This window comes from Triturus cristatus, chromosome 12, assembly GCF_964204655.1.
Source record: "Triturus cristatus chromosome 12, aTriCri1.1, whole genome shotgun sequence".
NCBI classification, from domain to species: Eukaryota; Metazoa; Chordata; class Amphibia; order Caudata; family Salamandridae; genus Triturus; species Triturus cristatus.
This window is the reverse complement of record NC_140595.1, coordinates 832,613,164-832,757,342: the sequence shown is the minus strand read 5'-3', so window position 1 is coordinate 832,757,342 and position 144,179 is coordinate 832,613,164. Positions and strand designations below refer to the sequence as shown.

Genomic DNA, 144,179 nt, shown 5'->3' with positions numbered 1-144,179 from the left:
TGTATGTAGTTTGCTTCCACTCACATAAAGGCCTCACCATTTCAAAGGCAGGGATTGCCAGGTGGATTGTTAAATGCATCCAGGCCTGCTATGCTAACACTAAAAGAACCCTACCTTCCTGCCCCAGACCACACCCCACCCACAAGCAAGGAACTAATATGGCTTTCCTGGGGAACATACCCATAGCAGACATATGTAGAGCTGAGATCTGATAGAGACGTCTAGCTGCAGATTCGTTACCTTAGAATTATTCCCAGGCGCCAGACTGGATATGGAAACTTTTCTACAGCAGTACCTCTGTGTGTCGATAGAGGGCATCGAGTGACTCCAGATCTGATGTCGGCAGAGTACATATAAGCCATCCCTCCAATGCGCTGATGTCAGTTTCTTCCTTTCTGCGCATCCACACAGAACCGTAGAGCGGTATCTCTGACTATTATTGCCCTGTCTCCACGTTGTCGATGAAACAGTGTGCTTTTTCTGAATATTTTTGGGACTACGATGTCCACTCCCACACCCTCATTCTATTTGCATAACGTGTCTGGGCGTGCACCCAGAGTACGAATGCTGCAGATCATGTCTTCAGCTTTGGCTGTCAGCGTTGCAGCAGCGCCAGATGACACTTTTAGCAGCTTGGTGGTCAAAGGTCCCTCATTGATCACAGTCCTTTTCTCCTTCCGAGGACCGCTCAAGGACGAGCTCCTGATCTTTTTCGTCTTAGCTGTCAGCTGGTAAGTCATGGCGTAGGTGGTCGGCGCTGCGGGCTTTCCTGACTTTACTGCGTACACACGGTATCTCTGACACACGTCCAATTCCTCAGATTTCATGGTCAGAGTGAGAATCTGTCCAGCGCCTTCCAGTATTTCCCAGCGCTGAGGTGACTCTGGCTCAGATTAGGGACTTCATGCCATTTTTGGCTCTCCGCCTCCCTCTGGTGCACGTCTCGGGCCCAAGGAGGTCGGTGAAGCTTTGACTGACTTCAAACTGGCAGGGAACTTCCTCTGTGCCAGTGAGGCCCTCTGAATCTGTGATTCAACCCTTATCAGCCCCTGTGCTCAGCCCTTTGGGGTTCCCAACTGTGACGCCAGTGTGGGATCCGACGGCATTGACATTGGTGTTGAAACAGTGGATCACCGCTACCTTGTCTCTCCTCCCCAATGCCAAGGTGTCACTTCTTTGACATCGGGAATTGAGTCAGTGGAACAGTTCTTTTTGGGCTATCTTCCTCAGCTTTCAGAGGAGCCCCCTGCTATTTTCGACTTGGGACACAGGTATTTTGGTGATGTCGGTAATGACATAACTGACATTCCTCAGCCTCCTCTCGAGTTTCATTGGGTGTCTGACCTTGGTGAGGCTAGTGGCCTTGATTCTTCCCCATCCTCTGGCTTGTTTTCTCCTCCTAGCCTCTCTTCTGAGGCTAGCTCGGTTTTTGATGGGTTTCTGCTGAGAGTTGCTGTGGTTCTGGGGTTGCAGCTTCTTTCTGTGGAGATGACCATTGATCCCAAACTTTGGGTGCTTCATCAGGGCCAATTGAGGACAGAACCTGAGCTCCCCTTCAGTGAAGCCCTTTTTGGTATTCTGTTGGGCACTTGGGCTAAACCAGTTTCAGGGGCCTCCGTGGACCGGTCTATAGCTCATAGCCACCGTCCTGCCCCTGAAGACCCGCTCTGCCTCTTCTGACAGGCTACTCCGTGCAGCTTTGTGGTTCAGGCACCTACAGCCTCTCGTGACATTGGCGCCATGCCTGACGTCTCTCCAGACAGGGAGTCTAAATGTCTAGATGCTCTTGGTCGATATATCTTTTTTGCCAACAGCTCTGCTTGCAGTCCCTTAATACCGTTTGTGTTTGGGCCGTTTTTCTCATGTGATGTGGGATTCAGTCTTGCGCCTTCTCCCCTCCGTCCCTGATGACATTCTTACTCAATTGTTCCAGGATGGCCGTCAGGTGGCTAAATTGATGATCTGTTGTGGCATGGATACCACACATTCTTTTGTTAGCGCTTCACCAGCGTGCCTGGCTACGCACCTCTGGCCCGCCTTGGTTGACACACCGTTCGATGGTCAATATCTGGCTCTCAAGCTGACTCCGCTTTATGCCATTTTCAGGATAGTTGGAGTGGAGCGAAATATTAATCCCTGTTTGCTATACCGTCCTCTTCTCTCCCGCCATACTAAGTCTGGCCGGGGATGGCCTCCTTGATTTCTTTTCCGTATGAGCGTTGTAGGGTGATGCCCGTTGGCTTCTTCCTTTCACTCATCGTGTCCGAGTGGCATCTGGTGTGGTGATTCTGCTCCGGCAGGTATCTTCCTTTCTTGCTTTCTTACCCTATCGATGACAGGAGGTGGTCCCCGGTTGTTTTTTCAGAAGCATCTTATTTCTTGGCCCTGTTGGGTTTCTACACGGGTGGCTCCACGGTGTTCTTTTGCTTTTTTTCCTCAAGTTCTCACTGGGTATATTCATGATACTGTGCAAATGCAATGTTGCCTTGCTCCCTATCCTGCAGGGTACTTCGTCTACATGCCTTACAGCGATTCCTCCATCTGTTTCTGTCATGATGGTACCCCTCATGGGGGACTCTACATGCCTTGCTTTGGTGCAATGGTGCAAGTCGGAAGATGATGCACGGGGGTCCTATTCCTCCAGTCCCCTTCCCCCTTGCTCATCAGCGTTTCTCCATACTGGCCAGGGAGCTCCTCCTTCCTCTTTATCTGGTGCCCTTCTTCCCTAGCGGATGTATGGGAAGGGGCCTGATTCTTGGCTTCAGGTGCATTCTCTGGCCCTGACCTGGATGGTGTTCCTTCTTTTCTCTATTCAGGAGCTAGCCCTTCTTGTGCTGGCTCTCGCTATGCAAGGGCAAAACAGGCTCCCGCCCCTTCTTTCTTAGGCACCTTGTGGAAGTGCTGTGTCCGTATCTTGGGAAGGGTGGCCTACTCTGCCGATCATTTCCCTCCTATGCCTCTGCATGGCCTGTTTTCTCTGCTTCTGCCCAGTGAAAAGCGACAGTTGTTTTTGCTTTGGTCTAAGTTGTGGCTTTGGGGACGTTTTCAGCATGCCCCTATTGCCAACCCCAATGTTGGTACTGGCCTGTCTGTTCTGCAGATATGCCTTCTACCCCTTTGTGGTTTATAGCCATTTTTCGTCTTTCGTCTCTTCTTGAACATGGATTTCTTGCCCTACCACTCAGGGTTGGTTTGTACAGATGTTGGTAGTCTCTGGAGTATTTTCCCCTCACGTTTTGCGAGCGCGGATACTGTTCCAATCCCTGTGGTGGTTCGCTCGCCCTCAACTAGAGAGCATACCAATTATGATTTCTGGTGACGTCTGGACCCTTACTCATGATGTCACATGGCTTGTTTTCAGGGAACAGGTCGTCCCGTGCACCCAGACCGTTTCTCATTCTAGCCCCCCCCCTGGTTAGGCTGTAGACACCACCTCTCCATCTGTTACTTTTTTGGTTAGGCGCCTTGACGCCCATTGGGCATAGTAGCGCGATATAAATCTGTTTTCATTCATTCATTCACTTCTGGTCTTTACACTGGTTTCTTGGTTTGGACCTTCGCTTGTGGCATTGGCCTCCCCTTGTTGGCCTTGTTCACCTTGACCCTTTGTAGTTTTCCATACTGGTGTTATTTTTTTCAATTCTGGCGAGATAGTTTCTCCCATTGTTTTTCTTTACACCGGTCTCTCTGCCGCCTAATAATCAGTCGGTGTTGTTGTTTTCTGCTTCTTGTTCTCTTATATGAGGCCACGTGGTTGGTTGCCAGCTGGCTGCTAATCCATCTTGGCCCATGACCGATGTAGCAACTGTTTATATGCGTCTTTCTTGGACATCTGTTGTTACAGTGTTTCTTCTGTATACGTATTTGTTTATATAAATATATCATGTTTTTTCATGCATATATATTTGCCATATCTTTATACCTCCCTTTGTTCGGTATCTCTATGGTGAGTTATCTTCTCCTGCGTCTCTTACGGAACAGTGTGTTTCTGCTTATCAGGTTACGCTCTTCCCCATACCCTGGGGAAGCCTCTGTGTGTTTGTAACATGGTACTCCCTCTCTGCCCCCCCCCCCCCGAGGATTCGACGTTGAGCAGTCCAGCGAGCTCCCTCCCCTCTCTGTGTTCCCACTGACCATGTGGTGTGTGGCCTTAATTGTTGTTTTTGCCCACAGAGCATGTTTGATAGTAATGGTTGGTGCTCTCTGCATTGCTTGCTTCTATGGCTAGGAGCTTTGACTCACTAGTTTTAGCTACTGTACTTGGTCTTCGCTCCCTTTTCCTGGCCCGGTTGAATTTAAGGGAACGATGCAGTATTCTGGACTGTTCTTTCTGACTCCTCTTTATTTTTCTGCCGTGGTATCTCACAAGTTGCGGATTCAGTTCCGTATGGGCTTCTCCTCAATGTTTCTGGTGAGATGTCTTCTCCCTCACCTCCCTTCCTGGCAGCCGGGTCGTCTTTTCCTTCTTTCAGACCGGTTAGCCTAGTCGGGGATCTTTCGTAGCATTAGGTCCGCAGAACCTCCTCCAGGGATGGTATTACTTGGGTATGTCATTCTAAGGTAAGGCTTCTACGGCTAGACGTCTCTATCAGATGAATAAGTTACTTACCTTCGGTAACGCCTTATCTGGTAGAGAAAAGATCTAGTCGTAGATTCCTTACCGACTCACCCATCCTCATCACTCTGTGAACTGACTCTTTCAACAACCAAAAAATGGGGGGTCGGAGAAGTAATAATATATACAACACTAAAACAAATACGACCATTTTTCAAAAAGAAGATTCTTTTTGGGCACACTGTTTCCATATCAGTTTCTATACCTAGCACGGAAAGTAGTCACAGAAGAAACTGACATTGGGGGGAGGGGGACCTTATATGTTCTCTGCCGATGTCACATCTGGAAGACGACGACGTTACGGAGTTGCACTACGCCCTCTACTGACACACAGAGGTACTGCTGTAGAAAAGTTTGGGGATCCAGTCTGGCGCCTGTGGATAATGCTATGGGAAGGAATCTGCGGCCAGATCTTGTCTCAACTAGTTGAACAATTTCCTTACCTTCAGTAACACTTTTTCTGGTGGATACAGTATCTGCCTGTGTATTCCTCACATTTTGAATGACCCCTTGTGCAGCATTCCACTGAAACTTTTCTCCATATCTCTCCCATGTCGACAAGGACATCACAATGGAACGGCTCCGCTCGCGACCCTGCGTGACATCATCAGAGCCATAAGAAGACCACGTCGGCGTGCTGACGTCAGTTCCACCCATTGTTTTCGTGCCTTCAAGGCGAACGGGTGAACCGACATTTCACAAGTATACACAGTATACAACATTTCCTCGAGTATACACAGTATACGATTTAAAGAAGAAAAGAAACTGGAAATTCCAAATATAGACAATTCCTAGTGACAAGCATCATATTATTTTGAGTAACAATAAAATACATGAATTTCATGCCAATTGTTTTTTTCGGTGTAAACAGGCAGGCAACGGGGAGGCGGGTGGGTCAGTGAGGAAGCCACAGGCAGATACTGTATCCACCAGGAAAAGCATTACTGAAGGAAAGTAACTTGTTCTTCTGATGGATACCTCTGCCTGTGGATTCCTCGTGGTTTGAATTGAATCCCTAAGCAGTACCTCACATGAAGGAGGGTGTCTGCCTACCTATACCAAAAAATCTTGCAGCACAGAACGTGCAAAGTTGCCATCCCTTCTCACCTCTGAGTCTAAGCAGTAATGCTACGCAAAAGTGTGGAGGGAGGCCCAAGTTGCCGCCTTGCAAGTATCTATAACAGGGACACCTCTAGCCAAAGCCGAAGAAGACTTAGCTCTGGTGGAATGAGCTTCTTGGCCAAGGCGTAGCAGATCTGGATACAGAGGATGATCCACCTGGATAGCCTTCTCTTGTGGACAGCCTTGCCCTTTGTCTTGCCCACATAGCCAAGGAAAAGTTGGGCGTCCAATCTGAAGTCCTTAGTTCTATCCAGGTAGAAGCTTACCACCCTCTTAGGGTCCAGGCGGTGAAGTCTCTCCTCCTCCTTAGAAGGGCGAGGGTGAGGATACAAATGGGTAAAGTGCCAGCTTGCCCTAGGTGGAAAGGAGTGACCACCTTAGGTAGGAAAGCAGCTCTGGTTCTAAGAACCATCTTTTGCGCTTGAATTGAGGTAAGAAGAGGTGAAGAGGTGTAGAGCTAAGGGCCTGCAGCTCACTAACCCTCCTGGCAATCAGAAAAACAATCTTAAACGCTAGGAATCTCAAGGAACAACTATGCAGTGGTTCAAGGGGGACCCCATTAAGAAAGTAAAAACTAAATTCAAATCCCACTGAGGCATGATAAATGGAGTGGGAGGAAACTTGTTAATGAGACCCTTAATGAATCTCATGACTATGGGAAACAAAGAGGTTTGTTTTGGTAGGCAAAGAAAGGCCGACTAGTAGCCTTTAACAGTAGCCACTCCACAACCCTGATTAACCAGGGAAAGAAAGAAACCAGACACCCTTAGCCAGGTATGCCTCCTAGTAACCACTGAGGAACCCATCACCCTAGCAACAGTGTCAAGCCCAGATTGAATTACCTGATGAGCTGCAGCTTGAGTGTCCAAAAGAACCTCCGCAAAACAACTCTTAACGAATCCATCAAAGCGTGATTGCAGTGACCCAGTAGGCATGTTGCATTTGTTGATTTTAAAGCCATATTCGCATAGCTGATTGTTCCATGCTGTTAGATTCCCTATCTCCAAGCGTGGATGAAAAAGAGTAAGAAGAATGCTTTGTAGAGCATGATGCCTGAACTGCCAAGCTCTCAGAGGATGGCTGTGCAGATAAGAAAGCTGGATCCCCAGGCGCTACTTTGTACCTTCTCGCCACCGATCTAGACACAGCAGGGGCAGTCATAGGCTTCTGCCATACCTCTAAGATGGGCTCCATCAAAGCCTCATTAAATGGGAGTAGACGCTCTGTCACAGAAGGAGAGTGAAGAACCTCTGTTAGGATGTTTGACTTGATATCCGCAATAGGCAACTGGAAGTCCAGTGGATCTGCCGCTTCCTTATGATTGAGTGGTGAGAAAAGACCTCCTGTGAAGAGAGGCCTTTGGGAGAAGAGAGTTCCCACTCCAGAGACTTATCTAGCCTCCTGCAGTCCCTCATACTCTTGCACGGGAACAATAAATTCCCCCTCTTCAACCTCCTCCTTTTGCTCCTGGAATTCTTCCTCCTCCAGAAGCCTCTGTGCCTCCCTTCTAGATCTCAATGTGGGTATCAATGTCGATAGTGCCAGATGCGGCGCCGGTGACTATGGGGCCAGCGTCGATGGAGGCTCCACAGAGATAGCTGAAGGTGCTGGGCGAGGCCGAGGCGGCACTGGACCGGAGCCAGAAGGCGCTGGAAAATACTCCATTCTTCCCTCTAGGGATTGCACTGGTGTCAAGTACCACGGCGTCGGGAGACGCCAACCTCTGGGGGTCATTGGTAAGGACGACATGAAAGGTGCCTGTGCAAGGGGGGAGTGTGGCCGAGCACCAAAGATGGCGGATGCTCCGAGTCCCATCCCACGGTTATCCTGTGAATTGTGGCAATAAACAACTGGGAACTCACCCTGCTGGGCCGGAAGACGTAGAGGAGTCCTCGCTGGATCTGGAGAGGCGTCCCTCTCCATTGAGTACCAAGGAGAACCTGCTTGAGGATAACAATTAGAGCCACTACAGCCATCCAATCACAAATGTGCTTCTGGAAGACCGTCACATTGGCGATCTCGGGTAGGGTTGCCCTTGTAAAAATTGTGGTCCTCTCTCACCTCCTCTATTATTTCACTACCTTGCCTATTATCTCCCCTTCCATTTTTCGCAAATGAGAAAGGACAATCATGGACTTTATATGGGGAACGTCAAGGTATCCATGAGAACACTATATCTGTCAGTGGAACAGGGGGGTGGGGGTGCCCAACTTCGAACATCAGTGGAGATAGGAGATGAGAGGGCCCCATATATCGGGAGGTATATTAGCCTCAGGTATCAAGTCCCAAAATTTGCCCTGGCGTCTGGCAGTGGGCAGCGTCTGGCAGTGGGCAGCGTCAGCAATCCAATGCTTGGTCTGCAGCGCCGGCTTAAGGCCCCAGTGAATTGCCACTCTGGGCTTGGCGAGCACCAGTAGCATCGCGGTTAATTTGCAGTTGGCATCAGAAATGTCCTTGACGTGACCCAAAAGGCACAGGAGAGGATCAGGAACTATGCACTCCAGAGTAATAGAGCTGATGGCAGGGCACACCTCCAGCCAAAAATCGGAAACTCTGGTGAACGACTAAACCAGGTGCACAAAACTCGCACCAGGAGCCGAGCAGCGTGCACATCTGTCACTGTCCATCAACCCAATTCTGGGCAGTGTGGTAGGAGTGCAGTAAAGTCGGTATAGATATTGGATGTGAATGAGTCGTAGTCAATAATTGGGGGAGAGGCGCTTGGTTTGGTTACAGCAATATTACCACTGTGCAAGGGTGAGACCACCAACCAGGTCCGAGCCCCATGCGTTGCGGGCGCGCTCAGTGTCTATGGGGCAGGGTGCCAATGTGGGAACACATAATCTTGTAACCAGTTTGCATGGGGAAGCGGAAGAGTGGATGTACTCGAGCGCAGCGGAGGGAAGGAGGGGTTGCTGGCAAGCTGCAGTGAAGGTGCAAATAGGTCCTTAGCGCGAATGTATCTGCTAAGTCGATCCCAGGCCCAGCACACACATTCCGGGTTCCTGTGTGGTAAAAACAGTGCTGTCTGCAGTGGCAAGGGGGAGGCAAGATCCGTATCAACCGCCACATGTTGCTTAAGGTGTTGGGTGGATCCAAAAATGAAGAAAGCTAGCTTGGGCGCACAGTGCGTAGAGCCAGAGATCAGGGGTTCCCATTCCGCCACTGGCTAAAGGCATTGTTAAAATGTTGTAGGCAATACGGGGCTGGCGTCAGGCCCAGATCAGTGTAATTATATTTGAATGTAGTCTTTTAAAAAATTGTGATGTAAGTGGAATGGTAATATTTAAAAATAAGTATAGAAATTTAGGGAGCACGACCATTTTAGCAATTGCGATACGACCGGCTAATGAGAAGGGAAGTTTTTGCCAAGAGTGTATTTTGTTTTTGAGCCAATCCATAGCTTTGCTGAAATTGGACTTCCACACCTCGTCAATATCTCTGCTCAGCCAGATGCCAAGGTATCTGGTGGGACCAGTCGCCCAAATGAACGGGTAGTCTGTTGGAAATGGCTTGGTCGCATCTGTGAGGAGGAAGAGGACGGATTTGCTCCAGTTAACCTGTACCCCGGAGTAGCAGCAGAAGCGGATCACTTCCCTTGTCATTGGAACTAGGTTCTACTGTGGCTTCCGAATGTATATCGTGACATGGTCTGCGTACAGCGAGGTCACTAGGGCTCGGGACGGGAAGCTGATGCCCCGTTGGGTGTGGTGCTGGTGTAGCAGCACCGCCAAAGGTTCCATAGCAATGGCGAATAACATAGGGGACAGGGGGCAGTCCTGCTTGGTGCCCCTCGTGATGGCTATGGGGTCGGTGACCTGCCCGTTAATCCTGATGTGCGCTGTTGGGAGTGTGTAGAGAAGTTGGATCTTTTGAACGAAGCTCGGACTAAAGCCTAGTCGAGGAAGAAGATAGAAAAGGAAGGGCCATTCCAACATGTCAAAAGCCTTAGTGGCGTCCACTGCAGGCAAGGCGGGGTTAATCTGGTGAGTAATAGAGAAAATAGTGCGCAGATTGTGCGAAGTGGTGCGGCCGGGGATAAACCTTGATTGATCGGGACGGGCTATTAGTGGCATCAGTGGAAGGAAACGATTAGTTAACAGTTTGGCATCAATTTTGTTGTCGGTATTGATCAGTGATAAGGGGCGGTAGGAATCGCAACTCTCGGGGGGATTTATCAGGTTTAAGAAGGAGAGTGATCATGGCCTCGCAAAGAGAAGGGATTCATTGTACATCTCAGCCAGATGGGGAACGAGGAGAGATGCATATTCTTCATAAAATACGTGGGTGAGCCTGTCTGAGCCAGGAGTTTTATCGCCTGGGAGTCCTGCAATAACTTTGGTAATTTCTTCAGGGGTGAATGGCTCATCCAGGTATTCACGGTGTCCGTTGCCGAGCCATAAAAGCTCAATCGAATCAAAATATTGATCCAGGATCTCCTGAGACGTAGCCTCACCAGCAGTGTATAGTTGGGCATAGAAAGCGGAGATCCTAGCGATGATGTCGCCAGGGAGGTAGTCCTTCCGGCAGTCTCGACGCTGAGTGCAGTGATGTATGAGGATGTGTGTGGCTGTCTTAATAGGTTTGCAAAGGTCTTACCAGGGCAATCACCCTCCCCATATCGGCGCGCACAAGACTCTCTGCCTAGGAATGCAACGCCTCTATCCGCCTCCGCGTGGAATTCGGTGAGTTTAGTCCTGATGCGAGGCAAGGGTGGCGGGGCTCGGATCCTTGGACTGTTGAAAATCGAGTGCTTTAATGTCTTTCTCCAAGCGCTTAATGGTTCCTCTAATGGACTTTAGCACCCCAGATTGTTTAGCAATGCTTCTACCCGGATCACGGCCTTGAAGGTTTCCCAGAGCATCGAGGGTGACTCTACGGTGCCGGAATTGCGCTCGAAATAGTCTATGATGGCACTCCGAATCTCCTAGCAAAAAGCAACGTCACAAAGCGAGTAGGGGGGCAGGCGCCATGTGAACATGCGGTGAAGGATGAGCGGGAATCGCAGACTCAGGCGCACTGGGGTGTGATCTGATAGTGTATGGGCCAGGTGATCCACAGAGGAGCCATAAGTCGATGCGGGGCAAGATCCGTGCGAGCCGATTACGCAAGAACCTTCGTGCATGTCTAGGTGTGCGTGGCGCCAGGCATCTAGTAGGGAGTTGTCCTCTAATATTGAGTGTAGTATGGCTGTGGGTGTAGGATGCGAACCCCCGAGCGGTCCAGTGCCAGCGAGGGCGCAATGTTGAAACCGCCGCTCCATATCAAAGAGTGGGCCCCAGAGAGGATATGATTTGTCAAACTTGGGTGAAAAACCTTGGGTCGTCTGTGTAGGGGGTCATAGAGCGCCGTAAGTATCAATGGCTGGTTATAAAGTGTGCCGGCAAGGATCGTGTAGCGACCCTCCGTATCAATGAAGGATTGCGTGCCATGCCAAGGGAGGCCTGCCATGCCAAGGGAGGCCATTCCTAAAGAGGATGGTGACACCACGCGCATAGTTGGAATAGTATGCAGTGTAATCCAGTGACGGGAATGCAGTCTGGATGAGGTGGCGGGGAGGAGGTGTGTCTCTTAGAGGAAACACACGTCCACCTTATGTCTGATTAGATATGCGCGTGAGGCGTGCCTTTCGATAGTCGTTCAAACCCCTTATGTTCCATGTCAGGAAGGTGGTGTCAGTCATGTAGTGGCCAGGAGAAGTTAGTGGTGTAGCGTCGGTGGTCAGGCAGAAGAGACCAGTGTTGTGAAAGGTGAAAAGTTGTGGAATGTATGCGGTCGGTGACATGCCAATAACAATACAAGAGTAACAGCCAAATAAAACCCATGCAACAGGGTGCCAGGTGTGGACCTCTGAGTTAAAAACCTGTGACCTCCCCCCAACAACTCCAACCACCCAAAGAGGTTGAGCATCTGAACCACCCCCACCCAGGGAGCACAAACTTGGAGAACTTAAAGTGGTTGTGGAAATTATCCTTTTGGGGTGCGAGAGCTCAGCCATTTACCCCCTTGCCATGAAGGCAGGGTGGCCGGATGTTGGAAGTCTCGGAGGGAAACGACAACATAAAAATACATACAGAAATATTCATACATCATTGCAGCAAACAAGATGAACGGGGTGTGCACAGAGTCCAATATTCCTGTAAAAACGAAGCTCGGCATGCAAAATTCAATCATTATTGGAAGTCTCAGAGGAAAGCGAGAGCAGAAAAGTACATACAATAATATGCATATGTCATTACAGCAAACAAGATGAACGGGGTGTGCACAAAGTGTCCAATATTACTGTAAAACGAAGCTGGGCATTCAATCACTGTCACTTATACGACTGTCTTCGGAGATAGTATGGCGGTTCCGCGGGGGGGGTGGGACTTCTGTAGCTGCTTAGCAAAGGTGAGGGCGGCCTTCGGATCAATGGAAAATGTTGGCTTCTCCCGAAAGTCAATGCAGAGTTTTGAAGGGTACAACATGGCATAAGTGATGTGGAGCTGCTGTAAAATACGCTTGGAGGGAACAAAGTCTCTACGAGCTGCCTGGACGGACAGGGTTAAGTCAGGATAGAATGTTGCCCTGATGGTTGATCTCCCCCAGCTCCCGGGCCCTGCGGAGAATGGAGTTGCTGTCACAGTAGTTCAGCAAGCGGGCAATGATGCAGGGGTCCCAGGAGGGGGTCGCGGACCAAGGGACCTGTGTGCCCGTTCAATCATAAAATGTTCGGGCAGGACTGGGAAAAAGAGGGCGAGAAGCAGGGACTCAAGGTAATCTTCCATTCTCCCGGTTGTGGTGGACTCCGGAAGGCCGACACAAATGTTATTCCTTCAGCAGAGCGCTTTTAAGTCCTCGTTCTTGGCACATATGACTTTGAGGATCTTGTCCATTTTCAAGAGTTTCTGCGCACCCTTGGTTCCAGTGTCCTCCGTGTCCGAGATCCTCGATTTGAGCTGGACAATGCGGGAATCGTGGGAGTCCACCTTCTGCTTAACCTGGTCGAGGCGCGACATTAGGTGGGCTATTTTTGTGTCCACTGATTTTAGGCTGGATTTAACCTCCAAAAGAATGGTTCGAAGGCTGTCTTCCTTTCACCGGGGAGGTTGGTCTAGGTGGATTGCTCGCCGGCATCGCGAGGCATCTCACCGCCCCAGCCCGCCCCCCGCCCTGTGAAAGTGATCTTGGGTTGTCTGGTGTCTGTTTTCCCCATGTTGAGCTTATGGGGCGATGGAGAAGATATACAGCCAGAGGTACTTGACAGTCATTGAGATGGCCCGAGGCTTCAAAGCAAATCAGGCCAACCGAGTTTCCAGGAGACCTAGTGCAGCAGCTCTCAAAGGGGCTAGTGCAAGGTGAAGATGGGCTGCAGGGGGGGTGGGGAGGAAGGGCTGGTGTCAATTGCCAGGGCATGAGGGACACCAGCGGGGGCCCACAGGACAGCAGGTACATGGTGGTAGTGTCCCAGGCCTGGCTATAGTGAGCAATTGTGCACCAATGCGCAGCAGGCTGCAGCCAGTGTCGCTTGTGAAGATGTGGTAATGTGGGATGATTTCAGGCTAACGGGGTGTCAGGCGATATGGTATGCACTGGCATGCAGCGTGAGGCAAGCCAGAGAAGGGAGACAGCCCCCAGGATGGGCCCCCTCAGCTTGAAGGTGGACTTCTGAGTGTGTCGGAGCGGGAGCCAGGAGTGCAGCAGGGGCAACCAGCCCAGAACACCGGTTGCTGCTAGAAAGGCCGTGAGAACCGCCAGCTCCAGCAGCATGCAGCTTTAGCCCAGAGCACGGACCAGAGGGGGCAAGCCACTGAGGCCGGAACACCGCGGCCGCCTCGATCCGCGCCAGTGGCAAGGCGGAGAGCGTGCAGCCGCAGAGATGGCGTCGGGGTCGTGCTGCAGCCTTACTTGTGGGTTCCTTGTGTCTGGGGCTTACCGTCGTTGTCGCGCATCTATTCAGGCGGCTGCCCGCAGGACGTCTCCCCACAGCCGCGCGAGCAGCAGGATCCGGGCCCAGCCCCGGAAAAGCCAAGGTCTTTGCTCTGCCCAGTGGCCGCGATGCCCACACTGCCAGCAGGCCGGAATTACCGGGGAAGAGGTGCCGCAGACACGAGCCCACTCCCGGGGAACACCGCTCCAGGTCATGTATGGGGACACAGCAGGGTGGTGCCCTCAGCAGCAACCGCGGGAGGGGGTCCGCCGAGCAGGCCAGGCCGGCTTGGTCGACTAGGCACTTGCGAGTGTGTGGGCAGCCGGCCAGGCCCTCGTCCAGCAATGCCCCAGCTGCAAGCCTTTTAGAATCCCGCGCAGCTGCAGTGGGGTAGGTGATATCAGGTGCAATAATTGGAGGTCGGTTGCCTCCCTCTGATGGCGGATGGTAACGGATTTCCCAGGGTCGGCTGGCAGAGCTTGCTCAGCGCGCAGCCATCTTGCCGCTGACAAGACTACGCCCCCTCGAACATGCCATACATCACATTCAAGAAATGTGAAGGATCTGTACATGGAGCTGGAAAGAGTGGTTATGGATCTGGTACTGCCTGTTCAGAAACTGCTCGAGGCTGGAAGACTGGTTCTGGCTGCAGCGCCAGGGAGACTGGAGCCGGAGTGGCCGAAGGCAAAGGCGTTGCTTCCAGGGGCGTCGTAGAGCATCTCGGAGCTGGAGTGTATGCCGGATTCACCTGAGGTGAAGGGGAAGGTGAGACTTCATCCTTTCTGTGACGCCGGGATGTTGAGGACCCCTACTTCAGGGACTTATCCTTAGAAGAACGACGTCTGGAACCATGACTCCACTTCTTCTTGTGCTTCCGTGATGAATTTGAGGTGTGCGGAGTCGGTGACTTGGACTTTGATCTCGTCCTTCTTCAGCCCCTCGTCTGCTTCATCGCCCTGGCCATGAACAACTTGGCCTTCCTCTCTTTGGATTAATTTGTCGCCACGACAAACATCCCTCGACACTGTGGTCCAACGACAGGCATCAAAGACAATCATCATGGGGGTCTGTGATGGACATATGACCGCCGCATTCCCTACAAGCCTTGAAAGGAAAATGCTACTTACCAGTATGCATCTGTTCTTGGCATGTAGAGCTTCAGAGTCACACACTGTGCATAGGTCGCCATCTGGTGGTGGGCCTGGATGATTACACTTTGTTGTTGCCCTGGAAGAAATCTTTGTAGTCACGAGATAGGTGACTCCTCCTATGGACTATAGTGCGCATGGGCATCGACTCCATCTTCAGATTGTTTTTCGCCAGCAGGGAAATGATGGAGCTGTGTGAGAACAGAAAAAGATGTCCATGTATGGTGTATCTAAGTAAGATAATACTGGAACAGATAAAGGTAGCCGGGGAGGTGGGTGGGCGTGTGACTCTGCAGCTCTACATGCCAAGAACAGATGCATACTGGTAAGTAGCATTTTCCGTTCGAGGCATATGAACTGCAGATCACACACTGTGCATAGATTGCATAGCAGTTCTCTCCCTTAGCGGCGACCACCAGTATCTGTTGCAGTTCTCTGAAATAGTGTTTTAAGTACAGCCTGGCCCACACTAGCTTGTTGTTTTGCCTGCACAGCTACACAATGTTTAGACCATGTCGATGCTTTGCAGATATCATCTAATGGAATGTTTCCTAAAAATGCCATGCATGCCCCTATTTTTCGGGTGGAATGAGCCGTAGGGGGAATGGATAAAGTACGTTTTGCTTTGTGGTAGCAAATTTGTATGCATTTTACAACCCACCTTGCAATACCTGTTTTTGAAATAGGATTGCTTTTGTGTGGTGGAGAGAAAGACACGAAAAGCTGTTTTGTTTTACGGAAGGACTTTGTCCTATCAATATAGTAAAGAAGAGCTCTTTTAAGGTCTAGCGTATGAAGAGCTCTTTCAGCCACTGTTGTAGGTTGGGAGAAGAATACTGGCAACTCAACAGATTGATTGAGGTGGAAAGGTGAAATGACTTTTGGTAGGAATTTTGGATTAGTTCTTAGAACCACTTTATTTTGATGTATTTGTAAAAATGGTTCCTGAATTGTTGGTGCCTGGAGCTCACTTACTCTTCTGAGTGATGTGATAGCCACTAAAAAAGCGACTTTCCATGTAAGAAATTGCAGCTCACATTTGTGTAGGGTTTCGAATGGAGGACCCATAAGTCTAGAGAGAACAATGTTTAAATTACTTTGATGGCAGGAACTCTGAAAAGCGACAGATGTTGTCTGTTTTGAAGGTAAGCTGCGATAGCAGCTAGATGTAACCTGATGGATGTATATGCTAAATGACATCTGTGAAGATGTAGTAAGTAGCATATAATATGCTGGATGGAAACATCTAGTGGATTGCTATTGTTATTGTTGCAGTAGATAACAAATCTCTTCCATTTGGCTGCATAACAGGCTCTAGTAGTGGGACGTCTAGCTTCTTTGATGACGTCTATGCAATCAGGCGGGAGGTTTAGGTAGCCAAATTCTAGGACCTCAGGAGCCAAATGGCTAAGTTCAGCTGCATGGGGTCCGGATGCATGATCTCTCCATGGTTCTGTGTTAAGAGGTGTGGAGAGAGGCGTAGTTTTCGATGTGGTACCACTGAGAGTTGTAGCAGGGTGGTGTACCACGGCTGTCTTGCCCAAGTTGGTGCGATTAAGATGAGCGTCAGTGAGTGCTGTTGCATCTTGCGTACCACTAATGGAATGAGTGGAAGAGGCGGAAAAGCGTTTGCAAATATGCCTGACCAACTCATCCATATCGCATTGCCTCTGAACAATAATAATAATCCACATTTGTAAAGCGCGAACACTCACCCGTAAGGGTCTCTAGGCGCTGGGGGCTGTCCGGAAGATTAGGCAAGCTATTGCCCAGAGTCACATAGTGCTGGGCTGATCTGCCGCCGGCGCCGGGGATCGAACCGTGATCCCCAGATTCCGGAGTCAGTCGCCCTGACTGTGGCGCCACACCTCATGGGTGTGGGTACCTGGCGGCGAAGCTTGGGCACTTGAGTCCAAGTGTGTGGCTAACAGGTCTATGTCTGGATGTCCCCACCTTTGAAAGAAAGGCTGAAGAACTTGTGGATGCAGTTCCCACTCGTGGATTTGTTGTCTTAGACGACTCAACAGATCAGCAATTTGATTGTGAACTCCTGGTAGATGTTCTGCTAAGAGACAAATGTTTTGAGGAATTGCCTATCTCCATATGCTCTGTGCAAGTTGTGAGAGCTGTAAGGAGTGCGTCCCCCCCTGTTTTTGTAGATAGTACATGGCTGTTGTGTTGTCCGTCCGGACTAAGACAGCCTTGCCTGAGACATGACTTTGGAAGGATTTTAAGGCTAGGAATATGGCTAGTAACTCCAGATGGTTGATGTGGAGTAGCTTTTGTTGAGGCGTCCACCTGCCTTGTACTGTATGGTCTGATAAGAGGCCATCATTCCTATGAGTTGCATGAATACTCGAGCTGGTAATGAGTATTGTGGTTGGAATCTTTGTATAAGAGCTTGCATGCTGTTTATCCTGACCGGATTGGGGGTTGCAAGTGCTTTGGAGGTGTCTATTGTGGCACCTAGGTACTGTTGACAACGGGACGGCTGGAGATGTGACTTTGTCTTGTTTGTTTATGGTGAACCCGAGCTTGTGTAAGAGCTGAATAGTTCGGTAAGTGTGCTGTATGCACTGGTGGTATGACTTGGCTTTTATTAGCCAGTCGTCCAGATAGGGGATGTTTTGCCTTCTTAAATGCGCCGCTACTACCGCAAGGCATTTTGTAAAACCTCAGGGGGGGGGGGGTGCTGTGGTGACTCCGAATGGGAGGACTTTGAACTGGTAATGCTGACCGTCCACCACGAACCGAAGATACTTCCTGTGAGCTTGGTGAATGGGAATGTGGAAGTAGGCGACCTTGAGATCGAAAGTGGTAAGGAAATCGCCTTGTGTTAACAAAGGAAGGACTTGTTGCAAAGTGATCATATAGAAATGGTCTGATTGAATGTAGAGGTTCAGTGGTCTGAGGTCTAGTATGGGCCTGAGAGAGAACCGCCCTTCTTTGGTATGAGGAAATAGAGTGAGTAAACCCCTGTATTTTGGTGATGCAATGGAACTGGTTCTAATGCATGCTTTTGTAGGAGAGCATTGACCTCCCGTTTCAGTAGTGTTAGATGTTCTTGTGACATGGGACGCTGTCTAGGTGGTATGTGTGGAGGAGTTGAAGTGAGCTCCCAATAACATGAATGATTTGTTTTACCCACCTGTCTGTTGTGATGGAATTCCAGACAGGTAGGACCTGTGATAGTCTTCCCCCGACCGGAGTGGAATGGTCTGGGGGAGGGGAGGGAAGTCAAGTCACTGTTTAGAAGTGGAGGCAGTACGAGTGTTGGTGCCTCTACCTCTACCTTTGGTATTGTTGCCTCTATAGCCTCCTCTGTAATATCCTCTGCCGGGTGAGGACTGGGTGGGAGTTTTGAAAGAAGAGGAGGTGTTGTCAGTGTGGAAATTCCTGGCCGCGCCTCTGTAAGAGGAGCGACGAAAGGAGCCTCTAGCAGTTTGAGTTTGCAAGGCTCCCATTGACTTTGCGGTATCAGTGTCTTTTTTCATCTTTTCTAAAGATGAATCGACATTGGGTCCAAATAAATGCTGTTCATCCAAAGGCTGATTTTAAATAGTGTTTTGCACCTCTGGTTTAAATCCGGAGATACGCAGCCATGCATGTCTGCGTAAGAGTACACCAGTATTTATTGCCCTAGAGGATGTGTCTGCAACATCTAGAGCACAGTGAATGGAGGTGTTTGTGATGATTTTACCATCTTGAATTATGTCGTTAGCCCTGGTTTTATACTTATCAGGGAGATGTTCTAATAGGGTCTCCAGCTCATCATAATGAGCCCCATCATACCTTGCCAGCAATGCCCGTGTATTGGCAATCCTCCAAACATTAGCCGCTTGGGATGCCATCCGCTTACCAGAGACATCTAATAACTTACTCTTTATCAGGGGGTGGAGCATTCTCTGAGGTTTGTGAGTTGGCTCTCTTTTGGGCGTTAGAAACCACTAAAGGGAGCTGGCCTTTAATATAAGCTGGGTCAGTAGGTGCAGTCTTATACTTTTTCTCAATCCTAGGATTGATAACTCTGGCTCTGACAGGGTCTTTAAAGACCTCTGGGGCATGTTTGATGACCCCCTTGAGCATTGGTAGTGTTATTGTGGACCTTTGCGAAGGTGTGATTGTGTCCATGAGGAAGTCATCATCTACGGGGTCAGTGTGCATTTCTACCCCAGTCCTGTGTAGTAGCTGTGAAAATCCTATGGTGTCATCTGGAGGGGATGGTCTAGAGGGATACATGTCCTCCTGAGGCACACCAAGTGCACCTGGTGCTTCATAGTCTTCCCAGGGGTCATATGATGGTGAATTAGGATCCCTAGGGTCTTCGAATGGTTCTTAATTGTCTCCGTCTCCAAAATCCTCATCCAAAGGTGGTGGAGTGTTTTGGGGTAATGGTGAGTTTATAGGAGAAATGTCCGGGTCAGGCAACAATGGAGGTGGTAAGATGTCCCTTATGGGAGAAGTCTGGGCATTTTTCTTCCGAGGAACAATTTTCTCTTTTTAGGCTGCAGTATTATTTGACCTGTTTTGGGGTTTTGTAGAAGAGCCTTTTGATATGGGTCCGGCTTAAAAAGCTCTTCATCCACGGTGTCCTTTTTGGGAAAAGACTGTGTGGGGGAATTTGTGTCTACACTGAGTGCAATTTTTAAAAGATGTCCTTTCCATCGGCCAAGGGCCTGATTGCGCAGATGGGCCTGATGGCCCGCGTGGACAACCGGAATCGATAGATGGAGGTTTTGAACGATGCGCGTCGAAGAGTGATCGCAATCGAAAACAATACCGACGATAGGGTTATGGATTGCGAAAGGTCGATCGGTAACGAACCCAACCGAGAGCACGACAAACACATCCGAGCCCGATGGTGGAATAAAACAATCTGAAGATGGAGTCGATGCCCATGCGCACTATAGTCCATAGGAGGAGTCACCTATCTCGTGACTACAAAGACTTCTTCCAGGACAACAACAAAGTGTAATCATCCGGGCCCACCACCAGATGGCGACTTATGCACAGTGTGTGATCTGCAGCTCATATTGAACACAGATTTCTTCTGAGCAGCCATTGCACTGCTACAATTTCAGGAGAACCTGTAACAATGAAACACTCAGAAATGGAGAGCCCTGGAAAAATTGTTACGCGTCGACAGTGTGGAAAAAAGTGAACTGACGTCAGTACGCCAAATGAGGTCTTCTTATGGCTCCAATGACGTCACGCAGGGTCGCGAGCAGAGCTGTTCCACTGTGATATCCTCTTCAACGTCAGACAGCTAGGTAGAAAGGTTTCTGTGGAATGCTGCACAAGGGGTCATTCAAAAGGTAAAGAATTCACAGGCAGATGTATCCATCAGAAAAGGCATTACCGAAAGAAAGTAACTTCTTCATTTGGTCCACTCCACACACTTTTACAAAACATTATTGTATGGACGTCCTATCAAGAGAACAGGTCAAAGTTGGTAAACTGACCTCAAGACTTTGTTTCAGACCACCGCACCATCCAATGACAAGCCACTGCTTAGGGAAGTATTGCTTTTCAATCTATGCAGAGCATGTGCATCTACAGCCACACATGCCACAAACGTTACTTACCCTGTAAGCATCAGTTTATTGCATGTAGTACTATAATGCACCCATCCTCCTCAACGGAAGCCAGTGGTTGTTGCAGATATCTTTCTCTAAGAAGGTTCTTTCTACTTGCATGGTCACTAGTCTTCCTGTACACACTACTACATACTTACTCTCACCCGTTGGGCAAAAAACAATCTAACAATGAAGCTGATGAACATGCACCTTTATATCCAGAGGACGAATCCCCAAGACCTTGTCAGTTGAAAACCTGCTTGAACAAACACTTGCAACATCTGAGCTCAACACTAGGTTGCAGGAGTATGCAGAGCGTGTGAATCTACAGCACTACATTCAACAACGGATGCTTACAGGGAAATTAACATACTGCTTATATGTAATGGCAAATCAAGTATGCACCTGAAAGAAAATTGTGCTACCTGGACTGACAATTTCTCATCTCACCCAACACTGGAACTGATTCCAATCGCCAGGCTACCACGGGTTTTCCCCTGTGTCCTCTGCAGCCACTCCAGCCATTCGCTGGTTTTCTGACCTATAGAAGTGTGTTCTCCAATGCTCTACCCCAGCGCACTTGCCACCTCACTGTCAGCCGCCACATTACCACCAGTGGAGCAGGCACAAGAGTCCTCCGAAAATGGCTCAGCTTTCCACATTCAGTGTATTTTAAAGTTGATGAATCAAATGTTACAGCTTATAACAGTTAGAGCAGTACATGAAAAGAAAGAAAAGAGTAAGAGAATGTAGCATGGAGGCGGCAGAATATTCACAGATTGGACACAAACTGCAAAATACAGAAACCCAGAAGCCGGCCTCTGTCATCAGGATCTGTAAAGGCAACTCCATCAAAATCAGAACCGCTCCAGCAATTGGAAAATCTCTGAAGACTCACTTTTTCCCCACCATCAGAACCACCTCAGCCCTCCAGCAACTGAGAAAAGCTCTGAAGACTCTCCTCTTCCCATCAACATAAAAACCATCCTAGCTCTCACCGCTTTGGAGTATACTACATTGGTACAGAACATAATTCATTCTTTTTAAACATTTGTCTGCTCCCTACGAACAAGTTACTTACCTTCGGTAACGATGTATCTGTAAGAAACATTAGTTAGTTAGATTCCTCACCTTAGAATATCCCCAGGCGTCAGACTGGATCCGGAAGATTTTTCGTCAGCAATACCCCTTGCGCGTCGCTATGCGTCGTCTGCGGCTCCGCGTCCGTCGTCGGCGTCGTGCGCCGGAATGATGTCGTCGGAGTACTTAGACGCTGCCCTCGCGCGCTGACGTCAGTTCTTGTACATAGCCTTCCGCGCCAGGAACGCAGAGCCATGCAAAGACCGACACTGGTGCCAAAAATAAAATCTAGGGGCCTGAAAAGGATAACCTTAACCCTAGATGTCGGTTCGCAGAACGGGGAGGATGGGTGGGTCGGTGAGGAATCTAACTAACTAATGTTTCTTACAGATACATCGTTACCGAAGGTAAGTAACTTGTTCATCTGAAAGAAACACGTTAGTTAGATTCCTCACCTTAGAATAGATACCCAAGCAATACCATCCCCGGTGGTGGGTCTGCGAACCAAGATCACACCAGAAAGTCCTGGAGGACAGAACGGCCAAAGAAGCTATCCCTCCGGACTTGGCTGTCAAGGCAATAATGCCTGGCAAACGTGTGTAGCGAAGCCCACGTCGCCGCCTGACAGATGTCCTGCAAAGGGACTCCCCGTCCCAAGGCAGTAGTAGCCGCTGTGGCCCGAGTAGAATGGGCCAGCAGCCCAACAGGAGGGTCCTTTTTTGCCAAAGAGTAACAAATTTTGATGCACAAAACGACCCACCGAGAGATGGTCCGTTTGTGCACAGCTTTCCCCTTCTTAGCACCCACGTATCCAACGAAAAGTTGGTCGTCCACCCGGAACTGCTATGTGCGGTCCAAATAAAAGGAGAGCGCACGTTTTGGGTCCAGACGGTGGAGCCTCTCTTCCTCTTTGGAAGGATGTGGAGGCGGAAAGAAGGTGGGCAAGGTGACAGACTGCCCAAGATGAAATGGAGTCACCACTTTCAGAAGAAAGGAGGGACGAGGCCGAAGGACAACCTTGTCCGGATGAACAGACAGAAAAGGAGGCTTTGAAGATAAAGCCTGGAGCTCACTCACCCGTCTAGCCGAGGTGATGGCTACCAGAAAAGCAGTCTTAAGAGTCAGAAGACGAAGAGGACAATTGTGAAGAGGCTCGAAGGGAGCGCACATCAGGAATGTCAAGACCAGATTCAAGTCCCACTGAGGCATTACAAAAGGGACAGGAGGGAACGTGTGAGTAATGCCTTTTAGAAAGCGTGTAACCACAGGGGACTTGAAAAGAGAAGGCTGATCAGGAAGCCGCAAGAAGGTAGAGATGGCAGCAAGATAACCTTTCAGGGTGCCCAGGGCAGAGCCCTGCCGGGCCAGAGAAAGAAGAAAGAGGAGAACCTCAGAAAGAGGGGCGGAAAGGGGATCCACAGCCTTTGCTGTGCACCATGCCACAAATTTGTTCCACCGGCAGGCGTATACCGTCTTTGTGGAGGGACGCTTGGCTGCCAGAATATCACAGACTTCAGGAGGCAAGTCGAATGGCATCAACTGCCGCCGCTCAATCTCCACGCATGGAGGTGGAGGCTGGACAGGTTCGGGTGGAGGACCGTCCCCTGCTGCTGCGACAGAAGATCCTCCCGAAGGGGCAGACGTATCGGGGGATCGGTCAACATACTGAGTAGCTTGGGATACCAGTATCTTCGTGCCCAATCCGGAGCCACCAAGATGACTTGGGCCCGGTCGTGCCTGATCTTCTTCAGCACTCTGGGCAGAAGTGGTATAGGCGGAAAGGCGTACAACAGACCGCAACTCCACTCGTGACGAAAAGCGTCACCGAGCGAGTGCCGCCTTGGAAATTCCAACGCGCAGAACTGCTGACATTGCGCGTTCTCTTCGGTGGCGAATAGATCTAACCAAGGCTCTCCCCACTGCTGAAAGAGACCTTGCGCCACTTCGGAGTTCAGACGCCATTCGTGATCCATCATGCACCGGCGGCTGAGTTCGTCCGCTCTGGCGTTCAGAGAGCCCGCCAGATGTTGAACCACTAGGGTGACGCCCTGGTGTTCCAGCCACGTCCAGAGGCGCAGAGCCTCCTGACAAAGGGTCCACGACCCCACCCCGCCCTGTTTGTTGCAATACCACATGGCGGTGGTGTTGTCCGTGAACACCTGCACGACACTGCCCCTGACAGAGGGAAGGAAGGCTTTCAGTGCAAGTCGGATCGCCCTCAACTCCAACAGGTTGATGTGGAGACGAGACTCCGCCGGAGACCAGAGGCCTCTGCTCTCCGCCTCTCCCGTATGGCCACCCCATCCCAGGAGGGACGCATCAGTCACGACGACATGCTCCGGTTGGGGAAGGGAGAGGCTCCTGCCCATGACCCAACCGCGGTCCGTGAGCCACCACTGCAACTGCTGTGCAGTGCCCTCCGAGATCAAGACATGGTCGGACAGGTTGCCGTGATGCTGGGCCCACTGAAACTTCAGGTCCCACTGCAGAGCCCGCATGCGCCGCCTGGCGTGATGCACTAGTAGGATGCAGGAGGCCATCAGCCCCAGAAGCCGCAACACTAGCCTGACCGAAACCCAGGATAGAGGCCAAAAGATGGGAATCAGGGCCTGTATATCCCGGACCCGCTGTTCCGGCGGATAGACCCGGAACTGCGCCGAATCGAGAACCGCTCCGATGAAGAGGAGCTTCTGAGAGGGACTCAGGTGTGACTTCGGCACGTTGATGGAAAACCCCAGCAAATGCAGGAGATCCGCCGTAGTCTGGAGGTGGGAGACGACTGCCTGGGGCGAGCCCGCCTTCAACAACCAGTCGTCGAGATAGGGGAAGACTGGAACCCCTGATCTGCGCAGATGAGCTGCGACCACCGCCATCACTTTCGTGAACACCCGAGGGGCACTGGTAAGGCCGAAGGGGAGCACGGTAAACTGAAAGTGCTCTTGGCCCACCGTGAACCGCAGGTAACGCCGGTGGGCCGGCAGGACGGGGATGTGGAAATAAGCGTCCTGCAAGTCCAACGCTACCATCCAGTCTCCGGGGTCTAGGGCAGCTAGAACCTGAGCCAAAGTCAACATCTTGAACCTTTCCTTCCGGAGGAAGGCATTGACGTTCCGAAGGTCCAAGATAGGGCGTAGGCCCCCTTTGCCCTTCTTGGGAACCAGAAAGTAGTGGGAATAACAACCACGACCTACTTCTGGGCTCGGAACGCGCTCGACGGCCCCCTTGGCCAAGAGGGCGGAAACCTCCTCGTGGAGAAGATGCAAATGATCCCCCGAGATACGGTGGTGCTGCGGTGGCATGGCTGGAGGGGTCGTCTCGAAGGGGAGGGAGTAGCCCCTTCGGACGATTTGCAGCACCCACCTGTCCGATGTGATGGACCGCCAGTGGAGCAGGTGATGGCGAACTCTGCCGCCCACTGGCGTGGAATGGGCCTGAAAGCTCGGACTAGGAAGGCTTTGAGGCGGATGCTGCCGGGGTGGAAGTGGGCTGACCTCGTCGTCCTCCAGATCCGCCTCGGCGGAAACCACGTCCGCGCGCAGGCTGGTTCTGCGGTTGGTGGCTAGGCGCACGTGAGGAGGCACCCCTTCCTTGGCCACGAAAGGGGCGAAAAGCGGAAGATTGCGACCGCGGAGCCGAGAGGCCCAAGGACTTGGCCGTAGCCCGGGAGTCCTTAAAGCGGTTCAGCGCACTGTCCGCCTTCTCGCCAAACAGGCGAGTGCCATCAAACGGCATGTCCATGAGAGTGCTCTGGACATCGCCGGAAAACGACGTGGACCGCAGCCAGGCATGACGTCGAAGCGCCACTGAGGTAGAAATGGCCCTACCCAGCGAGTCCGTGGTGTCAAGCCCACAACGTATAGCATGTCGTGCGGCATCCCTCCCATCGGCCAGAGCCTGGGTAAGTCGTGTCTGGACCTCCTCCGGACACAGGGGCAGCGCGTCCTCCACCGCATCCCACAGAGAGTGGGAATAACGGTCCAAGAGACAAGCGGTGTTCAAAGACTGCAGGCCCAAACTAAGGGAAGAGAACAGTTTCTTGCCAAACTGCTCCAGTCTCTTGGAATCCCGGTCCGGCGGGGCGGTCGGGAAAGAGGATTGGGAGGTGGAGGCCTGGATAACCAGGCTCTCAGGGGTAGGGTGTTGGGACAGAAAACTGGGGTCGCCCGGAGCGCCTGGCAACGTTCCTGTCCACAGGAGGAACTGTGGAGGGCTTGGACCAGGTGCCCTGTAGAACGTCAGTGAGGGCCTCATTGAATGGCAGCAGAGGCTCAGTGGAGCTTGCTGCAGACTGAAGCACCTCAGTGAGGACGTTCGTCCTCACAGCCACGGCAGGTAGCTCGAGCCCAAGGGCTGCGGCCGCCTTGCGCAGCACCACAGAGAAAGCAGCACCCTCCTCCGAAGCCACAGTCGGAGGAGAGATGAATCCAGTGTCTGGCGAGGTATCCAGACCACTGGCCTCCCCCAGTTCATCTGCCCAGTCCTGGGACAGTTGGGCCTGAGCGGCCATAGGATCCTCGGATCCCTCCCAGTAGTCCCCATCATCCGACTCCTGGTGTAGAGGAGAAAGTAACGGAGCCGGGCGGTAGACAAAATGTGTCTCTAGCGGCGTCGATCTCGGCGTCCATCGACGCCGGACCGGCGCCGGGCCCGGACCGGGACTAAACTGGGGCACGGCGTCGAGCGGAGTCGACGTCGGCGGTGGAACCGGAGTAGACGCCGGTGGAGGAGTGACAAGGTCAACCGGCGTCGACGGGGATTCGAGAACGGGTCCCTCGGGCGCTTGCGGCGTCGAGGCCGGAGCCGTCAACGGCGCCGGGGCCCGAGCCGCCGGCTGGCAAGGCAGCCCAGTCGGGTCCGCGGGGCCCGAAGGCGCACCAGCGGGCGCCGACGGCGGAGCCAGGTTCCTCATGGCCGAGAGGAAGGCACTGACTTCCGCCGGCGTCGCGTTAGTCCCAGGGACCGGAGGGTATGGGGACGGACGCGGCGCCTGCGGCTCCGCCGGAGCCGCGGGGGTGGAACCACCCTGACCCTCGACCGAGTCGCGCGACCGGCGAGGGGAGTCCGAAGAGCGATGTCGCCTCTTGGACTTCTTGGAATGCTTCGACTTACCCGAAGACTTGGATCCCGACGACCGATGGTGACGTCGGCTGCGGCTCCGCGACCGATCCTTGGACCTCCTCCTGGACCGGGATCGAGAGGCGCGCGGAGCCGAGTGGCGAATCTCGAGAAGCTTACGGGACCGCTCCCGTCTAGCCTTCGAAGTCAGGGCCTTACAGTCCGAGCACGACTCCTCGTCGTGGTCGAGGCCCAAACAGTACAGGCACCGGCGGTGATGGTCCGTAACCGACATCAATCGGCTACAGTCCGTACAGGCTTTAAACCCAGGCATCCTACCGGCACCGGTGTCGATAGACAGGATCAAAAAGGATCAAAAAGTTAGTCAAAAATTGACTAAAGGGGTAGCTCTCCCGGATCTGCGCTTACTGGCGCGGAAAAAAAAAAGAACTGACGTCAGCGCGCGAGGGCGGCGTCTAATTACTCCGACGACGTCATTACGGCGCACGACGCCGACGACGGACGCGGAGCCGCAGACGACGCCTAGCAACGCGCAAGGGGTATTGCTGACGAAAAATCTTCCGGATCCAGTCTGACGCCTGGGGATATTCTAAGGTGAGGAATCTAACTAACGTGTTTCTTTCAGATCTAGGTTTACTCTTTACAAATTCACATAGATACATCAAGGCACACTTTAACGGATGCACAGCGATCATACAAGGATTCTGCACTTTCAGATATTTATCTGCCAGTGAGTGGCCAGAAGGTGACTTGCTAGAGTTATGCCCGATAGAGAGTGAAAAGAGAATGGAGGGGAGGGAGGTGTGAGGGAGCAAGGGGATAAAAGAAATGGGAAGGTAAGAAAGAAGGGAGGAGGAGGTTTGCAACAATGATTAACCACAAACACAAAGAGGATAAAAGAAAAAGCAAGATGGATATAGACTGAATAAGAAGGTATCAGGAGAATGGAAGATGAGGAGAGATTTATAGAAAGGCGTATATAAGGAAGAGCCACGAGGCATGTGCTGCAGGTATTTGAACGTTCAGTGATGAGGGACTGCTAAATATGCAAGAGCAGCGTCTAACCTGGCCCTTTCCTGTTGCGTAAACTTAGGCAATAAATCAGTGGCCCTGCATTATGGAACCCTACGAAGGAAAGAAAACTGTTTCATTCTGGTGCTGCAGGACTTCAATAGGTTGCACATTCTGTAGCAGAGTCCCTCTGGAACCAATGAATCAATTAAGTGGCACAACTCCTGGAAGATTACATATGCTAATTAGAGGCACTAGACTGCCTTTCTTGGCTTGCTTGACCTGGAATAAGAATATAAAACCACCATCAACAATGTATCTGTTTATTCAACACGCCACCCCACAGCCAGGGTAGGAGCCTGGATGAAATGCTTAACACAGAAATGCATGTTTATTTAACAGATGACGAGATGATTATGCTGGAATGTTCATTTGAATCTGAAAACAGTAAATATGCAATACTTCATTTTCAGCTGTAGCGTACAAGACCACCTGCACTCCCCTCTGTGGCAGCTCTCCAAGTGCTGCTGCTGCGGTTCCCACCTGCTCCTAAAACCTAAAATGTGGCACCCATTAGGCAGTAGTTTACTAGCCTTGATTGAGCACTGACTCAGAAGAGGGAGATGGCCTGCACTGCCCACTCGAAAGACTGTCCGCATGAAGCCGGTGTAGAGGGTCTACTTGGGTTCAGTTGAACATGCCCAGTAGAGATCCATGGTTTCCGTCCAAACTGTATAGTGGATGTTTGTAGGAGCCATTCAACCTGTAAAATGGATCTCCCTGGGATCCTCTGAACCTATAGTGGATCTCTTTGAGGTCCGATGATTCTCCGTAGGATCTGTTGAACCTCTAGAGATGATCTCTGCGTGGTTTGATGATCCTGTAAAGTGGATTTTCATGGGGTGAGTTCAACCTGTAGAAGTGAACTCTGTAAGGTCTGTTGAACCTGAAGAGTGGATTGCCGTGGGATCAGTGCTACCAGTAGAAATGGTCTCCATGGAGACAGTTAGTCAGAAGGATGGATCATTCCTGTGGTTTGGGGGCACAGCAATTGGTTTCTGCAATGATTCCCAAAAGGAGCATGAATTCTCATGTATTGAGTGGTTGTGGAATAGCCGCACTGGGATACTGGTCTCTAAATCCACACGGCCTCCCGCCACCAATGGTAACTTCTACACCACCCTGCTAACCTCATAGTAAGTTTGCTACTCTGGCCGGCAATCAGGTGCAATGATCACAAAAAGTCTGAAATGAGTTGATAATTAACATAACTGATTTTGGAAACTATAATTCGCTTTGTGACCAAAGCTAAAAAACATTCCTTCGCAGCAAGGAAAATTATTGGGCAGACAAAAGATGGTGTTTTAACACGATGAAAAACCTTCGGCATTTTCTTCACCCTTTCCCCTCTGCTGTACAATCTGTCGTCATTGCTGGCTGTAGGGAGCTGGAAAGTTAATTTCATGTGCATACCTTATTTGATGAGCACAATCATTCGCAAACTGCATGCGCTGAATGTGACCCCATTGGTTCATCTAAAGACGCACCTAATGCCTGCCCCAATGAAGACCTGTATTCAGCTGGCCAGTGGTGTCAGAGCTCCTTTCCTCCAGCATGGCACTTGAAATGAGAGGTGTGAGCACCTGTCCCTTAAGTTTTTTTTCATTTTTTGGCGTCACAGATGCTAGTACCAGATCACAATATCTTCTCAAATATGTACACACAGGTTAGAGAAGAATGGCATGATATCAAAACTGTAGGGTGTCCCAGTGGATCGCTGCTTGACCACCCCTGTCCCCCCCCCCACCCCCCCCCCAACCCTCAACTCTGCACCTGAAAAGGTAACTTAAGAAACACTGGTGTATTAACAAAATATCAGATCTATGGAGAAGAGACACAGTCTGTCTGTGAAATATTTTATCAAGTCCCCTCAATACATTCCACATGTTATGGCACCTACAGTAAAAGACTGATGTTTACCTGCACCCCACCCTAAGTGTATGCCCTTATTACACCTGTCGGGTGACTAATGTCCCTATTTAAAGCCCCACCCCCTCATGTTAGTCACTGCCCTTGAAGTGTAAACTGACTCCTCGCTGAAGTTATCACATTCACTCTGCTATGGTCCAAAGCAGTGCAGCCTTCAGCAGCCAGGGTAGGGACTGGCAGAGGGATCTGAAGTCACAGGTATGTTCAGATTTTCAGTGGCTATGCCTTCAGCAAGGAATATCTCAGAATGTTTATACCAGTTAGCACCGCAGTGCCTTCAGCATCTAAGTAATATGACAATTCTTTGCAGTCCGTCCCTCTTACCTAGACCAAAGATGGCTTCTTCTGTCTCTCCAAAGCTGTTGTCTTTCGAGAACGGGAGGTAGGAGTGGGGTTACAGAGAGAGGGGAGCAACCGAATCACTCTGAGTGTGTTGCCTCGCTTTCAACCTTCCAAATATGATCTAACCTTCTCCTTAAAGCCCAGTCTCTTCTGGGAACCCAAAAGAAATGTTGGGGACACATAAGCAAATAAGCTAATCAAAACCCCCAATCAAGAGAACCTACCTTCTAGTGATGTCACGCATGTGTGCAGGAACCCCCCGCCCCTGCCGGAAGCCTGATCTGGCTTGTGACTCAAACACTTCCCCCGCTCCAACCTTTTACATGCTCATTTCAATCACCGAGACTCTGATTCAGTTAAGAGGTCATGTTACAACTGTTTCCTTTCCCAAGTGCTGAAGAGAATCCTGAAATCAGGCAAAATTAATCCAAATGTTTAATGCGTGGCTCGAAGCAGACTCGATGGAGTGGAATAAACAAAGCTGACCATTTAATGTGGCCCCTGATCCAGCTGCTTAAATGAGTGATGGACCTCGGTGCACTGTGGGATCTACAACTTCTCTTTTCCAATCATGTCTCGGGATTGTAAACTTACACTTCTAAAAAAAAAGAGCCTTTTGGAGAGGACATGCTTTTGTATACCTCCGTTTGAGGCAAGGACCATACAAACCTTCCAATAAATGTTGACTCTTATTACAGGGTCTTGCCTCTACCCTGGGCCGGTTCATGTAACAGCTGGTTCTTGGATTTGGATGTGGCGAGCTTGTGGCTGGAAGGATTCAACAACTGTGCCCAGGGCTGTCCTCCACAATACACGTGGACATGTAGCCCGATTGCAGCCGCCGCCACTGCCCAAGAGCTTCCTCGGAACAGGCGTTTTGGAGACCCTCATTCAGACACGCACCAGAGATCATGGAGTCAGAAATGAAATGGGAGTCGGAAAACAAATGGCTCAGGTACAGCAGGAAGTACACCTACATCCACGCAACAGGTCCACGATTATTGCCTCCATGTTTCATTGTTCATAGCAAACGTTTTTCCTCTTCCATCCAAACAACAGGTGATCCTAACTCGTAGCACCTAGAGTTAAAGAGTAAGACTTAGTTGGCATCTTCAGTGACCTAGAGGACTATCCCAGACACAGTGTTCATCGAAAAGGTCACACGAGCACAACTGGAAATGGTCTTCAGTTTATTTCTTTCAGGCAGTTCAAATTCAAGGATTACATGCTTGCTGTGCTGGTCATAGAACTGACCAGTCGTCCGTTTGATGTCACCCTTGAAGAAATACCATGGTCAACAGCCCTACAAATAAAAACAAAAAGAAACAGTCAGACAGAGTTGAGGTCAGCTTCACCTGTTTGGTAAGAATTCTCTAGTGAGTCACACACATCTGGATCTACAGAGTGCCTTCAATCGGGCACTTTAGGCTGGGCCGATCATGTGCACTTTTAGTTTGTTTGCTAATAAAGAATTCTACAGGCTCATCATCAATAACTGAACTGTCCACAGGCAACTCCTTGGCAACAGTTCAGCATGTTTTTTTATTGATAAAGGTCATGAGGTTGTGGTCAGCTGCCATCATCCTGCCTGACTCTGGACTAGACACACACCTTGTAGCAGCCAGTTGCATGCACCATTTTGAGAGCCTCACTGTGCCACTCTCTGCTTCCGCCTCCCCCAAAGGGCTCAACACCTGTGCCCTGCTTGTGTAGTGTTCACATCCCTGCCCAGCCCCCAATCTATTCATCCCCCCCATCTCTAACCCGGGCAGTCCTTTCCTAATCCACCCTATCTGATAGAGACATCTAGCCACAGATTCCTTACCTTTGAATTTCCCAGGCATCAGACTGGATCCGCAAGATTTTTATTCGAGCAATATTCTTGTGCGCCAATAGGTGGTATCAGTAGGCTTTGTGTGACCTCGGTGTCATTCTCTCTGCTGTTGTGACGTCTGCGTTGCCTATATAGAAACCACCTCGGCGCGCTGACATCAGATCTTTTCTTTCTGCGCCACTCAGCCCAGTTCTGTGAAGAGAGCTAGCCGCTGTCACCTTTTGACAAGCGTTTATCTACATTTTTTGGTGTGCAGATTCTCCATACATGTCCATGAAGACTTCTGAATTCAACCGTATGGCATATGCCACCGCGCCATGTCAGTGGCGGATCCACACTTGGCTTGCTTTGGTGCCTAGAGCTCGACCACGACTTCAAGTCGTGCTCTGACTGCCGGCCATGGTTCGGAAAGCTTTGAGAGAGTGGCCCCTAAAGCTGCTTGTTGCCTGGTGCTCAGCACCGCTTCGTTCGCCCTGGAGGACTAATTCTCGGTTTCAGTCGAAAGGAAGGTCCGGGCACCGCTCCGGGAGCCCTAAGTGTTTCTCCTCCCACTCGAAGTCTGCATGTCGGTCATGTAAGAAGCACAAAAAACACAAGAAGTTGAAGTGTGCTTCAACTTCTCCTTGTCCAACAGCCGTTGCTATGGAGTCTCATCGCTCTAGGCCTCCTTCGGCTGAATCTGTGCCTGGGTTGGGTCCATGCTTTGTGCCTTCCTGGGAGCCAGAATGACCCCCGCTCAGCTCAAAGAATTTTATGATGCCATATGCCTCATATTTGGGTGGCCTGACCCTACCTTCGCACCCCGGAGGTTCAGAGGGGGCTCTATCGGATTCCACGCTGGTGGCTCCATCCCCGGCATCATTCACCCCCCCATGGATCCAGTGATGGATCCGGACCAATGCAGGTCGTGCCACTGCGACCTTCCCCAGCGCCAGTGGTGCTGCTGAGACACCCGACATCAGCCCCATTCTTTTCCCCGATGACCAGGAGCCAGATCAACATCTACCAACGCTGGTTCAGGCGCCGACAGAACCCTTGGATCTTAGATCGGTTCCTCAGCTTTATTCTGAAGGGCTAGGAATGGAGGAAGATTGGGAGGGGTCGGTGGACACTTTATAAGACCAGCTTGAGCACAAAATGGACTGGTATGAGGAATTGGGTGAGGTCAGTGGACTGGTATCTCTCCAGATTCTGGCCTGCTTTCTCTTCCTACAGTGGTTATGGAGGAGGGTGGCTTCATATGCTATGGTGGTGAGAAGGGCAGCTGAGGTCCTGGACCTTCAGCTACCTTCTGTGGCAGTTGAGACTAACATCTTAACAGAGGCCCTGCAGGCAGGTGTCTCCTCCTCGGAACCCCTCCCGCCCTTCAACGAGGCCTTGACTGATATCTTACTGGGAACCTGGTCCAAGCCCAGCACAGGGGCTCCTGTGAATAGGACAAACGGCCACCACCATTGCCTTACACTGAGCGACCCAAATTGCCTCACCAACCACCGCACACCCAAGAGCTTGGTGGTCCAAGCCTTTATGTCACAGGACACGTTCCCTTCCGCAACCCCCAGACAGGGAATCCAAGAGGCTGGATAGTTGGGGTAAGAACATTTTTTCTTCAGCCAGCTTTGAATTGCAGTCAGTGAACACTGTATGCTTATTGGGTCGTTACTCGCACTCCCTTTTGGAAACGGTTGCGCTAGTGCTGCCACAGATCCTGGAAGGAGCCCAGGACATCCTCTTCCAAGCGGTATCAGACAGGAGAGATGCGGCAAAGTTTGCCATTCGTTGTGGTCTTGACTTGACCGACTTGCTGGGTAGAGCAATTTCATTAACGGCGGCTGTTTAACGCCATGTCTAGTTGAGAACATCTGGCTTTTCTGGAGATGTCCAGGCTTCCCTCATGGACATGCCCTTTGATGGCACCCGTCTCTTCCGAGATTAGGCAGACATGGCCCTTGAGCGCTTCAAGGAGTCGCAGGCAAATTCCAAGTCCTTGGGCCTCACAGTGGCCACACGTCCCCGTCTACCTTTCGTGGCCACGTAAGGGGCTTTCAGCCTCTCCAGCCATATCAGTCATAAGACCTCTATGCAGCCATGGGCGCGCTTGTTCCGACCCTGTGGGTCGGGCGGCCAGAGGTCGAGTCAGTCCACCCCTACAGCCTCAGTCTCCAAACCCTCCTAGTCTGGGCCTTGAAGATCATGGGTGACCAGTTGGTGGTAGGATCAGCCACCACCTGCGCCACTGTCAAAACATCACGTTGGACAGGTGGGTTCAAATAGTCTGAAGAGGCTACTCCCTCCCCTTCGAGACTCCTTTGAGACTAACTCTCCCTCCCTGCCTCCAACTTACGACTGGATGATGGAGGATCACCTGACTTTGCTTCAGAAGAAAGTCATGACTCTCTTGCCCAAGGGAGCCGTAGAGCGGCTTCCGGTGCCATGAGTAGGCTGTGGTTGTTATTCCTGCTACTTTCTGGTCCCCAAAAAGGACAAGGGTTTTTGCCCTATCCTAGATATACGACCCCTCAACTACTTTGTCAAAAAGTAAAAGTTCAAGATGCTCACTCTGGCTCAGGTCTTGTCTGCCCTGGACCCAGGGACTGGATGGTAGCATTGGACTTGCCGGACGCTTATTTTCACATTCCCCAACCGCCGGCTCGTCTGCGCTATCTGGGGTTCATGGTAGGCCACAAACACTTTCAGCTCACTGTGCTCAGCTATGGCCTTACCAGCGCCCCTCGGGTGTTCACCAAGGTGATGGCGGTGGTCGCAGCTCATCTGCGCAGATCAGGGGTGCCAATCTTCCCCCTATCTCGATGACTGGCTGTTGAAGGCATACTCGCCCCAGACTGTTGCCTCACACCTCTAGAGTACAGCGGACCTCCATCATTCGCTTGGGTTCACTATCAACATGCAGAAGTCATACCTGATTCCCTCTGAGACGCTCCCTTTCATCTGAGCTGTTCTGTACACAGTGCAGTTTTGGGCCTATCCTTGCGAAAGGCAAGTCCAGAATATTCAGACTATGATACCGATGTTTCAACCTCTATCCTGGATTTTGGTGATAATGACTCTGGGCATCATGGCCTCCTGCATCCTGCTTGTGAAACATGCCAGATGGCATATGTAGGCTTTGCAGCGGGACCTGAATTTTTAGTGGGGGCAGCATCAAGGGAACCTTTCTGACATAGTCCAGATCTCGTAGGGAACAGCACAGGCTAAAGTAGTTCTTGTGGCTCCGGACTGGGCACGGAGAGTCCGGTATCCCAAGCTTCTCCAATTGAGCATCGATCCTCCAATCAGGCTGCCCCTTCGGGAGGATCTTCTGTCGCAGCAGCAGAGGAAGGTTTGCATGCCTTTGAGCAGCGGCAGTAGATAGCATTCAATCTTCCGTCTGAAGTTTGCAATGTTATTTTGGTGGCCAGGCGTCCCTCCACCAAGATCATTTACTCTTGCAGGTGGAACAAATTTGTAAAATATTGTATAGAAAGATCTACTGATCCTTTTCTGCTTCCCTCTCTCAAGTTCTAATTTTTATTTTGACCCTTGCCCAGCAGGGGTCTGCTCTGGGCACTCTCAAAGGGTACCTTTCTGCCCTGTCTGCCTTTTTGAGGCTACCAGACACACTCTTTTTTTTTTTTTTTTAATCACCATTCGTAAGTAGATTTCTGAAGGAACTTGTACATATGTTCCCACCTGCCCCTTTCATCATGCCTCAGTGGGACCTTAATTTGGTTCTCACCTTCCTGATGTGTGCTCCATTCGAACCTTTGCACAACTGCCCCCCTCCGGCTGCTTACCATCAAAACAGCCTTTTAGTGGCAATAACTTCTGCCAGGAGGGTCAGCAAATTGCAGGCTCTGTCATCCAAGCCTCCTTACCTGACCATCTTCCCAGATAAGTTGGTGGTTCGCACTAAGCCCTCTTTCTTACCGAAAGTGGTAACACCAGTCCACGTGGGGCAATCTGTCACCTTGCCCACTTTCTATGCTCCTCCGCACCCCTCTAAAGAAGAGGAGCCAAAAGGAATGTGCTACTTAGTGGTGGCTGACAGACCGAGATTGGGTCAGCGGCAGAGCCCTCTCCCTTCCCTGACCAGATCACACAGTCGTGACAGATGTGTCACTCCTGGGACGGAACGGCCATGTAGGAGAGGTAGCAATCAGAGGACTCTGGTCACCACATCAACTTCCTGAAGATCCAAGTGATTCGCTTGGCATTGAAAGCCTTTCTTCCTTCAAACAATGGGAAAGTTGGTTCAAGTATTAACGGACAACACAACTCCCGTGTAATACTGCAACAAACAGGGTGGGTGTGGGGTCATGGACCAGTTTTGAAGAGGCCCTGCATCTCTGGACATGGCTGGAACAGCAGGACAAATCACTGGTGGTTCAACATCTGGCAGGTTCTCTGAATGCCAGGGTGGATGAACTCAGCAGTCTATGTCTAGCGGATCATGAATGGTATCTCCATCCGGAGTTGACGCATAGTCTCAACAGTGGGGAGAGCCTTGGTTAGATCTGTTCGCCTCTGCCGAGAAAGTGCAGTGTCAGCAGTTTTGCAAGCTGGAGTTTCCAAGGCGGTTCTCATTTGGAGATACTTTTTGTCTGGAGTGGAGGTCAGGCTTCACATATGCCTTTCCGCTGTTACCACTCCTGAACAGAGAGCTCAAGAGTGACCGGGCTAAAGTAGTTCTTGTGGCTCCGGACTGGGCACGGAGAGTCCGGTATCCCAAGCTTCTCCAATTGAGCATCGATCCTCCAATCAGGCTGCCCCTTCGGTAGGATCTTCTGTCGCAGCAGCAGAGGAAGGTTTGCATGCCTTTGAGCAGCGGCAGTAGATAGCATTCAATCTTCCGTCCGAAGTTTGCAATGTTATTTTGGTGGCCAGGCGTCCCTCCACCAAGATCATTTACTCTTACAGGTGGAACAAATTTGTAAAATATTGTATAGAAAGATCTACTGATCCTTTTCTGCTTCCCTCTCTCAAGTTCTATTTTTTATTTTGACCCTTGCCCAGCAGGGGTCTGCTCTGGGCACTCTCAAAGGGTACCTTTCTGCCCTGTCTGCCTTTTTGAGGCTACCAGACACACTCTTTTTTTTTTTAATCACCATTCGTAAATAGATTTCTGAAGGAACTTGTACATATGTTCCCACCTGCCCCTTTCATCATGCCTCAGTGGGACCTTAATTTGGTTCTCACCTTCCTGATGTGTGCTCCATTCGAACCTTTGCACAACTGCCCCTCTCCGGCTGCTTACCATCAAAACAGCCTTTTAGTGGCAATAACTTCTGCCAGGAGGGTCAGCAAATTGCAGGCTCTGTCATCCAAGCCTCCTTACCTGACCATCTTCCCAGATAAGTTGGTGGTTCGCACTAAGCCCTCTTTCTTACCGAAAGTGGTAACACCTGTCCACGTGGGGCAATCTGTCACCTTGCCCACTTTCTATGCTCCTCCGCACCCCTCTAAATTAGAGGAGCCAAAAGGAATGTGCTACTTTCAAGTATGCATCTGTTCTTGGCATGTAGAGCTGCAGATCTACACACTATGCATAGATCGCCATCTGGTGTTGGGCACGTATGTTTGCACTTTTTTGTCCTGGAAATTCTTTGGAAGTCACGAAGTAGGTGACTCCTCCTTAGGATCATAGTGCGCATGGGCATCGGCTCCATCCTCAGATTGTTTTTTGCCAGCAGGGAAATGATGGAGCTTTGTAAAAAACAGGAAGATGCCCTTGTATGCTGTATCTAAATAAGATAATACTGGAACAGATAAAGGAAGCCGGGGAGGCGGGTGGGGGTGTGTAGATCTGCAGCTCTACATGCCAAGAACAGATGCACACTGGTAAGTAGCATATTCCGTTCGAGGCATATGAGTTGCAGATTACACACTATGCATAGATTGTATAGCAGTCGCATTCCTTAGTGGCGGACAATAGGGTTTTGAGTACAGCTTGGCCCACACTAGCTTGTTGTTTTGATTGCAAATCTACACAATAGTGTTTTGTGAACGTGTGCGGTGTAGACCATGTAGTTGCTTTGCAGATGTCATCTAATGGAATGTTCCCTAAAAATGCCATAGAAGCCCCTATTTTTCTTGTAGAGTGGGCTCTAGGAGGACCAGTTAACGTACGTTTTGCTTTGTGGTAGCAAATTTGTATGCATTTAACAATCCATCTGGCTATCCCGGACTTTGATATGGGATGGCCTTTGTGTGGTGGTGAGAAAGAAACGAAAAGTTGCTTAGTTTTTCGAAAAGGTTGTGTTCTCTCAATGTAATAGAGCAATGCTCTTTTAACATCTAAAGTATGAAGAACTCTTTCTGCGACTGTGTGTGGTTGCGAGAAGAAAACGGGCAACTCCACAGATCGATCAAGGTGGAAGTGAGAAATGACTTTCGGGAGGAATTTAGGATTAGTTTGGAGAACAACCTTATTGTGATGGATTTGTAAGAATGGTTCCTGAATAGTTAGTGCTTGTAGCTTACTACCTCTTCTTAGAGAAGTTATGGCCACTAGGAAAGCAACCTTCCATGTTAAGAATTGTAGCTCACATTTATGTAGAGGTTCAAAGGGAGGTCCCATTAGTCTTGTGAGAACGATATTTAAATTCCACACAGGTGAGGGTGGAACTCTGGGAGGAATTATCCTTTTGAGTCCTTCCATAAAGGCTTTGATGGCAGGTACCTTGAATAGTGATAAATGTTGTCTATTTTGTAGATATGCTGCTATGGCAGCAAGGTGTAGCCTAGTAGACGTATAGGCTAAGTTGCACCTTTGTAGGTGTAGCAGGTAGCTTATGATGTGTTGGATAGACACATCTAGGGGATTGATTTTATTGTTATGACAATATATCACAAATCGTTTCCACTTGGCTGCATAGCAGGCTCTAGTGGTAGGGTGTCTAGCTTCCTTAATGACGTTCATACAGTCAGGAGAAAGGTTAAGGTAACCGAATTCTAAGATTTCAGGAGCCAGATCGCAAGGTTGAGCTGAGCTGGGTCCGGGTGTCTGATCTCTCCACGGTTCGTGGTTAAGAGGCATGGTGAGAGGTGTAATCTTTGGTGCGGAACTACTGACAGTTCCAGCAATGTGGTGTGCCACGATTGTCTGGTCCAAGTTGGAGCAACTAGAATGAGAGTCAGTGAGTGTTGCCGTAGTTTGCGCACCACCAGTGGTATGAGTGGGAGAGGCGGAAAGGCGTAAGCAAATCTGCCTGACCAGTTCATTCATATCGCATTGCCTTTGGACTATGGGTGTGGGTATCTGGCGGCGAAGCTTGGGCATTTGGCGTTTTCGTGGGTGGCGAAGAGGTCTATCTGTGGTTCCCCCATATTTGAAAGAATGGTTGAACTTGTGGATGGAGTTCCCACTCGTGGATCTGTTGCGTTTGACGACTTAACAGATCGGCTATGGTATTTTGGACTCCTGGGACATGTTGGGCTAGGAGAAAAATGTTCTGAGGTATAGCCCATCTCCATATGTTCTGTGCTAGCTGAGAGAGCTGCAGAGTGTGTGTCCTGCCTTGTTTCTGTATGTAGTACATGGCTGTCATGTTGTCTGTGCGGACTAGGACAGTCTTGCCTGATATTTGTTTTTGAAATGCTTTTAAGGCTAGGAATATGGCCAGTAATTCCAGGTGATTGATGTGGAATAACTTTTGTTGAGGCGTCCACCTGCCCTGCATGGTGTGATGTAATAGGTGAGCTCCCCAGCCGGAGAGCGATGCGTCCGATGTCATGACAATCTGAGGAACTGGCTCTAGGAACGGTCGCCCTTTGGAAAGGTTTTTGGTGTTCCACCACTGCAGAGAGCGATGAGTGCGACCTTCTACCAACACCAGATCTGTTAGCTGACCTTGAGCCTGGTTCCATTGGCGTGCTAGGCACTCTTGTATGGGACGCATCTGGAGTCTTGCGTGAGGCACTATGAATATGCAAGAGGCCATCATCCCTATGAGCTGCATGAACACTCGAGCTGGAAGAGAGTGATGCGGCTGAAATTTGGGTAGGAGAGCGAGAATGCTTGCTATCCTGGCTGGACTGGGATAGGCTAGCGCTTTTGAGGCGTCTATTGTGGCACCGAGGTACTGTTGTGTGTGAGAGGGTTGCAGATGAGACTTGGTGTGGTTTATTGTGAACCCCATGTTGTGGAGTAATTGGATAGTTGCGTGAGTGTGATGAACACACTGGTTGTACGAGCTTGCTTTTATGAGCCTGTCGTCGAGGTATGGGAAGACGTGAATGTGTTGTCTCCTTAGATAGGCTGCGACTACTGCTAGGCACTTTGTGAATATCCGTGGTGCTGTTGTGACTCCGAAAGGGAGTACTTTGAATTGATAGAGATGCCCGTCCACTACAAACCTGAGATATTTTCTGTGAGTTGCGTGAATGGGAATATAGAAATAGGCGTCCTTGAGATCTAAGGTAGCTAGGAAGTCGCCCTGTGAAAGTAGAGGGAGGACTTGCTGAAGTGTGACCATGTGGAAATGGTCTGATTGTATGTATAGGTTTAGTGGCCTTCGGTCTAGAATAGGTCTCAGAGAGCCGTCTTTCTTTGGTATGAGAAAATACAGGGAGTAAACTCCCGTGTTTTGTTGATGCAGGGGAACTAGTTCTATTGCACTTTTTTGTAGTAAGGAAATTACTTCTTGTTTCAGGAGTGACAAATGCTCTGAAGACATTGGACGCTGTTTGGGTAGAATGGTTGGGGGGGTAGAGGTTAGTTCGAGACAGTAACCTGATTGCACTACTTGTCGCACCCACCTGTCTGTGGTGATGTTGGTCCAGACAGGAAGGAACTGTTGTAGTCGAATGGTCCGGGGGAAGCGGAGGGAAGTCATTGGGCAGGGGTGGAGGCAGAGCGGGCGTTGTTAGTCTTGCCTCTGCTCTTGTTATTGTTGCCTCTGTATCCTCCTCTCTGATAACCTCTGGTGAAGGTGGATTGGGTGGGAGCCTTATAAGAGGTGGATTGGGTATCAGACGAGTATCCCCTGGAGTTGCTCTTGTGGGATGAGCGACGAGAAGAACGTCTGGGAGCTTGCGATTGCAAGGCTCCCATTGATTTGGCTGTGTCTGTGTCCTTTTTCATCTTCTCAAGGGATGCATCAACATTAGGGCCAAAAAGGTGTTGTTGGTCGAATGGTTGGTTGAGGATAGAGCTTTGCACCTCAGGGTTAAAACCGGAAATGCGTAGCCACGCGTGCCTGCGGAGAAGGACGCTTGTGTTTACTGCTCTGGATGCCATATCTGCCACATCGAGAGCCCACCGGATGGCGGTGTTGGTGATAATTTTACCCTCCTGTATGAAGTTGTTGGCCTTAAGTTTGTATTTGTCCGGGAGGTGTTGGAGTAGGGACTCCAACTCATCATAGTGAGCCCTATTGTATCTGGCTAATAGGGCCTGAGTGTTTGTGATGCGCCAAATGTTAGCTGCCTGTGACGCTGTTCTTTTGCCAGAGGCGTCAAGGAGTTTAGACTTTTTGTCGGGTGGAGCTGCATCACCTGATGTCTGCGAATTAGCCCTTTTTCTATCATTTGAGACCACCGTGGAGTCTAATGGAACGGGGCCCTTAATGTAAGCTGGGTCTGTAGGGGCAGCTTTGTATTTTTTCTCAGTTTTAGGATTGATGACTCTAGCCCTGACAGGGTCCTTAAATACTTCTGTAGCGTGTTTAATAACCCCTTTGAGCATGGGTAAAGTGGATGTGGACCTTTGGGTGGTGTCAAGTGTCCATTAAAAAATCCTCTTCGACCGGTTCTGTATGTAGGTCGACCCCCGTGGTACTGGGCAGCCCGGTGTATCAGCTGATTAAAACTCATGGTGTCTTCTGGTGGGGAAGGCCTAGAGGGGTAGATGTCGTCTTGCGGGACATTAGGGACATCAGGCGTATTATAGGCATATTATAGTCATCCCAGGGGTTAGGGGAACCTGGTGGACTGGGGTCCCCTAGTGGCAGGTCGTTGTCTCAACGTCCCCTGTGTCATCATATGTGTCGACATCGTCTACTGGTGTAGGGGATGGCGTAGGAGAACGAGGTGGTTGGGGAGGTGGAGAAGGGACCCTAAGAGGTGATGTTGCTATGTCCCTCTTTTTAGGTGGTGGAGCTGGTGCAGGCATGTCCAGTGGTCTTTTTTTGGAACTGTGTCAACTGACCAGTTTTAGGGTCTTTAGTTAGATTTTTTTGTTGAGGGTCTAGTCAAAAAAGCTCTTCTGAAGAAGGTCGGGTGTTCGGTGCAGAGTGTGTCGGAATCGAGGGCTTTTTCGGCGCCGGTTCCGGAGCGGTTTTGGGCTTCGGGCCATGTGGTTTACCAGTCTCTGTGTGCTTCTTCGGTGTCGATGGTTTTTTCGGCTCCGAAGAGTGTGAGTCCGAACTTTTGGGGTGTGGCTTCTTAGTCGGCTCCGAGTGTTTTTCGGTGCCGGGGAGTCACTGCTTGGTGTCTTCGGTGCCAAGGGCTTTGGGGTGGAAGTAGCGGTCGGCCCGGAGGATAGGTGCGGCCGGAAGGCTTGGTAGGCTTCTTTGCCGGGCCCAAGGGGGGACATGGGAAGCCTTGTGTTGGTGTGCACCTGAGCGCGAAGGTGTGACCGAAGCCTTTGTTGTTGCAGGGTCGGGGTCGACGTCTCTACTTACAACCCGTTGAGCTGGAGTCACTTCTTCGACGTCGAAGTCATCGGCTTTGGAGGCGCTGATGAGGCATTCTTCGACACGCTCGTCTGGCACATTGACACCCTCTTGGAAGATGTCGTCGGGGATCGAACTCGACGAGCTAGCCATGGTCATTTGAGCTAGTCGATCCCGGATGGTCTTCTTGGAGCGGAAAGAGGCACAAGCTAGGCAGTCTCTGGCCTCGTGCTCGGGAGAGAGGCAGAGGTTACGCACCTTATGCAGATCGGTGTGGGGAAACTTCGGCCCACATCGAGGACACTTTTTGAAAGGCGTCCTTTCCATGAGCCAGATGCCAAGGCTCAGGTCGGCCCGAAGGCCTTCTTCGACGACCGGAATGGAAGACTTGTAGATGCGCACCGATTAGGGTTCGCGATTGAGACAATACCGTCGAAAGGGTGAAGGATTGCGAGTCGAAACAGGAATCGGTAACTGTTCCGAACTGGAGCGCGAGAAACACATCCGAGCCCGATGGCGGAAAAAAACAATCTGAGGATGGAGCCGATGCCCATGCACACTATGATTCTAAGGAGGAGTCACCTACCTCGTGACTTCCAAAGACTTTTCAGGACAAAATCAAGTGCAAACATTCAGGCCCAACACCAGATGGCGATCTATGCATAGTGTGTAATCTGCAGCTCATATGCCTCGAACAAGTGTTGTTCTAACTTGACAGCACTAAGGAGTTCTGGGTGAACAACAAACTCTTTGTGAGGTACATTGGATCAAAGAAAGGTTGTGCGGTGCAGAAGAGAACTATCACACAATGGGTAATCCCCTGCATCAAAATTTGCCACGGTCTGGTCAAAAAGGAGCCTCCTGAAGGCTTAAGGGCTCATTCCACCACAGCGAAAGCTGCTACCATGGCGTTGCAATGTGGAGTTCCAGTCCTTGACATTTGCGAGGCAGCAACGTGGGGATCCCTGCATACATTTACCTAGCACTACTGCCTAGACAGTCAAGTCCGCAGGGATGGCCTTTTTGGCCACTCTGTCCTGGTCTAAACTTTTACGCAGTCCCTCCTCCGGGGATGGTATTGCTTGGGTATCTATTCAAAGGTAAGGAATCTGCGGCAAGATGTCTGTATCAGATGGACAAGTTACTTACCTTCAGTAACACCTTGTCTGGTAGAGACCTGATCTTGTCGCAGATTCCTTACCAACCAGCTCATCCTCCCCTCACTGTGTACAGTTTTCTAGGGTCAGGGCTGACCCCCTTGCAGAGCCGTAGTTGTTTAAAAACAAACTAATGCCAGTGTACTTCATGGCTCAGCGATTCTGGTGTGAAAAGTAACTGACATCAGCGCGCCAAGGTGGTGCCTATATAGGTGACGCGGATGTCACAGTGGGGGAGACAAAGTTTTGTTAAGTTGTACGATGCCACCTACTGGCGAGTAAGGGTACTGCTCGAAGAAAACATTTCAGGATCCAGTCTGATGCCTGAGAAATTCAAAGGTAAGGAATCTGCCGCTAGGTGATGCCTCTACCAGATAAGGTGTTACCGATGGTAAGTAACTTGTTCGGCATGCCTCCCACATCACACTCCTCCTCCCTGCTGTATCTCTGTGGCCCTCTTTGCCCCCCTGTGTTTTGGGTTGAACTTCGTGAAATCGGCGTGACTGGGTGATGGTATTTGTTAAGTGAGTATCTACTATACACACAACCGGTTTATTAGTAACAAAAATGTGTTGCTAATGAAAATTTTATTTTTACAATCACTGATTTGAATGGTCAGTTTCTCATTTCAAAACGTAAGATTCAAATATTAAAAGTACTGCCTCTTGTTCTTCCAACTGTTTCCTCTCATTCATCACAGAGCCAGAAGGCACTACATGGCATGAACACCGGCGGATGGTATAAACACCAGGCAGAATGAGGGACCGAGCAGAACATGGTATAAACACCAGGTGGAATGAGCGGAATTAGATTCCACACAGATCTAATAGTGACTGGGGGTGAGTGTCTGAAAAGTTTTAGCTCTCCGTCCATCATCTCCTTGTGTGCGCGCTTTGTTCGCCCTTAGTTGACAGGGTATGCCCAAAAGGGGGTCCCTTGCTCACTTTGCCACTTGATTCAAGCTAGCCTGGCTGATGAGAGGTGTTAGCCCGAAACCGGTCCCAGGGTGCTTCTTTTCGGTCCAGGGAAGACCTGGCTTGGCAGTTCAAGCTGGACTGTTGCCATGAGAAACCATGAGAAACAGGGTCAAGACTGATTTGCATATAGCTGGGTCTGAAATGGGGTGGTGAAGTGAGCTAAAGAACGATGATGGATTCAACCTAGAGCTAATAGTGACTTGGGGTGAGTGTCTGAAAAGTTTCAACGCTCCATCCATCAACTCCTTGTGTTATCTTTTGCCCAAGCAGACCCAACATGGTATAAACACCAGGTAGAATGAGGGCGCGAGCCAAGCCGTGCTAATGGATATACACACTATACAAAATGTGTGATCTCAGGATATAAATCATACCAAGAGAAAGCTTGGGACTCTGACAAACTTCTTTACATTGTGGAGCCCTGAAGAAGTCTCCCTGGGACGAAACGCGTCGGCTACTGGATTTTATTTGACCAACCTGTCTTCGTATGAAGAAAAGCCTAGTATAGAACTCTTTGAAAAAATAAAAATATTGAATTGGAAGTTCTTGGATGTGCAAATAAAGACTGTCCTCCCTGTGAACTCTACCTATATTATCGTTGTGTGTTGTACCACTTTGTGCCTTTTCTTGATCATTGTGTGCTGAACCGCTTTGTGTTCTTTGATACAATAACATATCTACACCAGGTAGAACGAGGGCCCAAGCAGATACTTCACGCTATAACACCAGGCGAAATGAGGGAACAAGCAGATACCACATAGTATAATCCCAGGCGGAATAAGGGCCCGAGCATATACTATAAACAGCAGGCAGAATGAGGGCCCAAGCAGATACTACATAGGATAAACAGCAGGCAGAATGAGGGCCCAAGCAGATACTACATAGGATACACAGCAGGCAGAATGAGGGCCCAAGCAGATACTACATAGTATACACAGCAGGCAGAATGAGGGCCCAAGCATATACTACATAGCATAAACAAACACCAGGTCAAATGAGGGCCCGAGCCGATACTACATAGTATAAACAGGCAGAATGAGGGACGGATCAGATACCACATAGTATGAACACCAGGCGGAATCAGGGCCCAAACAGATATTGGATAGTTGAAACAGCAGGCGGAATGTAGGCCCGAGCAGATATTACATAGTATACACATCAGGCAGAATGACAGCCAGACTGGATACCACATAGTATAAACACCAGGCGGAGTGAGGGCCCGAGCAGATATTACATAGTATACACACCAGGCATAATGAGGGCCGGAGCAGATACTACATGGTATAAACACCAGGTGAAATGAGGGCCCAAACAGATACTACATAGTAAAAACACCAGGTGGAATGAGAGCCCAAGCACATACCACATAGTATAAACGCAGGCAGAATGAGGGCCCGAGCATATACTACATAGTATAAACACCAGGCCGAATGACGGCCCAAGCAGACACAACATGGCAAAAAAACCTGGCAGAATAAGGGCCCGAGCAGATGCTACATAGTATAAACGCCAGGCAGAATTAGGGCCCAAGCAGATATTACATAGTATGAACACCAGGGAAAATTAGGGCCCAAGCTGGCACAACAACGAATATACACCAGGCAGAACAAGAGTTTGGGCATATACTACATAGTATTAACACCAGGCCGAATGAGGGCCTGCGCAGATACTAAATGGTGTAAACACAAGGCGTAATGAGGGCCCCAGCTAAGGCCACAAAGTATAAACACCAAACGGAATGAGGGCCTGAGCAGATAATACACAGTATAAACACAAGGCAGAATGACGGCCCAAGCACATCCTACATGGTGTAAACACCAGTGAGAATGAAGACATGAGCAAATTTTACTTAGTATAAACACTGAGCAGATACTACATGGCATATACACCAGGTGGAATGAGGGCCGGAGCAGAAGCGACACGGTATAAATGCCAGGCAGAATAAGGGCTGAAGCACTTCAATGCCTGGCCATGAGGAGTAAAGTAGAGACCGAAAGTATTTATGAGGCTGTCCTGTCTATTACAATGGAAAAGGGTATCGGAAATAGAAGTGAACAACGATCCCCACCATCTCTGATTGGAGACTCTTATCTGAACCAGGTAAAGAAGTTCACTGAATACCAATCCCAAAATTAAAATTACACTAACCCCCATTTACGAACGGTGTGTGTAAAAAGGGAAAGACTGGAGAGTCGTGATTTTATCTCCTCCTGGGGACAGAATGCGGCTGATGCAGATGTACTTTTGCACTTATCTTATAAATAGTACTTACTTTGTATTGATTAGAAAAAGTAATTTTCAAGTTAGCTTGCAAATCTTTTGTATAAAATGAACACTGTACTCCCTCCATTCTGCTTGATGGTTTTTCAGCCTTAACCAAAATAAAGGACGAGCTTAACTCCGTAAGGTCCGCCCCTAGAGGTGGAACAGAAGGAGTGAGTGTCTGAAATTAGTATTTTTGTAATTTGAGGGTTTTTTCGCTTTGCCTTATGACAGCTCTCTTCTTCCTGTAAACTGGGTGGGATATGTGCATGGAATTTATTGTTAGTTCAATAAAATCACAATATCTTGAAACACTAATAGGCACTGCACATGTCACTCCCAGCGCAACCGACAAAGCCACGCGGAGCTGAATGACGCCACCTGCCGGCATGCAGGGGTACTGCTCACTAAAAGGTTTCTAAATCCAGTCTGACGCCTAGGGATAATTCTAAGGTAAGAAATCTGCAGCTAGAAGTCTCTATCAGATATGAATCGCAGCTTGAACAACCATCAACAGAGCACACACTCACTCGACATGGACATGAACAGTAGCTTGAACAACCATTAACATAATACACACATCATGGTGATGTGACACTAAATGTTAACAACCATCTACACTACATACTCCACCATAACATGAAACTGACCTTGAACTACCATTAACAGTACACATGCTCCACAGTGATATGAACCACAGTCTGAAGAATCATTAACAGCACAAACTCCACTGTGACATGAAACTCAACCCCAAGAGGATGAAGTGAACAACTTTCAACAGCACTACATGACTTCAACCACAGCCTAACCAACCATCAATAGCACAATCTCCAGGCTGACATGAACCACAACTTTAACAACCATCACAAGGCCACATGCTCGACAGTGACATGAAAATAAACCTGAACATCTATCAAAAGAACACATTTCATCAAACTAAACTTGAATAACTATCAACAGAACACACTTTCCAGGGTGAACTGAAGCTCAACCTGAAACATCATTGAATAGCACACACTCTAAAGTGACATGAACCACAGTTTGACCACCCATTCACAGTCTCCAGGATGACCTGAAATACAACTAGAACAACCATCAACAGCACACATGCTCCACTGTAAAAAAAACATTAACAGTGTGCGCTCAGCCCCGGACCATTCCTAACCGTGAGACAAAGGGGGACTATCTGTTGGCAGGATGGGCCATCCTGGCAGGACTGTTGGGCGGATCTGTTCCCTCCCCATTTACATCTCAAAGGGCTGTCTCCAGCACACACACAAAGGAACCTGACACTAGTCTTTTGTCACCCCAGAATCCTTGGAGCCTAGACAGGGGAAAGGAAGACCTTTCCACAACCAGATGTGGGGGTAGCTATGGTGGTGCCCCACTTCAAAGGATGGCACTGGGTATAAATATTGGACCTCTTTAGTACACTCCTGGACCTATGAAAAATACAGAAGAAGGATTGTCCTGCTGCTTGAGGCCTGCCTTGTTCCCCAGAGGACTGCCCTGCTCACTGAGAAGGAAGACTGGACCTGCTCCCTTCATCACAGACTAACCTGAGTGACTCCGAGGGTCAGTTGTCTGACCTCCTGTTCTGAGCTACAGGGACACAACAAGTTCCAGAGGCCTTCCTGCAAATGCCCAGCTGACCTGCTGCAAAACGGACCTGCCTAAGCCCTGCTGGCCTCTGCTAGAGTAAGGCCCTGCTCACCAAGAGGTGCCTACCCAGGTCCTGAACCCTTGGCTGGCATCAGAGTGCACTTGTCTGCAAGTAAAGGAGAAATCCAGAGGTTTGGGGCTTTCGTGACACGCCTCTGCAAGCTGTGATGACTGCTAATGCGAAACATCTGGTGAATCTGACTTTTTGCACTATGATGACAGGCAACACGAGATCTGTACTTTGTGTAACAGCAATGTCAGCCAGTGGAGACTGCCAATGTGAAGGTCCAGCAATGACCATATGACACACACAACCGGATCTTTGCGCTACAGCAACAACCTCCAAGACGCCAGGCCTGCTCTTCACTCCACAGCAACAACCATCCTCAACGCTTTCCCTGCTCTTCGCATCCTCCACTTCAGAAGCGAACTGGACTCTTCATGCCAGACTTTGAGAGGTACCTTTTAAAGTGGGAATAACCTGGTCCCTTTATCTAGCCCGCGATCCATCACGGTCAGCCTGAATTTGTGACTTCCCCCGTCTAGCATGACCAGATGACTGAGTGGCACTTTATGCTTTTAGGTGCTAATCTACTCAAACCTTTGAATATCTCCGGTTCTACTGATTGGATTTTTGTCATTCTGGTGCCATTTTACTTATTACAATGTACTCTATTTTTCTAAATTAATGTGAGATTTGGCTTGTGTTCTGTTTTTACTTTATTACTGTTGTGTGCTGTATAAATACTTTACATATTACCTCAAAGTTAAGCCTGACTGCTTTGGTGCCAAGCTATTAGAGGGTTAAGCACAGGTTAACTTTGTGGCTTTAGTGGTACATCCTGACAAGGATTGTGGTTGTTGCATAAGTGGGGCTTCCACACCCTTCAACCAATAACCCGATTTCTTACATTAGTGCCCCAGTGGTGGGATCCAGTACTGGTGCTTGAATAGAACCAGTCCGTGACTTGTGTACTACAAAAATCCCTGAATAAACTGACATCAGATTCAATTTATTTCAAAATGTTCATTTGATTTGGCTATTTATTCCTGTAGGAAACTGGCTTTCCACATAGTGTACTAAAATGTACTACACTGTGCAGAGAGTCTAGGGAATCCCCAATAGGTACACAGAGGTAAAAGCAGATAATTCTAATGCTCTTTTTGTGGTAGTGTGGGTGGGCAGTTAGGCTTATCAGAGGGTTGTGTTAACCATTTGCTGTACTCCCAGAGGCAATATACGAGACACATACTCAAGAATAAATCCGAGACCAATTTATAGAAATAAGGTTGTTGTTTATGTAAATTTTAAGACAAAGAACATAATTCTAAGGTAAGTACTTTTGGAGTTACGATTTTTCAAAGTTCTGAAAATATATTACTTTTGTGCGCAATTATGCACCATAGAAAACAATGGGGAGAAAGAAGAAAATTGGATATAAAATCAGGCAATGCTTTCACTAAGTTCACCTTCTCGTTTTAGGTCGATGTCGGGACCAGGTCCAAGGTTTCAACAGGAGAAGTTTGGGAGCGTCCTGGAACGGGCGGGAGCAGAGTGCTGAGGGTCTTGGAAGCTGGTGCACAAAGACGAAGGAGGCCACTTGAAAACACACTGCAAAGTTGGACTTACAGGTAAGTCTGATAGGTTTACTTGAGGGAGGAGGTTGCAAGGGCTGGGAAACCACAGGAGCACAGCAGGTGAGTCGATGCTGGGGCCGGTGGGGGAGAGTGCAGAGCAAACAGGTCAGCCTGGTGTTGTGCGTCTAAGGGTCCCGCAGTTTGGAGCAGGCAACTTGGAGCAGCGATCTCGGGACAGCTGGGCTGGTCAGGAAGTGAGTCTCGGGTTTCTCGACTTCCCTAGACGGGTGCTTTTAATTCTGGCGCTTTGGGAGTCTGGTGTGGACGCTGCTTCTTGGTTTTTACTGTTAGAGGTCCGGTACCCCGGGTATTGGCACACTGTGGCTCCGGTAGGTCCTGGTGCCCCCAAACTTGGTAGAGAGGCAGCCTTAGCCTTCCGGAGCAGTGGCACCTGCTGCAGGGCTTCAGTTCTCGAGCAGCTGGTATTTTTTGTCCTGGTCTTCTCTTGTCCGTCAAATCTAATGTTTAGGTCTCAAGGTGCCACCTCAATACTGAATTTTGGAGCGTTACAAGTGGAGACTGGTAGTAGCCAATGGGCTACTTATCTTTAGGGTGTCTACATCCTTTAGTGACCCCTTCCAATGGGAAGAGGCATTACCCTAGCCCTGATTGGAGATTTCTTCACCATTCCAAGATTATGGAAATTCAGGAGATGGGCCCACATCGCCTGCCCCGCCCTATGGGTGGTGTAGGCTAAGTGGGGACCCTCCTTCTCATCTAACTAATTTTCCCACCTTTCCTCCCAGCAAAAGTGGAGCAAGAAAGGGGACATGGCCTCCCCCACTATCTGGAGGTGCCTGGGTTTGATTTCAAAGGCGACATTGCCTTCAAAGCTTCGCACCCACAAAGGCCATCCTGTCCTCGGGGAGGTGTGTAGCACCTCTGCCCAGAGCAGGCTTTGTCTCTATCCTACGAGAGTGCTGGCTTCACCACATGAGCTGAGAAACATGTCTGGTTGTGGCAGATGGACAAAAACCAGTCTGGAACCACGCCAGTGCTCGTAGGCTTCAGGGGACCCTAGAAAATGGTCTCCTGTGTGAATGTATCAATAAATCCAACAATGGAATCCGTGAGGATTTATAAAAACAAGATGTTTCGTACCAAACATTTTAGGAATCAGTGAAGCCATCATGGAGCTAGGAGGCTTGTGTTGACAAGTATGCAGCCCATGTACTTTGTATGGCTTCCCTGTACACTTACAACATCACAGAATAGACTGGACATTGTAGGGGCATATCTGCTCATGCTGAAATGCCCACACATAGGATATAATGCACGGTGCATTAGGGCTAAAGCCCGCAGTAGGGGTGACTTACCAATATCTTAGGCAGTGTGTGGGGGCTTGGCACACAGGGCTGTGTAAACAGTGAATAGAGTTGCACACTCCTAGTTTATTGTAGATCAATCTTGCTCAGGAAAAGCTCTTTCGTTTCAACGTGCCGCACAGAGCTGGGGTGCTGTCTGTCCCCATATTAAATTTGTATGTGTGTTTCAGGAAAATGTATGCCTGAATTCATAGGCACACTGTTAGTAGTTTATGACCTATCATGTTTATCAATGTACACACAAACGCTTTAAATAGTTTGACAACACAACATTTTCATTTCTTTTCTTTTTTTCAAATATTCCATGTATTTTATAGAACTTCGCAATTCAAAAGCAGTATTACATCAGAAGTACAAAAATACATTGTTCAACGATTCTTGTGGATTCCACTTCCACCTTCCTCAGGGGCCTCTGTATTGAACAACAAAAATAATTTAGTCAACAAAAACCTCACATTTCAACCAAGGAAACAATTACATCTGATAACGTGATATCTTATCTAATTTTACCTATGTGGTGCTTCATGCAAATTCACCAGCATCATGCGTATCCCATCAGTGATCATCTGAAACATGCCGACATATACCAAGCGACTGCCAGTCGCAATTTCAAGGTGCAATCACCTGATCCCATATTGCACAAATCATTAAACTGGTGTCACCGGGTATCACCCTCAGTGAATAATCTATGCTGCAAATTACTCGCAATCTAAGTGGAATCTTCATTAGCTTCCATAATAAAATGACATCTGTAGGAAAGGGGCTCTATATATACTGTTCCCAAATAGGCACAGTGTGTATAGAGTCTACAGCCCCTAGAGGTTTGGCAGAGGCTAAAGTTAGATATAACCTTACTCTCTAAAGTGGTAGCTTGGTCGAGCAGTAAGGCAGTATCAGAGGACAGTGTAAAGCATTTGTTGTACACACTCAGGCAGCAAAGGGTCTCACACACTCAAGAACTGAACTCTAGGCCAATGGTTTGTATAAAAAAATATGTCTGTTTCATTTTAGAACCATCAATTGGTATTAAAATATACTTTCTCAGAATGAGATGCTTTTGTTATATACTTTGCAAAAGACAATTGAATTGGAATGCAATAGTTTCAGTTTGTTGCAATAGGCAACACAATTTCAAACACAATAATACACTGAGCTCAATGGGAATTTTAAGTTATGTGCAATTGATTACTCTCAGGATTACTTTTCTAACTCCAGGACTGAGTCCTAGATTCAGTCCTGGGACAGTTCTTGGAAACAAGTGAATAAATACTCTTAGTTACTGTTGTGATTTTTAAGCAATATTTTGCTATTTCAAAAGTTGACACTTAGAAACTTTTTCTAATCAAATTACCAATGTTATCCTATGGAAGGAAATTCACTTAGCAGGTAAGTGGGGTTATGGTTACTTAATCGACACTTAGAAGAAATTTCACCGGAAAACAGTCAATGGGAGAAAATTCAAGTTACGGGTAAAGTATGTTCTCTTTACTTTTGTAATCCAGTGCTGGGCTCCTAGGCTCAGTACTGGGGCATCTATCTAAAACAGGTAAGTAATTACGTTTTCACAGTTGGTACGATTTTCAAAGAATATTTGTAGTTTGCAAAAATCGACACTTCAAAGAAATTTCACAGAAAAAAAGTCAATGGTTTCCTAAGGGAGAAAATTGAGTTAGTGGTATGTACGGTTGTGAGTACTTTTCCGGGTCAGTGCTGGGCACCAAGATCCAGCACTGGGATCTCTCCTAATAGCAGGTGAGTATTTCCATTTTTGTTACTCGGTTGATTTTAGGTGAATATTTTAAAGTTTAGAAACTCCACACTTAGAAGAAATTTCAAGAGATACCAGTTAATGTTACCCTATGGAAGAAAAGTGAGTTATCGACTTTTGGGTAAGTATTCGACTGGCAGAGTTAAGGTTCTGGGCATAGACTCAGGGGTCTCCCAGGGTCAGGTAAGTACAGTTGTTACACCCTCAGCGGCACTGGGGCGGCCGGGTGCAGAGTGAGTTAGGCCCAATGTTATCCTATGGGAGGCAGGGGGCCCTTGGTTGGTGGATGCTGACAAGAAGGCCACGCAGCTGTGGGAGCTGGGCTCCTGGTCACTTGCTCGGGGCAAATGGGGAAGTAGGTAGGAGTAGAAGTTACACTGCCAGGGCCACTCGGGCGGCTGGGTGCAGGGTGGTTTTGAGCCTTCGGGCGCTCAATGGATTGCTATGGAAAAGCTCAAGGACAAGAAAGGCTGCAAGCTCGGAGACAAAGAGTTTTCAGGTGCCACTACCACTTCGAGAGGTAAGTTGGGTAGTTGGAGGATAGGTAGGTACCCAGGAGTCGGGCACAGGGGGCCGCAGGGCGCCGGGGTGCCTTTTGGTGTCGGGAAATCTTACCCTCTGTTGATCGCGGTTGGGGGGTCCCTGGTTCTGAGGCTTCAGGCGTCGTCAGGAGCGTCGAGGTGGGTCTTTGGCTGCCGGATTCGGGGTCACAGTCGCCGGGGGGACATCCTCGGGGTCTTTGTCCACTCCGGCACAGGTCAGGATTGGCAGGTGCTGAGTGTGCAGGATTCGCGGTTCCGAGTTGATGCCAGGGGTTAGGTACTTGCTTTGAGCAGAGCCACTGCTCGAGGGAGTCCATGGTGCTCAGAGTCCCAAGGTAGCCAGGTCCTCCGGGGTTTGTGAGGTTGCTGGCCACAGGAGGTGCCGGGAGTTAGAAGGAGCAGGTTCGAGGGTCGACAGGCCGGTAGGGCTGGGGCCAAAGCAGTTGGTGTCTTCCCCTTCTTAGCAGCTGCACGGCAGGTTTTCTTTCTTCTTGATCTTCTTTGCTGTTTTAGGATCTGGAATCTGAGGAAGGAAGGTTCAGGGTGCCCTTAAATACTAAATTTAGGGGCGTTACAGGTAGGTAAAGGGCAGGGACCACTGGGTCCCTGTCTTGGGGTGGGTACACCCCCTATCCTGCCACTCTCCTGTGGGAGGGGTGCAGTGGCCTAGTCCTGATTGGGTAGGGGCCCCCTTCTTCAAGATGGCAAGGGCCCGGAGATGTGATTCACCTCACCTCCCCCACCTGAGTGGTGGGGTTGGCAGGGCTGGCACATCCCCTGTCCTTACTTGGAGTTTCCGGCCAGTCTTCCTGCCAGGTTGCAGTCAGTCTGCTGTTGGGCAGAGAGGGTGTCTGAAAAGACTACATCATCCACTGACCCATCTTGTGGGCTGTAGGAGAGATCAGGGAGAGGTTCACTCTCTACTTCCTGTTCCTCATCAGTCACCATCAGCATGGTGATGTCAGCCCAGTCATTGTAGAGTTTAAGGCAGTTCACATGGATAACCCTTTTGGGTGTCCTGCTAGTGCCCAGGTCAACTAAATAGGTGACCTCACTCTTTTTTTCTAGGATTAGGTAAGGGCCACTCCATTTATCTTGGAGAGCCCTTGGTGCCACTGGCTTCAAAACCCACACCTGTTGCCCAGGTTGAAATTCAACCAGTGCAGCTTTTTGGTCATACCAGTGCTTCTGGAGCTCCTGGCTGGCCTCAAGGTTCTTGGATGCTTTTTCCATGTTATCAGCCATTCTGGACCTTAGGCCAAGCACATAGTCCACTATGTCTTGTTTGGGCTCTTGAAGAGGCCTTTCCCAGCCCTCTTTTACAAGACAAAGTGGTCCCCTTACAGGATGACCAAACAGAAGTTCAAAGGGTGAGAAACATACTCCCTTCTGTGGTACTTCCCTGTAAGCGAAAAGCAGGCATGGTAAAAGGGCATCCCATCTCCTTTTGAGTTTTTCAGGGAGACCCATGATCATACCTTTCAATGTCTTGTTGAATCTCTCAACAAGGCCATTGGTTTGTGGGTGGTAGGGTGTAGTAAACTTGTACTGCACTCCACACTCCTTCCACATGTGTGTTAGGTAAGCAGACATGAAGTTGGAACCTCTGTCTGAAACCACCCCCTTAGGAAACCCTACCCTAATGAAGACACCCAGGAGGGCCTTGGCTACTGCAGGAGCTGTAGTAGTCCTAAGTGGAATTGCTTCAGGGTACCTAGTAGCATGATCCACTACCACTAGAATGAATTTGTTCCCCGAGGCTGTGGGAGGTTCAAGTGGACCCACAATGTCCACACCTACCCTTTCAAAGGGCACCCCCACCACTGGTAGTGGGATTAGGGGGGCCTTTGGGTGGTCACCTGTCTTGCCACTGGCTTGGCATGTAACACAGGAGCTGACAAACTTCTTTACATTTTGGTGCGTCTGGGGCCAGTAAAAGCGACTAACTAGCCTTTCCCAAGTTTTGGTTTGCCCCAGATGTCCAACTAGGTGGATTTCATGAGCCAATGTTAGGAGGAACTCCCTGTACTTCTGTGGCACTACCACCCTCCTGGTGGTTCCAAGAGTGGGGTCTCTTGCCTCAGCATACAGTAATCCCTCTTCCCAATAAGCTCTGTGGGTACCACTGACATCTCCCTTTGCTTCTGAAAAAGCTTGCTGCCTCAGGCTTTCAAGAGAGGGACAGTCTTGCTGACTCTGGCACAGCTCTTCCCTAGAGGGTCCCCCTGGGTCCAAGAGTTCAACCTGGTAAGGGTCAAGCTCCATGGGCTCAGTTCCCTCAGGGGTATCCAGGTCCTCTCCCTGTGGAGAGGGGTCCTGAGTGTTCTGCTGTACAGAAACTGGTTCCCCAGTCTTCTTACTGTTTCTCTTGGTTGGTTGGGCCATTATTTCAGGCTCCAGGCTACTTTTGAGGTCTCGGCTAGCGAAGGCTGCGCTTGTACAGTCTCGCTTGCGAGATTTAATGTTTTTCAGAAGTGGGGCTTCAACCCGCCCCTCTTCTCCCCTCTTCTCCATTGGTTGGCCACTTAAATGCTGGTCAGCCATTGGAGAAGAGCTTTGTCTCTCCAAACGAGCCCCGTCTTTTTCGGATTCGGGGGCGTGTTTTTTCACTTCTTTCTCATTTTTTACTCATTGCCCCTTTTACGTGTGGTGCGCGTTTTTTTTGTTTTTTTTTTACAGTCGGAAGGTTTGGCCATTTTGTGCGCGGTAGGAACGGAGCGAGACGTGGGGTCGCCTCTTTCTTGCTCCAAGGCTGATATCGGCGTTTCCTGGTGCTCGAGGACGCGCGGCAGATAAGTAACCGGACTCTGTCTTTTCCTTCTTACTTAGAGAAGAAAAATACAGTGTCCGCTTCTGCTCTTCCGCTTCAGCTGCCCCCCCCACTCTTTCCCCTCCTGTTCACCCTTCTCCAGCAGTGTTTTGTACAGCGCCTTCTACGCACACAGGGCCGGCTTTAGTGCCTGTGGCGCCCTGTGCGACAATGCTCCAGCTGCCCCCCTCCCTCTCTTTCTGTCTAGCAGTTCTTCTCTTACTGAAAACCTTGACTTCAAGATGGGGTTCTCACTCTCTTTCCTCTACTTTCTTTTATTTGCTCCCCTGTGAAATGGATCCAAAAAAGAAAATCATTTTTGCTGGAAATGTCGTATTGGGTAGCGTAAGGCTGGGTGGCGCCCTACGAAGCCTGCTAACGTGATCCGCGGTTCGCTGGTAAGGGGCATTGATCCATCGGTAAACATAGGTAGGTTTTACGCATGCGCAGAGCGCCAGCGATTGTGGCTCCAGGTTCTTCCTAATACGTCCTTCTTGACGCCCAGCACGGGCAGAGATACTGTCATGATGTAGGGTCATGCCGCGTGGCTCGCGCCAGTCCAAGTTCACCTCCTGCTCCAGTCCAATCCACAGTAGGGTCTCCGAGGGGCGGAGGCTGCTCACTGTCAGGAACCGGCTGGGGCAGCAGTGGATACCGCACCAGCAGGCAGGTGAGTGCGGGGCTTCTGTCAGGAAGGAGCCTGATGGGTGCCGGTGTGTCCAGGGTGCACTTGTGTCCTCTGTGGGCTCCCCACGGAGGGTCCCGCAGAGGTAGCCTGTAACCCCGGATACCTCTCGGCTCACCCCCAGCCTAGTGAACTTCTTTACCTGGGCTGAGGGCCCCTGCCTTGATCACCTGGGGGAGGCACTGGCTCAAGAAGGCTGGGATTTGTTTGGACTGACCCCGGGAATAGTCTGATCCCAGGGGGCTAGCATAGACAACAGGCCGGCTGCTTATCCACGACCCTGCCCTTTCAGTGACTCCAGAGAGGGACTTCACCCAGCTGGCCTTTCTTATCAAGTGACTCTCAGAGATGGGCCATGAACTACACCTGCCTGGCCCTCCCAAGTAAGTGACTCTCACAGAGGGACATCACCCTGCTGGGCCTCCTTATCAAGTGACTCCCAGAGACGTACTTCACCTAGCTGGGCCTCCCAAGTAAGTGACTCGCACAGAGGGGCTTCACCTACCTGGGCTTTTGTTTTCTTGGCTTTGTTTTCCCTGGGCTTGCAACTAATGCACCAATCCTGGAGGTACTGCAAACTGTGGATTGGAAAACAAAATGTGTACTGCGGCTATGCGTCCAGGGATGTGGTCTTTTAACCATACTGCTAACGTTTTGTAAGGATATCAGCAATGGACATTGAAATGGGACCATTCACGGCCCCTTTCAGGCAAAAGCACTCACTGATTTCTGAATAGTGAGTGTAAAAGCGTTAAGGTAACAATGTTGTTCCTGCTTGCATTTCACATGGTTTGCTAAATTTTGCATTCCCCTATGAGTGTTTGCTTTTTCCAGGATGATGTTACTTTTCTCTGTAGGACGCATATTGCTCTTGTCTATTGCGTCATTTAAATTGAGCCTCATCCAGTTGTTTATAGCCGGCAGCAATTGGGTTGTAGTTGAAGGCAGTGTGAGTTATTCTCAGTGGGACAGTATGGTGTTAAGTGGGGGAGACGATGTGGCACTATGGCCAGAGCTGCTGAATTTGGAACTGGGGAAGCAGGTTCAGCCTTAATAACCAGTCCACCAGACGACTCTCCTGAGAGAGCACAATCCCATGCTAGACCTTAGAAGGCTGCGCAAGACCTTAGAAGTGCTGGTGTCTTAGCACCAGCAGGTGGACCCTAGCACTGGCACGTCTGGGTTAACCTTCAAGGTTTGTCCACCACAATCCATACTGAAGTTCACCGCCAGTCTTGCTAGCAGGCCTATGAAGCAGCACAGCCAAGAACAACAGTGACTCTGTCACTGAGGTCACAGGACCCTTGAGCAGGGCCAGCTCTAGGGCAGTGCAATCTGTGTGACCGGGCGCTGACTTTGGGTGGAGACATTATGTTTGCAAGTAAATTAATGTTTTAAAAGCGCTTGCTGCCTCCTTCCTGGCCTCCAGCAATTTTCGGCAACAATAAAAATGTCATGATGACTCTGGTGTTTAATGTTCTTCCTAGAGAGAGATCGGAGTTTTGTCTAGTGGAAGTTTTGACTCCTGGAAAGGTAGCACATAGGGTTAATGTGCCTGCAGCAAAGAACATGTACCATGCAGATCACAAAGTGCACATAATGTAAATAGGTAAGTGGGCTACTGCGTGTGTGTGTGTAGGTGGCTCTGTGGGTGGCTCTATTTGTGTGTGGGTTGCTCTATGTGAGTGGCTCTGTGGGTGGCTCTGTGTGTGGCTCTATGTGTGGGTGCAAATGCAATAGGTCTCGCATTTGAGAGTGATTAAGCTATTGACATTGTAAATAACAATGCCGTTTCTTTAAATGTTTTTAAAAACAAAAACAAACAAAAATAATGTCATGAGCAATGCCAATAGCTCAAACTTTAACAATGCCGAGGCCATTGCATTGTAAATGCTTGCTCACCCTTCCTCTTGCTCTGTGCTCTGGTTTGCACACACACCAACTCAGGGATGCCCAGCATGGCTGCATGGGCCTTTAGCTCAACCTCAGCCTAGGCTGAGGTTTCCAGATCATTTCCTAGCAGACATGCAGCTGGCAACTTTGGAGAGACCACTACCTGTTTCAGGCCAGTAACCCCCCCCCCCCCCCCCCAGCCTAATGTCACTGTGGCCATGGGATGACTAGTGGTGACACTGTCAGCATTGGTGACTGGTTAAGTGTTCCCAATCAAATATTGCTCAGGGGAAACCAGTGTGTCTTTCACTATAGTGACACTGGCACCTGTATCCCTCACAGCTTCTACCATAGTTCCATTCACCCTGGGGTATTGCAAATATTTCTTTAAGGTGGGTGGCCACACAGCTACAGTGGCAAACTCCACTTACCCCAGTGAGACTAGACTTGCCTCAGTGTGTTCCCAGATTTGCTCAGGGTACATTTCTGATCCCATCTGTAAACTTGCTGCCCCAGGAGTAGCTGTGCTGGGTGCCTTAGGGGCTTGGTTGTGGGGGCAAGATTTATCTACAGTTAGGTGTCCTGACCTCTTACAGTTATTACACCAGGCCTTTAAGGGAAAAAAGTTCTTCCCCCTATAGGGTTGAGGCACATAGGGAGTAGTTTGGGTCCCACCCCACTGAACAGGTTTTTGGGGCCCTTTGGAAGACTCAGACTTTTTATCTTGGGGATTCTCACCACCTTTCCCCTAGGGAGGTTTTGTGACCACCTTCTTCTGGTCACCCCCAGTGGCTGTCCTTGTCACCCTAGTCTTGACCCAGTGGTCTGCCTTCCTTCCCAATTCTTGGGGATAAATTAGACCTAGGTCTACCAAATGCTGATGCAACTTTTCATGTGTGCAGTTACTTAAAATATGTTCCTTCATGAATAAATTGTACAATCCAGTAAAATCCTGCACACCATGTCCAGCTAACCAACCATCCAGTGTCTTTACTGAGAAGTCTACAAAGTGAATCCAGGACTGGGTCTGGGTTTTGTGAGCCCCCCTGAATCTAAATCTATACTCCTCAGTAGAGAATCCAAATCCCTCAATCAGAGCTTTCTTCAAGAGGTCATAGGATCCTGCCTCTGGCCCAGAAAGGGTCAGAAGCCTGTCTCTGCAGTTACCAGAGAACAGTTCCCACAGGAGTGCCCCCCCAGAAAGGTTTCTTTACTTTTCTGATATCACAAGCCCTCTCAAAGTCTGTGAACCATTTGGTGATGTCATCACCTTCCTCAAATTTAGGGACAATCCCTTTGGGGATTTTAGGATCAGACGTTTCCTCCCTATCCTTGTTTTTATTATTGCTGCCACCAGTGATGGGTGCTAAACCCACCTCTCTACTTTCTTTTTCTAGAGCCAGGAGTCTGGACTCTAGATCCAACCTTTTGGCCAGCATTGCTAAAAAGGTGTCCTCTTTACTGGTGGGTCCCCCAGTGAACTCTCTGGTACCTGGTTCACCTGTGTGAACTCTAGGTTCCCAGATGCTAATTCTTGGATTCAAGGGTATGGGGGCCCTTTCCTCCTTAGGGAATAGCGTAGGGGGGTTATTATCCCCCTCCTCTCCCCTTACCTCATCTGACTGACCATCACCATGTTCAGATGGGTGGTCCTTAGCATACTCAGTCAAGACCTCCTGGAGCCCTAGTTTGGTTGGATGCAGGCCCATTGGTAATTTTTTAAGTTTGCATAGGGACCTCATTTCCTTGAAAGACAAGTGTAAGTAAGGTGTGAGGTCGATCTCCTCCACCAGGTCCTGCATATCTTCATTAATAGCTGGGTTTGTTTGTCATTCTAACCTGACAGTTCTAATCCTCTACCCTGACTATAGTTACTTTTATTTTTCTAAACTTCTAATGGGGCTTAAGCAAGGCCCTGACAAGACTTTTAGTATTTTGGAAAAGACCAATCAGAATTCTAAAGGCAATTTTAAGAGTTCTGTTGTGTGATCAGATGGTAACCAAGTAGTCCAACAAATGCAAGTTTGTATCCCACCGCTGATCCACCAATGTAGGAAAGTGGCTCTATATATGCTATTCCCAAATAGGTACAGTGTGTATAGAGTCCACAGTCCCCAGAGGTTTGGCAAAGGCTAAAGTTAGATATAACCTTACTCTCTAAAGTGGTAGCTTGGTCGAGCAGTACAGCAGTATCAGAGGACAGTGTAAAGCATTTGTTGCACACACTCAGTCAGCAAATGGTCTCACACACTCAATAACTGAGCTCTAGGCCAATGGTTTATATAAAAATATAGGGTTGTTTTAATTTAGAACCAACAATAGGTATTAAAATATACCTTCTCAGAATGAGATGCTTTAGGTAAATACTTTCAATAGGCAATAGACTTGGAATGCAATAGTTTCAGTTTGTTGCAATAGGCAACACAATTTCAAACACAATAATACACTGAGCTCAATGGGAATTTTAAGTTATGTGCAATTGATTACTCTCAGGATTACTTTTCTAACTCCAGGACTGAGTCCTAGATTCAGTCCTGGGACAGTTCTTGGAAACAAGTGAATAAATACTCTTAGTTACTGTTGTGATTTTTAAGCAATATTTTGCTATTTCAAAAGTTGACACTTAGAAACTTTTTCTAATCAAATTACCAATGTTATCCTATAGAAGGAATTTCACTTAGCAGGTAAGTGGGGTTATGGTTACTTTTACTAGGTCAGTGTTGGATCCTAGATCTGGCACTAGTGTACCACTTGTAAGCAGTTGAGAAACTGTGTTTAGTTTACATAGGCGATTTTTAAGGAATATTTATAAGTTTGCAAAATCGACACTTTTAGAAGAAATTTCACAGAAAAACAGTCAATGGTTTGCTAAGGGAGAAAACTCAAGTTACGGGTCAAGTATGTTCTCGTTACTTTTGTAATCCAGTGCTGGGCTCCTAGGCTCTGTACTGGGACATCTATTTAAAACAGGCAAGTAATTACGTTTTCACAGTTGGTGCGATTTTTAAGGAATATTTGTAGTTTGCAAAAATCGACACTTTATTAGAAATTTCACAGAAAAACCAGTCAATGGTTTCCTATGGGAGAAAATTGAGTTAGTTAAGTACGGTTGTGAGTACTTTTCAGGGTCAGTGCTGGGCACCAAGATCCAGCACTGAGATCTCTCCTAATAGCAGGTGAGTATTTCCGTTTTCGTTACTCGGTTGATTTTAGGTGAATATTTTAAAGTTTAGAAACTCCACACTTAGAAGAAATTTCAAGAGATACCAGTCAATGTTACCCTATGGAAGAAAAGTAAGTTATCGGCTTTTGGGTAAGTATTCGACTGGCTGAGTTAAGGTTCTGGGCATAGACTCAGGGGTCTCCCAGGGTCAGGTAAGTACAGTTGTTACACCCTCAGCGGCACTGGGGCGGCCGGGTGCAAAGTGAGTTAGGCCCAATGTTATCCTATGGGAGGCAGGGGGCCCTTGGTTGGTGGATGCTGACAAGAAGGCCATGCGGCTGTGGGAGCTGGGCTCCTGGTCACTTGCTCAGGGCAAATGGGGAAGTAGGTAGGAGTGGAAGTTACACTGCCAGGGTCACTTGGGCGGCTGGGTGCAGGGTGCTTTTGAGCCTTCGGGCGCTCAATGGATTGCTATGGAAAAGCTCAAGGACGTACAAAGGCTGCAAGCTCGGGACGAAGATTCATCAGGTGCCACCATCACTTCAAGAGGTAAGTTGGGTAGCTGGAGGGTAGGTAGGTACCCAGGAGTTGGGCACAGGGGGCCGCAGGGCGCCCGGTGCAGGGGTGCCTTTTGGTGTCGGGAAATCTTACCCTCTGTTGATCGCGGTTGGGGGGGTCCCTGGTTCTGAGGCTGCAAGCGTCGTCCGGAGCGTCGAGGTGGGTCCTTTGGTGCCGGATTCGGGGTCACAGTCGCCGGGGGGGACGTCCTCAGGGTCTTTACCACTATGGCACAGGCCAGGCTTGGCGGGTGCAGAGTGTGCGGTTCTGGGCTGATGCCAGGGGTTAGAAACTTGCTTTGAGCAGAGCCACAGCTCGTGGGAGTCCCAGGTGCTCAGAGTCACAAGGTAGCCAGGTCCTCCGGGGTTTGTGAGGTTGCTGGCTACAGGAGGTGCCGGAATTTAGCAGGAGCAGGTTTGAGGGTCGACAGGCCGGTAGGGCTGGGGCCAAAGCAGTTGGTGTCTTCCTCTTCTTAGCAGTTGCATGGCAGGTCTTCTTTCTTCTTGATCTTCTTTGCTGTTTTAGGATCTGATATCTGAGGAAGAAAGGTTCAGGGTGCCCCTAAATACTAAATTTAGGGGCGTTACAGGTAGGTAAAGGGCAGGGACCACTGGGTCCCTGTCCTGGGGTGGTTACACCCCCTATCCTGCCTCTCTCCTGTGGGAGGGGGGCAGTAGCCTAGTCCTGATTGGGTAGGACTCCCCATCTTCAAGATGGCGAGGGCCCGGAGATGTGCTTCACCTCGCCTCCCCCACATGAGGGGTGGGGTTGGCAAGGCTGGCACATCCCCTGTCCTTACTTGGGAGTTTCCGGCCAGTCTTCCCACCAGAGTGGGGGTCAGAACCTGTGGGAGCCAGTTGCTGAGTACAGAAAGTGGCCTGGAGAAGCTCACAAAGGCGGCATGCCTTTGAAGCTTCCCCTTGCCCATCCTGGGGGAGGAGACCTAGCACCTCAACCAGGATGTTCATTGTTGCAGGCCCAGGGGAGCGGGGGCTCTCCACCCAGGGGTCCAGCAACATGTCTGCTGTGTGGCAGCCTCTCAGACAAGACGTGGATTGTAGGTTAGGTTTCAGGGGGCATCTCTAAGATGCCCTCTGTAGTGCTTTGTACATTAAATCCCACACTGGCATCAGTGTGGGTTTAATGTGCTGAGAAGTTTGATACCAAACTTCTCAGTCTTCAGTGTTGCCATTATGGGTCTGTGAAGTTCGTGTTTAACAAGCTCCCAGCACCATATACTCTTAAATGGCAGCACTGCACTTACAGTGCCCAGGAATGGACCTGGGTACTGTAGGGGCACAGGGCTCATGCTCCTGTGCCCACACCACTGGCATAGGACACCCAGCTAGAGGGGTGGCTGATGTATGCCAGGGCAGTGTAGGTTGTGGGCATTGCACACAGGGATGTGTGCCATGTCGACTCTTTGTTTTGTCTTGTACCCAGACACTCAGCCTGCAAGGGCAGTGTGTTTGTGTTAGGGTACAGGGCCTCTAAGGGTGGCACAATAAGTGCTGCAGCCCTTAGAGGCCTTCCCTGGTCCAAGGCCCTGGGTACCATGTACCAGGGGCTGACATGTGGCCAGGGTTTGCTAATTTGGGTTTTAGGGAAGGAACATAGGCCCTGGGCACCTGATTGGCAGGAGTCCAGGGCACACTCAGTCAAAGTACATTCAGCAAAAAGTGGAGGCATAGTCTTTTGTACAAATAATTTACTGTAATTGTGTACCTTACATAGCACTCTTCACATATCCATACCTTAAATTCCAACATGATTCCCATGAACCACTCGTTCCAATCCGCTTATTCTCTGTTCAACCGTAAACACAAAAAGCAAACTCCATTTACCGTTCTATGTACCAACACTAGTTCTATTGTCTACTTCCAACATCTCTTCTATTGACCCTACCGGGTGCTCCCCTACGTCACATTGCTCTTGTGGTGCTCTGTTTGGTCGAGTAACCACTTGCTTCTACCTTTTCTCTTTTCAAAGGACACCCTTAGTGCGTGCTCGATTCCGGTGTCTTCCGTAAACAAAACTAACAGACCATTCAACACTAATCTTCCGCGGTGCATGTGTGGCGGACTCTTTCATAAAGCTTATATGGAATATCACCTCGATCGTATGGCAATGTGACATACAAATGCCTCAGTTACCTCATGCCTTCCTCAATTGTTGGTTGCCACAAAACCGAATAATCACATGCCCCAACCCATTTCTTTGCATTTTAGCCCACTTTTTCACAAACCGTGTTCCTTATGAGCATCAATGAGGTCATTAATATAAACTATATCACAGTGTGCATGGTCTATGTGGATGTTACATTCTGTTGCTTTTTCACCCGGCTTTGTGCATCTTCATTGCTGTGTTCAACATGACGTCATTTCTATTTGCATAGTTTACATGAATACATATCATTACTCCAGTACATCTAATGCGCTGTGTACTGCCCTATTATCCCCAATGTTGCTGTATTTCTCTTGGTGAGCCTAATGTTTTATGGATGTGGACTCATAATGTAATTTTATATTATTTTAAATGTCTTGGTAGGATCAACGACTACTTTGATGGTCACTGCCTCAAGTATTAAGAACCTTAGTTGAGCGATGTTGTGGTGTTTTTCTAACCAATGTTCCACTAAATTAGAATTCATTTTCTTGTTCCGAATCATGCTCTTGTGTTCAGTGATCCTAATCTTTATTTTTCTCTCAGTTTTGACAATATGCAACATTCCGCATGGGCATTTTATGTAATATATCACATTGGCTGTATTACAATTCGCTGAATGTTTGTGTCACTGATTCTCCATTCCTTGGATGGGTAATACTGTTGCCAGTGATTACATTATTGGAATGTAGACAATTTTAACATTTCCTTTTGCATTCCTTACTTGTGTACTGTGATCTGGTTTTTGGTGCCAATAGTTCTTTTAAATTTCGTGTTCTTGTTCGGTTCTGGCAAATAATGGTCTGGATTAAAAAATTCCTCTGTAATTTGGTTTAGTTTGTAACGGGTCCCATAGTTTCAAAATCAATGTCTTAATGGATTTTGATTTGGACCAAAACTTAGATCTAAAAACTGTTTGCTTCTTTTCTGGTTTCAGCGGTTTGCTTAACAGGTGTTTTCGTTTGTGCTTTTTAAAGTGTTCTTCAGATTGAGCCACTGTGGTTTTTGGGTATCCCCGATTTAAAGATCTTTACCGGATCTTTACTATTGCTTTCCTGCAAGTCGTATCTGCAGAAATTCTTTTTACTCTCATCATTTGTGAGTAAGGCAAATTTTCAAGTAATTTGAGGGGATGAAAACTTTGGAAATGAGGCACCATAGGTTTTGGGGGGAGGGGGGAGACCTGTATATGCAAACATCTTCATGGCTAAGTTTGAACAGGACTACATTTTATCAGACAACCCATGGAGCGACAATTTCGTATTTTACTAACGATATATTGATGACATTTTTCAGATTTAAAAAAAAATAAAAAAATGTATTGGGGTTTTACAAAGGTTCCAGAAATCACCGGTGCAGCATAGTTATTAGGATTCAGGAGAGTGCTTAGCTGTGTCATGATATTCACATCGCAATAGCCTTACAATATACAAGGGCAGAAACCCTCACTGTTAACATTAGCCTTCCTCCTCCCGCAGCCTACCAAAGAACAGGAGTTATTTGTGATATTTCTTAGATTGCTACAGCTATCTTTAATCTCGAAATCCAACTCTTCTCCCCTCAACTAACCCCCCTCCCTGCCCTCCCCCCTGGCGTGTCACTTCTGTACAAGCTACTCTTGTGTGGCCATCTTTTACTGCAGGCTTTGTGCCACTATTGGCTAAGGGAGCATTTTAGGAGCACTCAGCCAATGAGAGTGGTAATGCGTTGGGGTTGCTATCAGACTCTCAAAGGCTATGGGGTTGACGGGGTTACATAGTACTCAACCCATCTCTGCCGGAGGTTACTCCCTCATTCCCTCATCTTCGGCATCATTCGGGGTTCGGAGCAGTACTACCAGAGTTTCCCAAGCTCTTGCTGCGTCCAGTGCCTTTTCACTTCCCGTTCGTTTAGCTAATTGCATCCTGATTGTTCCGTCTCATTCTGCCCACTTAATGAATTCTTCCTTCCACCTGGCAATGTTCGGTCCCTGGTTTGCTTTCCAGTGCATAGTTATTTCTCTCTTAGCTAGTACTAAGCCCATATCTATTTGATGAAAATTTTCTGATATGGCAGAAAGCGGAAATCAATCTCATTGAAAACATCACAGCACTGAATACCAAAAACAAAAGGATACAATTCACTTACAGAGTGACCCAAACCAGTGTAGCATTGCTTGATGTTTGGATTAAACAAAACAACACAGGTCTAAGAACAAGTATATACACTAAACCCACTGATCGTAACAATGCTTGACATTTCCAAAGTTTTTATCTCCCGAAATTACTTTACATTTTCCTTACTCACAAATTATGAGAGCAAAAAAATTTCTTCAGATATGACTTGCGAGAAAGCAATAGTTAAGATCCGTCAAAGATATTTAAACTGGGGGTACTCAAAAGCCACAGTGGCTCAAATGCATTAATAAGTGTGAACGAAAAGACCTGTTAAGCAAATAGTTGAAACCAGAAAAGAAGGAAACTGTTCTAATATCCAAGTTTTCAACCAAATCAAAATTAATTAAGAAATTGATTTTCATTATTGGGCGGCCCATTTATCCGCAATAAACCAAGGGACGTATGGGGACGGGAACGACCCAGCCTATGGCATGGATAGATGGCTGCTTCCCGGGGAGAACTACGAAATAGCACTTTACTCGAGACGAGGTCTACGTAGACTTACCGGACCCACGCTCCATTCGGTACAGATTTGGCGCACCGCGCAGAAGAAGCTCGGCTGGTCGGGAATCCTCACAATGGCCACACCACTTTGGGCCTCCGAAATATTGGGCAATCTGGGACACACCAAGGGGTTCCGAAACTGGGATCTAATTGGCATCTCTCAAATTAAGGACATCTGGGGCCCTACAGGGATCCGCACGTTTGCGCAAATGCGAGAAACATATGAACTGGCGCAAACCGAATACTTTAGGTATTTGCAGGTGCGTCACTCCCTACAGTCGAACATCCCCCCTGGGACCAAACTGCCGCCAGCTTCCCCGCTTGAGGACAGGCTGCTGGACGGACACCTCCCGGAACACGCCATATCCCTCACCTACAAAAAACTTATTAACAATCCCCCCCGATATGCTTATCCCCCTCAGAGACAAATGGGTGGCCGAAGGCCTAGAGATAGATGATGAGGAGTGGCTTTATGCCTTGGCTTCCCCGCGTGAGGTCGCGATATCATCCCGACTGCGGCTTATCCAATTGAAGATTTTACATAGAGTATACATCTCCTATACGAGACTTCACGCGATGGGGAGGGCAGACACAGCGCTCTGTGGGAGGGGATGTGGTGGCACAGGTATCTTCTTTCATGTGCTATGGGGCTGCCCGAAGGTTCAGAGGTACTGGCGAAGGGTGTTGCGGTGTATGGAGGAGGTGTGGGAGGTGGAAATTCGCCTGGAGGCTAAGAGGTGCCTCCTCAATATATGGGAGCCAACGGACCTGCCACCAAAGGGGAGGCTCTGGGTGACGCTCGGGCAAATGGTGGCGAAGAGGAACATAGCTAGACTCTGGGGAAGTTCTATTCCACCCACATTGTCAGACTGGAACAGAGACATGGACTGGTGCATGCTGCAGGAAAAGACCGTCTATGTGGCGAGAGGGTGCCCCCGTAAGTGGGTCGAGGTGTGGTCCAAGTGGAATGATTTCAGAGGGGGCATTTGTGTGCATCCATCAGTCGAGCAGGCAGACCCCGGGGATGTGTAATATACCACTGCTCTTGACGCTCCGAGGGCTAAGATAGTGATGCGTAGGTCGCACCACCGGGAAGTGAAAGGTATACGGTGCGTACAGTGTGGACCGTTAGTTAAAAGGGTGGGGGGGGGGGGGGGGGGAGTTTTGACTGTTAGGTACATTTACGCCTGTTGGGGCACCTGCTTGTGTTGAAAAGTGGTTCAAAGAGAAACTAAGACCTATGCCCTTCTTCCCTACAACTTGATACACTTGTTTATTAACGCCGCCGTACCCCCGGGTTGACGGCACAGGGCTGTGTTATTTGGCTACACATACAAGATTACTTCCGCTGCCGGCCCATTGGGTTGTAGGCTGTCAGCTGTGTACTGTGTATCTCTCAATAAAGGTCTTTAAAAATAAAAAAAATAAAAAAGAAATTGATTTTCAAACTGTGGGACCTATTACACACTTAACCAGATTTCAAAGGAATTTTGGAAACGAGACCATTATTTGCCTACACCAGAGCAAGAAATTCAAAAGAATTATTGTCACCAAAAAACAGATCTCAGTACACAAGTATGGAAGGCACAAGGAAATGTCAAAATTGTAGACATTGCAATAATGTAATCATGGACAACATGATCACGCATCCACGGGCTGGCGAATCGGTGACACAAACATTCAGCGAATTGTAATACAGTCAATGTGATATATTGCATAAAATGCACATGCGAAATGTTGCATATTGTCAAAACTGAGAGAAAAATAAAGATTATGATCACTTAACATAACAGCATGATTCGGAACAAGAACACTAATTCTAATTTAGTGGAACATTGGCTAGAAAAACGCACAACATCGCTCAACTAAGGTTCTTAATACTAGAAGCAGTAACCATCAAAGTAGGCGTTGATCCTACCAAGATGTTACTACAAAAAGATTTTTTGGGATAAAAAAAAAAATAACACCATGATGCCATTTGGTCTCACTGACGAGAACATGAGCTGTTTGGTATAACACATTAAAAATAATATAAAATTACCTCAATGAGTCCACATCCATGAAACATTAAGAGAAATACAGCAACATTGGGGATAATAGGGCAGTACACAGCGCATTAGATGTACTGGAGTAATGATATGTATTCATGTAAACTATGCAAATAGAAATGACGTCATGTTGAACACAGCAATGAAGATGTACAAAGCAGGGTGAAAAAGCAACAGAATGTAACATCCACATAGACCATGCACACTGTGATATAGTTTATATTAATGACCTCATTGATGCTCATAAGGAACACGGTTTGTGAAAAAGTGGGCTAAAATGCAAAGAAATGGGTTGGGGCATGTGATTATTCGGTTTTGTGGCAACCAACAATTGAGGAAGGCATGAGGTAACTGAGGCATTTGTATGTCACATTGCCATACGATCGAGGTGATATTCCATATAAGCTTCATGAAAGAGTCCGCCACACATGCACCGCGGAAGATTAGTGTTGAATGGTCTGTTAGTTTCGTTTACGGAAGACACCGGAATCGAGCACGCACTAAGGGTGTCCTTTGAAAAGAGGAAAGGTAGAAGCAAGTGGTTACTCGACCAAACAGAGCACCACAAGAGCAATGTGACGTAGGGGAGCACCCGGTAGGGTCAATAGAAGAGATGTTGGAAGTAGACAATAGAACTAGTGTTGGTACATAGAACGGTAAATGGAGTTTGCTTTTTGTGTTTAAGGTTGAACAGAGAATAAACGGATTGGAACGAGTGGTTCATGGGAATCACGTTGGAATTGATGGTATGGATATGTGAAGAGTGGGATGTAAGGTACACAATTACGGTGAATTATTTGTACCAACGACTGTAATTTCACCGGAAGATTTGGACGATGTCTGGTTACTATGGAAGCTATTGAAGATTCCACTTAGATTGTGAGTTGGGATCCTGGTTTTATGGTATTCATTTTTTTTACATTTCCGCCTGTATTTATCCAGATTTACTTTTTGGCAATCTTATTAATATTTATCCATATCAAATTTTGTGGTTTGCGAATAAACGTAGTCAAAATTGGTACATTTTCACTTTTATTTAACTGATTAACATGCGCTCGTACTTTGATGTCTGTTGCGTTTTAGCAAATTCAGCAGCCAAATATAGCAGAACACTACATCCTCAGGAAAATATTAGCATATCACTATATGCCTGCATTAAAATATATCTTAACCTATTTTGTATTCCTTATGTTATCTATCTGTTGTCTTGAAATTCACAACAAGCAGCATGGAAAGTCACTTGTTAGAAGCAGAATTTTCAGTATTTTTCTCCTTTTAAAAATAAATACAGACAGGAAACATTTTTTCTGTCTGAATTTATCTGTAAAAATCAGTAAAAACGGAAAACTGGGCGCCTTAATTGCGAGTAATTTGAAGCATAGATTATTCACTGACGCTGATACGCAGTGACACAATTTTAATGATTTATGGAAAATAGGACCAGGGGATTGCACCTTGAAATTGCGACTGTCAGTCGCTTGGTATATGTCAGCATGTTGCAGATGATCACTGATGGGATATGCATGATGCTGGTGAATTTGCATGAATCACCACATAAGTAAAATTAGATAAGGTATCACATTATCAGATGTAATTGTTTCCTTAGTTGAAATGTGAGGTTTTGGTTTATTACATTATTTTTGTTGTTAAATACAGAGGCCCCTGAGGAAGGGACCAATGTCCCGAAATGCATAGGACAGCATAAGAATCAAGTGGAATCCACAAGACTCGATGACGAATGTATTTTTGTACTAATGATGCAATACTGTTTTTGAATTGCAAAATTCTGTAAAATACATGGAATGTTTGAAAAAAAGAAAAGAACATTTTGTGTTTGCAAGCTATTTCAAGCGTTTGTGTGTACATTGATAAACCTGGTATGTCATAAACCACTAACAGTGTGCATAGGGCTTCAGGCATATATTTTTCTGAAACACACATACACATGGCTGTGTGCCATGTCGACTCTTTGGATTTTACTTCTCCAAGACACGCAGCCTGCAATGGCAGAGTGCATAGCCTTGGTGAGCGGTCTCTGGGGTGGCACAACCAGTGCTGCAGCCCCAGAGAACCCTCTTCAGTATCCATGGCCTAGGTACCAGGAGTGCTATTTACTAGGTACTTGTAAGGGTAACTGAAGTTGTGCCAATCGTAATACAGTTTTGGGGAAAGTGATCTGGTGCAGGGAACCTGGCTATCAGGGACCCCGAACCCTTACAGTTCCAAATCAAACCAGGTAGAAAGTGGGGGCTAACCATGCAAATAGAGGTACTTTCCTATATTTCCTTTTTCCAAAATTAAGTATACCTCATATAATGTTTGTACAAATGAGATGAAACTGATAGGCATTGATAACATCAGTAGAGCAGAGGTGCAAAGGCTTTACAAGGAAAGAGGGCTAAATGTGAGAAAGAAGGTCACCAAGGTGGACCTCCAGGTAGCCCTCCAAGCCTTTGAGGAAGTAAGAAGGATAGAGACCACCCCAGAGGAGCAAGAAGAGGATGGTCCTGAGGAGCCTATGGACTCAGAGTTGTAGGAGGAGGATGGCCTGGCGACAAGCCATGAGCTGCAGCAGCAGGCCCACTTGTCCACAAGAGAGAGGCCCACCTGCCAGGGCAGGCAGCAGTGTGTCCTCCCACAGCCTGTCTCCTGAGAAGCTGTCGGACAGGAAGTCTAAGAGGGAGTTCCAGCTACAGCTGACCAAGCTCAAAATGGAGGAGGCTGCTGCACAGTAGACCGTAGAGGAGAAAAACCTGGCCTTTGAGGAAAGGAGCGTGGCTTGTGAACTGAGGATGAAGGGGCACAGGTGCCAGCATCAATAGAGGCAGTGATACCCCTGTGCGACAGAAGGATCCATATCCTTAAAGACCTGTTGCTGAATTTTATAGTAGGGGAAGACACTTACAAGTGGTTTGAGGCCCATGAGGTTGCCTTGGAGATGTACAGAGGAAGATTAGGGAGCCAGCCTCTGGAAGCACATTCCAAATTATAGGAACGGTGCACTGATGGCCCTAGAAAAAGGAGACAGGATGAGGTATCTCCCTCATTAAGGACACCCTTTCAGGAAGTATAGGCTCATCCCTGAAAAGTATAGGCAGACGTTTAGGGACAGCCAGAAGCTGCCCCAACAGACCTGCGTGGATTATGTAGATCACATCTGCAAGGCAGTGGATGGTTGGATGAAGGGCTGTGATGACAGTGACTACAAGGTGATGTGCCAGAGATATTTGGTGTAGTTCAAAGTTCTTCCTTTCAGGTTGCCTGCCCGCACAGAGTTCATTCCTGACGTGAAGGCTGTGGTGTTTGCTCACCTCCATCGTCGGGCGGTTTTCTATATATCATAGGTGGATAGGTGCTTGGTGAGGGCTAAGACGCCTTTCCAGACAAGCTTTACCCAAATGGAATCTGGTGCATAGGAGTGATTCTGGATACCAAACTGCCCAAGGCAATTCCTCCTCAGGCCAGGTTGGGAGATAAAAAGATCAGTCTTGTGTCTAATGGCATGATATTGGTTTCACATACCATGGGGCACATATCTAGATTGATGACAGTAGTAAGTTAAACATGAACGTACACACAAACACTAACTCTAGATGGATATCTTTGGCAATCATGCACTTTACAAACCAGCAGGTAAGACTAAACCGAAATGTGATACTGGGTCCACTCTATGAAAGGGGTTCCTTTCTAGAAGATTTGTGAGGCAGCCTCTCAGTCCCTTTTAATAATAATAATAAATAATAATCCACATTTGTAAAGCGCGAACAATCACCCGTAAGGGTCTCTAGGCGCTGGGGGCCGTCGGGAAGATTAAGCAAGCTATCGCCCAGAGTCACATGTTTATAGAACTGTAATTGTTTGCAGTCATTGAAGGATACAAGCCACACACTGCTGGGGTTCATGTCTCATATTCCGCCCTCATTTAGGAGGTACAAAATAATCATTACTGCTCACTTCACAAAGAACCCAGTCACTCCATCTCCAGATCCTGTCCTCTCAAGGCTTTCTTAGAACATTTAGAATGTCCCGTGTGCTCAAACCTTCATGGCATTCCCATCAGCCATGCAAGAAACATGGCTTACAGTGAGATCCCCTATATATCCGGGGAGCCTACGGAACTTCCCTCCCCCACAGGGACCATGGATTCTTACCCAACACGTAGGCAGACACCAGTTTCTGTATAACGGTGACATGGAAGTTTTCTGGCACCAGGGTACTCATCTCACCCTGGAGGGGCAGCATCAGAAAGGCCATGCAGGCCATCCCCACCAATATGTAGAGAGTGAAGACGGCTGGCGACAGAGGACGGATGGATGCTGTGCAGAAAGAAAAGAGAGAGAGTGTCAGGGGCTGAATCCTGCAACAGAAGCATTCACCACAAGGACTTTTACTAAATCACACAGAATGTGATCCTTCCAATAAAACATCCTACTGCTGCTACAAGAATAAATATATGTGCCTTATGGTATGGAAATAAGGAGAGGGGGCTTTCAATATTAGGGACTATTAGCACATTATTACCTAATTCCTCCCTTTTATTAAACCCCCTTTTTATCCTTTACCAACTAGGAGCAAGAATAAACTCATTTACGCTCACTAGCTAGGTAACTTTTAATTAACCCGCACCACTCCCCTCTCACTGCACTACACACAGTCTTCACTAAATAGTGCTCCAACGTAACTGTCGCAAGTCGCAGCACGCCCCAACCAGTAGATGCTTGGGATGGCCCCAATGATGAAGCATGTCACCTAGGGGAAACCTTTGGTGAGAGAGGGGACTCAAGAAAAGTATTTTATTTTCTCTATTTGAGGTGCGTCTTACTCACTAAGTAGACCCCTCCTTTCCCATCTAGCTAGGTTCTCTGATGTCGGATCTTTTTTTGCGTTATTTGCCTTATGGTATGGAAACATTACCCACACCGTATGTTACCTGCAGATTAAATGCTTGAATGAAACAGGGGTTCAGTAACAAGTTTTATATGGGAGAGAGGGGCAAAAGAGAATTCCAACAAAATTAATTCAGACTTTACACACCAGGAAAAGCCAGTTTTCAACTGCACATTGTGTGTACTTCCTGTCTCCGTCCTGACATGTTTTAAGCTTTGATTCCAAACATAATTGCTATTGTTTGAAAATGATGTGATGTGATGTCTCTACCTATAGCGTATACTAGAGTGAGTCAAAGCACAATAACAACCCAATTGAAAGGCATTTTGTGTGAGCCACATTTCTGGAGCTCTGGCTAGGATGCAGCACCCAGTGAACCGATGGGTGGGGGTGTCGGGGGGCTAGTGGGGGAGGGACAGGAGTCTTGCTTCCTGAACAGCAGAACAGGACTTACTTTGCCCGTAAAAAGGCTATGCTCAAAGCATAACACAGGTGTTTCTAGGCACACTGAGGGCTGTGAAATGCAATTACCTTAATGATAAGTCTATTAAGGTAATTACATTACACGAGTCCCTGAACGTGCTCCAGCAAGGAAGTCTGTGTGCAGGAGCAGCATGAGGGTCTTCATGGCGCTCTACAAAGCAGGTGCCATGCATAAGGCCCTTGCTAGGGCCCTTGCTTTCATGCTATCAGAGGCTGGGCAGCGTACGGAGTTAAGTACTTACTAACGGTAATAACACTGCCCAGCCCCTGACAGTGCTGGGCTGCACAAGTATCCCTCAATGCATCGGAAAGAGGAATGCTTCAGCCTTTTTTTCAAATCTAGGGCAGATGGACACAAAACAGCGAAAATAAAATAAATTACTTGAGATTTCAGATGTGCTTGGCACAGATTGAAAATCAATCACCGTCCCCATACTTAGTATAACCAGGGGCAACTTACAACCTGATTTCTCTTTTCAAAGAGAAAGAGTGAACTTTACTGACACGATTGGTTTCTTGCCCTGAGAAACACGCCCCAAGCAAAACGCTGCTAGTGCTTGATGAAAAGAAAAAAAAAAAACAGCTAAACCACCAATCTTGATCCTGGGATGACCTCAATGAGTGCAGTAGTAAACAATGACGCCCACCAACCCCCGTGTGTCCCTGGTGTGGGCTTCTACGCAAAGCTGAGGGTTCCACACCCCACGGATGTATAAACTGCAGAACATCTGAATGAGTGCAATGAGTTAGTTGGCCAGGCCTCATTATATATAATGAATTCCTTACTAAATTATGCAAAATAACCCTTGCATATACTGGACCCCTCACAATCAGGTTTCAGAGCCAACCACAGCACCGACTCAGCCCTGACTGCCGCATCGGACGACATCTTCACATTACTGGATAGAGGAGAATAAGCCGCCCTGATCCCACTTGACCTCTTCGCAGCCTTTGACACCGTCTCCCAACACACACTCATCAAACGGTTACACCAGGTCGGCATCAAAGACGACATGCTCAGATGAGTGGCATCCTTCCTCACGGAACACACCCACAAAGTCCGACTACGCCCTTCACATCGCAAGCCAAGCACAGCATATGCGGCATTCCCCAAGGCTCATACCTTAGCCCAACACTCTTCAACGTCTACATGTCATCACTCGCAGACATCGTCAGATCGCACAACATCATCTCCCGAGCCAACGGCACCCAGCTAATTCTATCACTCTCAGCCGACCCCATCACAGTGAAGACTAACTTCCATAACTGCATGAAAAGCATATCAGCCTGGAAGAAGGAAAATAGCCTCAACACAGACAAGATGGAAGTCCTCATCTTCGGCAAACACACTGCACTCTGGGATGACTCGTTGTGACCTTCAGAACTCGGACCCACTCCCACGCCTGAAGACCACGCCTGCAACCTTGACATCGTCCTCGACAGTAAACTATCTATGAAATGCCAAGTTAACGCCATCGCCTCAGCCTGCTTCCACACGCTCTGCATGCTCCACAAGATTATCAAATGGCTTCCCATCAACACCAGGAAGACTGAAACGCAGGCCCTCATAATCAGCCAACTAGAATACAGCAACGCACTCTACGCAGGGACCACCTCCAACTTCATGCACAGACTTCAATCGAACACAGTGGCCAGACTGATCCTCAACCTGCCCAAGAGAACCCACATCACCAAGCACCTGAAGGGCCTCCACTGGCTTACATTTCAGAAGAGTTGTCACTTCAAGCTCCTGACCCATGCCAACAAAGCCCTCTACAACCAAAGAGCCACTGACATAAACCACATCCTACACTTGCACCATTCACCCAGGAACCTCTGCTCCGCATACCTTGCAGAGATCCCCCGCATTTGCCGCAGCAGAGGAAGATCTTTCTCCCACCTAGCCACCAAATTCCTGGAACACCCTCCCCCCTCGCTCACCAACTTCAGGAAAGGACTGAAGACCTGGCTCTTCGATTGAGTCCGGCAGCAAGCGCTTGGATACTTCACACACATTCAGTGCAATGTATGGGTGCAGGCAGTGCTGTTCCCACATTCCGCTCCCTAACTAGCTGCCAACTCTGCTTATCACACACCCAGTTGTCTGAATGTCTGTAGGCTGTATGCATCATGCATTGTGCTTGCTGCTTGGCTGCCGACTATGCTTCACACACATTTAGCACTGTGTGTGGCTGCAGGCAGCGCTGCTCCCACACTCCCACGGACTATGCTTACTTTGCTGCACTGGGAGAATGTGCTGTGGATGCCATGGTAGACTGTCTCTTAGAGGCCTTCCCTGAACGGTGGGACTCTGCTCCCTCTTCGTCGGGTGAAGAACTGCAATGATCTCCTTTCGGCCCACGTTCCTCCGACTTCCTTCTTCATATACTTCTATTCGAAACTTGTCCGGAGTGCCATAGTAGCGGGCACTAATGTCCTTGTGCCGCACAACACTGTAGGAGACAAGAGAGGTAGTCTATTCTGTCAGTGTTAACATATTGCACACTTTGTGCACCTCAAAGCCTACAATGAATGTATCTAATGCACATACAGTAACAATCGGCAATTGGATTATTTTACAACACGCTACCCAATGAATGACATCAACAGCTAGTTAATCTCTGACAGAATATCTCCTGAGCCACCACAACGCCCCAAATTAAGTCATCAGCTATATACACCTAGAGGTGAACAGAATATCTTTAGTAAGGATATGTTAACCTTATCTAGGAACATGGGAACACTGAATTTCTCAATATAACATTCATAGAATAAAACCAGTGTATTCCTTTACCAATTCTCAAGAGGGTCCTGGTAAAAAAATTGATCATTACAATATTTGTATTCTCCTGGAACGTGGCCTGAGTATTTGCCAGTGGCTGAAACTTTTGCAAACCTTCCAGCAGTCACTTTTGGGTTTGAATGAGACACCCTAACAATGATGGCTATTCCCAGATGTGGGTCTCGTGCTCCCTGTGCCACATGATCCAAGCTACTGATCAGAGATGAGACTCAACAAGGCTGAAAGTGTCTGGTGTGACGTGTTCCCTTTCAGAGGGGACCTGGCTGGGCAGTTCGGGCTGGACTGTTCCTTTTGGGGCAGAACCAACTTAAATGTCTTGCCCTGGAGTGTCACAAGTGAAAAGTTATCCACTAAAATGCAGCCCGATTGACTGCCAGTCCCGGACACTTTGGCAAGCATTCTACCCATAACTTTTATGTTTCAGTGTTACTACCCATGTAGAACTTCAGCACTTTGGATGTGGAATTTCTAAACTATCGACAAAGTGTAAATCTCGGTTGTTCACCAGTGGGTCAGGTGCCTGTTAAATTCACCCACAGGTCTTTGGGGGAGATCTGCTCTTTTGGATTGTACTTGGTTTCCAGGGCTCATTTCCACCCTTTCTTTCACATTATTATTTTTGGAACTGTGTAAAGCGATCCTTTATCCTCAATATTTCAAGTTAGAAAGCCTTACGGACAAGTGCCCCAAAAAGGAGGCGGCGAGAGTTCGAGGAGATTACAAAGCCCAACGTACTAACCTGGTATAAGTTTCCGCACATTTCGAATAGCGTTTGTAGTCCATAGAAATAATTATTTTAGTTTGCACCAGGAACTTGATACTCCTGCCTATAGCTGCAATGTTTAACAAGTTAATTACTGATGGTAGTAACAGCAGACTTATTAAAGCATAACAAACCAATGAATGCGAGCGCTGTTCACCCTAACGCTGATGGAGCACATGAAAATATTTTGGTCTCATTTACAAAAATTAACTAAATCCGATTTGGGTCATTAGTAGATCTGTCTGTAAGAGCGAACACAAAGCTGTAGAAAGGCAATCGAGCGGACAAAACAACTATATGGAGACCCAGTGGATAAACTTGTATGAGACTGTCAAACATTGACTTTCATTTTAAAGTTTGTAAAGCACTGTGTATGCCCATAGGCGTCTTGGCGCTGCCATCTGCATGAAGGTTGAGACTGCCTGTAGTCTAAATCTACATGGGAAGAGTAAATAATCAAGAATTTAGATGTTTTCTGAAAATCTGCAGATTTGCCTGACTTCTCAAATGCCACGCATTTGATTCCACGGAAGGGAGGTAACACAGGTGAAGCTTCTGCCTCCCCAAGAGGCTTTAGCTGAACAAAGGCATTTTTAGTGGTACAACATGAGATTTTGTTTTTAAGAAAAACAGTGCTGGTATTATTGGGGGCTTTATGTGCTATGCATAGCGCCTTTAAAGCTGCTCTCTTTTTAGCCAGTGTAATTCTTCCAAAGCTTTTGAGACTGGTTCGGATTTCCTGATGTTCCTAAGGAGCCAGACTGCTGCATTTTGCAGGCTCTGAAGTTTTTTTTTTAAATGCCTTGCTGCGCACCAGCGTATAAGCCATTGCAGTAGTCCAGGCTTCATGGCACAAGAGAAGGGGTTACTGTTTTCTGCAGATCAACGGGTAAGCAGGGGAGAATTTTCTTCAGGGTTTTTAGAATGAAGAAACATGAAGACTTAAGTAGACTTGTCTGATCTATAAAAGTGAGGTTGGAATCAAAAATAATTCCTAAGTTCCTTATTATCGATACCGAGGCAGGAAGAGAGCCGAGGGACTGCGGCCACCAAGAGTTATTCCAAAAGGAAGTGTCCCGTCCAATAAGGAGCACCTCTGTCTTTTCGGAATTCAGTTTTAGACAATGGCTGCTTATTCACGGATTATCTCAATCATTCAGTTCTTGAAATGAGAGGCACCTCGCCGATGCTGTTAGTAATAGATACCACAATTTGGGTATCGTCCGCATAGAAGCTAGTCGAAAGCACAAGTTTCTTACCTTTGGTAACGAAATATCTGTAAGAAATATTAGTTAGTTATAGATGCCTTACCTTAGAATTACCCCCTGGTGTCAGACTGGATCCGGAAAGTTTTTTCGTCAGCAGTACCTCTGCGCGTCGCAAGGTGGCGTCGGCTTCACGTTCGTCATCATGGTTGCTGGGATGACGTCGCGGGAGCTAATTAGACGCCGCCCTCGCGTGCTGACGTCAGTTCTGTACACGACTTTCCGCACCAGAAACGCAGAGCCATGCAAGACACTGACCATTGGTGCACAAAACTAGGGCCCTGAAAGGATATCCTTAAACCTAGAAATCAGTTCGCAGAATGGGGCGAATGGGTGGGGCGGTAAGAAATCTATAATTAACTAATATTTCTTACAGATATATCGTTACCAAAGGTAAGTAACTTGTTCATCTGAAACAAACACGTTAAATATAGATTCCTTACCTTAGAATAGTTACCCCAGCAATACCAACCCCAGTGGTGGCTCTGCGAACCAAGATCACACTAGGAAGTCCTGGAGAACAGAATGGCCAAAGAAGCCATCTCTCCGGACTTGGCTGTCCAGGCAGTAGTGTTTGGTGAACGTGTGCAGCGATGCCCACGTGGCCGCCTGACTGATGTCATTCAGAGGCACTCCTCTTACCAAGGCAGTAGTGGCTGCCGTCGCCCTGGTGGAGTGAGCGTGTAGCCAGAGTGGAGGCTCCTTTTTAGCCAGAGAGTAACAAGCCTTAATACAGAACACGACCCATGGAGAAATGGTGCGTTTGTGTATGGCCCGACCCTTCTTTGCACACACGTAGCCAACAAAAAGTTGATCATCCACCCGGAACTGTTTTGTGCGATCCAGATTGAAGGAGAGCAAACACTTTGGGTCCACACGGTGGAGCCTCTCTTCTTCCTTTAAAGGATGCGGAGGCAGAAAGAAGTTGAGCAAAGTGATGGTCTGCTCGATGTGGAAGGCAGTGACCACCTTAGGAAGAAAGGATGGACGGGTCCTGAGAACCACCTTGTCCGGATGAACAGACAAGAAAGGAGGTTTTGAAGAAAGAGCCTGGAGCTCACTCACCCTCCTAGCGGAAGTGATGGCTACCAGGAAAGCAGTCTTAAGAGTTAAGAGACATAAAGGACAGTTATGAAGCGGCTCAAAGGGAACGCACATTAAATAAGTTAGCACAAGATTCAAGTCCCACTGAGGCATAACTAATGGAATTGGAGGGAAAAGATGAGTTAAGCCTTTCAAGAAACGGTTAACTACCGGGGACTTGAAGAGAAGGCTGATATGGCAGCCAAAGGAAGGTAGAGATGGCAGAAAGGTAGCCCTTGGTAGTGCCTACAGCAGAGCCCTGCTGGGCTCAAGAGAGAAGGAACAAGAGTACTTCAGAAGCCTTTGCTGTGCACCATGCCACAAATTTGTTCCACTTGCAGGCGTATACCCTCTTTGTGGAGAGATGCCTGGCTGCCAAGATTACGTCACAAACTTCAGGAAATGCATGGTGGTACCTACCGGAAGTGAAAGGTCACCCGGTCGGGTTGGAAGCAGAAGCTTACCCGGAATGGAATGTGTGGGGCACCAGAAGTGAAAGGTCACCCGGTCGGGTTGGAAGCAGATGCTTACCCGGAACGAAACGTGTGGTTGCACCGAAAGTGAAAGGTCACCCGGTGGGGAAGTAAATGATGGCCGGCACTGAATGTAGGGCACAGTGCTTCTGGCTATGGTACAGAGGTCACAGGCTTTTCAAATAAATGGAAGTAATGCATGTGGAAGGATCGCTTGTAAGTTTAAACAGCCTAATAAACTGCGGCCTCAATTCTGCTATAATGTGAAATTGGTGTGGCCTAAGTTGGGGGATCCGGGTGGGGCGAACAGGTGGGGGGTGCCTTCACTATGCATGCAACGCTTTCCAGATGCTGCAGTTAAAGGCCAAGGGAAAGTCGTTCACATACAAGAACTTCCGCCAGGGGTTGGCAAGCAACGGCTCGGAAACTCATCACGGCACACTGACCCGTGTCCCTTTGCATCACATTTGAGTTACATTTAGCAATAGCAAGAATGCTTGAAACGCCGTTAAAGATTGTGTCATCCGCTGAAAAACCACAACCGGCTGCTAAAAGTGCATGAGCATAAGAGACACCGTGCATGTGCACATTCTCCAGTCCGGGTGGGCGAGCCGGAAAGGAGACAGGGAGGGGACCAAAAAGCCTCTCTGCAAATGAAATGCGAGCGTTTTACATAAAGTGTGACGCGGGCAAATGAAAAGCGTAGATTGAACTTCCACCCCACTTACAAAAGAAAAACGACGACAATAGATCTCAAGCATTTGCAATGCAATAGGTCTCGCATTTACGCAAGTTTAAGCTATTGACATTGTGCATGAAAATGCCTTTTTTATAAACATAAATAAAAGGCATTGTCATTTACAATGCCAACAGCTTAAACTCGCGTAAATGCGAGACCAATTGCATTGCAAATGCTTGTTTTAAAAAGCCTCAATATTTGAAAATTACATCCTCCCACTTGCAAACAGGAACTTAGTTTCCATATATTTAGCCCCCCCCCCCCCCCTTCAAAGAACTTGTTTGCTCGCACAAGGGAAAAATGCCAAATCGGTGGTGGAATGTAACAAACACGTAAAACATATGTAACATACATGCATCTTCTGTTCATGTGAGTTAGGGCCTACATCATCTTCATTGGCTTTTGGCTAGATGTGCGCTATAGAAATACTACATACATACGTACACACATACAGACATACATACAGACATACCTACATACACACACACATTCAGACAGACATACCTACACACATACACATACAGACATACATACATACACACATATACATACTGACAGACATACCTACATACAGACAGACATACCTATATACATACATACATACAGACATACCTACATACAGACATACCTATATACATACATACAGACATACATATATACATACAGACATACATACATACAGACATACCTACATACATACAGACAGACAGACCTGCATACACACGCAAAAACCAGTAGATAGGGTTGTCCAGTAGAGATAGAGCTGGTTTTGGTAGCTGGGTGGTCAGGGTTCCTATTGTAAACAGGGGCCTGAAGATTGAAGGCTTGAATTTTGTAACTCAGTCAGCCTTTCATTCTTTTAGGGCTTCAAAATGAGCACCGCTGAGGGCTGCGTGTGGCGCAGTAATCCAGATGTTACTGTTCATGAGAGATACCGTCTGCATTGAGATTGCCACTCATGGGGAGATATCACGACTTGAAGTTGAGAGGTTTATCTGCGCAAAGAATCGAAAACGCCCATGTGAAAAAACTACTGAGAAACATACGGGAATCGGGCGAGCTAGTTTCGTAATATTCTGAATTCCCACAACAAAGTAATAATTATACTGAGGGTTTTGGTCCCTCCAGGCGCTAGAATGTACACTAAACTCTCGTATCACCTGTAAGCTGCCCCGAGTTGGAAAATGCCTTTTAACATTGCTATTAAACTGCAAGAGTCTGCTAACAAGAGGTAGTAATGATTAGTAAAGCAAAGCCGGCACGATACGGACATCCGCGCCTTACTGCCCAGCGAAGACACGGACAATGTCCTCTTCTTTCCTGTGCTGCCAGCTGCCCCCCCCCCCCCCTCTTTCTATTATTTCCTCTTTCTGTCATGCTCCTCACTTACTGAAAACCGTGACTTGAAGAAACGGTTCACAACCTCTTTCCTTCTTTTATTTAGTTGCTTCCTTCTGAAATGGATCCAAAAAAGAACAAGCTGTCTCCGTGGAGCCGACAGGGACGGACAGTAATAGCATGTAATGCGCTTGTGAGCGCGCGGTGGGAGCCAGAGACGATACACCATGTGGACGCGCCGGTGGGAGCGTGTGAAGCAGAGGAGACACCATGCGCGTGAACATCTGATGTCCGTGCGCGCACATGGTTTGTCTCCCTTCGCTAGGAAAAGCCACATCAATAGAGTCTCGCCAAGCACTGCGCTGCGTTCGCTAGGTGAAACCTAAAAACAACGACAATAGATCTCGCAAGCGAGCAGCGCATGCGCTGCGACGCCAGCGAGACCTAAAAAGGAGGCGTACACAACTGGGATGTGCACAGGATTATCACCTATCTGGATTTTGTGTGCCAGGGTTGTACTTGACTGCTTTCAAGATTGGGTGCGGGATATAGGCATTTTACCCCCCCTTATACAAGGTTTAGAAAAAATTAAAAACATGATCTAGCACCGACAATGTAACTACATTATCAGCGATGGGCAGGAGAACAAGTGGCCTAAAAGAGCTGGGTTATTCTTAAATTGCACTAATTTTGATTTTGTATTCAATGCTGTGGATTACAGCAGACTCTGGGGAAAAAAATCACTGGGACATCAAATCATCTTTGCGTAAAGATCTGCAACAACTTTAATCCAACATGACTAAATGGTTCTTGATATTTTTCTGGCAGGTTTACAATGATCTTTAGTCAAATTACTCATATACAATCTCCAAAATACATTTACCACAAGTATACCTAAAACAAAAATCATGATAACAGGCACTAAACATGTCAACACTAATATCTCAATGTTAAAAAGGCTAGCTTCTGTACTCAGTACACTAACCTAGTACCTGGAGTCCAACAATGGAACCTAGACTTGTTCGCAACATCAGAGGCGTTCCCTTCAGCATCTGACCTTGCTAAATTATTCAGAAGCCCTGGGTACTCAATCCTGGAAGTCTGTCTAGTAGAGCAGATCCCTATGTATTGTATGATGCACTGTACACTGGCTTTACAATATGAGAAACTAATGTGTAGTGATTTGCAAATAATGTTTCCTTTACCTTAAGGAGTTCTGTAGGCCACATTAGGCTTGCATTTGGATTAATTTTAATTTTTGGAAAAACAATATGTTTTTTTTGAAGAATCAGGTGCTTTTTTCTTGTCACTGTTAAAAAGGAATCTGTACAAGGACATGGAACTGACTTTATTCAGGAAGGACACATCTGATCTACGACAAAATATGCCCCACATACATATCATGATTTAGGTTTCGTAAAGAAAAAGGCAGCTGTTTGTATGATGCATGTTTCTTTACGTCCCGGCTTTGAACCGAGAAACTCCTAAGAATAGAGCTGCAATTTCTCCCACACATGTAGGTTATGCTGCATGGGTGAAGAAAATGTAGCACATTTATGGGCGTCTTCATCTTTAGTGTAACCTTGGAAAAATATACAAGCATTTGGAAAGGCAATAGATTTCGCCGCTAGTCTTTTCCAGCGCTCTTTGCTGATGCTGTTCAGAATCAGCAAAAAGGGAAATGTTACTTACTCTGTAAGCATCTGTTCTTAGCTTGCAGTGGTGTAGGTTCACATGCTCGGCATACTCCTGCCATCGAGTGTTAGGCTCGAACATTTGCAAGTTGTTTTCCTTCAAAGAAGCCTTCCGAGCCATGAGCTGTGTTGTGACTACTCTCTCTATGGACAACGGCTCCATGTTAGACTGTTTTTCGCAATGCATGTGAGACTGCTTATTGAGTCTCAAGTGAGACGAGCATGGTACATTGTGCACATTGTGCAGCGTTAAGATGTTAAGAGAAGAGCTCTATAACCAACGCAGACTTCCGAGGAGAAGGGTGGGTGAAGCTTCGAATACCTGCTTACAGGGTAAGTAACATTTTCCGTTCACCACTGTGTGGTTGTAGATACACATGCTATGTATAGACTGTGAATTAGCTCCCTCCTTACGCGGTGGCCAGAGTGAGTTTGACTGCAGAGCACCCCTAGATGTTGCAGTCTTCTGTCCTTCTTTATCTGTTTCAGCATCTCATCAACATGGGGGCTAAAGAGATGCTCCCGTAGAATGGGATATGGAGAAGCTGCTGGGCCTCCCTTTGAACCTGGAGATGCGAAGCCAAGTGTGGGCTCTCAGGACGAGGCTGGTGTTGATGCCTCTAGAGGCTGTGTTCACGGCGCCGACATCATATAAAGAGATGCTCCCCGTAGAATGGGATATGGAGAAGCTGCTGGGCCTCCCTTTGAACCTGGAGATGCGAAGCCAAGTGTGGGATCTCAGGACGAGGCTGGTGTTGATGCCTCTAGAGGCTGTGTTCACGGCGCCGACATCATATAAAGAGATGCTCCCCGTAGAATGAGATATGGAGAAGCTGCTGGGCCTCCCTTTGAACCTGGAGATGCGAAGCCAAGTGTGGGATCTCAGGACGAGGCTGGTGTTGATGCCTCTAGAGGCTGTGTTCACGGCGCCGACATCATATAAAGAGATGCTCCCCGTAGAATGGGATATGGAGAAGCTGCTGGGCCTCCCTTTGAACCTGGAGATGCGAAGCCAAGTGTGGGATCTCAGGACGAGGCTGGTGTTGATGCCTCTAGAGGCTGTGTTCACGGCGCCGACATCATATAAAGAGATGCTCCCCGTAGAATGGGATATGGAGAAGCTGCTGGGCCTCCCTTTGAACCTGGAGATGCGAAGCCAAGTGTGGGATCTCAGGACGAGGCTGGTGTTGATGCCTCTAGAGGCTGTGTTCACGGCGCCGACATCATATAAAGAGATGCTCCCCGTAGAATGGGATATGGAGAAGCTGCTGGGCCTCCCTTTGAACCTGGAGATGCGAAGCCAAGTGTGGGATCTCAGGACGAGGCTGGTGTTGATGCCTCTAGAGGCTGTGTTCACGGCGCCGACATCATAACAATGTGGACATCATTTAAGATGGTTTTTCACTCTGACACCGACTCCTCCTCCCTCTTCCTGTACAACTCTAAAGAATGTCTTACCAGTTCCTCCAGCTCCTCCCACTGGGACCTGCTGTAAGGAAAGGACCCTAACAGATTTGGCTATGTGCCAATACCTGGCTGCCCCTACAGCTACCCATTTACACATGGCGTCCATTCCCTCGCTTTTCTGGTCAGGACAGTGTCTGTGGCTTGTGCGGAGGCCCTCTTTCACGAAGTATGAACTGCCAAGAAGGTAGGAGGAAATTGAGTTTTTATGTACATAGCCTCACCAGGAGCGCATTTGTATTTCTTCTAAACCCTAGTTGTCCCTGCCCTAGCTTTGACTGGCTCCTTGAAGCTGGCCAGGGCAGAATGAAGCATGCCCTTAAGCATGGGTAAAACTGCACTCAAGACTTTGAAAGAGTCTGCACACATCCACTTCTTCCTGAATGATGTGCATGTCGACCTTGAGATACACCACTGCCTTCTGGATGACCTGATGATAGGCTGTGGTATTGTCGGTCAGGGATGCCCTAATTTAGAAGTGGTCTAAGTTGGGTTTGCCTGGGGAGTGGATATTAAACTCTTCCCATGGGGCATTGGTGTGCCTGGGTCTAAGGGTGGGTAATATGGGTCAATGGGGACATACAAGCTCTATTTCCTGCTTGTCTTTCCTTCTAAGAGAAGAATTAAAATAGGAGGCTGTTGCTTTATTGTTCTTTATTTAACTTCGCTTTCGTCCCAATAGGAACATATTTAAAGATAGACAGAGTGAATGTTAATTTTAGTTAATTCTAGTTTTACACAATAAGTTATAAAAACAAAGATTTCACTTTGAAAAGCATTCTGGGGTCCTGGACCTTGGCAGAGATATTCCATGTTTATGAATCTTAATGAAGACTTTACGATGGGACACACTCTATGCAGTTGTGAGCGTGGCGACATACTGAATGCGTCCCACCTGTGGGTTAAGGCTTTACGATGGTGTGCTTGTCATCAAATGCAAGGTCTGGAAGCAATGTCAAAGGATTGAAAACACGCAAATGATGCAATGTCTCTAGAAGACAAAACAAAAAGGTAATCCTGTCTGATCACCCTTCCGTGATCATGAAGTGAGCAGTGAATTCCAATCCGTTAATTAACAGGAGTGCCAGTAGGGATCACAAGTCTAAGTAATGCAGTAATTACTACACACTTCACAAGCTTCCCCTGCCCCACTTAGGGAGGTCAAATTAGCCACAATTTGTGGAGGAAAATGTACAGTTAATTCCATTACAAGCAGAATTAAGTACAGAAAATCCAACTTCTGCATGTCATCATCATGAGGAATTCACCCCCCCCTGGCAAATACCTCACCCTGGGGGATGGGAATTTACCACGTGAAGTAAATACCTCAGAGTAAGGGGCATGGCGGTGTTCTGGTGACAGAAGAAACCACAGGACTGGAAACTGACTGCTATCTCAATGTCAACAGAACTACCAGGAGGCCTTTCAGAAACATAATAAAAGATTAGATTGATTGTATACTAGTTTCATACTACAAAAATGATTTCTTTGTTTTTAATAACTTTTCTCTGGGGTTGAAAAGTCACAATTCCTAGAGAGAACGTCATCTGTTCGAATTACATTCTAGGATTCAAAGGCACATTATCTCGATGAATGACAAACTCCCCCTGGCCCCCAACCATAAATTGGCCATGTTACAACGTATGCGATACATCGCATGCCATTACAACACGGTCGCTACAACGACCGCGTTGTTGCATCGCATACCATTACGACGCAAGTTGTTACAACGACTAGCTGTAGGGGGGGCGCTGGATTTTGGAATAGTATAATTTACTATTCCAATTCCAGTCTGTGAAACAATAGGGAAGGTCTTGGATTTAAAATCCAACACCTTCTGCCCCCTACAGCAATTATTGTAATGGTTTGCGATGTAAAAACGCGGTCGTTGTAACAACCGAGTTGTAATAGCATGTGATCTATCGCATGAGATACAAACAATGTTTCTGCCACCCACTCCCATATGCCCCTTTAAAACCAAGTATGTGACTACTGCAGGCTCTGCTTCAGAAGGGAAACCCGCACCGACGGAAACAGATAACCATCTCTCCACTGCGAGATCCACTTGATTAGGCCATCGTGCTGTCCAAACAGATTCCCGGAGCCCGTCTTAAGACTGGCCGTGCTCATCTAATATATAGATAACTGCGCCCTCGGAGTACACAACGGTGACTTCCCGTATCCCAGACATTACCCGGAATCCACCTTCCTGGTCACTTAAGGCATGAACATACAGGCATGGTTATTTAATGTCCTGATGATCCTAGTATTCTAACGTGGATCGAAACGCCGTCGACACCATAAAACACCTTATACAATGTCTGTAATGCCAGCATTGTTCATGTAAAGGTGTTCTTTTCGATTTGGTTATTGTATTAAGTATCCTTTGCACTAACAAACACTGTGCTTTGCCTGAGCCTCCCTTGAATGTTCCCTATATATTTGTTGTTGTTTTTGATTTTGTAGTAGGATGCAGGCTTGTGTCCCACTTTCATTATTTGTGTCTGTACATTTCTCATAATTTTGACGATTAAATATTTAACCTCTGTCCGGCTGGACAAGTTTACCTAATATAGAACTGACCGCAGCTATATTCATCTGTTCCCGACTATCCCTCAATCCCTAGGGATCACGGTTGTGTAAAATAATTGATTCTCAAGGTCCCTGGCTGACTCCTCTTGGGTTCCCTTGTGGTTTATAAATATATATAAATATCTGAAGGGAATCTGGCATAGCTTAGACACCTATGAAAGACCAAGATACATTATTGCCAAGATGGACATTTTGTGAGATACGTAGGTTAACAGAGATCCCCCTTCGTTGATACTGTAGGTAATTCTACTGGACAGCCAAAAGTGAGTCTCATAGGCAAGAACGGAGCATGCGGGTTACGGCCAATGTCAGAACGTGAGGGTCAGGGGTTACGGCCAATGTCAGAATGTGAGGGTCACAGGCAGGATAAGCACAGGAACATAACAGGAAATGACATGAAATGGAGGTTACAGGCAAGATAAGAACAGGAGCATCACAGGAAATGACAAGAAATGGAGGTCGCAGGCAAGACGAGAACAGGAGGATCACAGTAAATGAACATAAATGGAGGTCGCAGACAAGACGAGAACAGGAGCATCACAGGAAATGACACGAAATGGAGGTCGCAGGCAATATAAGAACAGGAGCATCACAGGAAATGGCAAGAAATGGAGGTCACAGGCAAGATACGAACAGGAGCATCACAGGAAATGACAAGAAATGGAGGTCACAGGCAGGATGAGAACAGGAGCTTCACAGGAAATGACAAGAAATGGAGGTCACAGGCAAGACGAGAACAGGAGGACCACAGTTAATGACAAGAAATGGAGGTCGCAGGCAAGACGAGAACAGGAGCATCACAGGAAATGACAAGAAATGGAGGTCGCAGGCAATATAAGAACAGGAGCATAACAGGAAATGACAACACATGGAGGTCACAGGCAAGATTAGAACAGGAGCATCACAGGAAATGACAAGAAATGGAGGTCACAGGCAGGATGAGAACAGGAGCCTCACAGGAAATGACAAGAAATGGAGGTCTAGGGCAAGATACAAACAGAAGAATCGAGAGCAGGAGCATCACAGGAAATGGAGGTCACAGGCAAGACAAGACCAGGAAGATCACAGGAAATGAAGGTCACAGGAAATGACAAGAAATGGAGGTCACGGGCAAGTTAAGAATACGAGCATGGCAGGAAAGGACAAGAAATGGAGGTTACAGGCAAGATAAGAACAGGCAGATCACAGGAAATGACAAGAAATGGAGGTCAAAGGCAAGACAAGAACAGGAGGATCACAGGAAATGAAGGTCACAGGAAATTACAAGAAATGGAGGTCGCAGGCAAGATGAGAACAGGAGCATCACAGGAAATGACAAGAAATGGAGGTCGCAGGCAAGACGAGAACAGGAGCATCACAGGAAATGACAAGAAATGGAGGTCGCAGGCAATATAAGAACAGGAGCATAACAGGAAATGACAAGACATGGAGGTCACAGGCAAGATTAGAACAGGAGCATCACAGGAAATGACAAGAAATGGAGGTCACAGGAAGGATGAGAACAGGAGCCTCACAGGAAATGACAAGAAATGGAGGTCTAGGGCAAGATACAAACAGAAGAATCGAGAGCAGGAGCATCACAGGAAATGGAGGTCACAGGCAAGCCAAGAACAGGAGGATCACAGAAAATGAAGGTCACAGGAAATGACAAGAAATGGAGTTCGTAGGCAAGTTAAGAATAAAAGCCTCGCAGGAAATGACAAGAAATGGAGGATCACTGGAACTGACAAGAATTGGAGGTCACAGGCAAGATAAGAACAGGAGGATCAGAGGAAATGACAAGAAATGGAGGTCACAGGCAAGATAAGAACAAGAGCATCACAGGAAATGACAAGAAATGGAGGTCACACAGGAAGGACAAGAACAGGAGCATCACAGGAAATGACAAGAAATGGAGGTCACAGGCATGGTTAGAACAGGAAATGACAAGAAATGAAGGTCACAGACAGGATAAGAACAGGAGCATCACAGGAAATGACAAAAAATGAAGGCCCCCGGCAAGACAGAAACCGAGGGACACAGGCAAGGACAGAATATGCAGGGTCACAAGTCACTTCCTCGCAAAGTCATGTCAGACTGCAGCTGTCCCCTAATGCTCGAATGAGTACAGACTTACATATCTATACACGACTGAGGCTTCACATGGCCCTCTGCATCCACCACGGTGTACCTGGAAGGAGCTGTGGAAAGGACTGAGAGAAGAACAAGGTCTTAGGTTAGACAATGCCTTTGTTTCGTCCCACAATTATTTCTAGAATAAGCACTCTGAGCCGAGGAAATGTGTTTACAAAGCATTTTAAACCCTTACAAATGAAGGTGACACAATGACTGGCCCGCGCTGCGCACTTTAGGTGTAACAGCTTTTGAGATCTTTGAAAATAATGGACATGGATGCAAATGGAAACCTTGGGAGTGCGAAGATCGTCTCTGCAGCCCTTGATGATGAAGTTAAAAAATGCTGTGTATTTGATGCACGTCATCACGGCTTGGTGCACGAGTCAATTGTTACCCAACAATAATGGTTCGGAGACCAATTAAAATATTGTGCCATGTTTTTTGTGGGGTGCCTGCGTCTAACTTTTTTTTAATTAACAGAAGCTAACAAGAATGGTCATCCTAGGACATCACTACAAGTAATTGTTGGTGTGTGCGCCATTTTCAGACACACCAGCAAATAAGGACTTTTGATTGGTCAGTACACCCTCTAAAAGCAGCCAGCCTGGGACATTCTGAAGCACTTGCTGTGCCAGCAGCCAGCATGCTTCCAGCTGTGCAGCAGAGAAGTAGGCATAGAGCTTTACGAGTTGCACATATAAGCAAACATAATTATATGCTAAAATATTATAGTTCTAATCTACTTCTGCTATTTTTACAGGGTCTACAACAGTGTGGCTTAGAGCAGAGAGGGGGGTAACATAAGCAAAGAAACTTAATATGAGGGTAACACAGCAATGGTTGTGGAGCAGGGCATTTCCACCTCAGCCCTCACCAATTCCAACCAGCACAGCAGAAAACAGGATTCCAAAGGCAGAGATGTTACGAGCATTCTCAGTCGGAAAGCTACACTGGCCTACGTGTCAGCACCCCTCAGTCACTGGAACCTCCTTCCATAAACACACACGTCTTGCTGCTGGCTAGGGCCAATCAACAGGTAACCCAAATAAACAAATCTGTGTATGATATTCAGTACACCCCCGCCCCCCAAACAAATAGGCATGCCTGCAGTCCTGGGAAAATCCCAGCCCCTGCACAGTTTAGCTAGAAGATGAAAGAAATGCTGTGATCACACTTTAGGAAGTGATGCTTTGCTAACTGACAAACGATCACACAACCTAAAAGAAGTTTACCCCAAGTACAAAACATATTTTTTTTTAGGAGGACTGCAGTTGCTAGCTCTATACCTTTGAACTTCAGCACTGACACAAAGGGGTTGTAGAGGGTGAGCACTTGCTTGTGGCTGCTTTGGTCATCAGCGAAGAAGGCAAGTTCCGCAGGAAACACAAACACTGGGATTACTCCGACTGTGGACGGGAGAGGGGTCTGTGGACCCAAGAGTCCGCCGGGATCCTGACGCCTCCTCCGCCGCTCTTCTTCTTCTCTTTCCAGGTGGTGCTCATTGCCCAGGGTATGGAGAACCCCACGGCGCATCTGGTTCTACTCAGTGGGAGCATCTGCAATCATTGGTCCCATGGGCTCAGGAAAGGTCTCAATCGAACCATCCTAACAGAGGAACAAAAGCAAAGAACGCTCAGTAAAAGGCACTGTCCATCTTTTCACTGTATACGTGAACCTGGGAGTGTTTAGTGCTATAACTCAAAACAGGCGCAATGAGTGAATATATTTAGCCTGTGTATCTGGACAAGGCTGAGCAGGAACAGCTACAGCACTGAATGTTATCTGCTTGTAAGGTATGACTGATTGTACTTTACAACCCACACACACTTTAAAGAGACAACTCAGGATCTATTGGTGCCCGGCACACTCAGTTCCATTTTGGAAATGGAAGCCAGAGGATGCCCAATCAAATCACTATGCTGGTTAAAGGGAAATTGAATATTTGGCATGAGAGAGGAAGAGGGAGGATGGGAATGTCTGGACCACAAAACTAGGGCCAATGATGGTTTGACACCGAGGGCCATAATCAAGGCTGTATTTATTGGCACGTCTTTCTCGCTTGAGAGCTGAAAATGGATCCATGTGATCCACATGGAAAATATTTAAACAAAACTGGAATGAGGAACTGTTAGATTAGCGTCATCCTGGTCTAGTTGACGATGGTCCCAATTTATATATTGGTGGTAAGGATGCTCTGTCGCAATGGCGACGGAGTATCCTTACTGCCAACATAATTGTCTTCTAGCAGATTAAGAAGCGGGAAGACCATTGATGTAACCATGGCGGACACTACTCTATCTCCACCATGGTTAAACCCCTCCAATGGAATAAGGGCCACCAGAGGATGACGTCTATGTCTGCCCTCCTAATTTAGATGGAAGGATATACAGGCCAGTTTTAACTGCCCGTCACCACCAGGAAAACCTGGCAGTAAGGGGCAGTGAAAACTGCTCAATCCTCAATCAAGCATTCCTTTTCATTTTCACAATGAAAAATTTCAATTTGGGATTTTCGGTTTAAAATAAAAAAAAATAAAAAGCAAACAGTCAGAATTCAGCTACACATTTCGCAGAAGAAAACAATGTGAAGCCCATCAGTGAAGAAGATCCATGAATGAGAGTTAAAGCCAGAGGTTTTGTCGGAAATAACTGACATTTTGTGGAAGCATCTTTCATACACTTTAAAACATACGTGATAGGAAAATAACATGATTGCACAAGTAAGTTACAGGCATAGATGTGACTGGGGAATGCGTTTCATTAAATTGGTGCAGAAAGATTTTATATACTTTGCATCCTCTTTCTCGGACTCTCACATTTATCCATAAACACAGGAAGCTGATGATGAACCAGACAGCACCAAAGTGGTCAGGTAGGGGAGGGGCGTGGCCTGCTGAGCTGCGCAATGGCCGTTCTGTGAATGAGCTCTGCCGGCCGAGTATTAATCTTGCAGTAATCCTTCTCTTTAGAGAGCTACCATAATGCTGCACATTCGCCCAACGGGAGCCGGCGACGCGGGGTGCAGATCGCTGTGTCACGCGTCCCTGAGCTCCGTTCCGGAGCCGAGCTGTGTGACTTGCTGAGGCTGGGCCGGCCGCGTGCACTCGTCCTGCTGCTGCGCGGGCGGGCTGACCTTGTAATCGAGCCCACGGCGGTCCACGAGGCAGAGGCCCCGGCCGGGGTGGCTGCGGAGCGCTTCCTCATACATCTGAGGCATTAGAGGTATGCATCAACCCTGCTGCAGAGACGTGTTGATTTGTCCGAGGATCTCTGCCCACGCTGCCTGGGCTCAGACGGTGAGACGCGGTGTGAAGTGGAGATGCGGTGATAGGGGAGGTGGTGGCGTCATCCTGAAGATTGCTTGGGCAAGGAGCCTGCCCGTGGTTCTTTGGTGGCGCACATCGGGCCAGAGCTAGGGCCTCGTCCGTCCAGGAGCGCGACTGCTGGCGCTGCCATGATTGGATGTATACCTGGAGATTAGACTGAGGGCAGACGCGCGCTTCATGCGCCATTTTGTACCTGAGAGCCTGAGTTTTCCGCAGAGGCACTATTAAAATAGAGGGCCTACAGGTGCACTGAATTCTTAGTCTGCTAAGTGTGTATGGGTCGCGCTGGTGAGACACTCCGTGGACCTTGTTTGGGTGGAGCTGCGACCTGGGTGAATTGGTGATCCCATTAGGAGCGTTGCCTCTCCGCATTGTATGTCGGATACCGCAGACATATCCATTGTCTGATTGACATGCGGGAGGTCCCCCTGACTACCCCTGCAGGCCGCGACTGTAGGCTGCCCCCCGTGGACTCGCAGATCATAAGTGGGCAGGTAGCGGGAGTGGAGCGTCCGGGTGTGTGCCATTCGCGCGGCAGGCGGCTGGTGAGCCCTGCTGGAGAGGACGACGACGCCTGCACCAGACATGGGGAAGCAGGACGCAAAGCAGCCGATGCGGACCTTTGACCAGAGGAGGACCACGAGACTCACGGAATCCGACCCTGAGGCCGGTGCGGAGAGGCCGGTGCGGAGAGACCTGCGGAGCCACAGACGGAGGATCGGGGGGAAGACCTACGCACTCTGATGCTTGAGATGCGGTCTAGCTTGCGGAACATCAATACCAAGTTGGATGCGCTCATTACCCAACTAGATGCTGTCAAAACCCAAGTGGGGACTCATGAGACCAGACTCTATGTACTTGAAAATAAGGTTTCTGACTTTCATGAGTTCCAAGTGGAAACGAAGGAACAACTTCTACAGATGGACAGTGTTGTGTTTAATCCGCGCCAAAAACGAGGATTTGGTGGCGAGGTCGCGCCGCAATAACCTGCGTATCAGGGCATACCGGAGATCCAAGATGGAGACCTATGTGGATGACCTGCTGCGGGGGCTCTTCGACACTCATCTATCTGCGGTCTTCGCGGTCAAGAGGGCGCACCATGCCCTAAACCACCTGTCGGAGCCCCGCCCAGACCCATTCTGGCTCGGATTCTCAACTACCAAGACCGGGACTTGATTCTGCATCTGGCACAAGAGAAGGGGAAGATCACGCGCAATGGTAATAAAATCTCCTTTTACCCGGACTTTACACCTGCGGTACAGCTGGCGAGACGTGAATTCCTGCCTGATAAACGACTCCTGCTGCAGGCCCAGATCCCCTACTCGTTGTTATATCCGGTCAAACTTAAGATCACCCATGAAGGATCTGCACACTTTTTCACGGATGCCAAATCCGCACTCAAATTCGCAAAACACATCGGTTGGAAGCAGTCCAAACCTGGCTCCAGGGTGGCGGATTCGGCTGATGCCCGACTCATCGACAATGATTTATGGCTCTCCAGCTGTGTCACCTCCTATGTTCCAGTTGTACTGCATAGGGATTGAGGTTGGAGGGCTTGCAAGACATGCTCTCCCTGCTGAACTTTGTTCGTCATGCCTCAGGTTGTTTCCCCCCCTTTTCTTTTTTATGGTTTAACTCTGCTGTGCTGGGGTGGAGAGGTCCAATACGGTGGGGGCCAGCGGGTGGGGCTTGGCAGGCTATACGTCATACCGGGGGGAGTTGGAACACATTAGGTGGACTGTGATGTGCGGACTGCCTCAGCTCCTACCATGGTGCACTGATATGTGGATGTTTTGTTTGAACATTCTCATGCAATTGGTTTAGCTCTCTGCAGTTTCTCGGCCACCCTGTCATGCCAGGGGAGTACGCTGGCTGTCCTGCGCCCCTATGGGAGGATTCCCTTCTGCTCATTGTTTCTTCATGTTGTTGAGGGTGGGTTCTCTATAACCTAATTGGGGAATTGGTGTGGGCGGAGGGTGGGGGGCTGGGTCTGTTATGTTTTAAGCCAATATGACATTATGCCGCTTGATTGTTTGCACCTGGATTACTAAAATTGTGATGTGTTGCCCTTACCCCACTGTATCCCTACAATGTACACAATCAGTCACCAAACCACCAGTTTAAATTTTCTAACATGGAACATCCGGGGATTGAATGACGGTAGAAAGTCCAGGCTTGTGCATGCCTACCTCCAGAGGCACAATATGTGTGTGTGCTACAAGAGACGCATCTCAATGTCGTACCCTCCCCCAGGCTGACGCATAGTAGGTGGGGCCAAGTGAACTCGTCTATATACTCCAACTACTCCTGAGGCGTTGCTTTGTTGAAACGGCAGTGTTTGGATTGGAGGGAAGGGGAATTACACATTGACCCGGATAGGTCAATTGCCCTCCTGGGCACTCTGGGTGGGACCCCAGTAGTGATAGTTGGAGTGTATGGCCCTAATGTGGACTCCCCTATCTTTTTCCAAGACATTTGGGCTAGAGTTAAAGCGTCTGGTTGTGACACGATTATCTGGGGTGGGGACTTTAATGCAATTTTAGACGATGACCTGGACAGGAGGGGGACTTCTCGGACATTACACCCTTATGCTAGTGCGGCATTGAACGCCATAATCTCAGATGGAAAACTGGTTGACATTTGGCGATGTAGATACCCAGCGATTCGGGAGGGCACCTGTATCTCCAAGCATCATGGCGCATGGTCAAGGTTGGACTTCTGGTTGGTGTTGGGTAATATTGCCACCTGGACCAAGGAGGTATCCCATCTCCCCAGATCCCTGTTGGATCACGCCCCTTGCCTTCTGCAATTAGTACTTCCTGAGTCCCCCCCACGCCTATTCTCATGGCGGTTACCACCACATGCACTCTTGGATGAAGCCTTTAAAGAAGAAATTAGAACAGATATTACTGACTATTATACCCTTAATTCCGGTTCGGTGGACACCGAGGCCTCCCTCTGGGGAGCATTCAAGGTGGTTATTAGGGGTAAATGCATTGCTCGCCAAGCCGGGGTGTTAAAGGCCATTCGGGGCTCGCTTGCTTCCCTAGAAAATCAAATTAGAGGACTTGAAACACAATATTACTCCTCCAACGATCCCAGTACGCTAGCTCTTTTAAAAGACAGATTGCTTGACTTTGAGGAGGAGGCGCAGTGAAAGGTCAATTTCTTTGGGAAGTACGCCGAGGCGAGGAGATACAGGGAAGGCGATAGACTGGGGAGGACTCTAGCAGCGATGATTCTTCCCCCACAATCCACCGCTTACATCCCTGAATTGCTTAGCACACATCGCACTGTCATTAGAGACCAGGCAGGTATACTAGACCAATTCTCCTCTTTCTGCTCCAGTCTATACACCGATACTCAAGAGACGAGTCCGGAGGGCCTGCAGTCCTTTCTTGACTCACTTGACCTGCTTTGGTTCAGTCAGAGGCACAGAGATTATTTAGATTTCCCGTTCACAGTAGAGGATGTTTTCTCAGGTAATCAAAAGTATGCCACTGGACAAGGCCCCCGGGTCTGATGGTCTAACCACCGCCTTCTACAAAACCTACTTGGAGGAACTAGCACCGCACCTGTTAGGGCTATATGAGGAAACCCAGACCTCTGGTATTTTACCGCCAACCATGCGCGAAGCAATAATAATTACTCTACTGAAACCCAGGAAACCTGAAACTGAATTAGATTTGTACAGACCTCTGTCATTAATAAACGCGGATGTCAAAATCTTGGCCAAGCTTATTGCTAATAGGCTACAGCCCTTACTTCCCCTGATAGCTCGTCCTGATTAATCGGGATTCATTTCCGGGAGTTCCACCTCCCACAACCTCAGGACTGCTTTCTCAGTCTTACACTACCATCATCCAGACGTGCAGGTGGCTGCGGTTTTCCGTGATGCTACAAAAGCGTTCAACACTCTCGAATGGCCATATCTGTTCGCCATATCTGTCAGCCCTCTGTTTATAAATGTAATCTGTCTGCTATATACACGGCCTACGGCTCGGATCCGAGTGAACGGCCTCATGTCAGGAGTGCCCTCTGTCCCCCTTGCTTTTCGCGATGGAACCGCTGGCGGCACACATAAGACAACACCACATGGCCAGGGGGATTGGGTTTAGCACCAGAAGCCTCCTTATATTGCTTTATGCCGACGATGTCACATTGTACGTGACTGACCCCGCGTCGAACCTGGACCCCCTCCAACGGGAATTTATTAGATTTGGCGGCCTCTCTGGAGTCTCCATCAACTGGTCAGTCATCTTTCCATTGACGATACTACTGCCCCAGTCGTTTCCGAGTTCCCTTTAAAATGGGCGGAAGACACAGTAAAGTATCTGAGCATTTGGATTAGCAGAAACGTGCAGGAAATATGGAATTTTAACTACGGGCATGCCATTACGTGGTTGGAAAAGAAGGTCACAGTGTGGGCCAAGCTTCCGCTGTCCCCGGCATGAAAAATAGCATTGGCTAAAATGGTGGTACTGCCGAAATTTCTTTATTTATTTGCAAATATCCCGATCCCTCTCACACACGCCTGTTTTAAATCCCCCAGGTCCTTGTTGGTTTCGCTGGTGCGGGCGGGCAGGCTCGGGTGTCTTGGGATTTGTTGACGCTTCCGCTGAGCCAGGCCGGCTTGGGAGCCCCGGATATGCAACTGTATGCCTGGTGCACCCAGGCTCAGTTTCTCCACCACTGGGTCCACCCGACTCCCTTTCAACCCATGTGGCCGTGGAGACTGATGCGGCGGCTCCTGACTCTCTCCGGGTGGCTCTCTATCAACCCTACCGTCGTCCTAGAGATGGCACAGACACTGTGTAGACCCTGCGGTGGGCGTGGAATGAACTGCGGTAAAGAGTGGGCGCTTCCATATTATATGGCCCATCTGTACCACTAGCGCATAACCCTATGCTACCCAATATAGGGGACGGAATCAGTAAGGCTGTGACACACAAGATGAACCTACGCGCTTTAGTGGACCTATAACCCAGAGACGTGTTAGACTGCCCCCGGCTGCGGAGAAGGGTCAAACAGTGCCTTTTGCTGAAGTATTTCTCTATTATAAACTACAGACTGCCTGTCGATCCCTACACAACACATTTCCGAGTCCCCCGCCACCCATGCCGGCCTTGGAGAACCTGTTAAGCTCAGCCTCGCCCCGCAGACTTGTCACACGGCTCTATACCCACATGAAGACTTCGGCACCTCTGACAAAGCCGAGAGCACTTCAGGCGTGGAACGACAAACTCCCTGTCCCGCTCACTGAGGTCCAATGGTCATATTGCTGTCGCGAGCTCTCCGAGTTGTCCCCTAATTACAAACTTCGCCTAATACACTTTAAGCTCCTCCATCGATTTTACAGGACGCCAATAAGCCTGCTCCGTATGGGACTGAGGGATGATGAGGGCTGTTGGAGCTGTGCTTTTGGCCCAGCAACTTTTCTCCATACGGCACGGGACTGTCCACGACAGACACCATTTTGGTCCACAGTATTTACAATGATACATCAGATAATTGGAACGCCTGTGACTCCCGTACCCCTGCTCGGCCAGTTGAGCTATGTAAAAGACACACCCGTTAAGGTCCGCAAACTGCATGCATTGCTTCTCCTCTTTGCCAAACGCCAAGTAGCCGTACATTGGGGGAGGAAGAGGGTACCTTCCATTAAGGAGGGGAACAAGGACGTTACGTACGGTCATTCTCAACTCACCACCTTCTGGGAACTAATGCCTCCTACCTCCAGACCCAGAGACATTTGAGAGCCTTTTATTACTTGGCCCAGGAGAGACAGGGTGCGGACGAGGACAAGTCAATCGATACAGGGACTGGAGGGTAGATAGTGAGGGGCGGTGTTGCTGGGCTTCTTATCAGAAATTGTATCGGTTATGCACGATGCATGGGGTGTTGCCCTGGATTTTTGTTTATACCATCACATGTTCTTCTCACAATTGGATTTGCTACGCTGTGCCCACTTACATATCTCTGTTTTTATCAGTGGGCTGCGTATACACTGTGTAACATCTGAACTGTATAGGTGGTGTAGGCTTGTCTATGATTATGTACAGATTGTCTACTGGCTAGTTGTTCACTGCGTTTCTTTTTAAAATATCAATAAAAAAATATAAAAAGGGGTCAGGTAGGTGTAATGTTTCATTCTTTATATACAGTGTGCAAACACCGATTTCATGACTGCGGCTGTAGGGATTTACACCCAGAAAGTCTTCTTTGGGGGTGTCCATGGTGTTCTGTTGGGTTTTAACTGCATATATGTTGCAAAGGGGGGATACAGAGGGAAGTCTAGAGAACAACAAAGTATCTTAGCACTTAACAGGTGACTCTGCAAGGTGCAGCAAGGTGGAGGCACAGGTCTTCTGCCCTACGTCTCAACCCCGTCAGCTGCCTGGTGTAGTTGATGTGGTCTAAATTCAGCAAGTGATGGTGATCCTGATGGCACGAATGTTCGCAGGTAGGTGTGGTACCTAGATCTGGCTCACCTCCCCTAGGGACCTTAATGCGAGCTGTGCAAAGGACCAGACTTTCCATTATCAACAAGAACAAAACAATACATTCACCCTGATTAGTCTAGCACAGGAGGACCAAGAACAAACAACATAATCCTTGCCAAGAGCCCATGACTGTGTTAAAGAGGAAAACAAGTGTGCTTCTTTAAGATAAAAGGATTTTGTATTTGGTTTTTAGGGAATGGTTTACATTCACTGCACCACAGAACTGACCCACATTGTGGGGAGTTTGGATGAATTCATATTGCACTGTCAGCAGTAGCTTGACAACTGTTTGATTTCATAAGCAGTGCAGCATGTGCAGAATGATGGCATCAATATTAAGGGCCTGTGAAGGCATCACTAGTGGGGCACATGCTCTATATTCGGCACTGACGTACCGGTGTGACCCTTGCTCCATGATGTCATCACCATGAGCCGAGGCACTATAAGCATCTCTCCAAGACTTTTTGTTTTATTATTAACTAGTGTTTGCATTCAAGTCTTCTTCTTGGTGGACATATCTAGGACTCTTTGTTCTGAATCATTAGTTTTCACTCTTACTTTTACCACAAACAAGGCTTAATGAATTTACCATTTTTATTGTTCGATTCTTATACTGCACAGATCATGCATTTGGTTGTTGATAAGTTACCCCCTAGTCTGCGTGATCAGATCCCTCTCCACTGCCCGAAGCCAGTGTCAAGTATCCAGAGAAAGAAATCGGAGTTGAATTCTACAGGCGGAAGTGGTGAAGGATATGAGGGAGCCGAACCAAATGTAACTACCTGACCCCAATGATCTAATAATGTGGTTGACAACAACAGTAGTGGAGTGAGTTTCCAGCCTTTACTATGTACCCATAGCCGCCACATCTAAGGCACCTATGAAGTTCTGTTCAACATTCACCTACGGTTTGGTACCAGTCACAACTGACCGCTCCAGTACAGGTGGTGTAGCTTAGAGATGCATCTCCCCATACTGGGTATTCCCAAGCCTCCCTCATGCATTGCGTTTATTATCCTAGGATATTTGTTATTCCGTGCGAAGGCCAACATCTCATTTTCAACATACTTCATTGTTTTTCAGGCGAAATCAAGTGGGAACGTTTGAGAACGTAAGGCTATCTAAGAAAGGAGTTTATGTTTAGACTTACAATCTTGCGAAACAAGGTTATTTCAAGGTTGCATGAAATGTTAAAAATCTTTGTACAATACAGTTAATAAAGACAGAACTTTTGAGATATATATTCGCTCTGGAAAAAAAACAATAGGTTATAGGTTAATTAGCCTTACATGTCACTCTTACAAAACCAGAGAAATTCAGCAGTTATAGTTTCCTGAGCTAACTGTAACTTACACCCCAACAATCCCCTGCTTGCTTATAACCTCACATATTACATCACTCATGACATGGTCAGTGACATCACTGATGACATCTCAAATGACATCACTGATTACATCATCCATAGAACCACTCACACACCCACTCACAGCCCCATACATAGCCATAACTGCTGTATTTCTCTGATTTTTGTATGAGTGAAATGTGAGGCCAACTATAATGTCCCTGTAACCTTTGTTTTTTTCAGTGAATTTGTACGCTTTTTTTATTTATATTTCCTAACTAAAACAGCCCTGTAACCTTTGGTTTCTTCAGTGCATTTCTATTTTTTTTTATTATTCTGTTTCCTAACTTAATGTCCCTATAAGCTTTGTTTTTTTCCAGCGAATGTCTTTTTTTTTTTTTTTTTTTTTTAACTTCACAAATTGTAACCTGTAAAATTCGAGAATGGGTGTGTGAGTGGCTGTTTAGATCTGTGACTGGGTGTATTAGTTCCTGTATGGCTCTGTGAGTGTGTGTATGAGTGGCTTTATGGGTCTTTGAGTGAATCTGTGAGTGGCGCTATGGGTTTGTGAGTGGGTGTCAATGGCTGAGTGGGTGTATATATATCTGAGTGGGTGTGTGAGTTTCTTAGTGGGCCTGTGAGTGGACGCGTGAGTCTCTGAGAGGGTGTGTGTTGGTGGGTGATTCACTGTCTGAGTGGGTGTCTGAGTCTCTGACAGTGTCTGTGACTGGACACATGAGTCTCTCAGTGGGTCTCTGAGTGGGTGTTAGTGTGCCTGAGTGGGTCTGTGAGTGACTACATCAGAATACCAATGGGTCTGTGAGTGAGTGCGCGAGTGTCTGTATGGATCTTTGAGTGAGTGCATGAGAATAAGACTGGGTCTCTGTGTGAGTGGATGAGTGGATCTGTCAGTGTAAGCAAAAGTTTCATTGGGTCTATGACAGTGTGTGTGAGTATCTGACCGAGTCTGTGAGTGGGTGCATGAGTCTCTAGGTGCATCTGTGAGAGGTTGCATGAGTCTCTGAGTACATTAGTGAGTAGGTGCATGAGTCTCTGATTGTGTCAGAGTGGATGCATGAGTCTGAGTGCATCTGTAAGTGGGTGCATGAGCATCTCAGTGGATCTCAAAGTGGGTTCATGGGTCTCTGTGGGTCTGTGTCGGACTAAGTCTGTGAGTGGGTGCGTAAGAGTGTGAATGGGTCTGTGAGTGGGTGTGTGAGTCTCTTAATCGGTCTGTAAGTTGGTGAATGACTGAGACTATTAGTGAGTGGGTACATCAGTGTCGGTGTGGGTCTGTGAGTGGATATATGTCTGTGAGTGCGTGGGTCTCCAAGTGGGACTGTCAGTGGGTGAGTGAGTGAGTCCTATGTGGATCTAGAAGTGGGTGTTGGAGTCTCTAAGTGCTTCTGTTAGTGGGTGCATGAGTCTCATAGTGCTTCGGTGAGTAAGTACTAGTCTCTGAGTGCATCTGTAAGTGGGTGCATGAGTATCTCAGTGGATCTCTGATTGCATAAGTCTTTCTGTGGGTCTGTGTGTGTGTCTCTGAGTGGGAGTAGGTCTGTGACTGGGTGGATGAATTCCTGAGAGGTTCTGTGAGTGGGTGCATAAATGTATTAGTGGATTTCTGAGTGGGTGCATGAGTCTTCAACTGGGTTTTGACTGGGTGTATTACTCTGAGTGCGTCAGTGAGTGGGTACATCATTGTCAGGGTGGGTCTGTGAATGTTTTTTCTTTTGTTTTGCTGATATGCGCAGATTTGCAGCAACATTACAAGAGGGGGCTGCACTGGCGGTCGCAACGAATTCGTGAATATCGTGCATGGGGGAAAAAAACCTGTTTAGTGACATATTGTAGACAGGTAGAACTCCTCAAAGACCCTTATATGCCTCCCCTGGGGTTCGGACTCCTTATACCAAGTTGTGCCATTGGATTTCAACTCCAGGGACTGTCCCGATACACTAAAATGACAGGTGCAACTCTCTGCTCAGGTTGCACCAGCCATTCACAGCATTTCTATTGGCGCATGCATTTGCGATTCGATGCGAATTATCAGCAATCGCAGATATACATATTGGATTTCCTTCAATTTCTCAACAACTACTGAACAGATTGACACCAAATAACAAAAAGCACAATCTGTGGACCAAAAGCTGGCTTTCTGCCAAATGTGGTGTAATTCTGTCCAGCGGTTCAGGCTGTAGGCGTGTCTAAAGACTCTATAAAATTAATATGGGAAACACTTTTATTTTGCCTCCTACCCCCCTTTTTCTGGGCCCCTGCTTGACAGATCACCCCAACACTTTTCATGCTCAACAAGAATCACTGGCACGCTTTTACTGAAACTTTTGTGACGATTCGCCAAACAGCGCCGAAGTTATAGGCAAGTCAAAAAACACTGTTCCTATGGAAACATGGTCCTAATTATAACTACCTACTGACGACCGCCAGTAGGCGATATAGATATATAAATATATATTTGTTTTGAGCCACATTCAGACTATTCACCATTAAATATTTGAGTGAATTATCAGCCCAGCTTAGCTAATGCCCCCTAAGTACATAAGTACATCTCTATTAATTTATGAAAGTTCATTTTGAGACCTAGATCTGCACAGGACTCATGGAGCTCAGAAAAAAGAGCCAGAAGTGAATGTTCAATATCTGACAGAAAGATAACTGGCAAAATGCCTTATGCAAATAGGACTAATTTGTATTGGCGTGGCCTGCTCTTTTTCCCTTGGTGTTAGAATTTATGTTTATTTTGGATACCTGCAGTTCCAGTGAAAGCAAAGCGATAGTGGTGGGCACAGGACATCCATGGCTCATTCCCACAGATGAAGTAATAGAGTCGAAGAGCAAGCCATTCACCCTAATTTGAGTAGATGGGGGGACGGAGTAAGCCAAAGTACAACTTTCGATTTCAGGCGCTAGAATTGTTCCATGTAGCATCTGTTTCAAGTATTGCTGTTAACTTTGCTGAATGCTATTTTAGCACTGAGCAAAATAAGAAGTACATTTTCCTTCTTAAGTTCAGCAATCTCTATTAGGTTAACAGTTAAGCGAATATTGTAGCTGGTTTTTCTATTTTTTATAAATCCTGACTGACAGAATACAGTTGAGGCCAAATATATATCAACCCATTGATCAAAACCTATAAACTAAAAATGTAGGGACTTTCAGAAACTTCAGTATTACTGTTAGTGCGGATTCCAGCTGAGATCTGGTAACCACGCTCAATGGGAGAAAATAGCTGAGGACCTTCGATAGTGGTGGAGCTAGTTCTCATTGACTTTATAAAAAGGAGGGCCTAAACTGGTCTCAAACAAAGCGTGATTTGCTGAACGTTTAATGGGCTCTTTAACTTCCCTAAATGAAATCAGCTCTTCTAGCGCCTTGGTAGTTTTTGGATCAATGAGGGAGAAAGTAAAGCCCCTGATGTTTAGAGGGACGTTTGTCTCTGCTCCTTTGAGCGCTAAATAAAATGGTAAAATAAGCAGGAAAGATCTATATTTTTTATACTAAATCTGTGCAACCATTTTACCCTCTTTGACCTTCTTTTTTTAATGACAAACCAGATACTAACATTGTTAAAAAGTTAGTAAATTACTTCAATATAATGTCCCCATTGACTTCATATTTTTTAGACATCATAACAGCTGAGCCCCCATGCAGGGTGACCAAATTGCACCTTTACTGCCTTTTTTTAATGTGTTTATTAGATTTGTTGCATACAGTTAAACAACAGCATAAGATATTGCTTCAGGCATAATATAGCAGTATCATGTGGTACATGCGATATCTCCTTGCTGAACGAAGTAGCTGGTGGCACACTTGTGCCCTTGGTGAAAAAGTCAATAATAAACACAAACAAGAACTAATATAATAGCAAAGCTAACAAGCTAAGGAGTCTGCACCAAGTGCGTGGAGAGTCATGTGTGTGTGTGTGGGGGGGGAGGGGGGGCAGTCAGGTGGAGCACCCACAAGGAGTATGATCTAGGCAAGATGTGTGAATAGGTCACATTGGGTGGAGGGGGTGAGGCGGCCACAACCTGCCCCTAAACTGTTCTAACACTGAAAACTCTGTACTCTCTCAGCACCACATCCTCCAGTTTACAAGTTTTTCGCAGCGCAATAACCATGACATCTTTGTAATATAAAACAGACAAAAGTGATTCAAAGTTCCTGTTCAATCCAGCAATATTCCAGGGCAGATAATTAACACCAACGTCATCAGGATCTGCAGAATAGGGGTCTTGAAGTAGCCTTTTTTGAATTAACGGTTCACGCAATCCAGTTCCAATCGTTGTCGTGCTTTTCTGATAGTTCCTCTGCCCTGCTCTGATTTAACAATAAAACTCCTATGAGACGCAGCATCCTCGTGGCCGCTAACTCAAACCCACTAACAAGAGATCATAGTTGACCTGTTTATAAAGCTCTGTAGAATTACATCCGTCTTATCAACCAAGATACCTCCCACGTCACCAATATTACGATGTTTGGTTTTATTTCAATCTTGGATGCCTGTAGTTGGTCTACAATTGCTCCCCCTTCCATATAACACTTGAGCTCTGATTCCCTTATTAACTGTTGTTCCAATTCTTCTCTGACTGTGCAAAAAACTATGTGTGCTCCTCGAACAATCCATTGTTCTTGCGTCACTTGTACTACCTTATACTTTAGTTCCACTTTTTTTTCCTCCTGGACACTCGTGAATCTAGCTATGAGCGAAATCAATTCATCCTTGTTCACCATTTTAGCTGCATCCCAAATTACATCCCATCTAATGACCTATGTCATTATCCTTAAAATAATGTTCTAGCTCCTCCTTAAAGGATGCTCGAAGGGTATCATTGTGGAAGGCTAGCTCATTCATTTTTCATGGAGTATTTGAGTGAGCTTCTGTAACAGTAGTTCGCATGTTTATTGAGGCAGGGAGTGATCTGAAACAGCCTGTGGTTCAATATCTTTGGACAACAAGCAATGACTGAAGAGTATTACTTATAAGAAGGTAACCAATCCTAGCATAAGATGTATGGGTATATGGATAAAACGTGCACTCTTTCTCATTTCCACTTTGAGCTCTACATCAGATTTGCCATCCAATAAATCTAATTCTTGTATGATAGAAGGTAGGGTGTTAGGGTGGAATTTACACGCGTGAACAATCGGATGCATAGGGTGTTGAATTCCTATAGCCCAGAGCCAAGGACATAATTTGAAGTAAAGGACAACCCGTTTTCATGTTTATTTTGTCCTTTGGGCAAGTAGGCCCAACCCCCCAACAGCACAAACCCTTTGGCTGCCAGTTTACAGTAGCACATTATGAAACAGGAAAGGGCATCGTCTGCAGTTAGGTAACATTTGTATCCATGGATTAATGCTGTTCGAACTTGTATACATGGTTCATTAATGCAAAGCATTTATTGTTAGGCTGACCACCCTAAGGAAACGTTGTAAGCTCGGAACGCACTACTGATAGTAGTTCCAGTATAAAACTGTGCACACATGTTTGTAAGGTTTAACAATATGACTCTACTTATAATGCTTCCAGAATGCTCTCTGATTAGATACAAATATTTGCAGAAGATGGAAAGCAAGACTGAGGATTCTTTGCTTTAAAAATAAAATGTTCACATAAAATACAACTAGGAAAAAAAACATTTTTCTAAACTACCATGAAATTTCAGGTACCATTTCTTTGAAGCATTATTAAGTATAATGTGTTGAAGCAGGCTAACATTTCCCAAAAATATTCATATTGGGAAATCAGCGTAAGCAGTTTCAACAAGATTATGGAATTGCTAGCATTGAAACCCTACTGTAGGATGAGCCCTGACATAATCACAGAGGGTATTATCAGAGCTTCTATATATGGATATTGCTGCCATAATTTGTCGCCGCACCAAAGGAACAAATGGATTTTGTTACAGGACAAGTAGATTTATGAAGCAACCTGTACCATGGTCAAGTACATATTTCATTAAATGTCACACCCCTGCACGGCCCCTCCGGCATATTTTGCTATCAATGGGAACAAGTCTGAATAAAACTTCACCCTTCCTTCAAGGGGGTCCATAAACTGAAAATAAGGTTAATGACATTCCCCCAATGTACCCCTCACTCTTACTGTGTTGCCCATTTTTATCCTGACAAGCCCCCTCAAGATGAAAGAGAAAACCCTTTATCAATGAGATAGCCACCACCTCTGGTCCTATCAGGCGCACTAGAAAGGAATTGTCTGGGTATCAATAAAAGTTTCTCTGTCGGACATCCACTGTCTTCAGCTGTGTTTGCCCGAGCAGTATTACATCTGCATTTTTTATGTGCAGCCATTTCAAGAAAGCTTCACTTGTGGAGTTAAGGCCCTACATAGTCAGGTTGATAAACCTAAGGATGATATATATTGGGCCTACTGCTGCTCCTAACCCTTATCTGGGAGCACCTACTAGAAGAAACAAAACTATATCGCTACGTCTAAGACGAAATCACTACGTCTAAGACCTCATTCTGTTAGATTGAGGATACGCGTTCCACCCCTACAGGACATACTCCTTGTTGCTCAAACCGATAATAATGCAGCCGTCACTGAATATTAACCCCTTCAGCGCTGCGCGGATTTCCGCGCAGTGCTGAAGGTTCTGAGCGCGGGCGGGGCCATGACGGAACGGTTCCGTCATAAGCACAGCCCAACCGACGTGCATGACGGAACCGTTCCGTCATAAGCGTCGAAGGGGTTAACACATCTTTCCCTCTGTATAACAATAACACATATAACAAATAATCAAATGATAAACAAGCATACATAATAAAGAAGGATAACAATGGAAAACAGAAATCTGTGAAATATAAAATAGAACAGAAGCAACAATACTTCTATTGCAAACATACGGGTGAACTACTGGAGAAAACGCCAGCATAGCTGCCCCAAAACGCACCTTCCTAAGATTCATAGAAAGAGAAACCAGTAAGATGGCAATACCATATAGAGGGTGACCTTGTTTCAATGGAACTCGTCATACCCAATGTTGGGTTTGCTACTTTGACGATGTATGTCTTCCACAGAACACGAGGGACATTTCTAGTGCACGCCAAGACATCTCAGTAAAGCTACCCTCATCACAACACAACATTATCAGTGAATGACACTGTATAAAGTTCTAACTTTTGCTTCTTCTTCAGACGTCTGACTGCTCTCCTTTCTCTTGTCGATCTCTGCCACTGCGAGGCGATCTGTCAGTTTCAAGTATGTTCAAGCTTCATCACCCTTTTGGAAATGTGATACTTTTGGAGACATGCTCGGCTTCTTCCAGCATCTTGACTGTACAGGGTTTACCTCTGAACTTGAAGAATGGATGAAAGAGGAATCTCTTCTTGCCGTGGTCAGCGATTTGCTTGTAGTCTCTCCTCTAGTAAAGAGCGGATGCTGATGTATCCAAATAGTATTGCATCCCCTTTAGAGCGAATGGAGTCTTGAGGTTTGGCTTCTTTTAATATATCATCTTTCATTTTGAAAAAGCAGACTCTAGTGAGCCCATCAGGCCCTGCACTTTTGCAGATCTTGAAAGCTGTGAGAGCACAGTGAGTGCGGTGAAGTGCAGTTTTCAATTTTTCAGACATCGTGAGAATGTGTTGGAACAAAACCTGAACATGCACTTCCAGCTCTAGATCCAGAACTTGAGTTGCAATCTCATGAATGTTCACAATTTTCTAAAAAGATCAATTCTCAATCCCTCCCAGTTTGTTTAACAGTACATTTTGTTGCTTTTGAAAGTTTGCAATTTGCTGGTAATTCATCTTAGTCTTGTGCTTACTGTACCAGGATGTTGCAATATGGTCAATGTGTGTCCATGCTTTCTCCCAAAAATGGTCTAAATTTATCTGTACCGTGGCAAACTCCTGGTGCAAGGCTGTGATATAATTCCTGAATTCTTGCATCATGTGAATGTTTTCTTTAGTCGACAATGCTGGAAGATCCACCAATTTCATATAGGAGACAAGATGGCGTCTGAGTAGCAGCTACCCGATGCTGTTCCGCCGATCCGATCCCTAGCAAGCAATGAGACCTCTCTAATGGGAAGAAACCTCACTTAAAATGCTACTCATCGTCTGGCAGAACTGGAGCAATCTTACCACATGGGTCGGCTCCACATCTCCGCCTGTGCTATAGTCATATGGGTCAGAGATCCGGAGGAGCGGCGTGGGGCGAAGAGACATCTAGACCCTGCATCACGAACAGCGAGCTGCGCTGCCCTGGTATCTCCTACGTCTCCCACAACGTCGATCCACACTGCCCTGTGGCCCACAGTGACGCGACAGATTAACACAGCTCAGTCGGCGGCCAGCGAATTCCTCGCGGCTCTGAAAGCTACAGAGATCAGAGGCAATGGCAGCAGCGGCTGCGGGCTCCATCAAAGGAGAAATCGAAAGCAAAGGGCACATTGTTTCCTGGATTCTTCAGCATCCAAAGAAAAGCAAGTAAGGATGACGGGACGAGGTGGTGGGAGAGTCATTAAGATTAAAGACAGCAACTTACTGGCATCAGGAGTGACTGATATGGTGCAGCCAAATCAATTAGAACCCTTACCAAGGCGCCCAGAAACACGGGGGCTAAAAAGTAAGGAAAGTAAAGAATGCACCGATAATTTGAATTCCAGTGATAAGGCGGAGCGGATGGCTAAGCAGGCAAAGAGGTTACTCGCCCAAAAAAACATTAAGCTCACAACTAATGCTAATGCTCAGATATCTGAGTCGCAGCCATTAATTTCCAATATCTTTGGCCCGGCGGTGGGGGAAAATGCGCACAACGAACAAATTATCGCGGGATTACCCAGCGGACGGACTAACCTAACCACCTCTGCAGTATTCGAAGGGACCTCACAGGAGATCTTGCAGGAATCCGCATTGGCAAAAACTGTAGTACCACTCCAATCAACTTTATCTCTGGTGGACAATACAGGCGCAACCCCTACTTTAGAACTTGACATGTGTGTTAACAGCAAGCAGGTGCAGAATGACTCTCCTAATGCCCCACTGCCAGCCCTCAAAATCAGGATGGAAGAGCACTTGGAATAGAGCTTGGGGCTAAAGCGGGGCTCCCAAATTGCATAAGTACTGAAATCATCGCAATCACCGAAGCTACCTCACAGGAAGCTCCTGCTAATTCAACGTGCACTGTCATACAACAATTGGAAAACCACAATGGCATTGAAAAACCCTCCTCTGTTACTGATGAGTCAGGGAGGTATGAGACCAGTATTTCAACATCTAGCGATTGCAAGAAACAAGACTGGGGAAGTACAGACTCAAGGAGCTCAGTGGATTCTTGGAAAGACATCGCTTTTAAAAAAAAGCTGGAAAAGAAAAAGACAAAGCAGAAAAGACAAAGCAGACACATGAGCGGGGCGACCACAGACCAAGGGAGTAACACCGAACTCAGATGGGACTACTCATCCTCTCAATTTGCGACTCCCTCAGATCAATCCGTCTGCTCAGGCGGCAACCCCACAACCGAGAAAGATTGGAGAAGTGGGAACTCGGGAGCCCCCCGAAATAAAGAGGAACCTTCCTTAGCCGATGTCTTGAACTCAATTAAAAGTTTTCAAGAGGAGGTCAAGATGGACAACCGGAAAAACTGACAAGCCACTCAGAAACTACAGGGTGCGATCCGGAAAGTGGGCCGTACCTGTGCGGAGATCTGACAGAATGTCCTCTGTAGAAGTGCGCACAGAAAATCTGGAGAAGGACGTCACCTCCCTCCAAGTGCTGGGGAATGAGCATGATGGTATTATAAAGGACTTAATGCTGAAGATCGAGGACCAGGAGAATAGATCGAGGCGCAACATCCTTCGATTTCTGGGGATTTCAGAAGGAGCAAAAGGGAGCGATCCAAGAGCTTATATGATCACACTTTTTAAAGGCGCATTTCCAGAACTTCAATCCTGGGATTGGGATAGGGAAATACAACGCGCTCATCGCTTCCCATTAACTCCCTCCAAATGCCCCCAGACATCGGCGCAATATCCCTGTGCAATGCTAGTATGCTTCAGAAACTTTCTTCAACGCCAGTCAATTTTTGATCTAGCATGGCCCACCAGTAAGAGGGAGTTAGTGGTGTTACCTTCTTTAGCAGACCTGATTTTGCCCATGCAACAGTTGAGCGAAGATGGAGGATGCGACAACTCTTCGCCCCTTTCCAGCAAATTGGTGCGACGGTATACCTACAAAATCCGGCAAGTCTAAAAATCATCTTCAATGGGGCTACGCGTAGCTTTACTTCGGAAATCCAAGCACAGGCATATCTCAGGGAGGTTACAGAATCCAGAAGAGATAGAACCAAGAACTAAACAATCCATTCTCCTTGTATCTTAAGGACCTGTAACAGATGCCGATGGACACAGGGACAGAAACAGAGATAGAGATTAAATCAGTTAAAAATGTGCGATATAACGTATAAAATAGTGGACATTTGTGAGGTGAATGTTTTTTTTTTCCCCCTTTCCTTTCGTCTTTTTATTTTTTTTGATCGACTATCCGTACGGGGGTCGGATCGGGGGGCGGGGGGGAGGGATCTGGGACCCTGACTGCCCAGATGTCCTCATCCTGGTTAATGTTGAACCAGGTAGTCTCAGTGGGTGGTGGCGGGTGGGGTTCATGGGGCGTAGGACAGGGCAGGGGAAGGGGTTGGGGCTGGCCCCGAGTGGGTTAGCCCGAAACATTAAGTTTTTGTTTTCATTTTTCCTGCAAAACTTGCATTTTTGGTCTGTTTTTTTAATTTATGAGATATTGTTTGGGGAAACTTAGCTACACTTAATGAGCAAACTACGCATAGCAACAATCAATGTGTGTGGCCTTAATGATATAAAGCAACGACGCAACACGGCTGTAGCACTACAGCTTCTTAAAGCTGATATCCTATGTTTGCAGGAGACACATATAGAGAGAACACAAATATACCGGTTAGACTCACTTGGTTTTACGATGGTAGGGGCCACTACTCAAAATGCTAGGATACGTGGGGTGGCAATTCTATCCGCGAAACACTCTCTTCAATTCACACGCACATCAGCTGAGTCAAATGGAAGGTGGGTTATTACAGTATGCCGCAGGGTAAATGGGGATTCACTCACGATATGCACCGTATACGGCAGCACCACAGATGATCCAGCAATCTTTGATTTTTTGAACAATGAGTTGGCCGCTACCTTTAGTCATTTGCGGCGATTTGAATATCAACCTGCCAGCAGACAAGAGCATAGCTCAGGATAGTAATTGGACATACAAGGGACGAAAATCAAAAGTTTTTAAACCCCTTAAGGCCTTATGCAGGGAACAAGCACTCACCGATATATGGCACTCACAACACCCTACCGACGCCGGCCATACCTTCTTCTCTTTCCCGCATAACAAACTGGTCAGATTAGACTACGTCTTTGCATCCCAGACTATTCTTCTTGAGTCCTCAATAGAGAAGACTCCACGCATCATCGCAGACCATAATCCTCTAGTGGTGGAAATCAGGGGGGTAAAAGCGGTTAATAGAGATTGTGCTAATTGGACTTTTGAGCGATCCCTTCTCCTTAATGAGGAATACTCCAAGCACATGAAACATTGGATTCCACAATTCATTAAGGACAACTTAGGTAGCACCAGGATTGAGGTAGTTTGGGATGCACTAAAAGCGGTAATTAGAGGAGAGACACTTAGTTTTTCAATCACTTTGAATAGAGGAAAATGCCAAGTACTGAATGAACTGCAATTTCGGCTGGCGGAGGGAGAAGAAAAATTAATTATCACTCTTAGGGATGGGGAGGATTCAACAGATGCGCAAGCAAGAATAATTTCAGAAAAATCGGCCGTTATGGGGGTAATTGCCGACAGAGCGACGGATAGATTAGCATCCTGGAAGAGGGAGGCATATGAATGCAGCGAGCAGGTTGGACACCACCTCGCTGTCAGGGCAAGACAAAAAGCCACCAGAAATATTATTAAAGCTGTCAAAAACTCTGCACACAAAGTAGTGTCAGATGTAGAGGGTATTCATAAGGAGTTTCTTGCTGTAGCGATCACCCACCTGAATGCAACCAAACAGGCCGCTCACCGCGGCACACAGGAGCCAGCTCCCGGGCTCAAACCACGTAAAAACCCCCAAGAACAACAATTCCCAACAGGCAATGGGGTGCATTACAGGGCGGGCCGTACATAAGCACCTCCTCCGTAGGCAGAAGGTGCTCGACGATCGGTGAAGAGAAGGATCTTAATGGCGGATGGTGCTCCCCGCCGGACTCCAGCGTGAAGCCTTTCCGCATCGATTCCTGAGTTGGGCCGAGTCCCATTCCAGTTCCTGAACAATCAGCGTCTTGGAGGATTGTGGAGTGCCCAGAGATTCGTTCCATAGCGGTTCAAGTAACCAAGGAAGAAAAGCCTGTGCGCTTCCTTCCTTGACCGTTTCCTTTTGCCTTGCGGGTATTCTGAGTAGCGACAGAAAAGCACCGGCGTGTTTTCCTCGCTACCGCGACTTTTGTGTTTGGTTAATTTGCATACGCCAAGCGTATCACGGAAAACGCCGGTGAGCGTTTTTTGAAGCATCGCGACCCTTTGTGGTTGTTCTAGGCCGCTGGTGCACCTATGTATATTCGTCTTCTGGAGTTTGTGGTTACTGTAGCAAGACATATTTCCCTACGTACAGTATCACTGGGCGTGGTATCCATATATCACCTCAGTTGGCATTTTGTTTCTGCAACTAACACTATCGCTTTGTGGCAATAGAGGGCAGTATTTAGCTAAGAATGATTACACTCACTGTCTGCTTTCTTTAACTTTCCCCTGTGATGCCAACTTCGAATCAGTACTAGATATTCTATTGTATTGTATTGTATAAGCTTTTGTATAGCGCTAAATCTGCCACCCTACGGGTATCCTGGCACTGAGAGACTTTGATAACCTGATACAGCACAAAACGAATAGCCAGTGGCCAAGATCGAGGTCATCTATTCCTGGCGAAATAGCCATGTCTTAAGATCTTTCCTGAAACCCAGCAGCGTTTTAGCCTGGCGCAGCTCTAGCGGGATCAAATTCCAAAGGTGGGCTGCCGCCGTGATGAAAGCCCTGCCTCCCATCTTGGTAAGTTTTACTCTGGCAACAGCTGCCAGGCTTTGACTGGTGGACCGGAGGAGTCTTTTTGGTTCGTAACAGGCGAATCGTTCGCGCAATGGTAGCGGACCAGTATTATGTAGGGCCTTATAGACCGTGTACAATATAGAGGGGAGCACCCAGGTACAGTGAATTATAGTAGTCCAGTCTACTCAGGATCACACTCTGGACCACCAGGGACCTTGCCTCATTAGGGAGTAGCGGGAGAATTTGACGAAGAGCTCTCAACAGAGCGATACAGGTGCCGATTGTTTTATTGGCCTGAGATTGCAGCTGAAGGTCTTCGTCCATCATGACCCCCAAGTTACAGACTGTTTTTGCTGCAACTATAGGGGCTTCCTCTGGCCAAAGCCGGAACTCGCTCAGAAGATGTTTAGACATTTTGGCTGTGCAGCAGTGCAGTAGCTCAGTTTTCCCGGCGTTCAGCTGCAATGAATTGGCCCTCAGCCAGTCAGAGACCTTCCTCATGCATGTCTGGAAAGAACTCAAAGGGACTGCGTGCTCTCCTTCCATGGAGAACATCAGCTGGATATTGTCCGCATAGTTAACCACCTCGATCCCATTAGATTTTACTAGAGGGATCAGGGGCCCTAAGTAGACATTGAAGAGGATTGGGCTGATAGCTGAGCCCTGAGGTACTCCATGGCATACCGGGGACCAAGGCGAGACAAATGGCGTCAGGGTCACTGCCTGTTGACGGTCAGTCAAATAGGACTGTAGCCATTCCAAGGCACGGCCCGTCACCCCCAAACCTTCCAGTCTTGCCAGCAACACCGAGTGACTAACCGTGTCGAAAGCGGCCGACATGTCCAACAGCACCAACACTGAGGAGCTGCCACTGTCGGCTCGCATTCGAAGTTTGTCCAAGACGGTTGTCAACGCGGTTTCCGTCCCATGCCCTGGTCGAAAGCCAAACTGGTCCCTATCCAGGAGCAGATGTTCTTCCAGGAAATTAGACAGGGACTTGCTGACCAGTTTTTCCAAGATTTTAACTGGAAAAGGTAAAAGGGATATTGGACGGAAATTGGCTGGCAGCGATGGATCTAAGGAAGGTTTTTTCAGTAATGGGGTGACTACCGCCTGCTTCCAGCCACTTGGTACAATTCCTTCATTCAGAGATTGGCAGCAGATTTGCCACAAATCCGGAAATAGGTCGGGGCTGAATGCCTTCCAGATCTTATGAGGAAGGGGGTCAAGAGGTGACCCAGAAGATATCTCCCGCGCTATGCTATTAAAGGAGTCTTCCGTGGGGGGTTGGAAATAGCTCAAAGAGATATCTCTCCTGATGTCTACAGTAGTCGGGGGGATCTCGATGACACTCTGATCAAACCCACCCACGATATTATTGACCTTGTCAATAAAAAACGTGGCAATTTCGTTGCACAGATTTTGTGATGGCTGAACAGTGCTAGCCAGGCATCCTGGATTACTAAGGTCTCTAACAATGTTGAAGAGAGCCCTGGTTCCATTAGATGCCTGCAGAATAGAGCTAGCGTAGAATTGCGACTTGGTCTCCCTGATGGCCGTCTTGTATTGATATTGTATTATTTTTAGAGCTTTTTTGTCTGCTTCTAAATACCGCCTGCGCCAACTTCTTTTGGCCTGTCGGCGCGCTAAGCGTAGTGTTTTAAGCTCCTCACTGAACCAGGGGGCTGATGGGGTACTACGCATTCTAAGCTTTTTGTTTGGTATATATCCCTCCAGCACTTGATTGATGTTCACCGTACGTTGAGTAGAGATAGGGGTCCTATCTCTAGACATTGTGGTTTGTTCGGATTCATTTAAGGGGGATCGTATAACCATGTTTTGAATAGAACTCTTCCTTGCTTTTGAGGATTTGTATCCTGCACCAGGTTTCTAAACCGTGGCGGATTTAGTTGACCATCCTAGTTGCAGCACTTCAGGTGGGTAGGTGTACTGCTGCGTGATTATACCTTCATGCAATAGTGTGAGCTCCCATACATCTGTTGTGTCTCTCTCTCCTGTCCTGCAGGGTTATCTCTACCAGGACATTGTACAGCCTCCCAGACCAGACCCTGAAGGGACCAGAACGCCTGCAGCATTTTTGTTATTTTATCCCCTTCCTTTTTTCCCATGGGCCCGACCTCACGCAACATTGTCTTCTTTCCTCTGCTGGGCGTTATGCTCAAGGGAATTTGGGAATTACTCGGCTACCATCGTCTCTGCTGGTATCAAGATAAAGGTTAGTGGCGTACTATTTATATGTTTGTGCTACTGACAACCTGACACTTGCTTATTATCAAAATCTATATCACGAGACAACTATGGCCCATTTAGATGACATCACTAACTATCTAAACCAAATCCCAGCGGTGCAGTTATCACATGAGGATCAGGCCTAACTAGATGAGCCCCCCCCCCCAATGGATTGACACACTGCTCTGCGTTAACTGCCTTTCCAACAATAAAGCCACTGGGCTAGATAATATTCCGTGTGAATTCTATAAAAGCTTTTCCACTGAATTAAAAGGCCTCATGCTCCAGTTATTCGTTCATGTGTTTAGAGGGGGAAAACCACCCGAGTTGTGGTCGCAGGCTAAAATCATTGTATTTCTAAAAAACATAAATCAGCACTTGATCGGGCCTCTTACCGCCCTATTACCCTGATAAATGCGGACAGCAAAATGTATTCTAAAATTCTGGTGGTTCGATTAGCAGGGGTAATACATAAAGTAATATTCCCGAGATAGCACGGATTCATACCGGGACGAGGTACAGTGGATCATATAAGGAGAACTATCGCTCTCTTCGATGCAGAGCACATATCAGGAGACCCAATGGCACTTATCTTTCTTGACGCCGAGAAGACCTTTGACAGGGTCTCCTGGCCTTTTCTATGGGAGACCCTGTCAAGGATCGGGATAGGGCAGGGATATATACAAGCATTTAAGATGCTGTATTATCAACCCACCGCAAGATTATTCTTAAATGGAGCATCAACCGAAACCTTTAAAATAGCTAGAGGAACCCGTCAGGGATGTCCAAGCTCACCTCTCCTGTTTGCACTGTATATAGACCCCTTCTTACGCTTGCCGGAAAGAAATCAGAAAATCAGTCCCATTCTATCACATGGATGGGAGACGACAGTCCAGGCTAATGCCGACGACATTGCCTTGGTGACTGCTAATCCAGAAATGTCTATGGCCGAGGTTGAGTTAGAGGCGGCAAGGTTTGGAAGTCTGTCTGGATACTCCCTTAATAGATCCAAAACCCAGATAATCTGTAAGAATGTTGACATGGACCAAGACACAAGGTAGGTTGAAAAAGCTAGGTATCTCGGAGTGGAAGTCATGGCAACTGTAGAGAAGATAGTTGAATGCAATGTTGATCCCTTGATTGACCAAATTAAACCCGAATTAATTTGACTACACAAATTACATCTTTGAATAAGAGGGAGATGTAATTTAATTAAAATGCTTTTTTCCCCTACATTTTTATACTTTATAAGAGCTATTTCACTAGAATTCAGCAATATGTGTCTAAAAAAGATTGAAGACCTGTTCTCATGATTTATATGGGCCTATGAGAAACCCAGAAGAGCTTACAAATTTCTCTTTCTACCAAATGAGAAAGGGGGGCTCGCTCTCCCAAATATAAGACTTTATTATTGGGCAAACCACTCTTCTATACAACCTCACCCTCTTAACTGATAAAACTACAGATAATGTGCTAGAAGATATACCCACGCCGATAGAGCTCATAATGGGTAAAGATGCGTGGGGATGGGTCTGGAGGTTTTTAAACGATTCCCACTACAAAAAGGTGCGCTTTAAGACGCTGGTGGCCGGATTTAAAAGTATGAAATCGGTTCGTAAAATGCTAGGTCTGGGTCGTTTGAACTACTACACGCCATTGTACAACAATCCAAACCTGCCCGACTTTTTTAAAGACCCATTACTCGAAGAGTGGAAAAATAAAGGCCTGTTTAAATTGGGGGGTTTATACTCTCTCGGATATCGCTTCTTTTGAGAGTCTTAAAGAATCATATAAACTAGATTGGAAAGATTTTTATAAATACCTACCAGTACGTGATTTTTTAACGAGAAAGTGTAGCGGTTCAGCAGGATTTATTGACAATTCCATTATTGATAATCTAAGATAGACTCATCCATCTATCGGAAACGTGTACAACTCTCTTAACGCCGGATGATTTAATAATGCAAGCTAAGAAGTGGGTAGAGGAAATGGATATCTCAGAAGATTTATTTTTCCACTCATGCGAGCTAGCACAAAATCTGTTAATCCCGGCATGGCTTCAAGCCGAGTATTACAAATCCTGTTTTTCGCTGTACTATACTCCTAAATAAATTAAAAAAATAAAAAAAATTGCAAAATGGGGGACGGGGAGAGGGACTTTTTGTCCACGATGCTCCTTATACCAGGCTGATCTTAATCACATGTTTGCTTCTTGTGACGTATTAAGTAACCTTAAACTTGAGATCACAAACTTTTTTTAAAGTAGTGCTAGGGAGGAATGTTCTTCTCTCTTCTTCCCTGATCTGTCTTGGGGTAGATAAGGAGACGCAAGGCAATCCTGGAGAGTATCTGATCTTTATAGCCATGGCAATATACCGCCTTTGCCCTGCCTCAGCATGGTTGGACCCATCTCCTCCAGGGTACCACCAATGGCTAACACGACTGGTGGCAAATTACAATTCTGAAAAAGCCATCTATAGGAAAAGAGGTGTACGGTCCTGCAAGAAAGGGCTAAAGATCTGGGAACCGCTGACTAAATGGCTTGAGAGATAACCCAAATAATTCAACTGTTTACTTTTTTCTTCTTTTCTCTCTTTTTTCTTTCTTTCTTGTTTTATTGCCTTAGTGGTTAAAAACTTCTAAAAGTAGTGCCAACCCCCGGGGTGGGAGGGCTGGGAGGAGGCTAAAAACATTCAGAAATGTGTGCATGATGAACAAATACTGATTAAATGTTAATATTAATTTTCACCTACGATAAGTAACTTATTTAAAGATATATGCAACCTACTTACGGTGATAACAATACATGTATGTTGATTTCCTTTCTGAATGTATAAGTTGTTTGCAAGGCGATTGGAAAATTGAAGTCTAAATCTGTATCCTTGTTATCATGCACCACATAAAAAAAATTTAAAAAGAAAAGGGGGAAAAGCCAAAAAAAAAAAAGGAAGGTCCATCTGTCCTCTACTAAACTAAAAAAGCTGACTCTGGGTAATATTCTTTCAGGTCTTTGATTAACAAGTAGTTCCTTGATGGATGGTGTTTTAGGAGCCTAATTCGTTGCAATGGCATTTTTTCCCAATCTTGTTGACTGTACAGCACTCACTGTTCAGAATACAAATTATCATGATAATTTACAGACGGTACAGGTTTGGTACTTCCACAACTGAGTCGCATACTCCCACGACTCAGGCACCTCAAGCAAACTCCACTTCGGGTCCCAGGTGAGCAATGGATAAGGCCTCTGCTTGTGCACAGGGTCTGTATGTCGATACATCGAGCACAATGAGCCATCCATCGTGGACTAAAGGATTTTCCCAGCTACCCCCTATGCAGATGCCCTAGGGAAACTACAGGCCAGTAGGGTCTACAGAGAAACTTAGTCTCCTTTAGTATCTCATTGCAAGCCACAAACCTACCTTTTAACCCATGCTGGCCATGTTGGATTGCTACTGAAGACACTGTGATGGTAGAAAAGCCTCACCTTTGCAGTCTTTTTTTGTCTCCTCACCACTCTTTGCCGTAAATTGTTGCCCTTTCACACCCAGTAGCAGAACCTCTTCAAGTTAGTATGCCTTTAGTGAATATTTTTTAGCACGTTCACATGTGTAGGACCCCACCAGGAACTGGCCCCTAGAGCTCAGCAAGGATACGGTGTCAGGTCTGTGCTCCGGCCACGTCATGCAATCATTCTTTATATTGTGCGAGGGTCCCTGCTGAATGGAAGAAAGCATTTGTGAGCCCTTTTTATTAAATGAACCGTCAGCTCATTCTGCTTTTTTAAACTTCTGACCTATGTCATTACTTCCCTGGCAGCTGAAGCAGCATCAACTAAGTAAATCAGCAGAGCCCACCTATAGCAATGACAACAATATTATGAACCCAGGTGAGCTTTCATGCCATGCTTGAAATAGTAGCAGCCCTTATTTCCATACCGGACCAACGAAGAGCGATTACTGATCACGGCAGAGTGGATGCTCTTATTTTATTTGATATCTCTGTGGCTTGTAATGCTTTGGCACATGCAGCTGTGAACTTCTGTCTGTATGACAACAATATCTGCTCCAAGAGTATTCACTTGCTATAATTTTCCTTACTGTTAATTCACAATCTGTGTTACTAACACCTTACCTAAACCTTTCCGATCAGCCTTTAAGTTTCTTTATTGTGGTGTTCCACAAGTTTCTTTACTCAGTCCAACCCTTCCAACCACTGTCTCCTCCTGCTGTATATGTTAAATTGGTTTCTCATTCATGTAAACACCAATGGCACAGAAATCCTTATGAGACTGGATAGCAACTTAACATCTGCCTAAATCAACATCCAGACTTGCCGTACTGATCAGGGTGAGTAGAAACTGTTCACAATTCAACTCAGAAAAGAGGAAGGCATTCAATGTAGGTGGTCCTTCATCAATCTCATCATCTAACCTGTGGCCTATCAGCATTGGCTTTCTCCCATACCAGGGTAATGTCCGTAATTTGGAGCATGGAAGTTTGGAATCTGAGATGGTCTCTTCAACCTGCTTTTGCCACTTCAAAATGCTGAAAAAACACCTTTTTTTTAACCACTGGATCACTAAAATGATTTGGATTTAGACTTACCAACCTATATGATTCAACGCCCTCAACTGATCTAAAACTCAGCGGTTTGCTTTACCAGATATTTCAAACTTAGGACATTTGTAAAAACTGCCCAGTTGGACTACAGCAAAAACCTTCTTTGTTAAGAGTCTTTGCATTTGTCATAAAGCTCTCCATGGCCATGAGCCACTCCTTGTGGAGGCCTTTGTACAACCTTCTCCCACTCAGCGCTCGGCTTCAGTACGACTTCGTGTTATACTCAACTTCAGTACGGCCATTAGGGGAAAGCACCCCATCTACATCTTTAGTAGGCAAGCAATGGAACCTGCATTCCTTTTTCAACAGAGTGCCTCTGCTTCATTAACTTTCAGAAACATGTCTCTTTATACACTAAATCTACTTGAAGGCCACTGCTTGCCCCTTCCCAGCACTGGGATGCCCTGCATGTATTTGTATAAAATACAAATACTATTCATCAATAAATAGGACTGGTGCTCTATGTCACCATCATTGACCCTTGTTATGATGTCATTAACAATGCCATGCTTCATGTCACAAAAACTTGTAGACTCATCAAGAGCATGACCTGTGCTCTAAGTTTTCAGCAACTAAATGTACTGTTACCAGTGTGACATGCTCCATGATCTCATCCGCAGTGCCATGCTCTATGTCATCAGTAGAGATGGGTACTGTAGCCATCAGCAGTGTGACTGACGCCATATGTATTCAGTGCTGGATGTACGGTGACGAGCTGTATGATGTCATCAACAGTGTCCCCTAAGCTTCAGGTCTTCAGTACAGAGATTTACTGTCAGAAAAGGGATGTATATTATGTTGCCATCGGCAGTACGCTCCATGATCTCGGTTTTCAGCATTGCGACATACTATCAGCAGTGTGATGCATTCTATGATGTCATCAGCAATGTAGCCTCCAGCATTGAGATACTATCACTGGGGCGAGGAGCTGCATGATGTTGTTAGCAATGTAGCATGCTCTAGGCCTCCAGCACTGAGACACTATCCCTGGTGCAAGGAGCTGTATGATGTCGTTAGCATTGTAGCATGCTCTAGGCCTCCAGCATTGAGACACTATCACTGGTGCGAGGAGCTGTATGATGTCGTCAGCAATGTAGCAAGCTCTAGGCCTCCAGCACTGAGATACTATCACTGGGGCGAGGAGCTGTATGATGTCGTCAGCAATGTAGCATGCTCTAGGCCTCCAGCACTGAGATACTATCACTGGGGCGAGAAGCTGTATGATGTCGTCAGCAATGTAGCATGCTCTAGGCCTCCAGCACTGAGACACTATCACTGGGGCGAGGAGCTGTATGATGTCGTCAGCAATGCAGCACGCTCCAAGCCTCCAGCACTGAGACACTATCACTGGGGCGAGGAGCCGTATGATGTCGTCAGCAATGCAGCAAGCTCTAGGCCTCCAGCACTGAGATACTATCACTGGGGCGAGGAGCTGTATGATGTCGTCAGCAATGTAGCATGCTCTAGGCCTCCAGCACTGAGACACTATCACTGGTGCAGGGAGCTGCATGATGTCGTCAGCATTGCAGCACGCTCTAGGCCTCCAGCACTGAGACACTATCACCGGGGCGAAGAGCTGCATGATGTCGTCAGCAATGCAGCACGCTCTAGGCCTCCAGCACTGAGACACTATCACTGGTGCGAGGAGCTGTATGATGTCTTCAGCAATGCAGCATGCTCTAGGCCTCCAGCACTGAGATACTATCACCGGGGCGAGGAGCTGTATGAGGTCTTCAGCAATGCAGCATGCTCTAGGCCTCCAGCACTGAGACACTATCACTGGTGCGAGGAGCTGTATGATGTCTTCAGCAATGCAGCATGCTCTAGGCCTCCAGCACTGAGATACTATCACCGGGGCGAGGAGCTGTATGAGGTCTTCAGCAATGCAGCATGCTCTAGGCCTCCAGCACTGAGACACTATCACCGGTGCTAGGCCTCCAGCACTGAGACACTATCACTGGTGCGAGGAGCTGTATGATGTCTTCAGCAATGCAGCATGCTCTAGGCCTCCAGCACTGAGATACTATCACTGGTGCGAGGAGCTGTATGATGTCGTCAGCAATGTAGCATGCTCTAGGCCTCCAGCACTGAGACACTATCACCGGGGCGAGGAGCTGTATGCTGTCTTCAGCAATGCAGCAAGCTCTAGGCCTCCAGCACTGAGACACTATCACTGGTGCGAGGAGCTGTATGATGTCGTCAGCAATGCAGCATGCTCAAGGCCTCCAGCACTGAGACACTATCACTGGTGCAGGGAGCTGCATGATGTCGTCAGCATTGCAGCACGCTCTAGGCCTCCAGCACTGAGACACTATCACCGGGGCGAAGAGCTGCATGATGTCGTCAGCAATGCAGCACGCTCTAGGCCTCCAGCACTGAGACACTATCACCAGGGTGAGGAGCTGCATGATGTCATCAGCAATGCAGTATGCTCTAGGCCTCCAGCACTGAGACACTATCACCGGTGTGAGGAGCTGTATGATGTTGTCAGCAATGCAGCATGCTCTAGGCCTCCAGCATTGATGTCGTCAGCAGTGCAGCATGCTCTAGGCCTCCAGCACTGAGACACTATCATCAGTGCTAGGCCTCCAGCACTGAGACACTATCACCGGTGCGAGGAGCTGTATGATGTCTTCAGCAATGCAGCATGCTCTAGGCCTCCAGCACTGAGACACTATCACTGGTGCGAGGAGCTGTATGATGTCTTCAGCAATGCAGCATGCTCTAGACCTCCAGCACTGAGGCACTATCACCGGGGCGAGGAGCTGTATGATGTCTTCAGCAATGCAGCATGCTCTAGGCCTCCAGCACTGAGACACTATCACTGGTGCGAGGAGCTGTATGATGTCTTCAGCAATGCAGCATGCTCTAGGCCTCCAGCACTGAGATACTATCACCGGGGCGAGGAGCTGTATGATGTCTTCAGCAATGCAGCATGCTCCAGGCCTCCAGCACTGAGACACTATCACCGGTGCTAGGCCTCCAGCACTGAGACACTATCACTGGTGCGAGGAGCTGTATGATGTCTTCAGCAATGCAGCATGCTCTAGGCCTCCAGCACTGAGATACTATCACTGGTGCCAGGAGCTGTATGATGTCGTCAGCAATGTAGCATGCTCTAGGCCTCCAGCACTGAGACACTATCACCGGGGCGAGGAGCTGTATGCTGTCTTCAGCAATGCAGCAAGCTCTAGGCCTCCAGCACTGAGATACTATCACTGGGGCGAGGAGCTGTATGATGTCGTCAGGAATGTAGCATGCTCTAGGCCTCCATCATGGAGACACTATAACAAGGTCCAGCACTGAGACACTTTATTGAAAGCTATACTAGTGGTAGCTATGGAGAGCAGCCTTAAGGCTAAGTCTTGAAGGAGTGTAAAGCAGCTTGGTTTACCAGATTATAACCTCTTGAATAACTAAATGAAAGAACCACACAAGGTATATATATAAAATATATGCATTTATTTCTAAACACTCTCTACTAACCTCTTTATGAAGTTAGAGAGCAAGGCACACAATAATACAGTTATTAAACGGCAGTAAATACCACAATATACAATGGGCCCCAGGGGGAGACCAAACCATACATTAAGAAAGTGGTATAAGAACCACCACTTGACTAGACCTGGTGCTTAGAGCAGGTAGAATCGCTGGGACCCCAAAGAACCACCCAAGGCAGTGACACAGGGGACCCACGGGGGATGTGTGCAGTGTGAAAACACAGCCGGGAGCCCCGTACATTTTAATGGGAAAGTCGCGGTTGGAATTTTAAAGAATAAGTACACTTAGGAGAGGACTTTGAGCAAACCCTTTCAGACATAGAGGGTTCTAGGGCCAGCACCCACGGGAGCACCGGAGTACTCGTGTTACCTCACCCAGGGAAGCCGGGTGCATAGGTGTCAAATGGTGTCGAGAATCGTCTTTGATTTGAATGGCGATGTGCTGCAAAGTGTTACTGCTCTGGAAAGGAGAAGTGTCTGGTGTGATCCAAGCCTGGATCGAAGATGGGAAGAACCTGAAAGCAGAGGGGACAGAGTCTGGGTCACTTGCCAGTGACCAGGAGCACGATAGACGAATCCCCATCAATGTCGGGTGTTTCAGGTGCGAAGAGGTGAAGCTTGACTCCACTGCCACGGGGACCGGAAGGCGTCGACGATGTCCACAGTCCGCAGGCGAGCTGTCCCATGAAGGATGTCGAGTGCGGGGGGGGGGTCAGTTTCAAGATTGGAGAACAACAAGCCTTGGCAACAGCAACCCACGTGGTGAGAGAAAAATGACTTCGATGTGGACCAGCAAGGTCCTGTGAACTCCCAATGCAATGGAGAGTCGGGGCACATCTGGGTCAGTGGTATAAGAACCAGCACTTGACTAGACACAGTGCATAGAGCACGATGAATCGCTGGGACACCAAGGAACCCCCCAAGGCAGTGACACAGGGGACTCACGGGGGATGTGTGCAGTGTGAGAACACAGCTGTGAGCCCTGTACATTTTAATGGGAAAGTCGCGGTTGGAATTTTAAAGAATAAGTACACTTAGGAGAGGACTTTGAGCAAACCCTTTCAGACATAGAGGGTTCTAGGGCCAGCACCCACGGGAGCACCGGAGTACTCGTGTTACCTCACCCAGGGAAGCCGGGTGCATAGGTGTCAAATGGTGTTGAGAATCGTCTTTGATTTGAATGGCGATGTGCTGCAAAGTGTTACTGCTCTGGAAAGGAGAAGTGTCTGGTGTGATCCAAGCCTGGATCGAAGATGGGAAGAACCTGAAAGCAGAGGGGACAGAGTCTGGGTCACTTGCCAGTGACCAGGAGCACGATAGACGAATCCCCACCAATGTCGGGTGTTTCAGGTGCGAAGAGGTGAAGCTTGACTCCACTGCCACGGGGACCGGAAGGCGTCGACGATGTCCACAGTCCGCAGGCGAGCTGTCCCATGAAGGATGTCGAGTGCGGGGGGGGGGGGGGGGGGTCAGTTTCAAGATTGGAGAACAACAAGCCTTGGCAACAGCAACCCACGCGGTGAGAGAAAAATGACTTCGATGTGGACCAGCAAGGTCCTGTGAACTCCCAATGCAATGGAGAGTCGGGGCACATCTGGGTCAGTGGTATAAGAACCAGCACTTGACTAGACACAGTGCATAGAGCACGATGAATCGCTGGGACACCAAGGAACCACCCAAGGCAGTGACACAGGGGACTCACGGGGGACGTGTGCAGTGTGAGAACACAGCTGTGAGCCCTGTACAATTCAATGGGAAAGTCGTGGTTGGAATTTTAAAGAATGAGGACACTTAGGGAAGGACTTTGAGCAAACCCTTTCAGACTGTAGCGGAACTGAGGGAAACGCAGAGACGGGGTTGTAAGGCAACTCTGGTTTTATTGGTTTTACAACCCTTTTCAAGTTCCTGACAGGTCGATAGTAGGGTAGGGGGGAGTCAGACTCGGGTTCTTGTAACTGCCGTCCTCTTCGGAGTGGATTTCCTCGTCTTAGTGGATCCAGGTTGTTTCGCTCACCGGGACAATGTAACTCAGGCCAACCTCGTGACAGGAACCAAAACAAAAGAAAAGGGAGACTGGGGTCAGTCCAGTGTTCAGTTCACACTATTGTCAGGGGAAAAAGGGGTGAGGAGTCACACGGTGCTCTACAGGCTAAGGCTAGGTGTCGGAACGTGAGGGAGAGGGTACGGTGAGAAGCGACTCCTAAACGTGGATTTCACTGCCTTTTCCTTATCCCCCAAGCAGAGATACGAGCGCGTACCTGTTGGTGCCACGCTTCTCCAGAAACGTGGCGGGGCGGGTCACAGGGTCGTTGGCCTCCTGGCTCCGGCGCCGCAGGGTTCTCCACTCTGCTACCTCCTCCGGTGTTCCTCTCGCAATCAGCTGTCTCCTCCACTCTGTCTCTCGTCTCGCCTTCTTCCTCCTCTGGGCTCGTACCGTCGTTCCTCTCAGTTCTTCCGGGATTTGAACTCCTCCTGTCGTCTTCGTCATCAGGGTGGGCGGGGCCGGCCGCCAATTCCGCCCAGTTAAAGAAACACGGGCCGCTTTGTTCACTCTGGCTCAGGGCGATGGGTTCCAATTTCCAAGTGTCCGTGTGCTGAAGAAACAGAGGGGAGAGGTAATTGTTCCCGTAGTCACTTGTTAGAGGGGGGGTCTCAGTACCTTCTAGGCGGTTCTCTTCGTCACACAGACTTAGAGGGTTCTAGGGCCAGCAACCACGGAGGCACCGGAGTACTCGTGTTACCTCACCCAGGGAAGCCTGGTGCATAGGTGTCAAATGGTGTCGGGAATCGCCGTTGATTTCAATGGCGATCTGCTGCAACGTGCTGCTGCCGTGGAAAAGAGAAGTATCCGGTGTGATCCAAACCTAGATCGAAGATGTGAATCACCTGAAAACAGAGGGGACAGAGTCTGGGTCACTTGCCAGTGACCAGGGTCATGATAGACGAATGCTCACCGATGTTGGGTGTTTCAGGTGCGAAGAGGTGAAGCTTGACTCCACTGCTACGGGGACCAGGAGGCGTCGACGACAACCACATCCGCAGGTGAGCTGTCCCACGAAGTTTGTCGAGTGCTGGGTGGTCAGTTTCCGGATTGGAGATCAACAAGCCTTGGCAACGGCAACCCACGTGGTGAGAGATAAATGGCTTCGGTGTAGACCAGCAAGGTCCTGTGGACTCCCCAAGCGATGGAGAGTCAGGGCACGTCTGGAGCAACCAGGTAAGCCCGTTGAAACTCAAAGTACCCTTCTCAGGGACCCACAAGTCGACGGACAAGGGATCACGAAGAGTCCTCGAGGGGAATCACTAGATACCAGCCCACGGGTCACTCGAGGAATGTAGGCCACCAATCTTCGGTGGATCTCAGGTTTGCTGAGAGCACAGATCGGCCTTGGGGAAGCTTGGAAACACACCTCCTTTGTTGCAAAGTCGTCGGTGTCCTTCGGGAGCAGCGTTGATGCAAACTGGACAGATGCATCTTTAGTGCCTGCCTTGCAGGGGCGTAACTCCTTTACTCCAAGGGAGATTCTTCGGTCATCCAACGTCGTGTAGATAGTAGAAGTTTTGGGATTCTGTAGCAGAGTTTTGTCCAGGTAAATCTAAAGTCCTGTAGTCAGGGGTTCCTACTTTATAACACAAGGAAGGGGTGGGACAAACTCTGGGGACCCACCTATGGGAGGGTCAGGACAGAGGGGTGGCAACACCCATGTCCTTTGTCCACTTTCGCGCCAGAGAAGGGGCTGAGGGAACCTATATCTGAGTAAGGGGTGCATACACCACCTTACACAGGATGCTGCAGCAGACCTGTTGTGTCATTAGGTCTCGCGAGCCAAAGGCTCGAAGAGACATTTTATATGTGGGATTTTCAAAGTGCTACCCACACTTTTGGCTGGCCTAAACCTTGAGTGCACGAGATCACATGCACCTGCACAGCTGCTCCTCTGCTAATTGCATTCCCCCCTCCCTTCTCACCCAGTCCTTTGATGCTCTGCTCGATTACTTTCACTTTTGCCGCTTTGACCCTTGCATTCCCCCCTCCCTTCTCCCATCTCCCTCCTCCCTGGGCGTGAAGGGAGACAGAGACATCCTCCTTAATTGCTGTTTCCCCTGCTGTGGACAAGTTATTGATCAGCTCCAAACTCCAATACATTGCTCTCAAGTGACCATCTGTCAGAGGAAACAAGCAGCAGGCACTTAAATGACCTCTATACATAATTATGCTTTATTATATGCCACATAATTTTACACCACTCAATGCAACACAATTCCACGCCATGCTACACAATTCTATGTCACATAATTCTACTCCACATCACATAATGCCACTCCACATCATGCCACATAATTTGACAGAACACCACATAATTCAACAAAGTGTAACATAATTCCACTCCTCCCTACATGACTCCACTCCACACAATGGCATTCCACATCACACAATTGCACTCCAAGTTACACATCTGCCCTTCATGCCACACAATTGCTCTCCATGCTGCACAATTCCATGTCTCACAATTCGACTCCACACCACAGAATCCCACGCAACCAAGTTCCACGCAACGTAATTCAACTCCACACCACATAATTTCATGCCATATATTACCCCTCCAAGTCACATAATTCCACTCCACCTATTTTCAATCCACTCCATACCACATCATTTCACCCCATGCCACATAATTCCACACCACTCAAGGCCTCGCAGTTCCATGCAACACAATTCCACATCTCATAATTCCACTCATGCCACGAATTTCCACTCACACAATTCCATGCCACATAATTCTACTCCATACCACATAATTCCACTTCAGTGCACAACATATAATTCCACATCATGCCACATACTATGCCACATAATTTCACTCCCTACAACATAATTCCACTCTGTGTCACATAATGCCTCTTCCCTTTCGTGCCACATAATTCAGATCAACATATTTCCACTCAACTCAATTCCTTGCCATGCGACACAATTGCACATCACATAAATCCATGCCACATAATTCTACTATATGCCACACACTTTCACTCCACACCACATAATTCCACACCACGTCACATAATTCAACTCCACATCACTTAATCCCACTCCACACAATTGCACTCCATGTCACACAGTGGCACTCCTCACAATTCCATGTCTCAAAATTTCACTCCATGGCACACAATTGCACGCCATACAATTTCACACCACACAATTCCATGCCAAAAAATTCTGCGCCACTTAAAGCCAATCCGTGGCATGTAATGCCATGCCACACAATTCAAATCAACATAATTCGGCTCCATGCCACATAATTCCACGGCACGTAATTCCACTCAACACCACACAATTCATTACCATGTCACATAATTCCACTCCATGCTATATGATTTCCACTCCACTCAGTGACACTCCATGTCACCCAATTGCACTCCACATCACACAATTGCATTTCACGCCACACAATTCCACGTTGCACAATTCCACTCCAGTCAACACAATTACACTCCATGCAACACAATTCTGAACCACACAATTCAACTCCATGCCACCTAAGTGCACTCCACCCTCATATTTCCAATCCAAGCCACATAATTCCACTCCATGTCGCATAATTCCAATCCTCTCAATGCAGCACAATACCATGCCAAACAATTCCATGCAACACAATTCTTCTCCACATAATTTCACGCCACCTAATTCTAATCTAAACCACATAATTCCACTAGTCAACACCCCACAATTCCATGCCACACAATTCAACTCCATCCCACATAATTTCACTCCATGCAACATCACGACTCCACATCATGCTACATAATTCCACTCCATGAGACATAATTCCACTCCATACCACATAATTCCACATTGTACCACACTGTACCACCTAAATTTAATCTCCCCAAACCAACATAATTTCACACCACACAATTCCACACCAGACAATTCCATGCCAGACCATTCCATGTCACATCTCATAATTCTACTCCACGGAGCATAATTCCACTCCTTGCCACCTAATTCTATGCCACACCACTTGATTTCACACCATGTCACATAATTCCACTTCACGGCACTGAATTCCTCTCCACACAATTGCACACCACGTCACATAATTGTAGTTCACGCCACACAGTAACATGTCTATCTCAGTGAATGCAAAATAATTCCACTCCACATAATTCCATGCCACATAAAGTGCTCTCCACTTCTCATAAATCCACACCACATAATTCCATTCCATGGCACACAATTGCATGCCACATAATTCCATACCACACCCCATAATTCCACACCACATCACATAATTCCACTCCACCCCCATACTTCCTCTCCGCAGAATTGCACTCCATGTCACACAATTGCATACCACGCCACACAATTCCATGTCTCACAATTTCCCTCAACACCCCACAATTCTAGGCCACACCACACAAATCCACACCAATTAATTCCATGCCATACCACATAATTACACTCCATGGAACGCAATTCCATGCCACATAATTCCACTCCACTATTAATGAATCCACTCAATAACATAATTCCACTTAGCGGCACATAATTCAAGTCCACCACATAATTTCATTCCATGCCACATATTTCCACTCCATTCCATGACACATACTTCCATTCCTCTCAACACAATTCCATGCCACACAATTCTATGCCACACAATTCCACTCCACACAATTCCACACCACACCATATAATCCTACTCCACGCCATGCCAATTAATTCCACACCACATCCCTTAATTCCACACCATGCCACATAATTTAACTCCAGGTAACATAATTCATTTCCATACAATTGCAGTCTATGCCACACCACGCCAAAGAATTCCACATCTCACAATTCAGCTCCATGCCACACAGTTCCAAGCCACTCAACATACTTTCATGCCACATAATTTCACCCCACACATCATAATTTCACTCTGCATATTTCCACTCTACTTGACAACACGTAATTCTACTCCCCTCTACATTTGCAGAACAAGCATTTGCAATGCAATAGGTCTCGCATTTACGCAAGTTTGAGCTACTCACATTACAAATAACAATGCCTTTTATTTTTGTTTTCTTTTTTAAAACTTAAATAAAAGGCAGTGTCATTTACAATGCCAATAGCTTAAACTCGCGTGAATGCGAGACCTATTGCATTGCAAATGCTTGTTTTTAATGGCTTTCCAGGGGTGGCACAATACATACTGCAGCCCCTGGTAGGCCTCTGGGGTACCTATGCCCTGGGTATATAGTAAACCATATAATAGGGACTTATAAGGGTACCCCAGAATCCAATCTGGAGTGTACCTAAAGTACATGCAATCAATTTAGAGAGGAAGCAGCTAGGCTGGGGCCCTGAATAGCAGAGTCCCAGCCAGACTAAAGTCGAAAAACAGTGAAAAATCATCAAAAAGTGGGGGTAACCATAAGAAGCAGATCCTACTCTCCTACAAACACCACCTCTGCACCCGACATCGCCACCGCCATCCCCGACAGCTACAAGATCAAAAGAAAGGACCGCCCCCACCGCCCAGGAGGAAGACTCGCCATCGCAAACAAGAGCTCCCTCCGACTCTCCACTTCCAGCACGGTCGACCCCCTCTCCAACACAGAGCACCTCCACTTCCAGACCAGAACCACGCTGCGCGGGACCCTCGTCTACAGACCCCCCGGGCCTCGCGCCTCTCCAGCCACCACCATTGACGACCTTGTCGCACCCCATGCCATCACTTCTACGGACTACGTCCTCATCGGAGACCTGAACTTCCACCTCGACAACCGCAGCGATCCCGACTCCACCACCCTCCTTGACAACCTAGGACTGAAACAGCTTGTCACCACCCCCACTCACAGAGCCGGACACACCCTCGACCCCATCTTTTTCACCTTCAACACCACCATTGCACCCTAACCCGTCCCGCGCCCGCCACGAAGGAACTGGAGCAGGAACGCGGAGGAATGTCGCAACACCACCCTCCTCCACGACCCCCCTTCCAACACGACCAACACCGCAGCCAAAGAACTACACCGATGGATCGCCGGCTGCGCTGAGAAGCTCGAACCTCTCCTCCACCCCAACAAACAACAGCCTCTGAAGGCTGCCTGGTTCACCACCGACCTCTAAGACGACAGGCGCTCCTGCAGACGCCTCGAGAAACACTGGCGGAACAGTAAAACCACCGTAGACCAGAACAACTACAGGAACGCCATGAAGGAATACCACCAGCGCATAAGAGCCACCAAGTGGACCTTCATCAAGAACAAAATCCACACCAAGGCAAGTAACGCAAAAGATCTCTTCAATGGCATACAACAGTTCACCAAACCCCCCAGAGAAGTTACGGACGTCACACCATTCCAGGACCTCTGCAACAAGCTCAACTCCTACTTCCAACTGAAAATCAAGGCCCTCTGCGACAACTTCAGTGAACAAACTCCGGACACCACCCCCCCACCACCACCGACAACCAGCTGACCATCACCACTTGGAAACCTGCCACCACGGAAGACACTGCCACGACAATGAAAAACACCCACTCAGGAGCCCCCACAGACCCCTGCCCACCGTACATCTACCACGGAGCCGCAGCCATAGCACCCAAACGAGGCTGGACCATCAATGCCTCCCTCGAATCCGGCATCTTTCCCAACGACTGGAAGAGGGCAGAGGTCAAGCCCCTCTTCAAGAAACCCTCGGCCGACCCGACGGACCTGAAAAGCTACTGACCCGTCTCTCTCCTTACCTTCGCAGGCAAAGTCACTGAGAGATTCGTCAACACCCAGCTGACCACTTTCATTGATGAGAACGCCATCCTCGACCCCACCCAACCCAGATTCCGCAGTAACCACAGCACCGAGACCGCCCTACTCGCCCCCACCGACGACATCCGCATGCTACTCGACCAGGGCCACACCGCGGTCCTCATCCTACCAGACCTCTCCGTAGCCTTTGACACGTCTCACACCATACTCTCACAGTCAGAATCCACGACGCCAGTATACGAGGAACCGCCCTCAACTGGATCCGTTTCTTTCTCTCCGGCCGAACACAAAGGATCAGACTCCCTCCCTTCCTCTCCGAACCTACAGAGATCAACTGTGGTGTACCCCAAGGATCCTCATTCAGCCCCACGATCTTCAACATCTACATGACCCCCCTCGCCGCCATCATCAGACAGCATGGTCTCAGCATAGTATCCTACGTTGACGACACCCAGCTCATCGTCTCTCTCATGAAGAACCCCGAAGACACCAGACTCAACTTCCAAGAAGGAATGAAAGAAGTGGCAGGCTGGATGAGTGACAGATGCCTAAAACTGAACTGGGAGAAGACAGAGGTCCTCATCCTTGGACCCTCCCCCACTGCGTGGGACAGCGCCTGGTGGCCCCCTGCCCTCCGAACCCCCCCCCCCCCCACCCCAACGGACCACGCTCGGAACCTCTGCATCATCCTAGACTCCTCCCTCACCCTGACCCGCCAGATCAATGCCGTTGCCTCCACCTGCTTCAACACTCTCCGCATCCTCCATAAGACCTTCAAGTGGATCCCCCTGAATGCAGAAAGATAGTCACCCACGCACTCCTAACCAGCAGACTGGACAACGGTAATGCCCTCTACGCCGGAATCAACAAGGCCCTGATACACAAGCTCCAAACCATCCAGAACACCGCAGCCAGACTCGTCCTCTGAATACCACGACGGGAGCGCATGACCCAGCACCTATGAGACCTCCACTGGGTTCCTATCAAGAAGAGGGTAACCTTTAAGTTGCTCACCCACGCCTACAAATCCTTCCACAACATCGGACCCAAATACCTCAACGAAAGGTCTCCTTCCACGTAGCCAAAAGGAACCTCCGCTCTGCCGACCTCGCCCTGGCAGAGACCCCACACAGCCGCAGAACTAGAGCAGGTGGAAGAGCCTTCTCCTACGTCGCAGCAAAGACCTGGAACGAGCTCCCAGTCCACATCAGACGCTCCCCCACACCGCACACCTTCAGGAAGAGCCTCAAGACCTGGCTCTTCTACTGATCCAGAACTGCACCCCCACCCCCCCCCCCCCCCCCCCAGAGCCCTGAAACCATCACAGGTGAGTAGCACGCTTTATAAACCTACGATTGATTGAACAGCTGAGAAGATAGATGTCATGGGAAGTTAGAAGATAGGACAAGGTTTCATTAAATAACATATGTCAACATCCATTTGTATTATAATGCCAATATTTACCTCTGGGTGTATTATTATGTTATGCCTGGCTGCTTAGTTTAGTAACAAATGACAGGTGTCAAAGTAGGAGTGCATATTTATTATTTAAATAAATGTGGAAATATACCATTTTACAACTTATTTTATTCACACAACACAAAATAAATATGGATAAATACTGATAAGATAGCCCAACAATAAATAAGGATAAATACAGATGGAAATTGTAAATAAATGCCATAAAACCGGGAACCCTATTTATACATTATAAAGTTTTATAAGTAAACTGTGTGTTAGTAGGAACGTTTTTGACCATTTCAATGGAAAATGTGCTGTCGGTAAATGAAAGTGCCCTACCACCTCATGCTTTAATAATATATTTATTAAAAGTGAGTTTAAGAAAAAACTTCGGGGGTGTGGGGGGGCTGAATCTTTATGCAAGAGGCAGAGTGGAGCTGCAGGGGCTCTTAGAAGGGGTGAAACAACAGCAAGGCCTCATTAACATGCAAATGGTCTTTTAAACACCTGTGAAGTGCTCGAGTGCGGCCGTGTGTTTGCCCAGGAAACTGTCTCAGCCCGGCTGCCACACACGATGGGGAGGGGGGGGGGGGGGGGGGAGAAGGCTAAAGCCCTTTCAGTCCAATGGGTGTTGCGCGCCTGGTCCTCACATAGTTCCATGCAATCACATCAGAAGAGGTTTGTTGGAGACTTATGGTTTCTTTATTGATTGCTTTTTCTTACAGTGAGGCACCATATGGCACATCTCAGTGCCGAAGACACAAAGTGCACGTTAGGTTGTTTATGGCCTTATAATAACAACAACACTCCACGTTGGCAACAGTACATCAGATGGCTACCACCTAGAGCTGGTGATGCCATCGTTCACGTGGAACTGCTTATGACGTCACCAATCATGTCATACCAATGACACTATCTCAGGGCGAAAGGCAGCATGCCACAGTGCTAATGAAATAGAAGGGTCCAGTGGGAGCTCTAACCCTCCCAAGAACGTGGCAGTTTTAAGGTAACCTATACCCATGGAAGCCCTCCCATAAGCATTCAGGTGTCCAACGACATTAAATTCAGTTGGGAAAGTACACTCTGAAAGGCGCATGAGAATGTTGTTTGTTGGCAAGATAACAGGTAGGCACGAGGGCACGGAATGATGTTGAATGATGTTTAAAGTGAATAAGGAAGGTAGTGGCAAGTGTGGGTGGTTAGGGTATCATTTTGGATTACACTAATGTTTAGCAGGTTTCAAGCATTGAACATGGGAGAGGAACACGTTAAATTGGGCTTCTTTTGATGCAATGAGGTTTACATGGGGGGAAGTATAAGTTAATATATGTTTTAACATTAGTTAAAATCACTTTTGATGCGCTGTTATGATCATGGGAGAATACTTTAGTCATTAATTTGGATTGCATTTTTCTATCGGATTGGGCTGTAAGTGTTGTGACTGACGTACATTCTCTTTAACTACAGAGACCCCTGACGAAGGTTTCAATGAACCGAAATGCATTGGGTGATGTTATTGGGATGATTTGGAGAACTCGAAATTTGTCATTGTTCAAGAATAGGCCTGGATGGGCAATTCTGAATCAATTTAAATGCAAAAGACTATTGAATTTCGTACCTTTGACGTGAAGGATTAACTGAAGGATTAACTGGAGAAATTATTGAATATAAATGGTGAAAGAAATCGTGAAATACTATGGTGAAAGTGTATTACTTGAATACCTGTGTGCATAAGGCTGTGCAACTCGACGGTGACCCATACTGCACGGGCCACCATTCTCAATTGAATTCATAACTGCGCGAAAGGAACGGAACGCAATTGGAGTGCTGCACGCTAAACTTGAAAAAAATGCAAAATAACTTTATTAGTCAAATAGGGTGTGCTGCAGGTCTTTTGCTTGATACCATTACCCTGCCGTTCCAACCCTGTCACAGCACCCCGAGGAATAAAACTCATAAGTGTCATTTTGATTACATCATGGTCACGTCAAAGGCAGTTCACCAGAATACGAGTATGGAGAGCGGGAACAGACATATCACTTTTTTGTCAGCACAATTTCTCCTCCTAATGGCTCATAAATTTGGACACATGGGATTATATCATTATTTGTTTCGATCATTATGCAATTTGCAGTGTTGTTACTTTAAGTATCAATGTTGACGGGAAGCTCACGGGGCGGGTAAGAAGTGGACATGTGACACTTCGCGCTCACCTAGTTGCAGGTGGGGAAAGTTTGGGTGGTTTAAATTCAGTTGTTTAAATTCAGTTGGGAAAATACACTCTGAAAGGCGCATGAGAATGTTGTTTGTTGGCAAGATAACAGGTAGGCACGAGGGCACGGAATGATGTTGAATGATGTTTAAAGTGAATAAGGAAGGTAGTGGCAAGTGTGGGTGGTTAGGGTATCATTTTGGATTACACTAATGTTTAGCAGGTTTCAAGCATCGAACATGGGAGAGGAACACGTTAAATTGGGCTTCTTTTGATGCAATGAGGTTTACATGGGGGGAAGTATAAGTTAATATATGTTTTAACATTAGTTAAAATCACTTTTGATGCGCTGTTATGATCATGGGAGAATACTTTAGTCATTAATTTGGATTGCATTTTTCTATCGGATTGGGCTGTAAGTGTTGTGACTGACGTACATTCTCTTTAACTACAGAGACCCCTGACGAAGGTTTCAATGAACCGAAATGCATTGGGTGATGTTATTGGGATGATTTGGAGAACTCGAAATTTGTCACTGTTCAAGAATAGGCCTGGATGGGCAATTCTGAATCAATTTAAATGCACAAGACTATTGAATTTCGTACCTTTGACGTGAAGGATTAACTGAAGGATTAACTGGAGAAATTATTGAATAAAAATGGTGAAAGAAATCGTGAAATACTATGGTGAAAGTGTATTACTTGAATACCAGTGTGTATAAGGCTGTGCAACTCGACGGTGACCCATACTGCACGGGCCACCATTCTCAATTTAACTTATAATAACAACAACACTCCACGTTGGCAACAGTACATCAGATGGCTACCACCTAGAGCTGGTGATGCCATCGTTCACGTGGAACTGCTTATGACGTCACCAATCACGTCATACCAATGACACTATCTCAGGGCGAAAGGCAGCATGCCACAGTGCTAATGAAATAGATGGGTCCAGTGGGAGCTCTAACCCTCCCAAGAACGTGGCAGTTTTAAGGTGACCTATACCCATGGAAGCCCTCCCATAAGCATTCAGGTGTCCAACGACCCATGGAAGCCCTCCCCTAAGCTCTTAGGTGACCTACGGCCCATGGAGACCCTACAGCCATACATCAGGTGACCTACGACCAATGGAAGCCCTAACCTAAACAATCAGGTGACTTACTACCCATGGAAGCCCTATACTAAGCAATCAGGTGACCTACCACCTACAGAAGCCCTACCTCTAACAATCAGGTGATCTACGATCCACAGAAGCCCTACCCCAAGCCAGCAGGTGACCTATGACCCATGGAAGCGTACCCTAAGCAATCAGGTGACCTACCATCTACAGAAACCCTACATCTAGCAATCAGGTGACCTATGACCCATGGAAGCGTACCCTAAGCAATCAGGTGACCTTCCATCTACAGAAGCCCTACCCCAAGCAATCAGGTGACCAGTCCAGTTGGACTCCTAGCAATCAGGTATCCTGCATTCAATGTAAGTCCTAATGCTAGTAAAATGTGATTTTGCTTCAGAGATTGAAGGTGACTGTAAATCTGTTTTGGTGTTTGGTGTTAAAGCGCTATATAAAATGTTGTGCTGTATGAGTTCATACGCAGTGCTGTGGAGTATGTCTTTAGTACTGAGATGTAGTGTCATCGGGGTGACGTAGCCTATGACGTAAGGAGGACCGTGAGTCATGCTTTACGTCATCAGCACCAAGGTGTGCTGTGATGCAACACGCTGCGTGACGTCACTGGCAGTGACGCTGTCAGGATCTTTGACGTATTTAACAATTGCCTACATTGTATTCTGACGCCTCAAGTAAGGCGATGGTGACGTAACCACCTGCCTTTCTCAGGCAGAGCAGCCACTCCCCGCACCGTACCTGCTGCTGGCACCTGCAGTCCGGGCTCCGGGTCCCTCGGCTCCCACTCTCTGCAACCTGCGCTCCGGGCACAGAAACAGCAACACAACAACCCGGTCCCCGCCCCCGCCCTCCATTGGCTGTCTGTCACTCGCCTCTCGCCAGCCGTTGGCCATCGCTCGTGTCAGTCACCAGCTCTTCGGACACCGGAAAAGCAACAGCGCCCCCTCCTTCCCGCGCGCCGATTGGCCGACAACTCAGGCCCAGCGATTGGACGGAGCGAAGCACGTGGCTTCACAGCTACAGTTGACGGCAGAAACTTTTTACGGGTTACGTCATGTAACGTGTTTTTGTTCCTGAGGGTATTGCGTCACCACCTGTCCTAAAGCAGGAGGCGCTGAGGGAGGCGGTGGGAAGGAGGGCCTTGGACACGGAGAGAGGGCTGCGGGGTGGGGCAAGGGGCCTACTCCGATGACGGCACACACAGAGCTCTTCGGGCACGGTTCTGTACCAGCCCTGGGCCCCAGAAATGTTAAAGGCGAGGAAATCCATCAGAATGCCATGGGACGAGTGTTGATTTTTTTTTTAACTAGTGGTTTTGTGGTAATTAAAGGCAATCAAGTCGAAATAACAGCACGTTTGATTAGTAACGGCAATAAGGAAGCCTAGCCACATTAACCCCTTAACTGCTGAGTTTTTTTCACCCCAGGACCAAACCCTATGGGTAGTTTACACTTAGGCTTCCATAACATTCTTTTTCCACATAAGGTATCCAGTCCAAGTTGTGTCCTTTTTTTCCCAACATCCTGGGTCAGGTGCATTGGTTTTGTGGATTTCCTTGGAGGGGCCTAATTACGCTAAATTGCACCCTGTCTTCCTCCTAACAATTAGCGTTCAGGATCTTTTATTTACCTACTAAAAGTGGTGGAGGGGAAAAACACTTCATAACACAATGACTATCATACCTGAAATTACCACAGACTCCGACTTTAGGTTTGTCAATTTATTATAAAGGCCAAGCATAATAAGATGTATACACATCGTAAGATTCGCATACAGAGATATAGGAAAATCAATACAGAGCAGATTCTACGGATATAAGTAATTCGGCATAACAGGAATACAATGGTGAATTCGAGGATCAGGATATAGTTCAGAAGAGAAGCAGTGTCTAAATCCCTTTTCATTAGAAATAAAACAAATCTGTCCCTACACTATACGAAGAGCAAATGCTATCTAATACCCTTCCATCTATTCCCAAAGGTGTCAGCACGTGTTGACTTCCTGAGAAGTACTCACGTCAAATGGGTTAAGGTGCTTAAGGCTAGGAGCAAATTCTAAGATGCTCCTTTCTCTCCGAAAGCTAGCAGAAGTCTGGGGCCTCTGTCCCTGCACGTCATACAATATAGAATTCGATCCTTTGCTTCATCCTGGTAACATTTTCCATTGCAACTTTTTCTATGTGGGGAGGTTCACGCTCTTTTAATGAGTATTTCTTTGTTCAACAAGTGGCCTTGGTTCCAGGCCCGGTTCTAGAGGGTGGGCCGCGTGGGCCAGGCCCACCCAAACATGAGCCTGGGCCCTGGCAGTGATGTCAGCAAGGCCAACAGAAAATGGGCACTGCAATTTAAAACGTTCTCTGAACGTTATTTTTCTTCTTTCTGGCTCGCTCCCCCAAACACGCATCTGCATCTCCTATTAGAAAGGTGGGCTGTGTCCCCGCCCACTCGAAGTGCAGGTACAATAGGGGCATGGCGAAGGTGACAAATCCTTTCGTTGGCACTGGATTTGTGTACCGTCCTGCTACGTGGATATTTCATTCTTTTCAGCGCTGGTGAAGAGGAGTTTGTTTATGCGGGTTCATTTTCCTGACCCCTTGGGCTGCTTATCAGATGGGGATGTGACAGAGTTTGTAAGGAGCAGGTAAGAGAATGTGTGGCTATTGTTGCGTTTTTTTCATCTGTGTGCAAGACGCATACTTTGTGTGCTGGGTATATTTTATTTAAATCGTTTGTTTAAATCGTTAATAGCATTATCATGACTTGTTCTGCCAAGGAGGCACGAAAACTATTAAAATGTCCAGATAACTCTGGGGATTAATGATCCTGCTGGAGAGCAACCTTTTGTCTGTTTGTAGTTTTTAAATGCAGATAAACTGTAGTTAACGTGGATAGCTCAGTGGGTTACTGCCTTTGTCACAGAGATCCTTTGATTACTTGCAGTTCAGAAGTTACAATCCTAACATAGGACAGTGACCTATGAACTGTCATCAAAGACCTGCATTCAACCTAGAATGGTATAATTAGATTTTTTTTTTTGTATTGCTAGTTAGTTTAAATTTTTCCAGTCTTTCATAATTCTAATGTTGCAATAAAGAGTTTGTTTGGGCAGATATACATTCTAATCAGTAAAGCCAACCCCCAACCACTGGGGTATGCTTTAAATCCTGTGTTTGTGCTTCTCCAGACCTAACCCTCTCAAAACATATTGCCCAGCAGTATGGATGAGATGTGATTCCTACATCTGGTAATCCTCATTAGTTTATGTGACATTCCCTATAGGCTGATTTAGATACTTGTATGATTCATTGTCTATGCATAATGTGTGCGTGATGTAAAGTACTTTGACACCCTACACTACGAGTAGCGCTATACAACAAATAAAATGCATACGAGAGAGGGGCTACGGAGAGATGATGGGCACTGTTGGAGGGTGGCAATGAGGGAATCCGAGGGGGACATCATGGGGGGAGGGGCTATGGAGCGCTGAGGGGCACTGGTGGAGGGTGGCAATGAGGGAATTTGAGGAGGAGGTCATGGGGGTGGAGCTACGGAGAGATGAGGGGCACTGGTGGAGGTTGTTTGTGAGGGAGTCTGAGGAGGAGGTCATGGGGGAGGGGCTTTGGAGTGATGAGGGGCACTGGTGGAGGGAGGTAGGGAGGGAGTCTGAGAAAGAGGCCATGAGGGGAAGAGGCTACGGAGAGATGAAGGGCAGTGTAGGAGGATGGTAATGAGGAAATCCGAGGAGGAGGTCAAGAGGGGGAGGTGCTTTGGAGCGAAGAGGGGCACTGGTTTCAAGGCTTTCGTTTAGTAATAGGAACTTCCTTAATCTTGAACGCTTTATAATATGCTTAGCATTCAAGTACTTGTGTTGAAGCCTGGCCTGCTGGAATTCGTGGGTTTGCAGTTATATCCAGACATTGCTCTTACTGCCTGGCCAGCTGGAATTCAAGGGTATGCAGTTAGGTAACTCTCCACATGCTCTGTGTACACACAGAAGCAATCCGTTGTATCATGCTGCCTGTTTGCAAGTACTTATGATGTAATCAGGGCTTGATGGCTACTTCCAGAAGAGACGAATTGGGCCCGCAGTGGCTCACCCGAATGCGCCCTTGGCCCACAAAAATAAAAATTCCTGGAGCCGGGCCTGCTTGGTTCCCAGACCAGCCAGACACGAAAGACACCCTCCCTTCTCGCTTCTAACTGTCTTCAAAGCATTCCTTGTATCTTCTCCAATCTGAAAATAACGAGTTGGCATTCCGATACCTGCAGTAGGATGAGGACACTGCTATTTCTTGAAAACAACATGCATTTCATTATTTATTTCTCGAGAAGCCAAGGAGGTGCAAAAACAAGTACAGTCTTGGGCCTAGGAAGTCGGGCAACTTAAACAAGAAACAATTACATTATATGGTTATAAGCTGTCCTGCTCTCGTTATATGCAGGCATGACGATACACACATGATCATATTAAGACAGTGTACTGCAATGCATGTTTAAATGAGTCTACTGGATACATATTCATGATCATAAAACAATGCAAACAATATAAATGCGCGTAGGTGCATGACAACCATGAATATAATACACCCATACAAAATAGAGTGCTGAAAGCGCTCTATCATTCCCCCCCCTCTTATGACTAG

General features: G+C 47.6%; 1 protein-coding gene across 1 annotated transcript; it reads right to left on the bottom strand.

The window, feature by feature from the left end:
• Positions 1–27,846: 27,846 nt before the first annotated feature.
• MOSPD3 (motile sperm domain containing 3) lies at positions 27,847–140,402 on the bottom strand. The gene is made up of 6 exons (XM_085639811.1): positions 140,276–140,402; positions 92,611–92,929; positions 91,326–91,401; positions 77,231–77,448; positions 73,777–73,941; positions 27,847–31,171 (listed from the first exon to the last, which is right to left on the bottom strand). Exons 2-6 carry the CDS (start codon positions 92,855–92,857, stop codon positions 31,140–31,142), a joined length of 738 nt encoding a protein of 245 aa, XP_085495937.1. The 5' UTR covers positions 92,858–92,929; positions 140,276–140,402; the 3' UTR covers positions 27,847–31,139.
• Positions 140,403–144,179: the final 3,777 nt, after the last annotated feature.

What these genes read in the sequence shown, in the direction of transcription:
- MOSPD3 (XM_085639811.1), bottom strand. Translation starts at nt 92,857, where the DNA reads ATGCGCCGTGGGGTTCTCCATACCCTGGGCAATGAGCACCACCTGGAA. An exon ending in GTCAGTGCTGAAGTTCAAAG is followed by an intron (nt 91,402 to 92,610) that starts GTATAGAGCTAG and finishes TTCTTCTCTCAG; the next exon opens with TCCTTTCCACAGCTCCTTCC. An exon ending in GGTGTCTGCCTACGTGTTGG is followed by an intron (nt 31,172 to 73,776) that starts GTAAGAATCCAT and finishes TTTTATTTGTAG; the next exon opens with GGCTGTTGACCATGGTATTT.